Consider the following 143,431-nt stretch of genomic DNA (forward strand, 5'->3'; position numbering starts at 1 on the left):
ATCTGCCATTTTGAGTTTTTCGCGTTTTTACACAATATGGAAAAATTTCCTTTTTTTCGAGCGATTTTCACGAAATTTGACGCGCATGTCCCTAGCGTAAGTTTACAATCACATTTGGAGTTTCATCGACCTTTGACCTCGGGAAAAGGCGGCCATCTTGAATTTTCTATAAAAAACACCTTTGCCATTGGATTCAAACGTAAACTTGTCGTTGGAATTTTTATCGATCGTCTCGAAACTTTTTGGGCATCAATGGCAAGCTACTGTGGAAAAAATGTTGGAATTAGAAGTTGTAGATTTTGAACGGCGTGCGTGTGGCAAGCTAGCAAAGTGGCGCACTGTTATAACTCCCATGTCTTTCAATACAATACAGTGAAAATTGAATGCATGCATTCATGCCTGAAACTGAATACATTGAATAACACTGGATATGGACATATAAGGAATGTGGGCGTGGTTAGCATAAAACCACTGTTGCTAAGGACGACAAAAAGTTTACTTTTACCGATTTGTCCGAAACTGACGTCAATCTGTTCGTCCTCCTGAGGGGACCAAGACATAAAATGGTTGCTATGGAGATAAAATCAACAGAAAAGCCGCCATTTTGGAAAAAGTGGGTTTTTTAGCAACTTATGACATATAACTCTTACCAATGGAGGAATGTGTTTTTCTGAGTCAGTTGATGATGCGGAACGCTATGCTAGCACTTTTAGCTATGTTAGCATAACTAGCATAGTTAGCATAATTAGCATTTTAGGTAATGTGTTTTTCTAAGTCAGTTGATGATGCTGATCGCTATGCTAGCACTTTTAGCCACATTAGCATAGTTAGCATAGTTAGCATAATTAGCATTTTAGATAATGTGTTTTTCTGAGTCAGTTGATGATGCTGATCGCAATGCTAGCACTTTTAGCCATATTAGCATAGTTAGCATTGTTAGCATAATTAGCAAATCCAGCCTTGACTAGCTTTTAATTTGCGGGCTGTGAGGGCGGTAAGGTCAGCGTTTGTGCGTAGAGTTGGGCGTGGAAGGCGGGTTGCTTCTGCGGGCCATACAACGCCGCTTGCGGCTTTAATTATTATTATTATTCTCGTTTCTAACGGCGTCTTTGAGCTCAAATTTGACCCCCGCCACATACCCGAAAACTCACCAAAATTGGCACACATCTGGGATAAATTGAAAATGAATTTTCGGCAAAGAAAACGTCAACCCCCCCACGACGATGACATCACGGCGAGCGTTCCCGTAAAAAAAATGAATGGGCCGAAAATCGCTTATGGGGCCAAAAAAAAATATTTTGGAATACAGTTACGAAACCAAAACACGCGTGTTGGAGATATCCCAAAGAAGATTTGAAATCATTATGGGATGGCCACACGACCTACAGCTTGGCGGCCATTTTGTGGCGAACTCAGAGAAATGGCGATTTTGGTGTTTTTTGACAATATGGGAAAACGACACTTTTGTTTATGCGATTGTCACGACATTGCACACACATGCCAAGACCCTGATTCTACAATAACCAAAGAAGTTTCGTTGACCTTTGACCTTGGGAAGTGGCGGCCATCTTGAATTTTCAAAAAAAAGCACCTTTAGTAAGGTATTCAAACGAAAACTCGTCATAGGAATTTTCATCGATCTTTTTGAAACTTCTTGGGCATCAATGGCAATCAATTGTGGACAAAATGTTGGAATTAGAAGTTGTAGATTTTGAAACGCGTGCGCGTGGCGAATTCGCAACCGTCGCCATTTTAGCTAGCTTGCACATATTTTATCGGAATGTCGTGAAAATGAAATATACGATTCCCTGGCCCACACTGAACAAAACGATGTCACATACGACAAAATCGATAAAGGAATGTGGCCGTGGCAAACAAAAAACGATCGCAAAAAAAAGTGCTGACTCGGCTAAAAAAAAAGAATTCGGATTTTTTTTTTATGAATCGGCTAGCGAAACCCAGATAACTTTGTCGGGTATATCCAAACAAATTTTTGAAATCATTACGTGATGGCGACACGACCTACGGTTTGGCGGCCATTTTGTGCCAAAATCGGCCATTTTGAGTTTTTCGCGTTTTTACACAATATGGAAAAAGGAACTTTTTTTTGAGCGATTTTCACGAAATTTGACTCGCATGTCCGTAGCATAAGTCTACAATTACCTCTGGAGTTTCGTCGACCTTTGACCTCGGGAAAAGGTGGCCATCTTGAATTTTCTATAAAAAACACCTTTGCCACTGGATTCAAACGTAAACTTGTCTATGGAATTTTTATCGATCGTCTCGAAACTTTTTGGGCATCAATGGCAAGCTACTGTGGAAAAAATGTTGGAATTAGAAGTTGTAGATTTTGAACGGCGTGCGCGTGGCAAGCTAGCAAAGTGGCGCACTGTTATAACTCCCATGCATTTCAATACAATACAGTGAAAATTGAATGCATGCATTCATGCCTGAAACTGAATACATTGAAAAACACTGGTTCTGGACATATAAGGAATATGGGCGTGGTTAGCATAAAACCACTGTTGCTAAGGACGACAAAAAGTTTACTTTTAACGATTTGTCCGAAACTGACGTCAATCTGTTCGTCTTCTCAAGGGGAACATAACATAAAATGGTTGCTATGGAGATAAAATAAACCAAAAAGCCGCCATTTTGGAAAAAGTGGGTTTTTTATCAACTTATGGCATATAGCTCTCACCAATGGAGGAATGTGTTTTTCTGAGTCAGTTGATGATGCTGATCGCTATGCTAGCACTTTTAGCCACATTAGCATATCTAGCATAGTTAGCATAATTAGCATATGCAGTTTTGACTAGCCTTCATCAAAAGTGGGCAGTGAGGGCGGTGAGGGCGGTGAGGGCGGTGAGGGCGGTGGTGCGTAGAGTTGGGCGTGGAAGGCGTGGAAGGCGGGTAGCGCCTGCGGGCCATACAACGCCGCTTGCGGCTTTAATTATTCTTCTCGTTTCTAACGCCGTCTTTGAGCTCAAATTTGACCCCCGCCACATACCCGAAAACTCACCAAAATTGGCACACACCTGGGATAAATTGAAAATGAATTTTCGGCAAAGAGAACGTCACCCCCCCCACGACGATGACATCACGGCGAGCGTTCCCGTAAAAAAAATGAATGGGCCGAAAATCGCTTATGGGGCCAAAAAAAAATATTTTAAAATACAGTTACAAAACCAAAACAAGCGTGTTGGAGATATCCCAAAGAAGTTATGAAATCATTATGGGATGGCCACACGACCTACGGCTTGGCGGCCATTTTGTGGCGAACTCAGAGAAATGGCGATTTCCGTGTTTTTTGACAATATGGGAAAACGACACTTTTGTTCAAGCGATTTTCACGAAATTTCATACACATGCCAAAAACACGATTCTACAACTACCAAAGAAGTTTTGTTGACCTTTGACCTTGGGAAGGGGCGGCCATCTTGAATTTTCATAAAAAAGCACCTTTAGTAACGGATACAAACGAAAACTCGTCCTAGGGATTTTTATCGATCTTTTTGAAACTTCTCGGGCATCAATGGCAAGCTACTGTGGACAAAATGTTGGAATTAGAAGTTGTAGAATTTGAAACGCGTGCGCGTGGCGAATTCGCAACCGTCGCCATTTTAGCTAGCTCGCACATATTTTATCGGAATAGCCTGAAACTGAAATATGCGATACCCTGGCCCACACTGAACAAAACGATGTCACATACGACAAAATCGATAAAGGAATGTGGCCGTGGTAAACAAAAAACGATCGCAAAAAAAAGTGCTGACTCGGCAAAAAAAAATTTTTTCGAATTTTATTTTTAAGAATCGGCTAACGAAACCCAGATAACTTTGTCGGGTATATCCAAAGAAAGTTTTGAAATCATTACGTGATGGTGACACGACCTACGGTTTGGCGGCCATTTTGTGCCAAAATCTGTCGTTTTGAGTTTTTCGCGTTTTTACACAATATGGAAAAATGAACTTTTTTTCGAGCCATTTTCACGAAATTTTACTCGCATGTCCTTAGCGTAAGTTTACAATCACCTCTGGAGTTTCGTTGACCTTTGACCTCGGGAAAAGGCGGGCATCTTGAATTTTCTATAAAAACACCTTTACCACCAGATTCAAATGTAAACTTGTCGTTGGAATTTTCATCGATTGTCTCGAAAGTTTTTGGGCATCAATGGCAAGCTACTGTGGAAAAAATGTTGGAATTAGAAGTTGTAGATTTTAAACGGCGTGCGCGTGGCGAGCTAGCAAAGTGGCGCAGTGTTATAACTCCCATGCATTTCAATACAATACAGTGAAATTTGAATGCATGCATTAATGCCTGAAACTAAATACATTGAAAAACACTGGATATGGACATATAAGGAATGTGGGCGTGGTTAGCATAAAACCACTGTTGCTAAGGACAACAAAAAGTTTACTTTTACCGATTTGTCCGAAACTGATGTCAATCTGTTCGTCCTCCCGAGGGGACCAAAACATAAAATGGTTGCTATGGAGATAAAATCAACAGAAAAGCCGCCATTTTGGAAAAAGTGGTTTTTTTATCAACTTATGACGTATAGCTCTCACCAATGGAGGAATGTGTTTTTCTGAGTCAGTTGATGATGCTGATCGCTATGCTAGCACTTTTAGCTATTTTAGCATAACTAGCATAGTTAGCATAATTAGCATTTTAGGTAATGTGTTTTTCTGAGTTAGTTAAGGATGTTGATCGCTATGCTAGCAATTTTAGCCACATTAGCATAGCTAGCATAGTTAGCATAATTAGCATTTTAGGTAATGTGTTTTTCTGAGTCAGTTGATGATGCTGATCGCTATGCTAGCACTTTTAGCCAAATTAGCATAATTAGCATAGTTAGCATAATTAGCATTTTAGGTAATGTGTTTTTCTGAGTCAGTTGATGATGCTGATCGCTATGCTAGCACTTTTAGCTATGTTAGCATAGCTAGCATAATTAGCATAATTAGCATTTTAGGTAATGTGTTTTTCTGAGTCAGTTGATGATGCTGATCGCTATGCTAGCACTTTTAGCTATGTTAGCATAACTAGCATAGTTAGCATAATTAGCATTTTAGGTAATGTGTTTTTCAGAGAGAGTTGATGATGCTGATTGCTAGGCTAGCACTTTTAGCCAAATTAGCATAGTTAGCATAATTAGCAAACTCAGCCGTGACTAGGTTTTAATTTGTGGGCGGTGAGGGCGGTGAAGGCGGCGGTGGTGCGTAGAGTTGGGCGTAGAAGGCGGGTTGCGTCTGCGGGCCATACAACGCCGCTTGCGGCTTTAATTATAAATGTTATTCTTTCTGCGCCACCTAGGATTATTTCATATTAAAAGCAGTCTAAATGCATCAAATCATAGGAGTATATTTCATGTAGTGTTTTTTTATTTCATCAGATTAGTTTTAGAGATTTCAGACAGTAGGATTTTTAAATAAAAAACTTGTTTTATTTGGTTGTTAAGATACCAGGCAGTAAGGCATATCTGTGTTTCAAGGCTGCAAATGCTTGTAAACTGCTGTTAAGAAAAAAACACAACTACAAATCAAGCTGCAGAGTAATTCCTTACGATATAAAGCCATGAAGTTTATTGTGTACAAAGCCACTTCCTTCCACAAAATAAAGATCTGCCCATCACTCAGTATTCAGAGGCAGTGACTTCTACAGTTAAAGTTTAGAGAGAACCAAAGAACGGGGAAACAGTCTTTGTTCCCTGAGGCCATTCCACTGCAGGGCTGTGGGTAACCCACCTGCAGGATATAGCTGGTCTCTAGCGGCTCAGTGGCCTTGTGGAAGAGTGTCCGCCCTGTGAGTTCAAATCCAGAACTCTAAAAATGGGACCTTCCCTGCGTGACACTCAGTATAAAAGATTGGATTGGGGGTCAAACCACCAAATGGTTCCCCAACCCAGCTGTGCCCCCCCCCCTCCCCCCCATGGCAGACAAGCTCTAGGTGACAAGCCAGTCAAAGAGCTTTTCAGAATCCCTTCTAAAAGTAGTGACCATTCAGATTTTGGGAAGTATGAACTAACATCATTAAAAATAGGACAGAAAAAGCCAACATACCCAGCTGACTGTACAGATACAGAAACGTGGATCCAGAGTTGGCAGCAGGAATTCCAACCTGCAAAATCAGGAAAACAAAAATCCACCATGGAAAGGATCCCACACTCAATCCTTCTCTCTGATGGGAACAAAAATGAGCTGATCTCAATGTAAATCAATTTAAGAGGAAAAACTCTGAAGACTGTTAGGATATAGATACGACAGTGGAGAAACTAAAGAAATAAATCTAAACATATATTAGAATACAACGGTAGATATTTATTGAACTGCTCCTGAACGTGACCATATTTCACTACCGTATAGAAATTTGGAGAAATAATTCTAAGAGTTCACTGCATCCTCCCTGTTTACTTCAAAAACCAGCCGTCAGAATTGTGCATAAAGCTGGATATCTTGATCATACAAACAATTTATTTCATCAATCCAGACTTTGAAAACTGTTTGACCTTGTTGGTTTTTACACCAACAACTTCTAGGAACTTAGTATATAAGCAATAGTAGTAGGAATAGTATATAAGCAAATGATAATTACATAACTCTAACAGGAAGGACGCCTGCAAAGTTAGTTTTCTGAACACAACATACTCCTCTACTACGCATCATTCAATAAATGCTTTGGTCAGCTGTAACTATGTGAAACCTGATCAGGCAAAAACCATCAAAGAACAAGAATGAATAGTAAAGCAGATTTAGGACCATTTACTTTCTGCTCTCTTTAACTCTGTGAAAGCTTTGTCCACGACCCCGCTCCAGTTTCTGGTCATCTTCCTGAAAGCGTCGGACCAGCTGGTTCCTTCTCTGATGACACAGCATCTGACCTGTGTCCTCCCTGCAGGGGGACTATGGCGGCCCGCTGGTGTGCTGTACGCCCCGGGGCTTTGTGCAGGTGGGAATCATGAATTTCGGCAGTCCTGATGGGTGTGGCCTCCTGGGCCGCCCTGGCATCTACACCCGGGGGTCCTTCTACTTGGCCTTCATCAACAGCAACATCAGCCGTGGTAGAAAGGCCTGAACGTCTGAATGCCCTGCAAGCTTCCTGCTTCCTCACCTGAGGAAACACCTGCAGCTCCTCCTCCTCATTCATCAACTTTGATATCATTAAAGATTTTAAGCATCATTTGTTGTATTTTTTCCAGAAATGTTAAACATTTTTTAGGGACATTGCAGTAAAAAAAATTGAAGGAAAAAAACAAACAAAAAACTGGTGCGCACCAGTTAGTTTCGAATGTGGACGTGTTACTAACTGGTGTTAATATCTGGCCATTTGTGCACAGAGGCATTTTCCTAAGTTACCTGGGAATGGCATTATGTCAGCTAATTGAGTATTATTCAGCTCTCAGTCTACAAAGACATTGTAGCTTGGCTGGCTCACTGTCACAATTATATTATCTCGGAACGAGATACGTATCTCGTCATCTTAAACGTGTTTTAAATGTGGTTTGTTTCGGCACAAGTGTTACACCAGTTTAGATCAGGTTACCACTTTTATTCAGGAAAACTCCATGGATATCGGTGGATGCATGCAAAGTGCGTTCAAAATGGGCTGCACGTAAGGAAAGAACATGCTCATCTCATTCTACAAGAACTCAACCCACAGGGTATTGAACTCTGAAGAACCAGACGTCTACATCGCTGCAGTTACTTTGCAAAGGGTCCAAATTGTACTTGGAATTTGGATTCTTACGACAAACTGAAGCCGATAGGTATTTGCATTAATGGCTGCATTGATAGATATTCACAGAAAATAACAGGATGCTAGGGTTAGGGTTAATATGGATGATAAACTGCTTGTATGGGATTAATAAACATATTAACAGTTCCCATGTCAATCTGGATTTATCTGTACATTTTTTTAAGTCCAGCTGATGGGACTCAACCTCAGCACCGTCACGGAGCCTGTCAGACTTTTCCCCCTCCAGCCCTGCCTGCTCCGCTCCCTGATTGCCACCAGTTGACTTCACTCACCTCATCTACCATGCTGCTTAAAAGGAGACCTCACTAATCAGTTTAACGCCAGTTCGTTACACCTTATGGTGACTAAGCCTGGTCTTCAGTTTATGCTCTCATGCTCTTGTTTTGCTCTCAGCCTTGCATTAATACTTGCTCTCTGCTTCAGATCATCATCATCATCTCATGAGTGATGTCAGCTTCCTGCCATTCTGCTTGCTCGGTGAAGCCAGAAGGTCCCACGGCCCACACTAACCAGCCACGCCACCAGCTGTCTTCAAGCCTAGACTACCTCCAACTTATTACACTACCATACCTGGAGAAACAATATATCATTTTCTCGCCAAAATCACTTACCTGTCTTCTGGGTTCCAGCGTCTGGGTCCTCACGCCTTGAGCGTCATGACAAGCACTAAACCACCTGGATGAATGAGAACCTTCATTGACAGTTGAAGTGTGGGTTATGCTTTGTCACAAAGAACCATAAAGTACAGAATATAAAATATTGACCTTTCTTCAACACATCACAGCAACATTGTGAAAGAAGAGACAGTCTACTGTCCTTTACAGATTGTGCCTTAGTGCCTTCTAACAGTTTGAACTAAACAAATTTTAATAAACTAAAATGTTTGCACTCAGATTTGGCCCTTTACTAGTGCTTGTCAATGTCTAATATATAGTTTAATAAGGACTCTTATTATAAAGCGTTACTGAGCTTTGATTATTTCATTACTATCAAGTTCACAAATGGATTTACAATTATTGAAACACCTGCTGATCCTAATTATTATCCTTATATCCTGAAATCAGGGTTTCTTTCAGACTTTCTTGTCTGAGTTCATTACTGAACCCGTTCCAGAGTTTAGAGCCACACACCGACGCACAGAAACTTTTCTTTGTGGTTCTTATCAGTTTGATCTTGAAGTTCCTAGAAGTTGTTGGTGTAAAAACCAACAAGGTCAAACAGTTTTCAAAGTCTCGATTGATCAAATAAATTGTTTGTATGATCAAGATATCCAGCTTTATGCACAATTCTGACGGCTGGTTATTGAAGTAAACAGAGAGGATGCAGTGAACTCTTAGAATTATTTCTCCAAATTTCTATACGGTAGTGAAATTTGGTCATGTTCAGGAGCAGTTCAATAAATATCTACCGTTGTATTCTAATATATGTTTAGATTTATTTCTTTAGTTTCCCCACTGTCGTATCTATTTCCTAACAGTCTTCAGAGTTTTTCCTCTTTAATTGTTTTACATTGAGATCAGCTCATTTTTGTTCCCATCAGAGAGAAGGATTGAGTGTGGGATCCTTTCCATGGTGGATTTTTGTGATTTTGCAGGTTGGAATTCCTGCTGCCAACTCTGGATCCACGTTTCTGTATCTGTACAGTCAGCTGGGTATGTTGGCTTTTTCTGTCCTATTTTTAATGATGTTAGTTCATACTTCCCAAAATCTTGATGGTCACTACTTTTAGAAGGGATTCTGAAAAGCTCTTTGACTGGCTTGTCACCAAGAGTTTGTCTGCCATGGAGGGGAGGGGGGGCACAGCTGGGTTGGGGAACCATTTGGTGGTTTGACCCCCAATCCAATCTTTTATTCTGAGTGCCACGCAGGCCAGGGAAGGTCCCATTTTTAGAGTTCTGGATTTGAACTCACGACCTTCCAGTCACAGGGCGGACACTATTCCACAAGGCCACTGAGCTGCTAGAGACCAGCTATATCCTGCAGGTGGGTTACCCACAGCCCTGCAGTGGAATGGCCTCAGGGAACAAAGACTGTTTCCCCGTTCTTTGGTTCTCTCTAAACTTTAACTGTAGAAGTCACTGCCTCTGAATACTGAGTGATGGGCAGATCTTTATTTTGTGGAAGGAAGTGGCTTTGTACACAATAAACTTCATGGCTTTATATCGTAAGGAATTACTCTGCAGCTTGATTTGTAGTTGTGTTTTTTTCTTAACAGCAGTTTACAAGCATTTGCAGCCTTGAAACACAGATATGCCTTACTGCCTGGTATCTTAGCAACCAAATAAAACAAGTTTTTTATTTAAAAATCCTACTGTCTGAAATCTCTAGAACTAAACTGATGAAATAAAAAAACACTACATGAAATATACTCCTATGATTTGATGTATTTAGACTACTTTTAATATGGAATAGTCCTATGTGGCACAAAAGGCGTTTATCATTAACTGATTGTCCCAAAGATAATTATTGGATAAACTACAAAAAATGAAAAACTAAAATACCTACAATGAAAAGACATGCCTTACTAAAGGTTGTCTCAGCACCTAAATAAAACATGTTCTCTTTCAAAACCCTACTGTTTCTAAATCTCTAAAACTAAACTCATTAAATAAATAAATAGAAATAAATAAAATCAAAATAATTAGGGACACAGTTAAGTTTGATTAAAATCCTGTTTTTCTAAGCTTTTTTTTCATGACAGTAAAGTCAAAACGTAAGAATAAATACCCAAACCTACAGGGATAAAAAGCTAAACTCTTAAACTACAAAAAATGAAAAACTAAACTAAAAACATCCCTCTCTAAGCTGTCACTGTGAAAACATTTTGGATGTTGCATACAAAATGGAACCAACTGCACCAACTGCACAGACTGCCCCTACAGTGTACATCACTTTAGCAAATACAGATGGTTTCTGTGAACCACTGGCTGGTTGGGAAGAGTTCTCTCTGAACTGTGTTCTTAAATCATCCAGTTCTTCCCTAAGAGAGCTAATAATTTGATCCTTTTCTTTTCTTAGTGTTGTTTCCTCTTTAAGATTTTCCATAAGTAATTTTATCTGTTCTCTTTCCTGTTGAAGTTGTTCCCTAAGGGATTTATTCAGTGCTCCTTCGGTTTCTGCCAAATTGCCTCTGTTCCGTATTTGCTCTTCTGATGGCAGTATAAAATTATTCATTTTTTCTTTTAGAATGAGTATCTCTTTGTCTTTGAATTGAATGTGTTGTCTTGACTCTCGTTTGCTCTTTATCTTTTGAGTCTCTTCCGTATCTTTTAGCTTCTCTTGCAATCATAACATGTATAAACTGCCTTCGTTGACAATGTTTCTTGAATTGGGGTGTATGTCAAATGATGTCATCAAAACCAGAGTGAGTGCAGGTGATGTCATCAAAAAACTATCTGATGTAATCAAAACCAGAATGAGTGCGTGTGATGTCATCAAAAAATTATCTGATGTCATCAAAACCAGAATGAGTGCGTGTGATGTCATCAAAAACAGGAAAAGTATCATGGCCCTTTGCTGTGTGTGGGATGTCATCAAGATTTTAAAAAACACCAGAGCCTTGGTTAACTGTACTTCACACTGCAAAGATGGCTCACCATGGACAACATGGCGTAAAGACGTGTTTCCCGGGGCTCAGCAGAGCAGTTACATATATATTATTTTAAAGCACATTTATCCTTTTGTTTCCCTATCAGCCTCAAGTATGCTTTTGAGGCTTCAAATAACCGAAATGTCAACAGCCTATCCTTTTTTGCCGAGTAGAGTCCTTTTTTTAACTTTGAAGAAGGCCGCTGCAAAGGCGCCGAGTTTTCCTCCTGCTTCCCGGTCGGTTAGCAGTGCTAGCCTCAACATCATCATCTAATTTGGATTCCATAAGCACTCTTTCACTGTTTTAGTTACACATAAGACATAACATAACTGTTTGACCACCACTGTTTGATTCCAAGAGTGTGTTCATTTATTTATTCATCCCAGAAATGGGGGTTACATTTGTTTTGCGTTTGACTAAATAAAAGCAAAATATGCTTTAAGTTGTCTGCAGTTTGTACTTATTGCTTTCCTTAAGTAGGGGGTCAGAAAAATGTGAAGATCGAATAAAAAAAATTAAACCAGAGATTTTATTTTCAGGCCATATCGCCCAGCCTTACCACAAGGAAATACCAGTGCCTGAACTGGAGCTTTGTAAACCTCTGCCCAGTCTTCTGCTCATTGCCAAAAACACGAAAATCGCCATTCCTCAAAGTTCACCACAAAAAAAATTGCAGCCAAGCTGTAGGTCGTGTGGCCATCCCATAATGATGTTCAAAGGTTCTTTGGGATACCTCTAACACCTGTGTTTTGGTTTCGTTGCTCTTATTTGAAATATTTCTTTTTAGCCCCATAAGCGATTTTCGGCCCAATCATTTTTTTGACAGGAATGCTTGCCGTGATGTCATCATCTTGCGGGGGGAGGGGGTGTGTGTGACGTTCTCTTTGCCGAAAATTCATTTCACATTTATCCCAGGTGTGTGCCAATTTTGGTGAGTTTTCGGGTATGTGGCGAGGGTCCGATTTTCGCTCAAGAAAGGAGAAACATAAAAATAATGAAACAAAGCAGGTTCAATATAGAAGTGTAGCAGCCCATGCAATGTTCTGTGTTCATGCATATACCATTGCAGTTACGATAGTGGGACTGTAGGGGGCCTGTGTTCTTCTGTGCAAGACTTATAATAAAGAGACCTGTGGAGTGAATAGGCGAGTGTGTCTAAGTGCCATAATGCCATTATTTCATTCACATTTTCCGACTGGAAGGCCGGCTACATTGGTGGCAGCGGTGGTTTTATTTTTTTGTCAAGCGACTCTGGACAGTGTGTTGCTGAAGAATAACTTCACAGCTTGTAGCAGTAGCAAATTTTTTTTCTGGAGCTAGCTTGTCAACCATGTGGGTCGGAAACGAGGACCTGTTGAAACCATGCGCAGGACATGCCGGCAGGCATTTCCCCTGCGGGGACTTTCAAATTTATCTGCCTGCTCCATTCGCTGGAGATGATGGACAGACTTTCCAGAGCTGGATCAAACAGCTGGAGGTGGCTGTCGGTGCAACGGCGGCAGGACAACAGCCACTTAGAAGACTTTCAGTCGGGGTTTAGGCCTCACCACAGCATGGAAACTGCTCTCGTTAGAGTCTCTAATGACTTGTTATTGGCCTTAGAAAAGGGACTACTTTCTATTCTGGTCCTGTCAGACCTCAGTGCAGCCTTTGACACTATCGACCACAGTGTTTTACTCCAAAGGTTAGAGCTTGACATAGGGATCAGAGGATCTGCCCTCCAGTGGTTAAAATCCTATTTATCCGATAGGTATCAGTTTGTTCATGTAAATGGACATTCCTCTCAGTGCAATCGAGTTAACTATGGAGTCCCACAGGGCTCAGTTTTAGGACCCATCCTGTTTATGCTTTATATGCTACCCCTAGAAAACATAATCAGGAAACGCAGCATTAATTTTCATTGTTATGCTGACGATACGCAGTTGTATATATCCATGAAACCTGACCAGAATGACAAATTAGGGAAACTGAATGCCTGCATTAGAGACATCAAGACCTGGATGACAATTAATTACCTCCTCCTGAACCCAGAAAAAATTGAGGGTCATTATACTAGGTCCTAAAAACCTCAGAGATACTCTGTCTGATCAGATAGTCTCACTGGATAGTGTAAGTATAGCCCCCACCTTGGGTTTTTATTTGACCAGGATTTATCATTTAAGGCTCACATATTTCAGGCGTGTAGAACTGCCTTTTTTCACCTACGGAATATTGCTAAGATCAGAAATCCACTTTCTAAGAGTGATGCTGAAAAACTCATTCATGCATTTGTTACGTCGAGGCTGGATTACTGTAACTCTTTGTTAGCAGCGTGTCCTAAGAGTTCCTTAAGACGTCTCCAGCTTGTTCAGAATGCATTGTTAGCAGGAACTAGCAGAAGAGATCACATCACTCCTGTGTTAGTTTCGCTCCATTGGCTCCCAGTTGATTCTAAAATCAAGTTCAAGATCCTCCTGTTAACCTATAAGGCCTTACATGGAATGGCCCCGTTCTATATTAAGGACCTCATAGTCCATTACCATCCAAACAGAACACTTCGCTCACAAAATGCAGGACTGCTTGTGGTTTCTAGAATTAGTAAAAGTACAGTTGGAGGTAGAGCGTTTAGCCACCAAGCCCCTGTCTTATGGAATAAACTCCCAGCTCATGTTAGAGAGGCCGATTCAGTTTCTACATTCAAAGTTAGACTGAAAACATTCCTCTTTGGACAGGCTTATTGTCAGACTAGCTAGTATTCAGAGATTATTTAACTTAATGTCAATGTGTTTGAATAAAAATTAACAACAGTATCTATTTGTTTTAAAAGGCTGCTAGAAGTTGAAGCTGGGGTAACTCTGGTGTTCTCGGGTTCTGTCCTCTTTTTTCTCATCTACTTCAACCCTTCCTCTCTTCTGTATTCTTGATCATTATTCATCATTTAGGTCTCCATACCTCTGTTTGGTGCAGTGTGATTCATGTACTGTCCCTCTACACCTGGCTGTGAATCCTGTCTCCGGCTCTATTCCGGGGCCCCGGCGGCCCCTTCAACTCCGGCTGGATGAAGCTCGTCTGCTGGACTTTAAATATGTAGTTGTAGCGTTAGATAAGTTCATTCTTCTCTATGAGTTCTGGTAATCACCTGTCCATCCTGGGGGTGGATCCCTCCTTCATGTGGGCACCCCTGAGGTTTCTTCGTGTTTTCCGGAATCCGTTTTTTTAGGAGTTTTTCCTTACAGCAAAGGGGTATCTAAGTGCAGGGATGTCCAGTTTAGCTTAGTCAGTTTGTTAGTTCATTAAAGTATTTTACTATTGAATTCTATGTGTTCATGATCCTTTTGATTGTATGTTTAACAATTTCAGTTACCGTCACAAAGCCCATTGAGACGACTGTTGTTATGATTTTGGGCTATACAAATAAAATTTAATTGAATTGAACAGCTTTAAAGTGTTCTTCATTGAGGAATATCTATGGAAGAAGCGTAAACATTTTTTCTGCAGTAGTCTTTCTAAACTGAGACAGTTGGAGCCCTTTTTTTCATGATGAGTGAACCAAAAGACACGGGGACAGGTGCTCAATCCCTTCAACAGTCATAATTAATGTTCTTAATTCCCCCAAAACGTTGTGCTTTGAAATGTTATGGGGACCAATATTGTGAAATTTAGTGCATTTTTACTCTAAAAACAATTCTTATCTGTAAACTTTCATATTTGGTGATTTTGGAGATTTGTTCTCTTTGTTCAGAGAGAAAATCATCGCAGCAAACATGGCTAAAATGTCCAAGATGGTGGCCGACTGGGTGAGAGAACCGGGAGGCCAAACAGAAGCAGAAGGAGGAGAAGGCGCGCCGAGAGAAGCTGCTGGCCGAGGCCAGGGAGCGCTTCGGGTTCTCGGTGGACCGACACAGCCTCAAGTTCCTGGAGATGGTAACAGAAATTGAGAAGGAAGAGAAAAAGAAGAAGAAACTCCTGAAGCGCAGACTAAGAGAGGAGCAGGTCTAATTCCCACTGCCCCTTCATAGCCTGCGCTGACTTTATCCATTTCCTGGGGTTAAATAGGATTCACCTACTGGACTAAAATATCAACTTCTGTTCAAACGTATTTATTAAATCTGAGGTTGCAGATGAAACTGCTCCTTAGGTCTGGAAAAGCTTTTAGTCTTTATAAGAAGCCTCAGAGAAATAAATAAATGTTCTTTACCTCTGTATTTACTTTTTTGCTGATTTTTTTTGCATTCATTTTAAAATGTTTGAAATGTTTTTAAGAAGAATGAAAGTAAAACTTTTCAACACACCTTTGCTATGAATTGACTTCTTGTCATTCTTTTACCCAAACTTGACGTTTTTATGCTCTGACAAGTTTTTAGAGAGTTTTTACAAACATTTGATTTACCAGGCGATGCCTAATTTTTTTGTAATTTAAATTAAGCACGTCCTGCAATGATGAGACAATGGAAAGAAACCCATTTTTAATCTTTTCAGAGTTTTCCTGGTTTCTTTAGTGTTCATATCATTTAAGGTTGTCAATTCAAACACGGGTCCTCTCTGTTTTCTTTTTTTGTGTCTTATTTTCTGATTTTTCTATTGTTTTGAACAGCTAGGGCAAAGAGATGATGCTTGACATCGGTGACCGTATTTTAATGAAGTCCTCAAATGGGAAATGTGTTGAATTTATTTAATGTTTTTCTGCCCTTATTGAGCTCCAAAGATATGCAAAGTCCAATTCGTGGCACTGGCCAAACCACTAGGACTGATGGAAGGTTGTGTACTCCCCAAGGACGCTTTGACACGGGCAGAGCAGAAGCTGAACATCCGCCTGTCCGATACCTTCTAGTAAAATTTTTATCTTGGAGATTAAATGAAACCAGGGATGCAAACAAATTTGAAAGTTGAAATGTCTTTATTACTATTAAGAAATTTTATTGTTTTACTTTAGAGACGAATAAGCCACTCATTAGATTCTTGCTGATTTTGAGAAGCAGAAGAGGTGAAAATCATATATTTAGACTGAAATGATGGAATTTCAGGCTGAACTGTTTCGCAAAGCTGGATATCTAGTCTGAAGTAGTAGACCTGGTAATTGGTGGTAACCAGCTACTACCAGCAACCTTTGGTTTAATAAAGTATGATGTGGGCTACATTATGAAAAATGTTTTTTTTTAAACATCATAGACCATAAATGAATTGCAATTTTAGTATTTGTCAATTTCTATATCTTTTATTTTGGTCTCAATTTCTTCAGTGTACATTTTTGTTTTGCTCATCTGAGCTGACATCTGGCTCAAAACTGTACCTCTGGATAGCCCCAATCTTGCTCGGTTGGGAGTCTGAGGGACTAGCAGTAGAGCATGTAAATAGAGAACTCTCAGTAAGGGGAAAGGGGGAGGGGGGTTCTCCACTCACAACTCAGAGGTGAATTTCTAAAGAACTCCTGCCGCTCTGCAGAAAATGTGTCCTATAAAATGACAAGTTTGTATTTAATTTGAGCTAAAACGGCATAATCAGAATTAAAAGACCACTGGGAATGCTTTGAAAATAAATCAAAAGATGATCATAGTGGGAGTTTAAATCCACACACAGGTCCTCCCACCTGCCTTAAAAAAATAACATGGCTCTAACATTGGATAAAAAAAACGAATCTATAATGACATTGAGGCAACTTTTTTTTTTAAATGACCATCCGCAGTTGGTTATAACAGAAAACGAATCCAAATAAGCTCTTATTTTGGAGACGGGAGTCACTGGTAAATAGCTCCTTCCTGAAACCAGCCTCATTGTCCCTCTTGATTTGCTTGAAGTTTAGAAATGAAATGTGCAGTCTTGGTAAACACACACCTGTCACAGTGACATTTTTCTAACAGGTTCAGTCACCATCAACTTTTGTTTCTTAAAAAAATGTTTGAATGACTTAAAGATAGTTTTTGCAGGGTCACATACATTCAGTACGAGCTTTATCAGCAGGTGAAAACTCAAAAGTGAACCACATCGGTAGAGATCGTCAGGTACTTTTTCTTTTTCCACAGCAAGTATCCTGCGCCAAGTGGTTTAGATGAAACGGTGATTGAGTTCAACTGCCGTTTAACTTTGGAGGTTAAAAGGTATTTAATGCTCCACCTAGGCCGCCCTTTGACATGTGACCAACAGGCTTAAGGAGACTCCGGTCAAGGCAGGCTAAGAGTCTTTAAAGCTTCATATGCTGTTCCACACTCTGAAGTGGAACAGGAAAACAGCATCACCTATACCTCTGAGAGATGAAACATCACTGGTGGCTCTTGAAGTTGTGGAGATTTCGTGTGACAGGACTTCTGCTGGTCCTGGGGGTCACCTCACTGACCATCCTTCTGAGCACTTATTTTCTGAAACATTTAGGGTAAGTAGAAAAAAAAACACTTCCCTAAGCATTGACTTCTTTTTGTTCCTTTTGATTGTGTGGTTTGGTTTCCCCAGTGCACAGGATTTACATAAAGGCAGGAGTGGGATGCCACTGAAAGAAAGCAAGGACCTGAATGAAAAGTCAAAACAAAAAGCTCAAAACAGCCGACAAAAACAGACAAGTGCACAAGTTGCAAAATATCCCAATTTTTTTTTTGAAATCCTGAGGAGCAGAAGGCATAATCCTCCACCTGTTGTGTTTTTGAAAACACACAAGACAGGAAGCAGCACAGTGCAAAATCTGTTGTTCCGCATGGGGGAGAAGCATGGAGCAACGTTTGCCTTCCCCTCCTACAGCTACCAGTTCAGCTATCCAGACAAGTAAGGCAAAGTCTCAGAGCCTGTCTGCTTCCCAATGCTTCATGTTGGTGTTTGACCCTCTCTCCTCTCTCAGATTCGAGGCCGATTTTGTGGATGAGCTACCTGAAGGCTCCTCTCAGTTTGACATACTTTGCAGCCACATGCGTCTAAACATGGAAGAGCTAAAAAAGGTGATGCCTCCAAACACCATCTACATCACCATCCTTCGTGACCCCGTGCAGACGTTTGAGTCGGTTTTTTCCTATTACACCTTCTCCATTCCGGCCTTCTCCCTGGCTAAAAAAGCTGCAGAGACTATGGAGAACAGGTCGGCCCTTTCAGTGTTTTTGGGGACGCCTGAATCCTTCTGGGACCCTAAATCTCCTGAAAATGGGCTTGGTAGGAACCCCATGAGCTTTGATTTTGGCCTTGATCTCCAGCATGGGAACATGGCCTGGTCAGCTAACCTGACTGCGCTGGTGGAAACCTTCCACCTGATTATGATTGGAGAGCACTTTGATGAGTCCCTGGTCTTGCTGCGGGCTCTGCTGAAGCTGGAACTGGAAGAGCTCGCCTATGTTCACTTCAACACTCGTTCTGCACACAGCATTACTTCCCTAGATGAGACAACCAAAGCCAGGATAAGAACCTGGAACGACTTGGAGATGGAGCTGTATGACTTCTCCTTGAAGTTGTTTCAAAAGAAAGTGGAGGAGTACGGAGCCGAGAGGTTGAATAGAGATGTGGATCTTCTGAGGGCCTCCTCGAGCAGAATCAGACAGAAATGTGTGGCTGGCAAAAACGTTTCGCCTGAGGAACTGGAGGAATCAGTCAGACCGTGGCAGCCTGACTCTGCCACCATACTGGGTTACAGTGTTCAAGGTAATCTGACCAAGGAGGAGCAAGGCTTCTGCATGCGACTCGTTCTGCCTGAACTTCAGTATCACGCCCATCTGTACTTTAAACAATATGGCAGAGCCATGCGGCCTGTACCTACAGAGTAATGCTCTCCAGGAGCTGTCGGAATGTAGTTCAATACAGTCCGCGATCAATCAATTCAAACAAACAATTCTAAATATTCATAGCCTTAGCTCACAATGTGCAGAAAATACCGTATTAAAATCACAAAGACAATCAAAGGATCAAAAGGCACAAAGATCCCTCAAAATAAAGGAAAACAAAAAATTATTTTATAGACAAGACAGTCTTCCACCTGTAGCTTTACATTTAACTCATGTTTAAGTACACAGTGGGGCAAAAAGTATTTTGTCAGCCTCCAATTTTGTAAGTTCTCCCACTTAAGAGAACAGAGAGCTGTAATTTCCGTCATACGTGTACCTCAACTATGAGAGACAAAATGAGAAAAAAAATCCAGAAAATCACATTGTTTGATTTTTAAAGACTTTAATTGCTAATTATGGTGGAAAATAAGTGTTTAGACACCCACAAACAAGCAAGATTTCCGTCTCTCACAGACCTGCAACTTTTTCAGTAAGATATCCAAGACCAAAGAGCTTGTCTAAGGAGCTAATTGCTGACCTGTACCAGGAAGACTGAATCTGCAATAGGTAAGCAGCTTAGTGTGAAGAAGTCAACTGTGGAAGCAATTATTGGGAAATGGAAGACATACAAGACCACTGATAATCTCCCTCCATCTGTAAAGCATGGGGGTGGAAACATCATGCGTTGGGGCTGTTATTCAGTAAAGGGACCAGGATGACTGATCTGTGTAAAGGAAAGAATGAATGGGGCCATGTATGTTCAGATTTGGAAGGAAAACCTCTTTTCATCAGCAAAAGCACTGAAGATGAAACGTGGCTGCGTCTTTCAGCATGACAACAATCCAAACACACTGACCGGGTGACAAAGAAGTGGCTTTGTAAGAAGCATTTCAAGGTCCTGGAGGGTTCTAGCCAGTCTCCAGATCTCAACTTCATAGAAGATTTTTGGAGGGAGTAAAAAGTCTGTGTTGCCCAGTGACAGCTCCAAACCATCACTGCTCTAGAGGAGATCTGCATGGAAGAATGGGCCAAAATGCCAGCAACAATTTGTGAAAACCTCGTGAAGACTTACAGAAAAGGTTTGACTGCTGTCATTGCCAACAAAGGGTGCCGTATATAATAAAGTATTGAGTTGAACTTTTGCCATTGACCAAATACTTATTTTCCACCATAATTTACAAATGAGTTCTTTAATAATCATACAATGTGATTTTCTGGATTCTTTTTTCTTATTTTGTCTCTCTTAGTGGATGTATACCTATGATAAAATTACAGGCCTCTCTCATCTTTTAAAGTGGGAGAACTTGCACAATTGGTGGCTGATTAAATACTTTTTTGCCCCACTGTAAAGTAGTCAAAGTGTTTATGTGGGAGAGTTTGATTGACATGGATGTTGATCTGCATTCTCCTGCTCTGATAGGCTAACTCTGATACAGAGCCATGACTGTGTTGGAGAATTCGACTGAGTGATGTCACCCATAGACAATGATTTACTTCCAGCTCCAAAAAATGAAGTCAATTCAGTCGCCATTTTTTGTAATACATTGCCATGTTGGAATCAGAAATGGTCAGTATGCTGCGATTGGTCTGAGTCAACGTTTCTATGGCAACCACTCTCCCCAATCAGGAGTGAGCTTGTTGGAAGTCCAGACCCCTACCATTGAAAGTGGCTACATGGAATTTTTGACATGAAATTACATAATTTTATTGAGGCATCTGTCAGTGCCTAACTGGAATAACTTGCACAGCATAAATGTATTTAGAAAAAAGTTTGATCTGTGATGGTCATTCACTGACACCTACAGCCTTCCTTTTTCTTAAAGAAGTGTCTGTCTGCATCAGCAGAGTTGTTCATTCGGTAGAAAAAAACAGTCCAAAAATGTTTCTTAAATTCATAAACTCTTTATTTAAATAAAAACAATCCAGAATGTCAGCATGTTTATCAGAAATGTGGAAGTCAGGTGTTCCTAAGAATCCAATGATCGAACCCAAAGTGCAGCAAAGTGACGTGAAACACAAATCTCACAGCAACAAAAGCCTCGACTTTGTTGAACCGATCCAAAGGAATCTTTTGTTTTGCAGTTTGTTTTCTTCACACAAACAGGTTTAATAACTCCTAAAGATAAAAAATACAAATTTCTTTCAATTGAATGAATTTTTAAATTTAAAATACATTTTCAAATGTACAAAAAGCAGTCTTAAAATACAACATTCAGACGAAATGCCTGATCAGTTCAGCAGATTCCGTGGTGAAGATGGCTGTCTCAGTTCTCATTAGTGCAAACTTCACATTAAAGGGCTGATGTGCAGCTTTTCTGTCACAGCAGAACAAACTCGTCCATGCTGCTGCTGGTGCTGACTCTCTTCAAATCGCTGCTCCTCTGGATATAGGTGACCCTGTGCACGGGGGAGCTGCTGTGCTCCTCGTCCTTCCAACTTTCCCCCTCTGAAAATATAAACATGGGGTATCCCTCTGCTGATGTGGAGACCACCTGCAGAAGTGAAGAACTCATACATCATAGGATTTCAGAGATGAGAGAATCAAATCAGCAAATTTCTTGTTTGGGTGAGAGTGGGGGGTGAAATGTTGTCATATGTTAGACATAGACCCAAAACAAAAAGCCAAATTTGGAATTAGATAGATGACGAGGCAGACCTCATTAACATTTGTGCACAATAGTTCAAGTTCCTGTTGTCCGCTTGCATAAAACCCGATGGTGCAGCTGGGATCCATGCGGGAGAACGGCATTTTCCTGGGATATTTACAATGAAACGACTGTAAGAGAAAAGAAACATCAACAAATTGATTTATTAGTTGAGTTTAGTATTTGATCAAGTATATAAAAGAGAGTAAAGGACACTAAACACTAAACCCTGATTTTAAATTGAACAAAACACAGACTAAATATAGTTTTTTTTCAAGATTTCAACCGTTTTTTAAAGCCATTACCACATTTGAAACACGCATTTCTGAGACCCCTATCACAGTAGATAGAATGATAGAAACATTCCTTAAAAAATCCATTGTGTATAACCTGGCCTCTTTTCTGTCCTGTAGCTCTTCATCATTCCACTAGGGGCAGTAAAGGCCCTTTTCTGTTTAAAAACACTTTTGGGGGGGAAAGTTTTGCTAATTTTCAAAACTTTAGGGGAAAAGTAACTCATCTATTGTTAATAATTTTTAAATAGACCCTTGCTGTATTTAAATAATGTTAAATGAGTTGATAACTCTTCATAATCCAGTTACACGCGTCGACTATGGTTACAGCATGTTAAAAATGTGTGGATCAAATTTGAGACGATGCTCATTTTTTTCTGAACACTCATGTCAATATTTTTGCATCTTAAACTAACATTGTTGTGAGCAAAAACTCACCAAATCACCCAAAATATCATAATTGATACTAACTGCATCTCATTAAAAAAAAGATACTGCAAAATATTTATGTTGCAGATTTTATCAAAGGGTTATAAAATAATCCCAATTCTAAAAAAAATAATCAGAATTTTCTGTCAATTCTTTGATGTAGTGGGTTTACAGGGTTAAGGAGAGAATACTGTTTAAACCTGCATAACCTTTGAGAAAATATAATCTGATGAGAAACTCCAAGAACACCGTAAGGACTCATCCAGTATTGTTATTAAAGGCAAACACGAAAAATGACAAACTGCAGCCTCGCTTGGTCCAGTAAAAGACGGTCTTTATGAATCAATATCAAGAGCCAGGAACAAAAGTGGAGAATTCAAGGAAAAACAATGCTCATCAAAAACAACAGACTAGTCTTAGATTTGACAAAAGGACAGAATAATTTACAACTTTAGGGAGAAATTTGATGTAAAAAGAGCTTTGAGAGCAGACTCTGTGAGCATCTTTAGACAAAATATAGGAACTGTCTCTTTCTGGAAGGGATCTGTCATTTGTCAATCATCCCCCAGGTTTAAAAGTACTTCTGCATCAGCCACTGACAGTTCTATACAGCCATGATGACCTGCAGGCTAGATAAACAAATGAATGTGAAACATTCAGCAACTATTGGTGCAAGTCAGAGATCAGCAGCCAAAGAGACTAAATACGGTGACCTACCTCCAAAGGAAAGTTCTCCTTTGTCACATTCACAGTGAGCTGACAGTAATGAGGGTCCAAGTACAGCAGCTGGTCATCTGTCATTCAGTGGAAGAAAAAAAAAACAATTATCCAACTGAGGAGAAACATTTTTATAATCCACACTGTCCTTCCACTAACCCTGGAAGCCAACAAAGAACAGGGAGTGCTTTGGTCTACCGCCAATGATCCCAATACAGCACTGCAACTCCAGGAGTTTCTGTGGGAGGAAAATGACCTTGAAGGAAAAGTCTGACTGTGGATTTCAGGATTTTGATGACAATATTTTTAAGCTGAAACAAAATGTGTTTTTCCTCTGAAAGCTTATCGTCTACATTCTAGGACCTCAGGTAATATAGCACAGTTCTAACACCTTTATGCATAAAGAATGGTTTCAACATCGGTACTTGTTTACCTTTGCACAAACAGCAGATCTGTATGTGTGCAGGAATGATACACTGGAGGGAAATAAGTATTTGATCCCATTGATTCTGTGGGTTTGCCCACTTAAAAAGAAGTTGACAGTCTGTCATCCTAATGGTGGCTTCATTTGAACAGGGAGAGATAGAAAATCACAAAGACAAACAAGAAATCAACTGGAAAGAATGTATTCAAATTTATTTTTGAATTTCATTGAGAAAAAAAGTATTTGATCTCTCTTGTGAGACAGACTTAATACTTTGTGGTAAAAGTCGTTTTGGCAGCACAGAGGTCAGATGTTTCTTGTTGTTGATGAGCAGGTTTCTGCACATATCAGGAAGTATTTGGGTCCATTCTTCTTTACAAACTACTTCTACATCACTCAGATTTGGTGGCTGTTGCTTAGCAACATCCGCTCTTTCCATAGGTTTTCCATAGGATTGACTGGCTGGACGACTCCATGACCTTGATATGCTTCTTCTTCAGCCGTTCCTTGGTTGTCTTGGCTGTATGTTTTGGGTGTCATTATCTTGTTGGAAGACTCATCCACCACCCATTTTAAGCCTCTAGATGGAGGGAAGGATTTGATGGTACATGGCCCCGCCCATCCTTCCGTCCACACGGTGAAGTAGCCCTGTGCAAACCCCCCCCCCCCCCCCCCTTTCCCTAAAGCATGATGCTTCCACCTCCATGCTTGACGGTTGGGATGGTGTTTTTAGCTTCATCTGCAGCATTTTTCTTCCTCCAAACACGACGGGTTGAGTTGATGCCAAAGAGCTCCATGTTGGTCTCATCTGACCACAGCACCTTCTCCCAATCTCTCTCTAAATCATGATGACAGGTGTTCAATGGTAAACCTCAGTCTGGCCTGCACATGTGCCGTCTTTGTGAGCTCTGCAACATGTTAAACCACTGTGGTGTAAAGTATTAACAATGGTTGCCTTGGTGACTGTGGCTCAGCTGCTGTTGTTTCAGGCCAGTTCTTCTCTGTTCTCATGATGATGGAAACCCCACCAGGCATCGGACATCTGGTTTGGAGTCCCTGACCTATAGGTGGACTGATGGTCACATCGCACCAACAGTTGCCATGGTAACCCCCAGCTTCTTGCTGATGGTTTTGTAGTCCAGTCCAGTCTTGTGCAGGTCTACAATCTTCTCCCTTGAATCCACTGAAAGCTCTTCAGTCCTTCCCTGTTGGAGAGTTTGGAGTCTGACTGATGGACTGATTCTGTGGACAGGTGTCTTTTCTACAGGTGATCAGTTCAAACAGGTGTCTTCCATTTAGGTGACAGGTTGATTAAGAGAGTCTAAAGGGTCTGTGTGAACCAGAACCCTTGATGTTTATAAGATGATCAAATACGTATTTACCTCCATGAAAGACAAACAAATCTATGTATATTTTTAATGTGATCTTGATTCCTCATTGTTCAAATGAACCTACCATTAGGATGACAGCGTGTAAGTTTCCTTTGAAGTGCGCAAACACAAAATCAGCAAGAGATCAAATACTTATTTCCTCTACTGTTTATGGTGGACAGGTGATTTCTTGCATGTATATAGGTATGTGTGTGAGCTGATTTGTATCTGTACTGAGTAAGTGTCAACATGCATATGTTTGAAGGTTTTTAGAGCCAACAGGTACAGTATGTTTGTAATATCCGAATGTGTTGCTGTGTGTCTGTGGACAGACCGAACCTGTGTGGTGAAAATGCAAATGAAAAACCTGGAGGACCTTGTTGCCCCTTTAAATCCTACCCTCTCCCATCTGTTTCTTTAGTCATTCTCCAACTTCTTTACCCATTTTTGCTTTCGTGTACCTTTTCTCCCATTTCTAAAATTCCACACTCACTCTCTTTTTTGTCTTAAGTTTGTCTGGTCAAGATAATAAAATACAAATATACACCTTGTGTGAGTCAAAAGCTGCATAAGCCCCTATTGTAACAGTAAAATCTGTCCAACACAAGAGGCCTTCAGCTATTATACGTTTTCTCAACTGCTAAGTAAAAAAAATTGCTTAAATACTTTGACGCAGGAGATGTAGGAGGGATTGAGGTCCTGTCCTCCGAGCCGCACGGGAACCAGGATGATGACAGACTTCCAGGAGTGAGGGGGAGGCCGCTCACATAACCCCCGTACGTCCTGCAGGTAGACTGAAACAAACAAACAAACAAACAAACAAACAAACAAACAAACAGGGTGCTTCAGAGAACTGCTTCCACCTTCCTTTTAAGCAGTTCTGAGTGCAACAAGAGAGATGCTCACTGGTGCAGTCCTGAGCAACATAGACCACCAAATTGGGAAGGTCGACTGAAGCCGCCACAGCTTTCCTGGAAAAAGAATCAAGTTTGCTGCAGCGGTTCTGTAAAGGAATGCATGCTGGGAACACACTGGAGAGACGGCTTCGGGTCAGAGAGAAAACCTGAAGGCGGCACTCCAGTGTGTTCTGATCTTACGGTGCTGTTTCGGGTCTCACTGTAGGATGTGTGCCACGATGGACGGGCCGTACCAGTCCCCGGCCTTCTTTCCTGAACTTGCACCCAACTCCACAAGCCTGTGTATCCCAAAGGGGGCTTTAGGATGGTCTGCAAACCAGGAAACCACCTTTCTGTGCATGGCCTCTAGAGGTCTGTCATACAAGGACCCCAGGCTCTGATATCGACACCTCATGTTTGATTTGCAGTCGGTGCAGTCTGCATGGTGAGGCAGGTCCAGGTCATCCTTCACAGCCCGGTACCACACCGACCACATCCAGCCTGTAAAACACATTTTTATGTTTATTTGTAATCTGAAATGATCATTTCAGGAGTTCCTGTCATCCACATTTAGCTAAAAATCAAATCAGAACAAAAACACTTAGCTGGGTTCCTAAAGAAAAAAAGGAGTTTTTGAAGATTAAAAATGATTCCCGACAGGTTCAAGTTATAGCCGACGCAAAATAGTAAATAAAGTATACTTGTATTACACTTTTCTACCTTTCTTAACAGTCACAGTCCCATTCACCCACACAGTTACACAATAACAGCGACTCTAAAAGTCTAAGTAGTCGACTTAGATTTAAAAACATCTGTTAACAGTTAATTTGTTCTTTTTCTATTTATGATACCCTTCCTTTTCTGAATTAATTCTTAAAAGTCTCAGCTTCAACAAAAATAAAAGTTCCAGATTAAGTATATAAATCTTCTATAAATCTTGAAAGGTCTTTGATAGGATGGAGAATTACGACCTCCATAAAAATAAAAAATTGTGAAAAAGAATAAAAAAAATGTGAAAGTAAACTTGTAGGATTAGGAGTTATAAAGTCAATATTTTTTAATAATAAAGTTATTATTTCATATGGTCCGAATTAAGAGTTTAAAAGATTAAAGTCACACCTTTATTAGGCCAAAGGCCGTTTACTAAGAAAATATAAATAACAATAAAAAACAGTATTATGTTACAGTGTGGGAGACGCAGAACACATTGTTACCTCAGTATTTCCTATTATTTTCTGAAACTACTGCTAAGCCTTTTAGCCAGTCAGCATTGTTTTATTAAAACGCATTGGGACACTGAAAAGAATTTTCAGGAAACTGGGTCTCTCAGAAGAAGACTGTGGATTTACAGCTGGCGCACATTTCACACTGTAGGCAGTCCAGCTGCAGAAATCCTAATGCATTATGGGATTCCAATGATAAACTGAAACCTGTGGCATCATCATAAACTGCTGCTTTGATGGAATGAGTAGGCACAGAATGTGGATCAATGGTTACACCACCAATTTGATGTCTAAAATAGTGTTTTTTTACTTGTAAAACGAAGACTTTTCTTATTAATTTATTATTGTAAAATTATGTCTCATAATTTTACAACTTTATTTTCAGACAATTGAGACTTTTCTTCTCATAATTTTACATTTTTAGTCACCTAAAATGAGCACTTTTTTATCAGTTTTACAATGTAATCTTGCAAATCCTTTTCTAATGATTTACCACATTTTTCTCGTAAAATATTTTTTGGTTTTTATACATTTATTTTGGTAGAATTATGACTTTTTCCTCATGATTTTATAACTTTATTCTCTTAAAATTAGCACTTTTTTCTTAAGGTTTTACAAACTTAAATACATCTTTTTGTTTGACGATTTTATTCTCATAAGATTAGTACTTTTTCTCATAATTCTATGGCTTTAATCTTGATAATGCATCTATTTTTTATATTCATGGAGGTCCTGATAATTCATCATACTTTACAGTTTCAAAAACAAAAAGACAAAATCTTTGTTGTTCTGTTTTGCTTTAAAACAGAAGAGCCAGAGAACAGAGCAGACACAGACTGCACACTGCTTTGAATGTTGTCACCTGGGGGCATCAGGTGTGTGAGGAGACCTCGAGCCAGCAGCATTTGACCCGTCCGTAGAACACAGCCCCACCCGCTGTCCGTGGTCAGGGATGAGCCAGCCAGCTGAGGGAAGCCCCGCCTGTACGTCAGCCACAGGAGGGATGCAAAGGAGCGACGGAAACGCTCTTTGTTTGCTAGAACAATCGCAGATCGATTTGAGAAAACCTTTTCTCTCCCTCCTCGCATTATTAAACGAAGAGATCGCCTCACCTTCATCCTTGAGCTCATACGACTTTCCAAGTAAGATCAGGGGAGAGCTCTTGCTGAATTTTGTTTTCTGCTTTAAGGACCAGCCTGAAATATTTAAAAGTTCATGAGTTTGTAATGCAGACATGCTCGGTGAGTTTTGGAGTCATGATAATAAAACTGACCATATTTGACACTGTTCCAGACAGAAACCAGCTTGGATTTAAGTTTCCCTTTGTCCCCCGTCTCCTGCAGAGATGTTGTATCGCTCAGAAACTCCACAGACTTATGCGACAGGAAGAGCCAGTCATCCATGGGATCATCAGCAGCTGGCAGGTCATCGCAAAGCATGCTGGGATTCATATTTACGAGAGATGACTAGAATTCAGCAAGAAAGCTCCTTCCTTTTTCACAGCAGCCTAAAAAAAGAGAGCAAGGAGGTAAAACATGTGACTTGAGCAGCCAAGCACAGCAAATCTTACCCTGTGAAGCAGCTTCAAGCAGCTTTCACCTGTGGAAACGCTTGAGCTCGTGCAGAGCGAATCAAAGCCAATCCTTCTCGGCAACAGAAAGTTCACAAAACCAAACATGTGACTGTGCCCTGTGACCAGAGGAATCTCAGAGATGTCATTTTAGTGGTTTTCATCCAGCAGCAACTAAAATGACAACTCTGAGAATTCTCCGAAAATGTAAGAATACTTCAAAAGATTTAAATGCAGTTTTTAACTTGAATGAACAGCAGAAATACTCGTGTACTCCATTCAAGTCAAACAGTGCATTTAAATATAACTTGTTGTGCCAATGATACAGAAAAAGGGGAAGAGAAATTTGTTGGTTTTGGTTGATTTGATTTCTAAATTTTTACCTTGATTTCACCAGGAAGTCCCGTTAAGAGAAAAAATTATATTTTAAGGGGGGGCCTGGACCGAAAGCCACCATCCCAATAAAAAACATACGATTAAAACCATAAATTACAAATAATGTATCATTAATGAACAGTATAACAATAATAAAACGGTTAAATCAAGAGTTATACTCTCAGGTCAACACCACAGCTCCAGTAAAAAAGCACCAGCACGAAGGCCAGCCCAGTAAAGATAAAAACATTAGAATATTTAACAAAATGGATCAAACTGGAAGATTCCAACATTTCCAACACACAGCAGGAGATCTTATCTAAATGGGACTTCCTGCTGAAATAAAGGTCAAATAAAAGACAAAAACCAAGAATTAGAGCTGGGGGGTTATTCTAAAAACATTAATAGTGATGCTCTGAATTTGTTACCAGTTTGTACAGATTTGATTACATACTTTAAACAAAAACACATATTGTTTAAACCAATTTAACAATGTACAAAATCAACAAGTTATTAATACTAAAAGAATGTGGCATTCCTAGTGACGCTTTTAAAGGATTATTTTTTGGTGGTATAGTTGAGTTAATACATTCTCAGAAATATAAAACAATGTGACAAATATTTGTAGCTGTTTTTGATAAAACACAGGTATAATAATGTTTTCAGAAAACTGCCATGGCTAGTCTACCATTTTATCTTGTGTCACACTTTTTTTCTTTTTGGAGGAAACAGCAAAAACGTGCTGTGAAAATGTGAATTTGTTCCTCCCATAATAATGTTGCAACACATTTACCTGCCTCGGTTCTTTCAGTGGCATCACAAGGACGCATGGATGTATTGATCACTGAAGAATCCTGCTTTCTCATGCAGTTTTGCAGGATCGCTCAAAGGTCGAACATGTCAGACAGCTGACTCTTCTTGCATCGTATTCTTCCTCAGCTGAAATGACAAATGCAAACAGATCAAACAGGAAAAAAAATTTTGTTTTTCCTCCTGCCTACAATTGTCTCTATTTTAATTTTTTTTTTTTTTTTACCAAATTAACTGCTAAAAATTTAAACCCACACTGACACTGACATTTAGTTGCAAATGACTAAAGTTAAACTCTATTTGCAATGTTACAACCCCTAAGTTTGGGGTTTAAAGCTACAAACAGGGAAAAAAAGGAAGAAAAAACAGCAGGGAACATGATTTGGACTGAATTTAACAGCAACATAAGCATAAAACAAACTAACATTGAGCTTTTTAATATAAATCATTTATAGGTTTAACCGAATATTCCTTTTATTTATGCTGACTTCGGTTGATGACTCCGCTGACAGGACACAGTAAAGCAAAGTTGACACGGCAAGAAATTTACCGTGAGTGAAGAGAAAAAACACGTACCTCATGTCGCATCGTGATTTCTTCCTTTCCGTGCAGACAACCCAGTCGGTAATTTATTAGTGAATAATTGGTTAATTTACCAGAGCAAGCTTGTGCGTTTTTACTGGAGTCAGCTCAGTACGACACCAACACAGGAGGTTGTTTTTACAGTCAATGCCCACACATTTATCCGATAGCAGACTGAAGTAGTGACGGTGTCGTCACTTCCTGTTTATACTGGTCACTTGGTATTGCTTCCTTAACTGGACGACGTCACGAACTTCTATCCCGTGTGTTTATAGATTAAACTAATAACATCTCCAAAATTCAATTCCCCCTGAGACATTCACGTTGTTATTGTATTATGTTGTTTGTCAATAAAGTATGAAAAAAAAAAAGAAAATAACATCTCCAAAAGCCTTAACCAGAAAGCGGTGTTTGTATGAACGTTGTAGAAACCTGAATGTTTTTATGTAAAATGCATGTTATATTTATGCTCCTCTGGCATATCTGAAGTTTACTTTGCAAAATTGTATTTTGTGTTGTACTTACGTTTTGTACAATAAAGTTTAAAAAAAAGAACTTCAGCCGAAAAACGGAAGTAACGTACGTTCGCCTTCAGAATAAAAGCTGCAACTTCCTTTGAAAAACAAAACAGATCAAAGTAATGTATTATAACTAATGTTATAATACATTATAACATTAGTTACGTTATAACTATGTTATAACTATAACTATGTTATAACTAATGTATTATAACTAAAAGAACTACAAACTCTTGATAAAAATTATCATTGTTCCAAATGATGGGATATTTTAGTTTTTTATTATCTTTATCAGTACAATAATTTTAAAACATCAAAATAAAAGCTTTCAGAACTCAAATTCAAGACAAAAAAAGGCAAAAAAGAAATTTAGCACATTTTTTTTTCCTACTGCAACTGTAAACCTTATTATGATAAATAATATTAATAGGAAAACAGAGAAATTAAGTAGAACATAGTATTAGAATAAACAAAAGGCATATTTCTTTTTAGTCCACTTTAAAGACCTTATATTGAACCTGTTTTTTAATTTCTACATTGAAACTTATTGATGTTTTCAAGAACGATTATTATCTTAATTATCAAACAATGAAATATTTTTTACTGCCATTTGAGCCATTATGATTGCATTCAAGAATAAATGAAAACCGGTACAAAAAAGATTCCCCACAAGACATTATCGTTTTATTTTTAATTACATTTCATATCCTGTAGGCTTTTTCTGGTTCTGCACAATATTTTTTTGTAAATATGTACTGGCATAGAGGGAAACTACTGTCAGACAAAAGAAAAAGTCAAACTTTTTGAACACAGATGGATGGGACAGAAACATTAGTCCTGACATATGGAGAAAAAACTCAGATTTCACAGCTATTATGCAGTTGTTTTCCAATGGCAAACCAGTGTGACTAGCACAATGAAACTCAGTTAAAATTGTTCAATAAATAGAAAATAAAAAAATAAATACATCAATCACAGTAAACATTTTTTTCTACTATAAATAAAGTGCAATTGTTGTCAGATCACACACAAACATTAGTGTTTAATATCCAAATATTAGTTTGATGTTTAATTTATGAACATCAAAATAAAGCAAATCTGAACTGGAAGTAAAATAGACATTATAACAACAATTACGAGAAAGATTCACAAGCAAACTGTCTCAGACTTCTACACACATTTCTCTTTGTTCCCTATATACTCTGGTGTTGTATGAAGATGTCCACATGGTGTCAGTCTAAGACTGGTTTGTTTCTTGGTGACACACAACTTTTTTTTACACGCAACAAACAAGACTTCACCACTATGAAGCTCTCAACATCTTAAAGGTTTCACTGACAAGGATGCCTAGCTAGGGCACTGATGGATTGCATAATAATACACATTTCTACAAAACACAGACTTTAAATGAGCCCCGAACAAATGACTTGCATTTTTCCTTCACGTATAACACTAAACAACAAACTCTACCTGTGCAGAAACAGAAATGAGCAAATGAGAACGTATATTCCTCTCCATGTGCTAGCTATTTCATGCTTCATCACACACATGGCCTCTTTACCCACTAGGAGCACACTCACTAATTAGCCTAAATATATGATTGCACATTTCACTAGGATCAGCAGACAGTTTTTATGACAAAGGTACTTGCTTGGCTTATTGCAAACGTTTTTTTTCTCTCTTTTTCAAGAGCATAATGTAAACTTAACAATTGGGGACACCATTAAAAAGTGGCATCATTGCATAGTGTCCCTGTGCAAGTTCATGGACCTCTTCCAATGCCATTGAAAGTCAGCCCTTAAACAGATCAACCAGTTCTGTCAGTGGGAGCATTTGGTTCCTTGGTCCAGTTTCCAACGGGCCAACAAATGGAAAATCTCTCCATGCCTGGTCATCTTTTAGTTTTTAACAGGACGTGCGTGATAAATGACATAATAGGAGCAGAAAAATGTGAGAATAGCTCAGCGTTATCAGAGTCTCCCAGTTTGGTTCAACCGTTTCCACCACTAGTTTGAAAAAATTTCCCCCAAAAGGAATTTCTGGAAAACAAAAAGTAAAAAAAAAAAAACTACCCTCTAAAGAGAGCTTTAGCAACACTAACATTAGTTTTTTTTCTTTGTTGGGGGTTTTTAATCAAAATTTTGTAATATTTGACTTATTTTAATGTGCGCTATGGAAACCTTTTTTCTCACTGCAGCCATGCTGTTGGGGTTTTTCTGCTGTCTTGATTCACTTATGTGTTAGCTCAGTTAGCTTCTTTGTTATTCACGCCGGAAATAGTTTTAAGGTATTTGTTCTTTTTCCTGAAAACTCCCAGGTTTCCTTGTTCCTCCTTTTTCTAATGAGCTAATGTGAACATTTAAAGACCCACTCCGATGAACCTTGTGTTTTTGTTGTTCTTAACATGGCATTTTTCTGATGATGGAGGACAAGTGTTTCTGGGTTTTTATTTAAATTTTATTTATTATATTTATAATTATATTATACATTATATTTATTATATTTAAATCTCTGTGAATCAGAAGCAGATGAAAAAGATGCCATTTAAAAAAGATTGTGTTTGTAATGTAGAAAGTACGCAGGGCGGGTCACAAGCTCCCTGCTCTAAGGGTCACGCCCACAATCCAGAGGTAAATTTCGAATGAACTCCTGCCGCTTTGCAGGAACTATTTTCCTAGAAGAAGTCACATGTTTTTTGATTTTGGCTTACAAACGGCATCATCATCATAATAATAAAAAAAAACATTGGGAACACATTTACAATAGAAGATGATCGGAGCGGGTCTTTAACAATTTTTCCGGATAGATTGTAATCTGGAATCTCATTTTGAGATTAAAAAAGAAGTACAAATATATGACTGTAACAGTTTACCCTCAGTGGAAAGTTCAGCTGTTGTTCACAGTGTTTTCTATTCCAGCGTCTGCTGTACAATGTTCCTTTTTTCTGTATATTGTTCTGCTATGAATCACGCGTTAAGACATTTTTACATACAGCACGATGTGATGAACGTACGTATGCAGATCAGTGTGATGACATCACGTGCACACAGTTTTCATCAGGCTCCTTGTTAACATCTCATCTGCACGCCATGTGTCTTCTTTTTGGTGCGTTTTTGTCAGGCATTGGTGTCTCCCCTGCATTCAAAGGATATGTCATGATATGTCAGTGTGAGGCTACAGCAAAAGGCATTACGAGGGAGGATTTTTGCTTTTCTCATCATGATTGATGCTTGAAGCCACGGCCGTTTCCTCTGCCAGAGTGGGCAGTCCCGGCGGTGGTGGGGGCAGTGCTGTGAGCACCCCTTCGAATGCCCCCAGACAGAGTGTCTGCCTTTGCTAACGTGCCTCCTCTCTTCTCTTCGCTCGTCTTTGCAACATCCTTCGCCTTACCAGCTTCTTGGGGCCCCCCTTTCATAGGCCCCAGCACGGTTTTAGCCACACTCGTTAGCTGAGTAACAAAACTGGCTTTTTCTCCTGGAGATATTGGCCGTGACTTGCCTGAGCAGGGCGAGGCCGCTCTTGGAGAAGGGGACGTGGGACTCTCCTCCAGGACCTCCAGGTGTGCCCTCTCCTCCTTGACCCCTCGGCAGCTACTTGTTGACTTCTCCACCCTGTTTCTGGTTGGAGGCTGGGTTTGTACTTGAGCTGGAACTGGGGGTGCAGGTCCTTTGACCTTTGTTGTGTCAGCTGTTTTGTCGCTTACGCGGATGACTCCTTTTTCAGGAGTTTCTGGACCTATAGGTTGTTTGGTCTGCTCCATCCCTGATGATTTCCTTGTGTTACTTTTGTCTCGACCGGCGGAGCATTTTTCTTTCTCTTCAGTCTTCTCCTGAGCTTTGGTTGCAGGTCCATTCTCTGTCTGCACATTCTGCTGTTTGGTGTCTTCTTGTTGGAGGCTCCTTGACGTGTTTGAGGTTTTCTCACTGGGTTTACTCTTAGTAAATGTTGCTTCAGAACCTAAAACACGTGGATTTGGTGGTTTGTTTTCAGGATTGAGCTTTGTTTCCTCCAACGAGGTTCTGGGTTTAAGTTCGCCTGAAGTTCTACTCAAGTCTGTCTCAGCAGTTGATGCTGCTGTTCTAGTTTTGTCAAAAGTAGCAGTAGCATTTCTAGCTTGTCGTCCAGTGATGTCAGACGCAGCAGTTTGGGAATCTTTGTCTTTTGTTATGAGCGTGTCCCGGCTGAGTGGCGACTCCTGCCTCCCCAGCCTCCGAACAGGCTTCAACCCTCCGATCTCACCTCCCAGTGGAGGAGAAGGGGAGGAAGACGAGGAAGGAGAAGGGGGGGCAGGTCCGTTCTCTCCTTCAATCTCTAGCAAACTTTGCAGACTGTGCTCACAGTGGAAAGACTCTCTTCTGTAATCCCCGTGAGTCACTTCCAAGCTATGCTTGCGTAACGACACCACCCCTGTCAAAGGAGAAGGCGATGATGATGACGAAGAAGAGGAAGGCAGAATCGGTGCTCCGAGCTTCTCTGCAGACTGCACCCTCTGCAGAAGGGGGGACCTGGGAGGCTCGGCGCTCTTGGGGCGGGGGCGGGCGACAGGGGGTGAAGAGTGCAACTTAGCAGGAAAGGTTTGGGTGGTGTTGGAGCTGCCGACTGTGTGTCCACTGAGAGGTGGGGGAGAGGAGGTGGTTGGGGAGGGGGTGTGAGCCAGAGGTGACAGCGGGATGTTTCCTGCGGATTTGCAGCGTGCTGAGCGGTACTGTCGGTGGAGCTTGGGAGAGAGGCCGTGCAGAGAGCTGGGCCTCATGTGGTGGGAGGCTGCTGGGGAGTTGGGGGTGCTGGATGCTGGGGAGCTGCTCTGAGATGAAGTGCCTGAGGAGAAATCACAAAACATTTCTTATCAGTTTCTCACCCTGTGTTTTATACTTTTCCCAATATTTGGACTTAATCGACTCAACTAAACTGTGGTCTGTACTTTTTCATACTAACCCAAATAAGATGTTTCCAGAGAGGAGCGGTAAGTCTGAGTGGGCGAACGGGCGGTGAGGCTGTGGGTGGGGGATCCTGGGAGACTGTCTCCAGACGACAGAGAGCGGTTCAAAGAAGAGAGGCTGCGGCTGGTGTGGAGCAGGTTGGACTGCTTTGTAATTTTTCTGAACAGAGAGCTGCGCTTTTTACTAAAAGACAAAAGAAAGGAGAAAAGACAAAACAATACATCCAAACTACAAGCACGCTTAGATACTAATCCAGCAACCATCCATCCATCCATCCTCAGATCCTCTGAATCTGTTTCTGATCATGGGGCTGATGGACCCAAGCCAGCTACTTTAGGGTGAAGGTGGGGTACACCCTGAACAGGTTGCCGATCAGTTGCAGGGACACACATTCACATGCACACCTAGGGACGATTTAGAAACCCCAATTGACCAATAAAGCATGATTTTGGACTGTGGGAGGCAACTGGAGTTCCTGCAGAAAACCTACGCATACGAGAAGAACATTCAAATCCCAGCTGGGATTTGAACCAGGGCCTCGTCAGTGTGAGGTGAGAGTGCTTATGGCTCACAGCGCTCACATCCAATGTGCTTAACAAATAAAGTAAAGCGGTTTATCTCCATAAGTTATAATTCATTTATGTCTGTTAAGAGTACTTCCAGTGTTTTACATCCTCCCATAGAATTGTGCAATCTGACGGCAGAGGGGATCAAAAACTGCCTCAGTTTGTCTATGAAGCAGTACAGAAACAGCAATCAGTGGTTAAGAAACCATCACTAAAACACTACAAAACTTGAGAAGAACCTACTCTTGTCCCTCTTTGACTCCTGGTTTCTTGCTGCGTCGCGCCATCTTGGACTTGTAACTTGACTTGCGTGCAGGACCCACTTTGATCGAGGTGTTCTCAAAAGGAGTTGTTGTGACTGTTACTTTATTTCCACTCTGTGAAACACAAGCACGAGTATTGATATATTGTAGATTAAAAAAAATAAATGTCCACATACTTTAGGGATTAACTTAATTTAATCATTTTTATCATATTTAATACATTAATTTCTGAGACCTCTATCTCATTAGCATGCTCCAAACTTTTCTTACAAACCCATTGTATAGAACTTGGTCTGTGTTTTCTGCCCTGTACTTCATCATACCTCCACTAGGGGCAGTAAAAGGGCTTTTCCTGTTCATTTGAAAATGGCTGCTTCCATGAAATGTTTTGGTGGGAATAGCTTATCTGATTTTCAAATGTTTATGGTGTGAATAACTCATCTATTGCTATAAATTATTTTAAATGACTACTTGCTGAATGAATTCTTTATAATACAGTTCCTCCGTGCAAAAAATATATTGATCAAAGTTGAGACAGTAAGTAAAAAAGGTGTTTTTTGTTTTTTTTTACTGAACATTCATGTCAAGAATATTGCATCTTAACCTCTAAGGGCCCAGACCCACTTTTTCTTGAAAACAAAATTATGTGTACCGGTATTTCACCACAAACCAAGTGGACAGAATTTCTAAAATTTTTCTGTTGCACTAATGTCACCATGGATTCTTATGGGTTTTTAAACTAACATTGTTGTGAGCAAAATACTACCAAATCCAGTGGCGGACCGTGTATTACACCTGGGCCTTCAGTGCTAGGTCAATCCCTTAACCCATCATTAACCATTTTACGATGCAGAATCCAGTTTGCATTGCATGTGGAAAATTCTTGCAGCCACAAGAAAAGCTTCTAAACAAACTGATTAAACAAAACAGTAAACGTTGCAACTGCAGACAGCAAAAAGAAAAATCGAAAATAACCACATACATTTATAATATTATTTATAATGATATTTATCATTTGACTCATCAAAAAATCAGATTATTTGAAGATAAAATCCATTCTCCTCTCTTTTCTCAAAAACAGTTTGATCACCCTGTCATGTTGATTATTGCGCTTCATTTCCGTCAAGAAGTCCTTTTCTATTCCATCAAGGCCAGTGCTGAGAGCCCAGTCTGTCTAGTTGTGTTTCTGCGTAGGTTTTAATTTGCTTTAGAGCCAAAAATGTCCACTCAACAGACGCAGTGGACAAGGGGAAGGTCAGCACCAAACACATAAATTTGTACGGCTACTCATGATCTCATGTCTCAAGTCAAGGAGATCAGTGGGAGATTTTCCTTTCCAAATCCTCCATGGCGTTCATTACAGTCAGCTCTGTTTTTAATTGAGATGGATCAAAAAGCACTCCGTGGCTCTGTGTCAAACTGGGCAAGGCTGCATGTGGGACATTGTTCCGGCATTCCTGAAACTTCTGTCCAATCAGAAGCTCTGGATACTGTGACGTGCCTAAGCCTGCTAGAAGGCCCTGCTGACACCGAATATGATTGGTTGAAGAAACTAATATCCGACATTAGATTTCGCATCAGGGAGCCCTCTGAACCGATTGTAAAAACCTCTTTAACTCTGTTCCTACCTGGCATCAAAGGACAGCTGAATTGCGATTGGTTAAACGCTCCAATGTAAAAATACCTCTGTGTCATAAACACAATAAAAGGGAATGGACAGACTATTTGGAATTATTTAATGAATATGCATGGACAAAACATAATTAAGACATGGTTCAGATATTTTTTAGGTCATCAGAGAAAGGCTTGAAGGTCCAGAGGGCCCACCACTGATCACATCATCCAATAGATGGGTTTTCATTAAAGGGTATAAAAACATCTTAATTCCAAAATAACTGAATTTTCTGTGTTGTAGGCTTTACAGGGTTAAACTACTGTGTGTCTCACCTTCAGGATTAGTTCCACCACCTCCGTATGAACCAGACCGTGAACTGACTCTCCGTTTACATGAGTGATGAGGTCACCGGCTCTTAGTCCCGCCTCCTGGGCTGGACCCCCATCCTCCACATGCTCAATCATAAAAAATACGTTTTAATTAGGCTACTCAAGATTTTGGATGCGCAACATATGGGGTTCTGCGGAGTTCTATTCACGGCTCCAACAGGGTTATATTTAATATACGAGGAAAGCATAAATGTGTTTTAATTTCTATTTTTGCTGAGACAGACTTCGTGTCTCACCCAAACCATGTGATGGACGCTGTAGACGTCACTGTCCCCCATGTAGACTCTGATTGCTCGCAGAGTGAAGCCATATTTCTTCCCGGAGCGGTGGATGGTGATTGGAGAGTGCAGGACATTAACCACTGGGCAGCAGTCTCGGCTGGGGGAGGAGTCTCGAGAGGAAGGGTTGGACGAGAGGGAGCGAGGAGACATGGGGCTAGGCAGTGGGGAGGCACCATGCTGCTCCACTGAAGAGCAGTAGATGAAATTAAATGAATATCACATGGTTTTTCAGTAAATAACCTTGTTTAGTTGTGTGGCTTCACCTGCTGGAATCATGACAGACAGCGCAGTAGCGGAGGCAGATTTGATAACTTTGGTCCCTGGACGGGAGTTAGGTTTGTCTCCTTCAGCCGAAAGCTGCTGATGTCGGGCTCTACGCAGAACCAGGTCAGTGGTGGCCCCACGGGACCCCTGTGGATCAGGAAGCCCCAAACTAGGGACAGCTCCTGTAGAATCAGCCGGTCTCAAAAGTTTGTCTGTGACATAAAATCAGAACACAAGCCAGCCATTACTGCATGGATGCATCTTCAACAAGAAATAGATAACAAGTCGGCGTCATTCCCACCTCCAGCAGCGACACTGTTCACATCTTTGAGGAAAGTTCTCAGATCTCCATGAGGGGAGACAAATCCCATAGCTCCTTCCAGGGAAGCTCCCCTGGTCTTTATAGGAGTATGCTTCCCTGGAACAGGTGGCTCAAAGTCCAGCTCCAGAGGGGAGGCAAAGCGCTGCGTGTCCATCAGGGCTGAGAAGCGTCTTCGAGCGCCTGATGCCAGGCTGGAGTCACACTCGGTGAAGAAGGTCTCCGAGCAGGACAAGCGCTTCCTGAAAGGAAAGAGAAAGCATCATAGTCCAGGATCACAGAGGAAAAACTGTCTTGTGTTTTCCTGTTTCCTCAGCTCACATCTCAGGAGAACCCGTTCTCCAGCTCTTTTCTCTGAGGGTAACGCTCCCCAGGCTTTCTCTTTTTCCCACCCGATCCTCCCTCGGGGCCTTGTGCTCCCGCAGAGTCACGGGGGGAGGTTTGTGCTCCAGCTGGGACAGGTGTTCCATGCTGCTGTAAACCTTCAGGTGAGCACAACAGAACAGAGTGAAGCCAGCATTCCTGGAGAAAACAGCATGAGGGTTGGGCTGCAGGGGCCAGACCTTGCTAAAGCGAGGGGAGCAGGATGAGAATCGATGGATTTCCACCGGTTCGTCGTCATTGGTGTCATCTTCTTCGTATGCCTGCACGTGATGGTAGCGCTCAGAACGGGCTGGAGACAAGGTGACAGTTTAGGAGCACTAGTTTTCTTCTTCCACCGACTCTTTCTAAATCTGAGCATAACCTCAGCTTGAGGGTTACTTACTGTCAAAGTAACTGGTGTCTTCCTCTGACTCTAAGTGAGGAACAAACTCTGCTTTCTGCCTCAGCAGGCTGTTCCAGTCCACCTCCGTGAAGAAAGAGTGCTGCTTCACCTCAAAAGTGCCGCCTGCAGGGAAGAAAAGGAGACAGTTGCAGGCAGGTGAAAAAGCTTCAGAAGTGGTGCAGCAGAAAAGATACCAGCTGAAGTCACGTTCAGTTGAAGCTCAGGTTTGCTCGAAGGAAGTGCTTCATGATGAAAGAGTCACCTTTACCCAAGAAAACCACCCCATAAGAATGTCTAACCACAAAAGGGCATTTCTACTTAATGAACAGAATTTGAGATGCTGAAAAAAACAGGATTTTAATAGTTTTTTAAAGATTAAAAGTCTTTTAAAGCCATAAAAATAAACAAGGACCATTTTAAAAAGGAATCCATCTTCTTTAAAAGCACAATATAAAGGATAAAAAAGCCTAATAAATATTTAATTGTGCTCTTTGCAATAACCTTTTGACAACTAGATGGACCCCAGAATAAAGGTTTTCTAAATAAACAATTTACTTTTCATTCATTCATCTTCTAAGCCGTTTTGTTTCTTTCGGCGTCACTGGGCTGCCAGGGCTTATCCTAGCCACTTGTGGGCGAAGGCAATAGACATCCTGGACAGGTCGCCAGTCTGTTGCAGGGCTACTAAGTTGTTCACGTTATGATTTAAATCTAGAAGTAATATAAATCCACTTTTTGGCTAATTTCAACTGCTGATGATAAACCTAGTTTAGTCATTGTGGTGCCACAATCCAGGAGGAATCAGAACAACAGTTTGAGATCATTGAAACCTGAAAGAAAATAATTGAATTTACTTTAGTTTAAGTGCTCAAAAGTTTTAATTTACATTGACACATTTAGATTCTTTTCTGATGCGTTTGCTGCATTAGATTCTGGTTTCCCCTTCACCCTTCACCAATCACCGATATTGTTTCTGTAAGCAAGTTATTAAAAAACATGTATTTTATTCTTTGGTGGGGTGTCTGGTTATTAAAAACCGTACAATGATTTTAGTCACCGACAACACACACAAAAAAAAAACCCAAGCCTTAAGAAAAACAGAGACAAAACAAATAAATTTATGGAAATACTCATGACAATTTGAGAAAATATGTTTATCTATACATAAAAACATTGACAGCAACTTTTCTGTGACGTGTGTTTTCAAACTGACACAACAGTAATGGCAATAAACCCGTTCAAACATTTGGGACATTATTTTTTAAAGGGATTTTTCAAATTTGAAATGACCTGAGGTATATTTGACAGAGGAGAAGAACCCAAACTGACCTGTTCCTAGTCGTGCCAGTGGATTTCTCTGCAGGAGCGATGATATCAGGTGCTGAACATCAACAGGAAGAGCGTCATCCTCATCAGGCCACTCAATGTCATCTACAGCAGAGAAAAGAGGAGGAGGAGGAGGAGGAGGAATAATGGAGAGCAAAGGATGTTATTTCTCAGAAATGATGAACTCATTAACTCATCACAGCCTGACGAGTTGCAGCTTCTTTTAAATCCGATGATTTTAACTCAACATAAACCTTGGTGCTCTCACCAGTGATAACTTGTCCAAAGAGCTCCTCTGGAGTATCTCCAAAGAACGGGACACAGCCCACCAGGAATTCATACAGGATGATGCCCATAGCCCACCAGTCCACCGGCTTCCCGTAACCCTGACGGAGAATCACCTCTGGGGCGATGTACTCCGGGGTTCCGCACACCTTGAAGAACCATTAAAGTCAAACTTTCTTGATTGTTTTTTTTGTCTTCTGTCCTTCCCTGTTTTACAGGTTTCTTCACTGCTAAAGTGAAAGTACAGGTTGGTTTGAGTGTATTTATGGCTTAGACAGTAAAAGAGATACCAAGACAAGATGAAAGAACCGCTGAGGGGTTTCATCTGCAGATGGGCTTGCACTGAATGCTAACAGATGCTGTGATGTGGACATGAGAGATAATAAGGCTTCAATTCAAAGCCCCTGAAACCGAATGAAAGGTGCCTCATCTAAAAGAGGAGGTTGCAATAACAGGAGCAACAGTACTCCATTGTGCCGTCTGTTAAGGCCTCCTTTATGCAGGATTTACAAAGGCTGCCACACAAAAGAGGGAAATGTCTTTGCATAGAAATGCGGTGATCAAAAGACATTTTAGACTAACCACGTTTAAATGGGATCAGCCTAAATTGTGACAGAAACAAATATGAGTATCAATTATGCTTATGTGACTGAAAACAGTCAGAGTGAAAAAAGAATAAAAAGAGACGTGTCATATTTTTCCAGATTTAGTATTAAAATCTAAGAATTATGACTTCAAAGAAAAAAGCTGCTTTTAGCAAACAAATGTTTTTTTTCCAACTGAATTTGTTATTTCAGGATATTTATTGTACTTTTGCCAGCAATTACTTTCACAAAAAAGTATAATAAAAAACAAAACAAAATTGGTGACTTTATTGTTTTGAATCCAATATTGTGTCTAAAGTATGGGATTGAATGTAAACTGCAATTAATTGTAATTTCTGACAAGTTTTTTTCTGTAGTTTGACAGTTTCTCAACCTTTTTTGGTAAATTGGTAAATTTCCATCTGGGGTCTTATTTAGTCAAAAAAGAAAAAATATTTTTCTTTATTCTTAATCAAGTGCAAAGTTGGAATTTTTAATTAGAATTCATATATTTTTTCTTTAATATTGATGTTCTGCAAAGAGCATCATACATGAAAATAAATTAAAACAGCTCAGTAATATGAAAGTGAAACTATAAGAAACCACAGAATATTATTAGAGAAAATGTTTATATAAGTATTTTTTATTCTTTATTAAGCTTTCATTATCATTATTTACTAAACAAAATGATAAACACTTAAAAAAATATTTAACAGGAAAAATGAGATTTTTCTTAAATTTTTGGGTTATCACAAGTTTTAAAAAGTCAAATTCATTCTCATGAGAAAAGAAAACAAAAGGAAAATTATCCACAAAGTACTGTGTAAAGTAAAACATGTCAAATGAATTCATGGGAAAAGTCACAATTCAGATCCGTTTGTATTTTGATTTAATCGTACTGGATTTATGGCAAATAATCTATTTTGAACAGCTTTTATAAATGGTTCTTATAAGACCATTTTATTTAACAAGTAATTCTATATGTACACATTTGTACCTGTTTGTCCAAGAACTCCCGCGTGTCTTTTTCTATGTGTCCTTCATAGAGGTTGGTGGTCAGGCTCATCAGGCCCATTTTAGACAAGCCAAAGTCAGTCAGCTTGATGTGTCCTATTGAGGTGATCAGGAGGCTGAGAACAGAATCAAAGCAGAACCATTAGAGCTTTGCTTCAAAACTGGGATGTAGAGTGAGTTCCCATTCACCCTGAAACCAAACGGTCTCACTTGTCAGGCTTCAGGTCTCGGTGTACGATGCCGTAGTTGTGCAGGTACTCCAGTGCGAGGACGGTCTCTGCGAAATACATGCGTGCCATTTCCACAGGCAGAGCTCCGATGTTTTTCAGCAGAGTGGCACAGTCCCCCCCTGTCAACAAAACACATATCCATTGCTCGTTTGGACCATTTTTGCATTACATGGATGTCTGCTTGCAGCTTTCAACCAACAAAGTGGTGCCACTGTGTGCGTGCGTGTTCGGGTGCAATTCTCTGGAATTGTGATGACTGGGCTCTGAGTCATCCTGTATTCAAGGTTATTCAGAGTTTTTCCTGACATTTAGACTGTATTCAGCAGTCAGCTTTGCCTCAAATAAAAAAAAAACAGAATGACAAAACAGTTTAAAGTCTTATGACTTTAGACATCACAAAATAAATTAAAGGCCTTTATTTACTCATACTTCAGTAGTGATAATTTGAAGTAGTGCTACTCTTACTTGAGTACAGTAAACCCTTGTTTTTCGCCGGGGTTACGTTCCAAACAGAGCCCGTGATAGGCAAAATCCGTGAAGTATAAACCTTTATTTCTTTTAACAATTATTATACAATTAAATACTCTATTGTAAATAGAAAAGAAAGAACAAACCATTTTACAAGCTCAAGCGTTTGTTTCACCAATCAAAGTACTTTAGAAATGTTTTTTCAACAAATAATTTCTGTACTGTACTGTCAAATAATTATTTTAATCATCAATGTGAACAGAAAGCTTCAAATCGCGGAGATTAGCCCCGCCCACCGCGACCCGAAGAATTGGATTAAACGGGAGAAAATATAAAATGATTATGAAAAAATACAAAGTACAGTCAGACAAATAGTGACTCAGGTGTGTTTCACTGCTCTTCAGACTGAGCCGCTGCATCCTGACTCCGCTTTGCAGTGTTTTCTTCTTTTGAAGCCCGCGGTGCAGCTGTGTTTGTTCAGAAGAACAACATAGTGAGAGGCAGTTGTTGTCGCACTTTTTTCTATGGGTTTTAGAGAAACTCAAAATTGCAATAGAATTTGCACGTACGTAATGTAAATTTGGCGAGCTGTTTTACGTACGTGTACATATTAAACTGCAACGTCATTGACTCACAGGTAGAGAAGAAGTGGATTGACTTCACTGTACAGACTTTTGTCCTTGTTTCTGAGGTTTAGCATTTATGTCACATCTTTCCTATTCATTGGATCCCTATGAAAGGTTTGAATTCAATGTGATCAGAGGGGGATATTATTAGTTGGTTTATATTGGAGTAATTTGAGCCAGTATTCAGCTTTGAGCTCAATATCTTTCCAAAATGAGCAAATAAAGTCCTGACTCAAAATTATATTATAAAGATGAGGATTTGATGGTTAACTGTCAGTCCAATGACCATATCTTCCCACTAGGCACATGATGTCTATAAGATATCTAATAGACATCTATAGTAGATTTATTAGGACTAGGACATCTCTCTCAACTCTGTTTTATGACTCTATTAGATGTCTACAATACAAAGACGGTAAAGAAACTTGGTGGTGGAATGAGGAAGTACAGGACTGCGTCCAAAGGAAGAGGTTGGCTAAAAGGAAGTGGGATGTAGAAAGGACTGAGGAAGGTAGACAGGAGTACAAGGAAGCGCAGCATAGAGTGAAAAGAGAGGTGGCAAAGGCCAAACAGAAAGCTTACGATGAGCTATATGACAGGTTAGACACAAAGGAAGGAGAAAAGGACTTGTACAGACTAGCCAGACAGAGAGACAGAGATGGGAAGGACGTGCAACAGGTAAGGGTGATTAAGGACAGAGATGGAAAGGTGCTAACAACTCAGGAGAGTGTACAGAAAAGATGGAAGGAGTATTTTGAGGAGCTGATGAACGTGGAAAATGACAGGGAAAGAAGGGAGGAAGATGTGGTTGTTGTGGAGCAGGAAGTAGCAGAGATTGGAAAGGATGAGGTTAGGAAGGCTCTGAAAAGGATGAAGAGCGGAAAGGCCGTTGGTCCTGATGACCTACCTGTGGAGGTATGGAAGTGCTTAGGAGAGACAGCAGTGGAATTTCTAACGAGGTTGTTCAATAGGATTCTAGAGAGTGAGAAGATGCCTGAGGAATGGAGGAGAAGCGTTCTGGTTCCGATCTTTAAGAACAAGGGTGACACGCAGAACTGCAGCAACTATAGAGGAATAAAGTTGATGAGCCACACAATGAAGCTGTGGGAAAGAGTAATGGAAGCCAGGCTTAGGAAGAAGGTGGAGATTTGTGAGCAGCAGTATGGTTTCATGCCCCGTAAGAGCACCACTGATGCCATTTTTGCTTTGAGAATGTTGATGGAAAAGTACAGAGAAGGTCAGAAGGAGCTGCATTGTGTGTTCGTAGATTTAGAGAAGGCGTATGACAGGGTGCCGAGGGAGGAGCTGTGGTACTGTATGAGGTCGTCTGGAGTGGCAGAGAAGTATGTCAGAGTAGTTCAGGACATGTATGAGAGAAGTATGACGGTGGTGAGATGTGCTGTAGGTCAGACAGAGGAGTTCAAGGTGGAGGTGGGACTACACCAAGGATCAGCTTTGAGTCCTTTTTTGTTTGCTATGCTGATGGACAGGCTGACAGACGAGGTAAGACAGGAATCTCCCTGGACAATGATGTTTGCGGATGACATTGTAATTTGCAGTGAGAGTAGAGAGCAGGTGGAGGAACAGCTAGAGAGGTGGAGGTTTGCTCTGGAAAGAAGAGGCATGAAGGTCAGTCGTAGTAAGACAGAATACATGTGTCTGAACGAGAGGGATCAAGGTAGAAGCCTTAGGTTACAGGGGGCTGAGGTGAAGAAGGTGCAGGAGTTTAAGTACTTGGGGACAACAGTTCAGTGTGATGGGGAGTGTGGAAAAGAGGTGAAGAGGCGAGTGCAGGCAGGTTGGAGCGGGTGGAGGAAAGTGTCAGGAGTGTTGTGTGACAGAAGAGTGCCAGCAAGACTCAAAGGAAAGGTGTACAAGACAGTGGTGAGACCAGCTCTGCTCTATGGGTTAGAGACGGTAGCAGTGAGACAGAGACAAGAGGCTGAGATGGAGGTAGCCGAGATGAAGATGTTGAGGTTCTCCTTAGGAGTGACCAGGTTAGACAGGATAAGGAACGAGTACATCAGAGGGACGGCTCATGTTGCCTGTGTTGGCGACAAAGTCAGAGAAGCCAGACTGAGATGGTTTGGACATGTTCAGAGGAGGGATAGTGGATATATTGGTAAAAGGATGTTGGAGATGGAGCTGCCTGGCAGGAGGGCAAGAGGACGGCCAAAGAGGAGATATATGGATGTCTTAACAGAGGACATGAAGTTGGCTAATGTTAGGGTAGAAGATGTCCATGATAGAGTGAGGTGGAAAAGGATGATTCGCTGTGGCGACCCCTGATGGGAAAAGCCGAAAGAGAAAGAAGAAGATGTCTACAATAGTGTTCTGAAAGATAACTGGATGTAGAGGTCTAATACACAACTGTAGACATCTAATATTGGCATATATTTAGATGTATATTAGAGAACATGTGCTAGTTAGAAAATAATTACTGCAATTTTATGTCCATCCATTCACCTTCAGAACCCACTAAATCCCATTTAGGGTTACAGGTTTGCTGGTTCCAACCCAGCAACTGTCAAAGGTGGAGTACACCCAAATCAGATTACCACTTTGTCACAGGGCCAAACAAACACATATGAGTAATTTGCAGACATCAGTTTAAATCAAATCAAATTGAATCGAATCAAATCTACTGTGGATGTCTATCTTTGTCTCTATATTTTGTGCCTGGTGGGGAGACACTACCCAAACGGCTTGTTTGCAATCTGCAAGGCATGATGGGACCACAATGAGCTGTGGGAAAGTCTTCTACTAGAGATCCAAACCTTGATGTGCAATATACCTCTATGAATGAGCATCAGATGCATAATGCATATCTATAGCTGTAAGCTTTGAAATAGCCATGATTTAGATATCTAATAGATGTGTCTGTGCCTGTTAGGTCAGTTTGAGTGCAATATTTATGCATCACTGTGAGGGAAAGGCAGAAGCTGGACAATATCAACAAGAAGTTCGGCTCTGCAGCCTGGAATCAGTCAGGGAGATGGGAGACAGAAGGGTCCTGGCTAAACTGACATCCACACTGGATCTTGATATCTTGATATTGTGGCAGATCATCAAATGCTTACCTTCCACATACTCCATGACCATGCAGAGGTGCCGTCGCGTTTCAAAAGAGCAGAACATGGAGACAACAAAGGGATTCTCTGCAAAGGTCAGGATGTCTCTTTCCACAAAGGCCTGCTGGATCTGGTTCCTCAGGATCAGGTTCTGTTTGTTGATCTTCTTCATGGCGAAACGCTGCTGTGACTCCAAATGGCGCACCAAGTAGACAGCACTAGACAAAAACATAGAAGAACATGCAAATGTTTGGGTTTTCATTGCAGATATGGGGCTTTGAAGGAGACTTGCTGTGTATTGGGCTTCCCTTACATTAAAGCCCAGAAACTAAGCCTGCAGTTACAGTAAGGTCACTTGTATTTACTAGAATGTATTGTATTACAGCAGCATATGGTTAGATAATATCAAACCAATGAAGGCCTAAAATAATTGGTTTAACACAACTAAAAAATACCTTATAAAATAATTAAGATGGTCATAGTCAAATTCAGACTAGATGTTTCCAATAAAATGTTTTTAAACTGTTTTATTAATAATCAATTTATTTCTGAACAGATTACCTGGTTTAAATACATTTCTGTGTTATCCCAAGCAAGCAAAAGGAAAACCCCCTCTACATACAAGAACAGGCAGAAACTTTCCTCAGAACCAGTAAGTTGAACTGGTCATTGCTTATTTATGCTACAGTGAAACACACCATGGTTCACTTGCAACTGTACTCAGAACCTCATTTTCAGGTGGACCGAGCTAAACCTATACAACTTTTATTTACCCGGTGTTTCAATCAAAAACTAGTTCTCATTTACACTGATGACTTAGCCAAGAAGCAGCACTTGTTTGCTCTGCACTCAAGTCCAGAGCCTCAGACCTGTTCAGTTAGGTGAACCATCCAAGGATTTAACTGCTGCAACTGAAACAGGCCATTGTGAAGTTACAAATAAATGAATCGGTTGTTTCAAAAGGGGTCCAAGTCCAAGAGGTTTGTTCTTCCAGGAAATGATTTTAATGGCATAGCTTAAAGGGAGGCTACATCAAATGATTAATACTTTACCCAGATTTAGCACCAGTTCATAGCTTACAAATGCTATAATATGAAGCACCTCACTTTTATCATTTCAGAGGACTAGCAAACTAAAGTCTCTGGACTTGGGCCCTTCTTGAATTAAACATTGGATTAAATATTGGATAACTAGTGCTGCCATCTATGGGTTAAAGCAAAACCCATGCAAGAGAGGCCCAAGTCCAGGAATTTTGCACTTAATGCATTTTAAATGTCAAGCATGGTCATAAAAGGCATGCAGCAGAGTTCTGGACTAGCCTCACGTGAACAAAGGTAAAGAACAAATGTTTTATGAAATATGAGTTATTTTCACAGCTCATTTTCCTACCCGGAAGTAAGACAACTCGATCTCTGAGGCACCGGCTTTTGCTCTTTGTGGGTGCCCCTCCCATTTCATGCCGTTAACCTAGAGCTGCATGGCTGCATGGCAGCATGTCTTCGTTTCACCCACAAAAACAAACATCCAAACTTCTGCAAAGATGGATGTGCATATTTTGGAGCACTTACAAAGGTATTTTTGCCAATCACCGCCAGTTCAGGGGAGAAATTGGGTGTGTGTGTTAACCTGGGGGGGGTGCAGACTCTTCCTGGAAGGGGCTGTTCCTGACTAATCTACGTCACAATGTGAGCACCCGCTCATTTTTGAGGATTGGGAGAGGATGGTGCTCAGAGTGGAGTTTTTTAGAAGAATGTTTAAAAATGCGTGAATGGATCAAAATCCCGCTTTAGCGTTGTTTTTTGTGAGGAATGAACATTGTAACACAAATGTAAAAGCTCAAAAAAGTTGGTTTTGCATGATATAGACCCTTAAATTTGGTTGGCATTCGGTTAAGCACCAAATGCTGCAATTCCTTAAATGACCACTGGAGGCTGATTTCAGATGCTAACAATTTCCCATTGACTTTCATGCTGAAAAGTCCACAAAAAATTAACTAATGTTTAGCCTGTTTTCAAAAACTTTTTGCCATTTTTCTTATTCTTGACAACTGTGAGCCTTGCCACTACAGACTCGATTTTCACAAACTAGAATCCAAAAAGTCATGTCAGAGTTTATTGGTACATTTAACATACTGTATGCTCATACTTAATACAGCAATCTACAGATAAATATAAACATACACAAGAGAAATCTTTTTTTCATTTAAAGCTTCGGTCCAAATACAGATCTCTGCCACAGAGAGGAAGGTCACACAAGATGTTGCTCACCCGTACGCCCCGTTACTGATCAATTTGATGGTCTGGAAATCTGCTTCTCCTGGTGGTTTCATTGCTTTGCTCTTCCCCTGTAGATCATACATGCTTTGATTAATATGATTCTAAAGAGGTATCAGAGTGTGATGGCTAAAAAGTTCACCCTGCAAGCTTTTGCAAACTGAGTTATTTCTTGTCAAGTTCAGTATAGCCTGAAGTCCTGAAATGAAAAAAATCTCAAAACATTGAGACCCATTGGTTCTCTGCATAATGAACAGAAATGGTGGGTTAAACCCCAAAAAGGTGGTGCCATTACTGCAACTCTCTGCTCTGTCAGGTGATGATGAAATGCTGAGAGAACTCCAAATATCAGTGAGCGACCTCCTTTCAATTTCACATGTTTTTATTTCCTTTTTAAGTTGCCCCTGCTCGAGGTCTGTCTAATGTTAATGGGAAAGCTCTGAGTTTTGATGAGAGGGGTTTCCTTTTCCCGGAACGTCAGCATAAATTACAAAGTTGAATGGATAAATACAAGCAGCCAAGTCATTAATAATTGAAGGAGACAGCATTTTAAAGGGGTAGAAATTAAGTTAAATTTTAAAATAAATTCACTGCTGATCCTCTACACACAAGCTTTTGTCGTGATTGGAAAGATTTTGATAAAAAAGATGGTGAAACTGAATGATACAGAGTTTTAAGAAGACAATTCTAATCAGAAAATATTATATCAAACAGATCAATAAAGGCTGGGAGAATATTAAACAAAATGAATTGTTACTCTTATTGCCACTCAAATGGGTTTAAACAACTAGATTTGACCCAAAAAAGGTGAAATCTTCTCACAAACTCTCTCCAGACTAATGAAGCCAGCGTTTTATTTTGTACTTAGCACCCAACTTCCTATCCATGGCCTGCACGATCTGCTCTGTGCTTAATTGATGCGCCATGCTCAGATGTCTAGCAACAGTAGAAACTGACTCCTGGACAAATATAGAGTTTTCTTAAAAAAATAACCATTTTTTAGCTAGTTGAATCAGTGGAAGACAGCTAGTTAGACCAGAACTCCCAGGTTTAAGTAGTTTCACTATCACGTCTCTTCAGTTCTTTGTGGGGCAGCAGGTTTTCTCGCGGACGCTCACTCTCTCGCTCTCTCTCTTAGAGTCCAAGTGGAGCCACAAAGACAGAAGCGGCAGCTCTGGACCCCCGAATCGCAAGAAAATGGGTTTGATAGAATACTGTGGGGTTTTTGTAGCATGTTTTCTTCTTGTATCTTGTTAACATTAATTTAAAAAAAGAGGGCACTAGGGCACGTTTTAATAGGAGGCAAAAAAGGGCAGATGCTCAAGCACCCCTGGGGCCCTATGTGTACACGTCCCAGTTCCAGCAGGTCGAAAGTTATACAAAATAGGAAAAGTGGGAGAAACTAACTGGAGTGAGAATCACTTTGGATCTCACCTCTGTGGAATCATCCGTTTCTGGAGTAACCGGTCCCTCGCTGTCGTAGCTGTCCAAGTTCACCATTTCTGATGAAACAGCTTGGTTAAATCAGATGATGCAAATGTATCTTTTTCATTTATCTTAAGTGCTGTACAAAGTTTGCCCCTGAGGTTCTCACCTTCAATCGGGTCTCTGGTGAGTCCCAGCTGGCTGATGATGTAACGAGGAATATCGGTTTTCACCAGATGGCCCTCTTTGGCATGGTCCTCCGCTGCTTCCAGCAGATGATAAAATTCCTCAGGATTAAACTCCTGAAAACCAGGATATGGCCATCAGAACACATATCGTCATCAGATTTATACTTTGACAGTTTATACATTGATTTGTTTTCAGAGGAAATATTGTTTTTACATCAATAGTTAAAGTGAGAGCAATAACTCAAGGAAAACCTTGTGCATTAAATCACTGACCGAAGAATAGACAAGTCTAAAAATAGATAATTTCTTTAGTTGTTGCAACCCCTGAAGAGATATGCGGAAAGATGAACAACGTTTAGAAAGTTAGTCAACTGTTTTAGGTCAACATGGCAAGAATGTAAGGGAAGAAGTCCTGTCTCTAATTAATCCTTAGAGGAGCTCCAACTTCATGCATCTGATCATTGGTTTAGGGTCGAGGCATTCGGAATTCCTTTTTCTTCTTTTACTTTCAAATATATAAACATTGGTGTAGAATACCTTTTCTTTCAATTAATACATGTCAATGTTCTTATTTGCCTCTTAACAGAAACTAGACTGTTGTGCAGCAGAAAATAAGAACCTGTGCTTTAAATTTAGTCTAACAATAAACCACTTCAACAATAATCATCATTTTGCTCTGTTATGTTAAACACTAAACAAAGCCAAAGCGCCACATTGTAGGGATAAAGGAATAGCACCACATGTGGCTCCGGAGCCTCAGGTTTAAAATGTGTTTAATATATTATACCCTAAAATACTAAGCTATTACTTAAAGTTTCATTAAACTGATGAATACAGATGTAAAAGTATAGTTAATTTTTTTCTACCTTTTAAGACAAGTTAATACTCCTAACTAATAGTATCTTTGTAGAAGTCTGATAAAAATATCCTTTTTACGTATTTTTTTCATTTTACTATTGTAGTTGGTCATTCTAGTTAAAGGTGAAAAATAACACGAAAAACCTGATAAATGATAAATGAAATTTAAATGCTTTTGTGTAGCTTTTGTTTACTTTAAGTTTACATTTTGATTTAAATGATTAGAGAAAAACAAAACAAGAATTGCATTTGAAAAGATAAAAAAAAACAGAATTCTTCACCTGAATCACCACTGTAAACCCGGAAAGACTGATTGATTTCTTGTTTGAGTCCTGTGACTAACAACATTGTTACTAATCGGACACGGGCTGCATGAGGGACCTCAAACACATTGAAAGGCTAATTTAAATTGGATCAATAAATCCATTCTCCTTGAGGCCGTTTTTGCTGTCATTCATGACACTAAAGCAAGGATCGATTCTCACGCGGGTTCGCCCGTGATTTCTGATTATGAAAAACACTTGAGTGGGGCTTCAAAGACAAACACACACTCAGACATCCTCATGGTTCAGGAGTCACCGTGTCCAAGGCCTGACTGAGTCTGGCTTGAAAGAAACCAATCATCTGCTGGAGTTTTCTACTGCGGCATGAAAAATGTTCATCTAAATGCAAATGTATGTTCAGATTCTGCCTCTTCTTAAATTATTTCCCATCCCTTGCTGTGTCATGCATCAGCCTGCTTAAATTCTAATAACCTGACAAATGGATATGTGTGTCACGTCAGTTTAACGTAAACCCATTTGCTGGCATTCACAGGAGGGATGTGATTACAGAGGAACGAGCAGTGAGGCTGCAGGAGGCCTGTGATCATGGCAGCAGGCTGCGTGTGGCTTCTTCTTACCAGACACTCCAGCAGCCTCGCTGGGCGGGCGATGATGATGAGAAGCTTTTTCACCAACTCTGTGACGAAGGCGACCTCAGAGCTCTCTGAGCGCTCAAAAGCCTGGCAAGCAGACAAAGACAGACAGGAAGACACATTCAGATTTAGATCTTCAGCCTCTTTAATCCAGACTAATGCATACAGGGCTCAATGGAACCGTCTTTGCGCTATATAACACGTTTTTTTTTTTACCCAAAAAATAGAGCACAAACACATAAATCAGTCAGGAAAAGCCATTTATCATTTTTAAATGAGATAGAAACCTACGGAGCAAATATTTGCATCTTTTTTTTTTAATAAAAAGTTTGATTTTCATCAATTTCCTTTGGAATAATTAAAGTATCTCTACCTATCTGAAAACATTCCCTACGGTGATTAGTATCGTTGTTTTAATTTAGTAGTAAACAGGGTGAAATGGTTCAATAGAATGGAACAATATCCAGAAGAAAAATAATAGTCCACTTTTCAAAGAATGTATTTTATTGTAAATCCAAGATATTTTATGATTTATCTGGTCAACTTTGCAGAAAGACATCCGTTCTGTGTTTTACTCTGTTTTGTATTTCTGAGGAGTGTAGTGTGGTGTGTGGGGATGGCGGGGTGGAGCAGTGGTTGCGTCATGATTTTTGGGGCGCCTGGGCCTGCTCTGGCCTGCGGTGACGAGACTCCGGCGGGGTGGTGGGTGCATCCAGGGTCCTCTGGGTCCTGGCTCCATCTTTGGCCTGCGTCTTGGTGTCCAGCGCCCGACGGCCCCACTGGCTGCCGTCTGGTACGGCTGTATTGGATTCTATTCTGCCTCTGATGTGATACTCCTAAAGCGTTCCACGTCTTCGTGTTCTGGCGTGAATGCATTGAACTCACATCCTGAAGAAGCTTCTCCAGATTCTCCTGCAGCTCAAAGAAGTAGACTGAGGTTATGAGGCCTTCGCGGGATTTGGTCAGGCAATCCCTGGCGAGCTCGGCTATCTGGTGATGGATGAAGCTGAGGACTCCATCGGCCAGCGGGAGGACATTCTCTGGAGAGAAGGCCTGAATGAACTCGGCCAGCCTCTCCTCCATCTGTGCTGTGGCCTGGTGCCGGATGAGGGGCGGAGGCAGAGAAGGACAAACGTCATAACAGTGGAGATAAAGGAAAAAGTGTAACGATGGAGACAGAATAAAAGGGTATAACACCTAAAAAAAAGATTCTTTCTTTAGACAAGCTTGAGGCTTTGGAAGACTGTAATTGAATCCATTCCAAAATAATCTCTTTTGCTTTGTTAATGTGCTCTAAAAGCTTTTACACTCCTGGAAAACTGCAGGGCACCATTTTCAACAGCCTGATTCTTATCACTGCCCGCCATCAGCTCATTTCCTCTCTGTTCCCACCTCAGTTCAGAGTAAGAACTGATCGTTTATTGAAGAGTCCAAAGCTGAGGCAGTTTTTTCATGCCGTGCAACCCAACATTTTCTTCAGCTTCATGTATTGTAGTGATTTAAAGAGTGCTTTTCCTCCCTTCCTTTTGGTTAAATTAGATTTTTCAAATAAAGCAGATATTCTGTCTGAACACGTAGTCATGAAATAGATTCAGTTTTTGACGTCATAAAGCAAAAGGCCATTCTTTGCTTTGTGTACTTTTTCACATAACATGCTGCTCACAACTCCCTTATTTTAGTGTGTCTCACCTTTGGGAAGCGTTCTTTGTACACGTGGTTCATCATGACGATCTCATTATCATAGCAGGAAGACGAGCGTCCAGGGCTGCTGGGAGAAACACCACATTGACAGAAAAGTTGAACTCACTGGTTTTGATCAGTGGCAAATTAAACTTCCATCCAATAAACAAGATTTTATGAATAGAAATGAGTCTGCTAGAAAAAAACGTTTTTTTTTTTTTTTGGTTTAATCCCACAGTCTCCTGCTGCTGACCTGAGACTGCGGGAGCGTGGGCGCATGTGGGGCGAGCAGCGGCCCCCGTCGTCATCAGTGATGCTCTCTGTGCTGCCGAAGTGCTTAGATAAGAAGTGGAGCTCATCCATGGTGGGCTGGAAGGGCAGCTGGTGCAGCCGCTCCTGAGAGGAGCTGGAGGACTGCAGATGAGAAGGGCATGGGGGGGAGTGGCAGGTGAGAAAAGGGATAAAAATGATTGGAGGAGACTTACCAGTCAGGAAAACCAGGAATACTTTAATGACTTTATATTCCTGATTTTTATTGCATTTGTTCTGTTTTCACACAGAGAACTATTTCAGGATAAACATTTCATTTTAGGTTTTCCTGTTTTGTGAAGGATGTTTACACCAATAAAAAAAACGTGGTACTTCAGAGATTACATGAAGGCTTTTGAGCGGCGCTTCAAGGCGCATTCATGTAATTGTGTCACTGCGATTTCAATTACAATGACTCATGAAATCAATTTTGGGCTTTGCCACAGATTGAGGGAGTGCACAGAGCCTCAATCAGCACAAAAACAACCCAATTTTTCACATGTGAGTGAAATTATGGACTAATATTTATCAATCTGTGCCAGTTTAGTAGACGTGACGCTCTACAGAAATACTAACTGTCATGGCTGGAAAAAAAAGGTGCTTGCATAAAATAACCTAGGTTTACACTTTCCTATTTTTTCCCCTTTAATAGTATTTTTATTTCTTTCTTGTTCAATCAGGAAATTGAATAGTTTTGAGTGGGTCATGTATTTCTCAGCAATGTCCTGAAAGTCAACAAACCCTCTCAGTGTTCTTTACACAAAGATCAACAATTTTTGTTTATTTTATTTCATTTAATTTCATCTTTTTAATTATTATATTTCTGTAGATCAAATGCAGTCTGCCCCCACATTAATATGGCCTGACATTTATCAATATTCCTTTTTACGTCCATTTAACAAAGCTAAGCCATGCAAGACATTTTCCCAAAGAGAGCCATGCTAATTTCCTTTGAAAAATGTGATTGCTGATGAGAGACCTTTGCAAATTAAGTTAAAACTTTTGCAGCTGCTTTTAAAAAAAATGTTTTTGAAATAAATCCAGCAGACGATGTTTAGATTTTCTTAAACGGATTCTTGACTAAGCCAGCATTTTAAAGCTCAGTTTTTATGTGTGTGCCTCATTTTACTTCAGTGTAAAATTCCTTCATGATAATCAGTAAACATATTTTTGACGCGTTGCACGGTGGACAGGTCGTTTACCGTTGAGCTGGGTGTGTTGGTGCCATAGCCAGAAGAAGGTAAAGACGCTAAAGACCATCTCCTCCCATCGGCTCTGCAGGGAACACAATCACAGTTTGTTTTTTTTTAAATCCAAGCATTTGCTGTGCTTACCAATCCATGTCAAATCATTTAACACATTCCAGAGACAAAAAAAACCACAAGGGATTTCCTTTTGCTGCTTCTGAAGTGATAAATGTGGCTTCATTAGACTCTATAGACCGTAAAGTTCTGTTAGTGAATCCTCCACTGTCAGGACGAGAGAAAGCCTCATTCACTGGGTTTGTGTTTGCCTAGGATGGCTTAACTTTAAAATTTACAGACCTGAATTCTGACGGTTTTGTGTGATGCTGTCATTTAAGAAGAAGTTTAGACCTGCAAGTGTTTTATTGAATTGCAAAAAATTAATTTCTACAATTGATATATGAAAGTTTAAAGTTAAACATCAGTTTAAATCCAATTCCACTTCAAAACCAGGCCCCCTAGAGATAAGTCAAACATTCTTAAATCTCAGAATCTCTTTGGATGGAAGGTAAAAAAAAATCAATGTTGCCTGATGCTTGCACCTTTTACGCTCCAAGAACAAAGTAAAAAGTCACCGCGATCCATAAATCTGTGCTGAACACAAAACAAGATTTGTGCTTAGAAAGAAAAACATCAATACTGAGCAAATCAAAAAGAGCCTCATCCAGGGTATTGATTCTAAAATTTAGTCTTACTACATATTTTGGATTAACTCTTAAATGGATCCCATTCAGCATTGAAATGTCTTTACTGGAAAAAATGTTTACTTTAAATATTTTGAATCTCTTTGGCAACTAAATTTATGTCCAGCTATTAAAAAAAACTTTTGTTTTTGCTTTCAAGTAAATACTAAGAGTGGTTTGATGCAGATAACGGGGCGTCAAGGAGCTACAGTTGTTGTGTTTTTTCTACTTTACTAACTTGTTTGAAAGGGATTTTGTGTAAAAACATCATGTAAGAAAGCGGATAGCAGCCATGTTCTTGTGCACCGTGTGAGTGAGATGTGACTGTGATGGGACGCCCCGGTCACACATGAGTCAGCCTTTTACACTGAAAGCCTCTCACAGCCTCTCACGATGTGTGAAATTTCTCCTAACATCCCACTATCTCTTTCCTTTGTCTCAGTCCGACTTTCTTTTCCCGCCAAGTTTTGCATCTCTCACTTACAAAAGGAAATGTGGAACTGTACCAAGATAATGCATTTCAGTAAAAATGAAGCAGAGACCTTCTGGAGGAGGCAAACGAGAAGTGCGCTGGGTTGCTGGGAGAGAAGTTCCGTGGGCTGTCCAGGGGACTGCTTCCTGGTGGGACAAACGTGGAGAATGACGCATGAAAGAGCAGATCACAATGAAGAAAAAGCATCGTACAGTGACTTTGGCATTCAGCATGACAGATGCAATGGTTACTGCATTAGGCTCTGGAGGGATGTAAAGTTGATTGCAATATTTTTCAAGGCCTCGAGGCCTTTTATTGATTTTTAGAGTCTAAGGAGCAGATTAACTCTGCAGCAAAGCATAAATTGGTTCAAAACATAACTGCCAATATCTGCTGAGGAAATGCAGAGCCTGCAGGGATAGGCAGTGACCTTTTGCTGCAGGTGCTTTTTTAGTGAAGTTGTGTTCTACCAGGGAACATAAAATTCTGAAAATGCATGAAATAAATCACTGCACACTGTCAAAGTAGTGTGCCTGTTGTTCGGTGTTGCAATTATCAGATGAGATCAAAACACATTGATTCTAGAATTAAAACTGATTAAAATAAACGTCCTTGAGTCTTTATTTAAAACTTATTTTCCCTGTAATTCGTGGTTTTCTTTATGTTTGTGTTTTAATGCGTGCATTTTAAATGCTGCTGCTAATGGCAATGGAAGCCTGTAGGATGTATTACAAAATGTTTGCTCATCGACCAGTCTACGATCTTAAAAAATTGTGTTAGCCACCTCTGTGCCCCCTACAGGTTTGTCCAATTTCCACCCACAGACAATTTGTATCCACCCGTAAGGGAAAATGTGTCTAAGGCATTGCCTGGTGAAATGTGTAAGTGTGTCTGCTGTGCTATAGAGAAAGTGTTCTCTAGTTTTATATCAGTTCTACTCAAACACAATCTTCACAATCTGACTGTAAAGTCAGGGGGAACTTTGATCACATATTGGCAATTAAAGCTTAGTGAAGAAACTAATTTAAGGAAAGAGTAAAAAAGTGAATTTTTAATAACATTTTTATGGCTCAGCTCCTGTAAAAACAGGAGGAATGTTGCTTTGTTGCTGCTGCCTGGCAACAACAAAGACCACTTGCATGGTAATCTCCATGAAACATCAGCATTTCATTTAATACTTTGGTTTTCACACAGATTAAACAGGCTTGATTTGTTGTCAAGTGTCAGTTCAGGCGTTTGAGCTCCAGCTTGTCACAGACCTTACTGTTTCCTCTACTCTCACTTTACACACCAGACACAAAAGACCAATGTGATCGGTTCCTACTCAGTGAAAAAAAAACATGACAGGGAGCTGTACTGGAGCTAATCTAAGTGTGTTAAAAATCCTTGAGATCTTTGAAGGCAAACCAAAAAACACATGCAAAACCTCTGAGCTGTTTTACCGAGATGCCCAGGCAGGGGCAGGGGGGAGTGTGGGCGTGGCAGCGTGGGGGACGTGGTCGTCAAAATCAGACTTTTCCTGTTGCTCGTGCGGCAACTGCAGAGACAAAAGAGGGAGAAAAAGCGGAGTATGAGGATGCATCAGTCTGGCTTACAGAAGAAGGGTCGCCTCAGCTGGCGCCCTTTTGGAGAATACTCTGATAAAGACAATTAAATTTTCCTCGCTCATCCATCTCTGCTTAACCGCCCCACTCAAGAAAGGAAGAGAGGATGGTGACGCTTGGAGGAGAGATGATGGAACAGGATAATCATTGTGGAAAAATTGGACGCCTAGTTTTCCATGACCTCAGTTAATTATGCTGGGACGACCACACTGACTCATTTTCAATTTGCCTGTCGACTCAAGACACTTAAATTCTGCACCAGCAACTCACAACCCATTAGGCAGGGTTTTGTCAGAATCTGAGTCCGTAATTGGGAAGTTTTTTCAGCATGTTCATGAAGCAAATGCAAGGACACAGATCTGCTAGCATAATTTCACCTTGGTTTCTATGTCGCAGAAACATTCCCAGGTCATGGATTTGCTTGGTTCTTCCTCTGCTCTGACCTTTTGATCAAAGTTTGGATTTTTGGACCAAAGTGTTCTAGAGATCTGTTTTATGTATTTGATATGTATTTGAATTTTGTGTTTTATATTGTGTTTTATATTTTAACTTAAAATGTTCCAACTTAGTCTGAGGAAGGATTTAGTTAGTATATTGCTACACATTCAATGGTTTATTTACTTATACTACAGTATAATTCATAAAATAAACTAAAAAGGTAAGAGCTCTCTTGAAGAACCTTTTACATTTTTTTGTAAACTACAAGCAAACAGGAAGCCAGTTCCTCAATGTCAGTCCTCAAACGCAAAAATAACCCAGCTGAACTGAAGATAAAATAAATATTTAATCAAAATAATTTGAATTAAAAAATGTATTAAAGCGTTGTTTGTAGTTCTTACAAATTTTAGAACACAAGTCCCAGAATTTTTTTTTTACAAAAACTTCCTGTTTTTTTTTCTCTTATTGAATTCAATAGGATATCATAAATATGAAAGTTTTTTTTATTTAAAAAGACAGTTAAATCTAAAAGTGAACACTGTCTTTTGTGCACCTTCTATTGGGCTCATGGACTTCCAGCTGTTTCATTCTTTAGTGACTTGCTTCATCTGTTTTAAGCTATGCTCCTCTTGTTGGTATTTTTACTAGTTGTGTGCACCTGCGTGTCTTGCATGGGCAGAGTTTTGTTGCTACACAAGTTACTTTTGAAGAGCAAACATGAAAAATAGAGCAAGACTAATCCAGACGCTCTGCAGGACTATTCTTGTTTAATGGATTGTTGGTGCTGCAGGAAATCGATAGAAGCCTCCTGTAAACACACAAACTCCAGCAATGCTCGGCCTTGAAATTTTTGCCTGAGAAGAAAAACACTCAGCTATATGTGCAGACACTCTGCAGTGCTGCTGAGGCAGAATCTAAATGTCGGAGTGGAGCCCAGGGCAGGTTTTGGTTGGTCAATGCAGATTGAGAGATAGATGGGAGGAGAGGGGGAGCTTCACCTCAAAGTCCAGGTGGTCTTGGTAGAAACAGCTGAAAAGATGAACTCAGGTAGACATAAAGAGAAGTGTGACTAAAAAGAATGATGTCAAATAATTATTAAGAAGCAGATGGAGCAAAAGGTTAAGCGTGCTTTGTGCTCATCCCCCACATGTGAGGCAAACGTGGCCCAGTTTTCGCCGACGAACATGCACGCTGCATGGCAGGATGCACAAACAGAGCACACGAGGGACTGTTGTTCTCGGTGCGCATGAGCAGGATGACACAGACTGGACTGGCTGAGCCCGAACAAAGCGGGACAAACAGGAACCTTCATCAACAGTGAGCTCATTACAGCTGGAGGACCAACAGCAGAGCATTCTGAACTGCATAAGAAGCTGAAAACAGAAAAAGAGAAAGGAAAGCGGTAATGTGAAAGCTGGGAGAGCTTAACAAACTGACATAAAAATTCTTGATTTCTTCCTGAAACAAGAACAAAAGAGATTGTGAGTCTGAGGGGAACGCGGTGGAGACAAGGAGTCATGGTCACATGACAGCTTGTTGCTATGCAGCATGCAGCAGAGAGACCTCTGATAATGCCCACCAGGGAGAGCAAGGGAGGACTGGAAAGATGTACACATCATTACAGAAGTCAGTCCGGTTCCTTATGTCAGCTCGGAGAATGGCGGAGAGGATGACAGAGAACACGCATTAGATCATCTAATGGGGACATTATGTGAAATGGCAACTCAACTGTAGCCAGAGGAGAAAAGCACATTTGCATCAGACGAGAAAACGTCAAAGCCTTCAAAATGACCAAGATGATTGGGGGGGGGGGGGGGGGGGGGGAAAGTACAATTAATTTAAAAGATTTATCCAAAAAAAATTTGGAGTGGCTTTGAGCTTCTTCTTTTTGCTGTGGTTATGGAGAGACTAATAAAAGAGGCTAGACAGGAAACTGTGGATCATGATGTTTGCAGATGACATTGTGATCTATAGAGAGATCAGGAATCAGGTGGAGGAACATCTAGAGAGGTCTGCTCTGGAGTTGCAGCAGGACAAAAGTATCTGTGCGTAAATGAGAGGAACTCAAACGGAATAGTGAAGTTACAGGGAGCAGAGATGAAGAAGGTGGAGGACTTTAGGTCAACAGTCCAGAACAACAGAGTGAATAGGGGTCTGCATGGTTCAAGCAAGGTTTCCGGTGTGATGTGTGATAAAGGAGTGTCATCAAGAATGAAAGGAAATGTGTAGCAGCCATGTTGTTTAGAGACTCTGAAGTTAAGTTCACACTGCCCTCTGCAATGCACATTCAAGCAGCATTTACACTAAAAAAAAGTCCATGTAAATGCACATATATGCACGTTTCGAGCTTCTACGTTCAAAACTCATGTTCACGCGTCGCTACACAAGTTTCTTCGACCGTTTTCAGCCTCTACAAATAAAAAAAAACTGCCGTTGAAAACGCATTGAAACCAAAACCAGGTCGTCATGTAATGATGACACCAACTACGTACTCAAATTTGGTATCTATGGAATCTGTCCCTTTTAATTCACGGAAGTGCGCACCATTTAAAAATTGATCATGAAGAAGAAATTAACAATTGCAGTTTGTGCCCAACTGTAATTATATGACAAGATTCCAAAACTTTGCACCGCTTCAACCTTTCACACGAAAGCTCTTTCAACTGTATGTGGCGGACATGTGCTAGGAAACAGTAGAAAAAGAAGAAGCCGAAGCCCCTCCCTGCTTGTCCAGTGTGAACACCATAGGCTAAAAGTCACATGCCTGGTGTGTGCATAGCTTGAGAAAGAGACAAGAGACGGAGCTGGATCTTCTTTGGGGTGTGATGAAAATGGTTAGGATCAGCAATGGATCCATCAGAGGAACAGATCACGGCAGATGTTTAGGAGATAAATGCAGCAGATGGTTTGGGAATGTTGAGAGGAGGAACAGTGATGATGTTGGGGTTGGAGCTACAAGGAAACAGGTCTAGAGGAAGACCGAAGAGGTGGTTAGTGGGAACAAGGAGGATCCAGAGAAGATAAGATGGAGGCGGATTCTTTGCTGAGGCGACTCCCTAAAGGAAGCAGCCAAAAGACAAAGAAGATGCTGGAAATAAACTTCAAAAGGATAAAACTACTCTTTTACCTTCTACCTTTGACTCTCTGGCATATCATAAATTCCTTTGTATACCTTTTGTTTTTTCTTAGAATACCCCTCTCAGGTTTTCTTTAGTCTTCTGACAAGCTCTGGGGCATCTAAGGCTGTGCAGAAACCTGCATCATCTGCAACCTTTTATTACAAGACGAGAAAAATGATGGGGGGGAGAAAGGGGAGAAAGAGGATCAAAGTTGGTCCATTACAGTTACAAGAGATGAAAAGCATTGCTCCTTGCTGGGTGCAGCAGATAATGGAAAATGCTTTTGTTTAAACCTTACTCCTTAGGGGAAGCTGCAGCACTTAGCAGGACTCAGGCTTCAGTGGGATCCAGGGGCCTTTGCCTCCATCTGACTTCCCTTCCAATGCATTTAATTGATTAGGTGAAGTGCAATGGTTTTCTTAGATCCAGAGGAAGAGTGTTTACAAGGAGAATGTGTGTCAAAGAGCAGCATGCACCTGAGCCACAGCCCCTGAGGGGCCAACATGTTTTATCTTGTCCTCTATACATCCTCTAATCTGTGCATACATGCTTTTTATCCTTTCTTTAAACCACTTCTCAAAACTATTTTTAAAGCAAGAGAATTAGCATTACATTTTACTCTGATATTGGTTTTGATTTTGTTTCGCTGCTCATGTGTTTTAACTGCTTTATTTATGTTTATGTTCGCTGATCAGCTATGCATGTGTTTATAGTGCTTCATGACTAAAGTTTTTACATTTTTCGCAAACAAATAGCAGACTTTCGAACGTTTCCGAATTAAACCACACATGAGAGCTACAACTCAAAGGACATTTAGGGTAAATTTAGAAGTCGGTGATAAAAACGTATCACAGTTTGTAGTAGGGATGACACTTCAGATGCCTTAAATTTAGATGGTTCTGATCGTTTTTCCTTTTAATGATAATGTTTTGGAAGTAACACTGAGACCCCTCAGCAGAACTGGTCTTGAAATCAAGCATCCATAATCCTGTTGTTGATAATAAACTAACCTAAAAGATTAAAGCAGTTGTGAAGATTCCAGCTGTTTGGGGGTTTTTTTCTCCATTTTTCATCAAAATGTACTTACCGGTCACTTAATTAGGTCCACCTTGCTAGAACTGGGTTGGACCTCCTTTTCCTTTCAGAAGGAAAAGGTTAAATGCTTTCAGAACAGTAGCTGCAGATTTGCCGTCTCTACATCCATGACTCTAATCTCCCGTTCCACCACATCCAAAAGGTGATCTAGTGGGTTGAGATCTGATGACAGTGGAGACTGTTTGAGTCCAGAGAACTCATTGTTATGTTCAAGAAACGAGTCTGAAATGATTTCAGCTTTAAGGCGTGGCGCTTTATCCTGCTGGAAGTATCCATCAGAAGATGGTACACTGTGTTCACAAAGGGATGGAAATGGTAAGTAATAATACTCAGATAGGCTGTGGTGTTGGAACCATGCTCATTCGGGGCCCAAAGTGTGCCAAGAAAAATATCCTCCACACATAATACCACCACCACCAGCCTGAACTGTTAATACAGAGTAGGATGGATCCATGCTTTCATGTTGTTGACACCAAATTCTGACTCTACCATCTAAATGTAGCAGCAGCAATGGAGACTCATCAGACCAGACAATGTTTTTCTTATCTCCTATTGTCCATTGAGTGTACTGGCCATTCTCCTCTGACCTCTGGCATCAACAAGGCATTTCCAACCACAGAACTGACGCTCACTGGATATTTGCTATTTTTCAGACCATTTTTGTAAACCCAAGAGATGGTTGTGGGTGAAAATCCCAGTAGATCAGCAATTTCTAAAATACTCAGAGCTGCCCGTCTGGCACCAACAACCACAATTCACTTCAACCGCCTTTCTTCCCCATTCTGATTCTCGGTATGAACTGCAGCAGATCGTCTGGACCATGTCTACATGCCTAATAAAGTGGCCAATGAGTGTAGCTAAAAATGTTCCCAAAAGATTTGTTGAGAATGATTGCAATTTGGGCCTTTACACAAGTGGCTACAAAGCTGAATAAATGGGGCTTCTAGGCCTCCTGGTGGTATCAAAGTCGGCTACGTGTCGTATAAGTGGAACATCAAGATTGAGCATTGAGCTCTGATCACACTGCTACTCATCGTCTCACTTCTGAACTCAATTTCTTTTTTTTGCTTTAAAGGTCTATCAGCTTTACAGAACACAGACAACATGGATTTAAAGCTAAGGCTATGTCAAAGGAAAATTCTTTATTTCTTTAATAATAATAATAATAATAATAGTAATAGGTTCCTAATCCACCCTTTCCAAAGTTTCCAGTTCTACACTTTCCATTGATTCCTCTCCAATTTTTCCCTCCCCTCAGGTAAAGAGTCTGGGTGTCATCGTTGACAGCACATTACCCATTCAATCTCAATCTCACTTTAATAGCATTACTCGGTCTGCCTTTCATCTTCGCAATATTAATCGTCTCCGCCCCTCCCTCACCGTCCACTCCGCTTCCGTTTTAGTTCATAGTCTGGTCATTTCTCGCCTCCACTACTGCATTTCTCTCTGGTCTTCCCAATAAAACTCTGAATAAACTTCAATTGGTCCAAAATTCAGATGCCCGCATCACCACCAGAACTCCTTCCTTCCATCACATCACTCCTGTTCTCCAGCAGCTGCACTGGCTTCCAGTAGCTTTCAGGATTCAATTCAAACTTCTTCTTTACAAAGTGTTTACAAAGTCAAAGCCCCCCATAACCTGGCTCCATCTTATCTTTCCAATCTCTTCCATATCAACACTCCCTCTCGCTCTCTCCGGTCTTCTTCCTCCCTTCAGCTTTCCGTCCCTCCGGCCCATATGGTCACCATGGCGAGCTGTGCCTTCAGTCGCTCGACTCCCAACTCTGGAACTCCAGACCTCCGTAACATTGACTCCTGTTTAATTTTTAAATCCAGACTCAAAACTTATCTGTTTAAATAAGCTTTTCCAGATCACAACTCTTCATCTTCTGCTATTGGATTTTCTTAATGATTTCAACTTATTTATTGCTTTTAACATGTTATGATTTTATTGAGTTTTACTTTTTAACCTCTAAAGTGTCCTTGAATCTGTGTTTTGAAAGGCGCTTTTAAATAAAATGTATTATTATTTTTTATTTCTTTAAACAATATAAATTAATTCTTTTTAGGATTGTGCATTTTGCTTTAGAAACATTTCCTTAGTTCTGGTAATGTTCTTTTTTTTAAGTTTTCCCTGTAGGTCACTAGGACACTATAGGTTTAGGTAGTCGATCATTTTCTTGTTTTGTGTTAATGATTATCAGTGTATTTAAGGTTTTCCATTCTTCATTTTCAGGTCATCATGTTTTGTCCCTCTTTTGTTGCTAACTAGTGTCTGTCATGTTTTTGTTCATTTATTTAAGGTTTAAGTTTCTGCCACAAAGCCTGGACTCAGGCATTTTGGGTCCTTCAGTCTGTCAGTTCCATTCTATTTGGAAAAATAAATTATTTTGGCATCTTTTAAATGAATCATTGCACGTTAAGAAGACTTTACAGGGTAGGCCAAAGCCGGCATCAACCTAGTGTGGGGTGACCCTAGTTTAGAGCAAACCTTGATGGATGACAGAATATCAAAATAAGTAAAACAAGCTTAAAAAGGGGGGGGGGGGGGGTTACCTTTTGGTGGATATTAGAAATTCTGCACATAATAAAGTTTAAGTCAGATTCTGATGTGCAATAAGCTTAGAAGAGGGTCAGTGTCATGGTTTCAGTTTGTTGTGTCTTGTTTTGGTCCTTGTTCTGTCTAGTTTCTGTTTCCTGTTTTATTTTGAAAGTCTCCTGTCTTGTCTGGTTTCTTCAGTTTTACTTCCTTTGGTCCCCATCTGCCCTGATCGTGTTCACCTGTGTCTTGTCTGCCCTGTCTGTATTTAAGTCTTGTCTCTGCCTTCCTCCTGTGTTGGTCCATTAGTATTCCTGTTCTGGTGTTCATGTCTTGTCATGCCTTGTCCCATGTTTCTTGCCACGCCACGCCACACCTCTGCATCTGGGTCCAACCGGCTCTCGAGCCACCACCGTGACAGTCAGTCCACCGAAAAAGGATAGCCATACTTTTTGGAACATTTGTATGTGGATTATTCAGTAGGAAAAATCCAAACTTCACTTCACAGACAGCTTTATTCTTTTCCTTAACAGTTCTCGTGTTTAAATTATTCTGAGTAGGTATCAATTTTTCAAAGACAGTGTGGTTGACTGACTTGATTCACTACAAATTAAAACAGGCTCTTTTCTACTAAGTCCTGCCCCCTCACCACTCTGGAATTAATAAATGAAAATTTAAATTGCAAATACACGGATGCAAATATCAGTCAAAATAAAACCTATTTAAAAAAGTTTATTTCTGTTCTGAATTTTGAAAATATGATGCTGCGAAGCAAATATGTCTATTCACGTAGGAATTTTGTGTAAATGTCCAGAAATTTATCAACTATAAATTCTTTGGTGTTATCGAACGTTAGTTCTTATGTTTCACTAATTTTAAATCCTTATTTAAGATGCAAACTTAGTATCTTAATGACCATCCATCTGGACGAGCACAAAAACAACTTTATGAACAAAAAGAATGAAAACGATTCCAGAACAGATTGTTTTATAAAAGTAGTTTTAAACCCTGCATTGTGTGCAAACACACATTAAAGCCTACAAAAAGTTCCTGAAACACAAACATCTCAACCTTGAATCTGATCCAAAACTGAAAAAAAAGAAAAGAAAGAAAAGAATGTTTTCTCAATAAATAAATTAGCTCCTGCCCACAAGGATGTCCACTCACATTCAAAAGTAAAACCGAAGGCAAAAGAAGAAAAAAATCACAGAAGAAAGTGAATGACACAAAAGACTGAGTGCAGGAGACGGAAGAGCTGCTTGCTGCTCACGTAACCTTAGTGAACCGGTCACTAATGGAGGGGCAGACACAGATATCACCCCAGGGTCCTGTGCTCCCTGTATCCTCATTTCACCTCCTGAGCTGCCTCCTTCCTTCCCCGCCTCCTTTGATTTCATCACTCATGTGGTCCTCCTTCTGAGGCAGACCCTCTCCTTATTCCGTGGGTTTAGCTGCAAATAAACGTACATTTTAAGATGCCAAAAGAGAGATCTGATGTGTACAAATCAGATCACGTATTTTAAATTTGAATCGATTTAAAACTGAGTAATTTTCTATATAAATTACTGTCATTTAAGATAACTGTCCATCGGTGTGTCTAAGCTTGGTCAAAGTGCTCTCTCCATTAGAATACAATTTAATCCTTTGTATGCAGGGAAGCAAAAATCACTTGAAGACACTATGCATGCCTTCCCCTCCTTTTAAAAAAATCGGCTAAAATGCATCATGGTTTAAATGTTTAAATGGGACTACGGATAAAAAATAGCCTTTGGGCTAATTCTGGCACATTGCAGCAATGCTTTGGATGTGCACTGTATCTGTGAAAAAACCCAAAACAAACAAACAAACAAATAAATAAATAATTTAAATCCATTAGCTACATACAAGATAATCATGAATAAATAACTAAAACAAAAATGTCTGCCAGCAATATCATTGGTGCATTGTTAATGATTCGACATTAGAGGCAAAGTTTGAGTTTTGGAAGAAAACGAATAAATAAAATCCAATTTATGTATTTTCTCAATTAAATGAATAGGTAGATTGGATGGAGACTGGTAGTTGTCTTCTAGAGGGCCTTGACAACTAGCTAAATACAGAAAATGGCAAAAAGAAAAGAAAACAGTTAAGCTTTTTATTTTGGTATTGCTTCTTTATAAAAACAGTTTTAATTATTTTTATTTCTATATAACTTCAGGGGCTTTGTAGTCTTCAGTTGCAAAATAGATAAATAAACAAAAAGAAATAAAGAAAACGAATGTGATTGAAATTGTGCTTGATAGACATTGCCCACATGTACAATGTACTCTTTTGCTTCGGCTGCTGTTTGAAAAGTTCATGTTTGGCACTTCTATCTTGTTCAAGTCTGTGCTGGTTTTGCAAAATATTTATCATCCACGAATTCACTTCTATCTTTGCTCGATCAAAATTCTCTTTCATTCGTCAAATCACCGCAAAGTTGCCTTGCGTTAAGTTTTGATAGAAACTCAATTCAGAAGATTTGAAGATCCCTCTGCTAAGTATGTTACTATTTAAGCGACTATTATGGTATGTGAAGAAAAGTGAAGACCTTTGCAAAGGTTTCAATGCACTTTTAAACTCTTTAACCAAAACCTGTTGGGAATTTGTTGTAATTGTCTTTTTTTATTACTGTATTGATCACACTGATCCGTAAAACATAATTCTTAGAGTGGTCAGCTACCAATAAAATACCAACGTTTTTGAAAAGCACAACAAAAGTAATGTGTTTTTCAGTAAAACACTAATTTCAAAGCGTCGAAATCATCAGAGATGACTGTATGCAGTAATGATACCAAACAATGAAGAGTTGAGCATTTTTGGAAACAAGTTCATACGCTTTTTAGTATAGTTTAGTTTTCTAAGCACTTTCTTTTCTGAATTACAAAGATCTGAATCAAAAGCTCAAGTACGAACGCAGGGTGAAAGTGACTTTTTTTCAAAGCCAGGACATGAAACAAAGTCGCTTACAACCAATTTAAACCCACATTAATAAATTGACACTTCTTCTCCAACAGAAACCTAATCCTCTCATTTGGAGTAAAAAGTGAAGGTTTAATGTTGGATTTTTACCGAGAATTTAGTGACCCTGATTCAAGATTTTTAGTTTAAGCTGCACCGCAAACAGCTGTTAGATTACACATTGGGTTAGTTGGATTTCTTGGTAATGTATATTGCTAATGGTCACAAACAAAAGCACAGGGCATACTCCAAATGCCACCAAACCACGGCCTAAAATTACACAAACATGTCATAATGTCTGTCTGAAGCTTCTCCATACCTTCTAGCTCGGCGGAGCATGATGAGCAGTCGTATCTTTGATCGGCAAGAACAGGATGAAATTCAGAAGCTCACATGGCAAAGATGATTCAATGGCAAAAAAAAACAAATGCTAAAAGTTCACAATATATTCTATGCTCCTCTGAGCGAGTAAAACAGCGAGACGTGGAGAAACAGAAGAGGAAAATGTGCCACGAGTCGAGGGGATGGAGGAAGGGTGGGTCCGTCTTTTGGAAAGGAAAACAAAAGATCTCAGGGGACTGTGGCTCATCCTTAAGGGCCGAGGAGTATTATTGTGAACTGCATCTGAGTTTTGCATTTTCTCAGTTAAAAGGATCTCCTGCAGGCTATTTGCATCATAAAAAAGAGGATGGCGGCGAGTCAAAAGGGAGGTTAACTTCTGCCAGCAGAGAGAGGAGAAAGGCTGAAGGACAACCTCGGGAGGACTGTTGCATAACTGCGGGGAAAAGGTTTTGAACGAATACAAAGAGTGAAAAAGCCGAGCTAATTATGATGTGCAGCACTCTTGGTCACAAACTCTGAATGAGTGTTTACCCACGAATGGATGCAGCCGGCAGATTGAACGTGATGCCGACCCTACTGAACTCAGCCATAGAAGCTCACAAAGCAGTGATGGTTGGTGGGACGATAACATCCCGGGAGACGGGATGTCAGGGAGGCCGCAACACAAAGGGACCAAGGTGTGCTGGTACCATTTACAGGCTGAGAAATGTGATTTTCTTCTTTTGTGTGATAAATGTAGGGTAAGCCAATAATTACATTAACATTCCCATTCACAAATGTACCTGTAGAGTCAGATTTTACTGAAACGCCTTTGAAAAGCCCAGATCTCACCAGACACTAACCTCAGAACAATAAATAAATAAAGATAACCCTTTTATTCGTCCCACAATAGGCACATTTCAACATTGCTGCATTATAGTAATAAGTATGTACAGTTCACAAAAAGAAGATGTATCGCATATTTACAAAATCTTAGAGAAACTGGCACCGGGGGACACAATTAAGTAGTTAAGATTGCACAATATAATTTAAAAATGACTAGAACATAGATAGAGTGACTAAAACAACAAATGAACACATTTACAGTGGATCTGGGAAGAGCTGTGATGATAGCAGGTTAGAAACGACCAACGGTGTCGCTTCTTCAGACTCTTTGGGGGTAACAATCTGTCGCTGAAAGAGCTGCTTAGAAACAGAGCCGTGTCATCCAGATGAAGGAACATTGTCAAACATCCTTTTTTTTAATTCTGCTTCAATCTTAGTATTAATCCAGGGATCCAGATTAGCTGTGGAAAACTACTTTTGTGAACAGACTGAGTTACGTTTCAGCTGATGTGAAAATGTCTGTGCATCCAAATAAAACGGTTTCAGCTTCAAACATAGATGTTTAACAAAGTAAAAAATACAAATAAATTAGAACATTTTTGTTTAGACTGCAACTGTTTTGGTGCTATATAGGGCAAAATATAACGCAGGGATCTGATACCTGTTGCTCAAGAGCTCCATTATTGCTCCATTGTGGCTCTTTCAATGCTGATAATTTACATTGGTAGTTTGTAGGTTAGGCTAACTTGTTTTAGTTCAGTTGTAATTGATGTTTTTGTATTTGTATTCTGTTGTATTCTGATCTTCTGTCACACAACAAGTGTCTAGTTGTTGCTCAGAGGCACTGTCCTTTAAGCAGGAGCATCTTATTTGACACAGGCTGTATTTTATTTTAAAGGGAATTTGATGTGCTTCAAAATAAAAAGAGGGTAAAATTATTATACTGTTTATATCACTATGTTTACCGGTATTTATCACTGTAATTCAGTCATTGTTACGAAAAAAAAAATATGTATATACTACGAGATTTAAATTTGCAATTTTACGACTAATTCTCGTAAATTTACGACTTTTTCTCATAAATGTATCAGATTTAAAGTAGTAAATTTACAAGATCAAAGTTGAAGTGAGCATACAGAGCAGCAAGTGAACGCCATGCAGCAGCAGAACAGACCGACTAAACCCAATTAAACGGGAAAGTTGAATGTTGGAAATGTTTGGAAGCTCCTCTGTTTGATTTACTGCACTGCTTTATTCATTGTTTGGTGGCTGTACATTGTAAAATCTTTAAAAGGCTATATTTTATAAATGAATGGTTTCAATGCCACAAAAACAAGTTTTTTTTAACAGTGAGGTGGGAATTTGCCAGCTCTTGCTGGGTTTCAGTCAGTAAGAAATGGAACCAAATTACTCTTTTAGTGTTATGGGTTGTTGACCCCTGGTCTACAGGATGAATCCACTTTTCATAGTACGGTGCTTACATCAAATTATAACAGCAAGTATTTTAATTGTCTCCAAAAAGGCTCAGTTTTCTCTCATCAGTTGCAGAGTCCTGCTCACATTTATAAAGTTAGAACTTGTTTTTAAAGTTTCTATCTCTGAAAGCTCAGATAGTTGAGTTGTGAAGTTAACAACTTGGGTATTTTAATCCAGTTTAGTTTCTCCAAACAGTCATCATCATTAACTACAACCAAGATGCATAAAAGCCTGAGTAACATTGATACCGAGTCACATCAGACTGGTGTGCTTGTCTCCAGGAGTGGGATAATATTTACCCCAAATGTTTCTTTCAATATTACAACAGCTTTGCCTGTCTTCATACAGAAAATGAAACGTAATTTATGTATCATTGAAGCAAAACTCGTTTTTGTTCTTATGTGGTTGAAATGCAGTTCTTTACTGATAAATGCACGTTGCAATTATAGCAAAACATGCCTTTATTCTTTAACAACATTAAATAATAAATGACTGTGTTTCATATAAGTTGTTATTTTCTAAGACATAAAAAAGTGGATGTCAACGGTGCAATATTTCCATACAGAGCTATAAAGTTCTCATTTAGAGTTCTTGTGTTAATAGATTTAATATCAGTGAGCCATAGGCACAATGCTGGTTTTGTAATTAGAAACAGATATTGCACAGAGACTCTAAGCTGGAGATAAAGCCGGAAGGGATAAAAGGAAAAGGGAAATGAAGCTGAGCAGAGGCAAAATGATGAGAATTGGAATTGAGAGTGGAATAATAATGGATAATAAAAATTCAACAAAGGCAAGAGAGGGTGTGGAAGAAAGACTGAGTAACTGGAACAAGACAGACAGGCTTTCGGCACCACGGAGAGCTTCCTTCTGGCTCGACACTATCTGACACACTTCAGCTGCACGCCACAGGGCTTCCTCCTCATCTTTTCCATTTTCCACCAATTCCTCGTTCACACATGGAGAACAAACTTCTCTCTACAAGCCACACTGCTGTAAAACAAAAAGTGTGCTGAGCCAAAGAAAGCTGCAAGGTTGCTGTAACCTCAGAGGACAGACTTCGCTGATGAGGAAGCCACTTCTTCATAATCATGTAGAGGCTAACGTTCCCCTGAGACAGAAGGAAAAGGTTGGAAGGGTGTGGAGAAGGACGAGGAGAGAAGCGAAAGTCCAACTCACCTGCTGTTTTTGCGCGGCAAAGGCAAATCCTGGAGAGAAAGAGAAACAAAACATAAGACTTACATCCGTAAACATGGATAAAAATATACAAATGGTTTAATAGAAACATCAGTCATTGTAAGAATGCATTTGGTCAACAAGTTTTGTCTTGATAAAAAGACAGTTTATTTTGTTCATTTTGACATGATGGCGCATTTTGTTAGTAGAAGACGTACAAGCAGACTGTTATATGTCAGTATTTTCCTTTAAAAATTTGCACTTTTGAAAAAAATGTATTTGTAGTAGGAGCAAAATGCTTTAAAACTGTTTTACAGTTGTAAATAACACCAAATATGTGAGGAAGGTACATGTTTGAGATGGCTGAAATGCCTGTTCCTTCACTTTAAACAAGAACGCGTTTGAAAAGAAAATGAGTTTATGTCATGGAGCAGGTCTGCATATTTAAGTCTCTCTCCGATCATCTTTTGATCCATTTTAAAAGCTTTAAACTAGGATTACAAAATTTTTAGCCAAAATCTGAAAAACTGTGTTGTTTTCTAGAAAATATGTTTTTTTTTCATTAGAAATTCACTTTCTCCTGCTAACTTACAGCCCCTCACACCCCCATCCTGACAACACTGGTGCAACAAAAATGATGAGCAATATTGGAGCTTTCCAGCTGTGCAGCTTTGAGCCAGATCCCAGCTCAAACGTGGAAAGACGAACATGGATCTGTTTGTCCGCAGGTTGATGCATCAGAATGGAGCGGAGCAGGGAGCCTGTGGCCAAACAATTGGAGCTTCTACGCCACAGCTCCAAGCCTTTTCCCCTCGACATTTTTTCCTCTGCTCCCGATTCACATTAATTGAATAAAGAAACACTTAGAAGTACAATGTTTAGCTTAATTTATTGAAGTTGTTTTGGACCGAACCAGTCCTGACTTGGTGGTTTGGCTGCTTAAACAGGTTCCCTTTAAATAAAAATGGGTCCCAAAAAACCCAAACAACCGAAGAAGGTTGTGACCAAAAGAAAGCACTTGATTTCCTTGCAGAGGAAATTTCTCTTGTTAGGATGCAACAAAAGGGTATTCTGGACTTCGTCGAGGAGGTGAAGGTTTGGCGGGTCCAGAAGCAAGTGCAAGACCAGAGGATTGCCTTTCTGGAAAGAAGGGTGATGGAGCTGGAACAGTACACGCAAATGAATGACGTGGTAATCACTGGCCTGAGCGTCAAACCGAGATTCTTCTTTTCAGCCTGTTTTATTTCTGTTCAGGGTCATAAGGCTGTCAGAGCCCAGCTAACTAAGGGCAAAGTCGGAGTACAACCTGCGCAGGGGCCACACAGCAGACCTGTGACAGATTAAACACTCACTAACAAACATTCGGGACAGTTTAGAGTCACTAATGAACTACGAAGAATGTGTTTGAACTACGGGGGGAATCAGAGAAAACCCACGCATGAACGAGGAAAACAGGAAAACAGACGGGATCCAAACCATGGCCTTCACACTGAGATTCCTAACCACTGCACCACCCTGCTCTTATGATGGCATAACATTAATCGATTACATCAACATGAATACAAAGACAGCAGACAAATGGAGTATTTTTTTCTTTCATTATTTAAAAGTGGCATACAGTACTTTTAAATACCATGTATTTATGTTTTGAGCAGACTGTAGGAATGCATCTTTATCTGATTTTGAGGTGTTGCCATATTTGTAAGGATCTGTGGGATGAGCAGGTGACACATGACTTATTTACCTACTTTTAGGCCAAATAGTAACCTTTTATTATAACATGTATTAATAAAAGCTTTGATTTTGAATGAACTGACTTTTAAGACATCCCTACTCAAAGATGAAAGAAAACTGTTGAGGTTAACACCAAACCTGAGAAGCAGTGAGATGTTTTTGCCGCACCTTTTACTTTGTTTCACTATCACAAAAACCAACCAACACAGCACAAAACAGCACAAAAAGACAAACACACTCTCTGCCAAGCCTCGTGCCAGCACAGCCTGGATCCCTGCTAACCCCTGAAGTAGAGAAGGACACGGAGGGGATGCAGATAGTAAACGAGGATGGAGAAAAAAATGAGAAATGGCCAGCATGAGACATTCTGTCATGGCTCGGAATATTTTGCCCTTCAGTTTTATCCAGCTGTTTACTGTGGGGCATTACTCATAGTGGCAGATGCAATTATAGCATTAGTAGCTTCACACCCTCTTCTGTCACACAGGTTAATGTTGTTAGGGGCTGTTAGCAACCCACTGACCGGCTGCTGAGCCCGGTTAAGGCAGTTGTTATGTAGAGTATCACAGAATCAGACACTGATTCCTGTGATTACATGACTTGGTTGACTCCGAATTTTTAAAGATTTATTGGCAATCCCCTTCAGCAGGTACAGGAATATGAAAAGAATTCCAAAAAACCTGCAGACTACAGAAATCATCGAATTTCACCTGCAGATACAGGCAAGAAAGGACCAGCTGCCATTGTCTGAAAGCCACAGTAATGCCACACAAAGCTCAGACTTGATTCATCTGAATGAATAAGACAGATTACTAATTTACTAATTTATTTACTAATGACAATCTTCAATTAGGTACTGACAAAATCCGCAAAGTGCTTACATCTGCCAGATACCCTAAAGAACAGAATCCTGTGATAACGTCACCCTGATGACTGAGAATCATCACAGACATTATTTTAAAGACCCACTTCCATGAAAATTGTGTTTTTAACATATTTGTGTGGTGTTTTTCTGATAATGGAGGACATACAGTATATAAGGAGGATATATATCAACCGTAAAATTGCATTTCTGAGTATTTCTGTATTCAAATTGTTGTGAATCAGGAGAAAATGAAAAGATGTAGTTTAAAAAAAGGTGATATTTGCTACATAAAAAAATATGCTGGATGGGCAACACTGCTTCGAGCTATCAGCAATTGGAAGGGAAAGGGGGCGGAGTTGCCCACCATTGAGAGATGAATTTCTAATGCAGTCCTGGCGTTCTGCAGAAACTATGTCCTCGAAAATGACACCGGTTTTTTGACGGCATAATCATAATTAAAAGACCACTGGGAACGCTTTAAAAATAGGTCAAAAGATTATTGGAGTGGGACTTTAAGTGTCAGTGCCTCTGATCTACCAAATTAACAAGATACAGCTACAAAGTACACAAAATTGTTAAACTTTGTTACATTTTTCATTGTTAACTGACACAAACTTGTTTTGTGAGCACAGCTACGGTAAATGGGAACTGCATTAATCCATTTCCACTCGTCCTTCACTGATTTGGCTAATTGGCCCCCAGCTTTCAGAGTCAAGGAGAACATGACTTACAAAAAAAATCTCTTCGTGAGGAAGGTTGTTACAAGCCCTGACCAGATGTTGGAGCAGCTGTTTCAATCAATGAGAACAAAAGGAAACAACCCTGAATCCATTAAAAGACCTTCTATAAAGCTGTGATAGTTGTAAGCCTCAGGCGATGACAGTGTCGGTGCTGGGAGGCATCTGTTCCATGTTTCAGGTTTCAACCAATCAGCTATATTAGGCCGGAAAAATAAAATTACTGTAAAAGCAGGATCGTGAGACAAATTCAAAATTATTAACAGGGCTTTCCACCTAAAAATTCTGTACAAAAAAGGTTCAATTCAACTCAATTTGATTTGTATAGCCCAAATTCACAACAACAGTCGTCTCGATGGGCTTCGTGTCGGTAATTGAAAAGTAAAACATAACATCAAAAGGATCATAAATACATAGAATTCAAAAGGAAAATACTAAATTGAACTAACAAACTGACTAAACTGAACTGGCATCCCTGCCCTTAGACCCTCCTTCACGTTCCATTTTAGCTGGAAAATCTGAACTTAAGGTCACAATCCATTGAGAGCAAAAAAACTCATCTTTGCATCACTCCATGTGATGCAAATTTGAGTCTTCAGCTCATTAAATCTAAGACAGTGATGACCTGCATTAAAGATAAACTGAAAATGCTGACTCCTTCAGGTCACAGGATTTTTGTTCTTCTGTTCAGTTCTTCTAAAACAACCGCTGGACACAACTTTTGGGTTTAAAAACAAGCGGAATAATGTTTGCACATGACTACTGTCAGGTGGCTGCTCCATAATCTTTTATGACTAAAAGTAAAAGCTCATGATTGAATATAACTTCATCATTCCAGACAGTAAAAGACCCAAATGGAACATGAAATGAAGTGCAGCACTTGTGAAATCATCTTCTGCTTCTGTTTTTAATCAATTTCCCTTCCATGAATTCCCTTTATTGCTCAGTCAGTATATTCCTAATTGAAAAAGTATCTATTAACTTGGCAAAACTTGACTAAATTTAAAGTCCCACACTGATTATCTTTTGATCCATTATAAAAGTGTTTCCAGTGGTCTTTTAATTATAATTATGACATTTTAGCCAAAATCAGAAACTTGTACTGTTTTCTAGGACATAGTTTCTGCAGAGCAGCAGTAGTTCATTTGAAATTCACCTCTGAGTTGTCAGCCGGGCTGGAAGCAACCCTCCACTTATTTCCTATGACGCCTTTGTTTACACTGTCCCACTAACTTACAGTCTCTCACACTGACATTACCGGTGCAACAAAAGTGGCGAGCAACATTGGAGCTGTCCAGCTGTACAGTTTTGAGTCAGATGCCAGCTCAGATGAGGAAAAACAAAGACGTCCGTGGGTCTATTTGTCTGCCAGGGATGCAAGAAGGGAATGAAGCAAGGAGTTTGTGGTCCGCCTAGCGTATTTTCTACGAAACAAATAGAATCTTTTTCAAACATCCTTTTTCATTTGCTCCTGCATGATTCACAATGATTTGAATATAGAAACACTCAGAAATGCAATTTTATGATAAATGTTCTTAATATTTGTCCTTCACTATGAGAAAATGGCACAAGAACAAGTTAGCAACACCAAAAACATTTGGAGTGGGTCTTTAAGGAGATCTGGAGTCAAAATGTGAGCCTGTAATAGCTGGAATCAGATGGGAAGGAAGGCAGAGGAAATAAAAAGAGTTTTAAGTAAAAATTGATGTTAGTGTAAAAGTATATGTGATTAAGATGCATTTGCCTTCAATCGGTGTGATATGGTTGACTTCAAAATAGATAGACAGCTCTGTTCCTTATCAAGAAACAGCAGATGGATGCTTCTAAAGCTGCTCTAAATCAAGTCTCCACATTTTCTCAAAGAAAAAGATAAGCAGATACTGTGAAGAAGAGTTCTGTTTGCATGTGTGGATTCTACTGTTTGATTCCAAAGACTTTGGCTTCCCAGTGACTCCGCCATGGTCCCTGAATGCCTCACCTCGCTCTTTACAAAGCGGCGCTCCCCACATTACAGCAAATGTGAATCAGTCAGAAGCGGGTCTTCCGGCGTGAATTCATTTTTGCCGTTCAACTCGTGAATTGTGAAGATAAAAAGGTGACGAACTTCAGAAGATGTGTCGATCAAAGCCTGACAAGCACCATGTTACAGGCTGTTTCAGGTTTCCCTGCGGCTAATAAATGACTGTCTGATGTATTATAGCTCCAGGCTGTAGACTGACAGGAGAGCACACAAGCTCCATTGATGACAATTAAAATGCTGTCACTTGACAGCTACAGACAGATGTTTTCCAAATCTAACCATATACGTTTTTTTTTTCTTAAAACCTTTTAACTGCTGATAGATTCGATCCCCAAAAGTGCTTTTGCAGGAACGCAGAGTTTGTTCAATCTTTTCCTGATTAGACTGGAGTGTTTCTGCAGGGAAAAGTCATTCAGGGACACACATTTTGATGCACTATGCCAGCCGACAGAGACGTTAAAGGCCTGTAAATAATCCTGTCCTCTGGTATGGTCATAAGTTACACCCATAAAGGCTCCTTTGCGGTCGTGTCCTTCACGACACATCGGTTCCACTAAAGAAGCAACAGGGGGAGAAAAAAAAGACCTCATAGTAAAGAAATAGCATTTGCTAAGCTGCAGGAATATAAATTCTGCTGGTGCTTACACATGATGTATTGGAAGGTCCATTTCCACTGCAGAGAAGGGAGAAAGGGTTTGGCCAGCAGACAAGGCAGGGGGATCAATGGATGAGGGATGTGGTGCCAGGAGAAAGTGGTCAGACCGGCCATCACTTACATTAGTGACTGACTAGCTAGTTCAGGAACTTTCTCCGGGGTGATGCTGCGTCTGTGGGCCTTATCTTGAATTTTAAGTAAGTGACTGATTCAGACAATCTATTATGGCAAAGCTTCAAGCACATTGAAGAGTAAACTGTTCTCATTTAAACAGTATTAAAGATTTTCTGTCTTGATTTGTGTTTTCAGGGCAGGATATCTAACTACATTGTTGTGCAGTTTCAAGAAACATGGAATAAAAGTCAAAATGTTAACATATATAAAGTCAAAATTGCAAGATTTGTAAAGATACATCATGCAACGTTCCCGCTCACAACTCAGAGGCAATTTTCAAACAAACTACTGCCAATCGGCACAAACTACGGTATGTCCTAGAAAATGACACAGATTATTTGATTTTGGCTAAAAGCGGCATAATTGTAATTAAAGATCACGGGAAACACTTGGAAAAAAGATCAAAACCTAATCAGAGTGGGACTTAAAAGCTGAGCACAAATAACCTTGTGAGAATACAGAAGTACTGCATTATTGCAGGGTCTCTCAATTCAAAAGAATTCCTTAAAAATTAACAAACTGTAAAAAAATGAGAGAAAATAATTCAAATAAAGTAAAATGTTGATGTATGAAATTAAATTCTGACTTTAAAATCTTTCATTGGCTTCATTGATAAAGAACCCAGAAAGCTGAGCTGATAAACAACGAAGCATATCAAGGTCCAAAATGTTTTTTTAATTTTTTCATTGATCGGTTCTATGAAAGTATATAATGCTAAACTTTACGATCTTGAAGACTAAGTGCATGATTTGACTCAGGAAAATGCACATAACCCTCCAGGCTTCAAGCATTGTCTGAGAGGAAGACAATCAGCATGTAGCCTGCAGGCTTTCACTTTCAGGAACGCTAACAGGCTCTGCGCTTTAATTAATACATTAAACTCCTGCAAGGCAAAAAAGACGTCAAAGAAAAAATTTGTTTTAGTCCATAAAGTGAATGGGTGAAAATTCTCAAATTTTTTATCCATTTAATCTCAATTGAAAAAAGATTTGTTTGATAATAAACGTGATTCCATTGTCAAGTATATTGACAGAAAAGGCTAAATGATTGTGTTTGCTGCAGCAGTGCACTATATGGGATTGACCTCTGACCCCCAGCTGCAGAGGGCAGAGGCGTGCCGCCATATGGTGCAGACAGGGTGACAGAGTGCTCGCATTACGCCCGAGGGAGTGACAGTTGGATGATGAGGCCCGCGGGGATTGAGCATAGCAGTTAACGCAACTTACACACTTTCACTAGACAAAGCCGTAAAGACGACGGGCAGATGAGGGAAATGCACAGATCCTTCAATGTGAGGCATTTTTTACAGCCATTAACACCATAATGTCTATAAAATGCTTCAGACTCTGGTCTCTTCATCACAAATATTGATGTCAGGATGATGAGACTTGGAATCATCGCCTCATTTCCTCCACGCAGTTCTCCAGTCTCTCACAGTTCTTGGTTTGAGTAAATGGAGCCACTCCAGTGCAGAATGAATGAAATCAAACGCACAGGTGCGTGCGCGCTCGTTTGTGTGGCTGCAGCCTGCTCCTCACTTCACATGAGCGAAGCGTGCGCTGATGGGGAGGGGATGACCCGCGCTCACACAGCCTGCTTCATAATGGATGAACATTTAAACACGTCAGATCAACATGCCTGAGTGGCCATTCATTACCAGTGTTTCCTTCAAGGGGCTAAGTGTGCACAATTCCATCTAGAAATGATCTTTATGGGAATTTAACGAGGGCAAAGGCTTCAGTGGAATCAGCTCAGATACAACAGCTGCAGGTATGAAAGGTTTTTACTGGATTTAGGCTCATAATATTGCTAATTGAGCAGCTGTTTTGATGGAAGTCATACTCTTTTGATTGACCTTTAATGATAAGAAAGTTAGGGGGGGAATCAATAAGACATTAAGAAATTAAACGTCACAATGAGGGATTAAACAAGAGTGAACTATGACTAGTAAAGGATGGGAAACTGACTCCCTTTCAGCTCACCTGCAGCCTCCGCCGCCTTATAATCCCCGAGTCATCCATTGCTTTGGCAGATGAGGAGCTGCGGGGCTCCTGGATGGGGTTCCCCTCACTGAAGCACCCCTTTATGCCGTCCCTTATGTGAGTTTTCTCAGCGCGGCTCTGACATCCGAACGCAGACTGTCCGCAGTGGGGGCGTCCTGGCGCACGGTGAGGCCGGAGGGACTGCGCACACTCATGCAGTCCGGGGTCAAGTCAAAGCGATCCACGAGCACACACCCGTGTCAAGCGGTCCCATACTGTCTCACTTATATAAAAAAAGACTCCAAGAAAAGCAAAGACTCTAGTTCTCACAGTTTCACTCGTGACAAGCGTCCCACGCCGCCTCCTTGTCCGCGCATCCTTGACATTTCGCCAGAGGTCTGCGCGCTTTGTTAGCGCTCAGCCAAACGAGGGGAGGGCCTGAAAACACGACGACGAAAACACGTCCCCCACTGACAAACGAGAATCTAAGAAAGTCAGCTTCACTCCACACAAAGGACAGCGGCGGAGCAGCGCAGAGAGAGACGCGCCGCTCATCCACGAGCTCCGCGGTCAGCCTGACACCGCCGCTGATTCGTCGGGGAGGAGCTTGTCCTTCCCTGTAAACATCACCGAGGAGCGCTTCTTCCTCCACACCATCCCAATCTGAGTTCAAATTCACTTCAGTCCAAAAGCATCACCGCTCGGGTCAGTCATGCGCGCGCGGCTCTCCTGCGTCTGGAATGTGGAGGTCGAGGCTGCAGAACAGGATGTTTCTGTGGCCGGGATTCCCCTTCGCCCCTCCTCCCACGTGAGGAGCTGCAGATGAATGGGAAAACATCATCCAACCCCCTCCACCCAAAACAAGAGAGGAAATCGATGTTTTATTCGAACTTCCTCTAAAGATTATAGTAATGAACTCCATAGTTTTGAGGAAAGTTTAGTCCTTCTTCAAATTCAGCACCACAGACAGAGACAGAACCCAATCATGAAAACGCACAGGATCAATAATAGTAATAAAAAAAAGAAATAGAACAACGCTCCACCAAATGTGTGGATTTTTTTCAGTGAAGTTGAATGAGAAACTAAGCATTTAAAGGTCGTGTCACACAGCCACTATTCACATTCTGCACATTTTCCACATATGACATTTCGGATGCGTGGTATACATAATTCATAAGTGTTTCCTGCATTCGCCGATGTGCGCAGATGTCGGTGGAGGGTTTCGGCCAACGGGTCTTTATGTGAATTCGGTTTTGAACTGTTCAGAAATTTTGGTCAATTGAGAATTTGCAGCTTACGTGTGTTTACTTGGTTTATACGCAAATATTATGTATCTTATGCAAATGTGAATATTTTTTTTCAATATACACATTCAAATATATGGTTTTCCATGACGGTTCAACATACACTGTATTACTACAGAATGCTTACATTCTGTAGTAATATAGTATAACAGTATTGGCTCACCAGTTATTATATATTTTGGCTCACCTGCCTTGACTCACACATGAACTGAAGTGCCATCCCATTCTAACCCATAGATTTCAATATTATGTTGGTCCACCTTTTGCAGCTGTTCTATCAGGTTCAGGTCAGGACTCTGCGCAGGTCAGTCAGGTTCATCCACACCAGAGTCTGTCATCCTTGTCTTTGTGGACCTTGCTTTGTGCTCTGTTGTGCAGTCATGTTGGAAGAGGTAGGGGTGTTCCAAACTGTCCCCACAAGGTTGGGAACATGGAATTGTCCAAAATGTTTTGGTATCCTGGTGCATTCAGAGTTCCTTTCACTGGAACTAAGGGGCCAAGTCCAAGTCCTGAAAAGAAACCCCATACCATAATTCCTCCACCACTAAATTTCATAATCGGCACAATGCAGTCTGAAACGTACTGTTCTCCTGGCAACCTCCAAACCCAGACTCATCCATCTGATTGCCAGATGGAAAAGCGGGATTCATGACTCCAAAGAAGGCTTCTCCACTGCTCTAGTGTCCAGTGGCGGCGTGCTTTACACCACTGCATCAGACGCTTTGCATTGAACTTGGTGATGTGTGACTTGGATGCAGCTACTCGGCCATGGAAACCCATTCCAGTCTGTACTTGATCTAATCTGCAGGTCACACGAAGTTTGGAGCTTTGTAGCCATTGACTGTGCAGAAAGTCAGCGACCTCTTTGCGCTTTGGCATCCACTGACCCCTCTCCATCAGTTTATTTATGCGGTCTACCACTTGGTGACTGAGTTGCTGTTGTTCCCAAACTATTCCATTTTGTTCTGATAGAGCTGACAGTTGACTGTGGAATATTTAGGAGAGAGGAAATTTCACAACTGGATTTGTTGCACAGTTGGCATCCAATGACATTTCCACACTGGAATTCACTGAGCTCCTCAGAGCGGCCCATTCTTCCACAAATGTTTGTGAAAACAGTCCGCATGCCGGAGTGATTGATTTGATACACCTGTGGCCAGGCCAAGTGGTTAGGACACCTGATTCTGATCATTTGGATGGGTGAGCGAACACTTTTGGCCACTCATGTCAAACAGACTTTTCATGCATGGAACACTGATGAATAACTTTTATATCACATAAGCACATATAATGGTAAAATTACGCAAATTTCAAAAAAACAAATACAGCTGAGCTTTAAACTGGATTTAAATAAACTGAGAATTCCAGCTGATCTGAGGATTTCTGGATGTCTTTTCCAGATCTGTGGAGCATAGAAGCTGCATGCAGCTTCTCTATGTTGGCTTTTGACTCTGTGAGCTGACAAATGGCCAGATCTAGATGACTAAAGGAAGTCAATCATGTATTTTGGTGCCAAACCAACAGAATTTTAGGATCTATTCTTTGGTAGACAGGCAGCCAGTGTAAAGACCTCAGAACTGGACTGATGTGATCTGCTTTTTCTGTTCTTGTGAGAACCTGAGCTCTGAGTCCATTAAAACACTGTTAAAATAAATTGTAAATTGATTCAAAAATCTTTCCTAATGTAACATAATTTTGCACATGTTTTTAACTTTTGATACTTGATGAAATTTTGCTATTAAAATTCCTGAAACAGTGTTGTGTCTTCTTTACTGATATAGTATTATGTTTTAATCATATGAATGGCTTTTATAAGTAACTTAATCTGCATATATTTTAGATGACTGATCTGCATTTGCCATGTTGATTTCTAAAATTGTTATTTTTGACGTAATACTTAAGTAATTCGTCTTTGTCATGTGCTTTATCGATATCTTATGATTCTTAATACTGTCTGATAAAAGCTAGGAACCGGATATTGATAAATCATGTAATAAAATGGTTATAGTATAACGTAGTGGGATAACATAAATTCGCTTCCTTACACTCCCTTTCAAGCAATATTTATTAATATGTCTAATTATCCTAAGTTTGATTAGTTACTGTATGAATGTATAACTGATGATTATATTGCTGTTGTGTATTATTTCTACTTAATTGCTTGAAATAAACCATTTCAAATCAAATCAAAAACAATGGTGAATACATGACCTAGTTTCTCCAAGTCCTGCTAAGACATCAGATTTTTTAAACTTTAAAATATTTCTAAGATGATGGTAGGCTGATTTTAAGTAAATCTTTCAATATTAAAATGTCACGGTTTCAGTTTCTTTGCTTTTTTGTTTTGGTTCTTTGTTGTTCTGTCATGGTTTGAGTTACCTGACCTCCCACTTGATGAAGACCATGGAGACACTCTTCCTCAGCCACCTCCACTCAGTGGTCAGCACCGAAACGGACCCTCTGCAGTTTGCCTACAGGCCGAACATCGGGGTGGATGACGCTATCATCTACCTGCTGCACCGGGCGCTGACTCACCTGGAGGACGCCGGAACCGCTGTGAGGGTCATGTTCTTTGACTTCTCCAACGCCTTCAACACCATACGGCCAGCTCTGCTGAGAGAGAAGCTGGAAGGGGCTGGAGTGGACGGAAGACTGGCTGCATGGACGACCGACTACCTCACCAACAGACCACAGTATGTGAGGCTACACAACTGTGTGTCGGAGGTGGTGGTTTCCAGCACTGGTGCTCCTCAGGGGACGGTGCTCTCACCGTTCCTCTTCACCCTTCATACATCAGACTTTACCTACAACACCGGCAGTTGCCACCTCCAGAAGTTCTCTGACCACTCGGCCATTGTTGGCTGTGTGTCGGGGGGGAACGAGCTGGAATACAGGTCAGTCATCAAGGACTTTGTGGACTGGTGTGAGCAAAATCACTTGTGCTTGAACACCAAGACAAAGGAGATGGTGATTGACTCCCATAGGAGACCATCACAATACACACCGGTGAGCATCCAGGGCTTGGACATTGAGGTAGTGGACAGTTTTAAATACCTCGGTGTTCACCTCAACAAGAAACTGGACTGGACTCACAACACCGATGCCCTGTATAAGAAGGGCCAAAGTCGCCTCCACCTTCTGAGGAGACTGAGGTCCTTTGGAGTGTGCAGGCCTGTCTTAAGGACTTTCTATGATTCTGTGGTAGCCTCTGTTATCCACTACGCCGTGGCCTGTTGGGGAGCAGGCAGCACAGACCGGGACAGGAAGAGACTTAACAAGCTGGTCAGGAGGGCCAGTTCTGTCCTGGGGTGTCCACTGGACTCTGTGGAGGAAGTGGGTGAAAGGAGGATGTTGGCCAAGCTAACATCCATCGGGGACAACACCTCTCACCCACTACATCAGACAGTGGAGGCACTGAACAGCTCCTTCAGTTGCAGAATTCTACACCCCCCATGCAGGAAGGAACGGTTCCGCAAGTCATTCATCCCAACAGCTGTAAGATTGTACAATGCCACAGTTTAAATATGCATGTACAAACCGGTCATCATACATCCATAGCTCATCTGTATATTCTGTGTTTTTTACTTTATTTATTTAATTTTATTATTACGCATAACATACGTTATGTCGTAATAGTGTACATAAGTTATTACTTACTTTTTCTATTTTTGCACTTTTTTATTTGTATTTTTGCACATTTTGAACACTCTTCACTTTTGCACATTGCTGTCATTCTTCTCTGCTTTTTGAACTGCCGTAACAATTGAATTTCCCCAATGTGGGATCAATAAAGAATATCTACTTCCTGTTTTATTTTGTAAGGTTTCCTGTTTTGTTGTTGTGTCGAGTTTAGCTTTTAGTCCCAACCTGCCCTGAGTGTTTCCACCTGTGTCTCGTTTGTATGTATTTATGTTTATGTATTTCTCGTCCTCCTGTGCTGCTCCATAGTTTGAAGGTTAATGTTTCCCCGTTTCTAGTGGTTCCAGTTTTTCTAGTGTTTCAGATGCATTTCGAGTTTTGAGTTCTTCCAGCCTGCTCTGCAGTGGTTTTTGGTTTCATTAGCCTGTTTTACTTTATTGAAGTTCCTATTTCCCTGGAACCTTCTGCCTCCTCACCCTCTCTGCGCCTGGGTGCTTCCTTCATTCCCCCCACGTAACATTAAATTGTTTTTTTACTCATGAATCTTGCTGTTCTTCAGACCAAGAGTGAACTCAGTGTCCTTTAAATACTTTGCACTTAGTTTTGATTTGATTCACTCTTTTCAATTTGCTCCTCGTACAACAATGAACCTCAAAATGCAATGCTGACATTATCTTGAGATGACTTACTTGAAAATGTCGGAGAAGGTGCTCAATTCACAGTTATTCTTACATTATTGTAGCCAAATCGGACTATTTTTTAAACCCAAATTTGATTTTAAACACAGAAATGCATCAGAGGCCAATAAGATATGAGGAAAAACTGCAAATGCGTCTCCTGAAAATATCAAAATCTTTGTTTTCCGAAAAAAATTATCTGTCTCTCTCAGGACTCACTCATTGTTTTTCATTTGGCAGAGACATTACATAACACCATTCTGTGGATTAGGACTTTCACACAGTTTCCATGTAACATATGCCGCCCGAACAGGCCTGACATTATCGGTGCGGGACATCTGCCACGAAGCAGCCAGAAACACAACCCACACAGTCCGTGCTGGGCCAAGCTGCTCCAAAGGTGGAAGGGAAGCTGTGGAAATGTTTTATATGATAATTTGCAATCAGCATCAGATCAGAGTGGTTCAGTCTAATAAGTTACCGATTCAACTCATAAATATTTGTGTGTTAGAGATATCCATCAAACAAAGGAATCCTTCAAAAATGAAACAAACAAAAGACATTTCTCCTTGGATCAGGTTGTGAGATCAGACGTAGTTCTTCATGAAGGACACTAAGGAGTTTTCGGACCAGATGAAGGGAATCTTTTCCCCAAAGTGTTCTTGCCACAAAGACTCCTTCAAGTTGGACCTAAGTAGGTGCCTGGAAAAACTTCTGTTCCAGCAAGTTTTACAAGGTCGTGGGTCAATGGGGTGGGTGGAGGGAGGTCCTGGCAGGGAGACCTAGAAGGATGGTACAGGGAAATAACCTCACAAATATGGATTCAACAAATGATAAAAAATATATAGTCAAAATTATCTTACTTACTTTCCCTTATTTTTGAATTTGCATAATTGGCCTAAATATTTATTTTTGTGCAAAGTCCGCCTTTCTCCTTCAACTTCCCTGCGATCTTCTTTGTTACTAAATTTCATATGTTGTGCTCTGAGGTAGTTCATCCTCCTCCTCACCATAATTTATCAAGCGCCTTAACACAGATCTTAGAAATTGAACAAAGCACTGTATATTACATTAAGAACGCCGACATCCATCTGTACCTAAACTGTGATCCCTCTTGCATTACTGGCCAACATCCTAAGGTAAAGCTTCACTGGTTGCTTGAACACTTCTAAAAAAAAGTCTCAGTAAACACACATTAATGCACATTTCGGGCTCAAAACTCTCGCTTTCGTGTGTTTTTAAGAACATTTTCAGGCTCTACTTACAAAACGTCCATCGAACGCGCGTTGAAACTCAAATTTTGGCTAATTGGGGATTTAATTCTGTAGTATGAAATGGTTGGGAGATTTTCAGATTTAGAAGTGTACTCTTCAAAGAAAAAAATTGCATTGCTGGCATATCACTAGATAGGAGTCATCAGCTTTTGGAGCACCCAGCTCCCCCAAGCATGGGGCACCAGGTCCCCTCAACTTGGCAGCAGTAGTTAAGACGTTGCAGGGTACTGTTACCAACTGTTTTCTGTTTTCCCCCATTGGCCCAGCCACACCATGCAGATATGCAGGGAGGAGCCAGACAGATGTCAGTTTAATTTGGGAGTATTGGGTTTTTGTGACATTTAACTAAGTTGTTGGGGAAAGAATGGATACCTGGTTGTTGGGATTTCAGAAAAATGTTTGTTTGGAGAGACCAGCTATTTTTTATTCACCTTGTTCTTTCTTTTTCCTATTATTTCATCTTCCTTACCTTTTCTACATCTTAAGCATTGAGTCTGGGATTACCAACAAGCCAACAACTTCTCTGCTTGGGCATATTTTTCTCCTACGTTTCACCCACCCATTATTCATCAAAATAATGGTTGGGTGAACAGTGTGGCGATTGCCTGTTGCTGACTGATTAGGCAGCTTGTGTTTATAAAGCAGTAGGTATGGGAGCAGACAAAGAGAGGGGTGGTTCCAGGACACAGGGGCACCGTGTTGAGCTGTCTCAAAATACAGATTGTTGGTGGGATGTTCTCCCCATCCATCTGTGGGTTTTCTCACTCCGGTTTACTCCCACAGTCCAAAAACATGCTGCATGGGGTAATTGGTGTCTCTCAGTTGCCCCTAGGTGTGATTGTGTGGCTCTACAACAGACTGGTGACCTGTTGAGGGTGAACTCCACCTTTGCCTAAGTTGTGTTGGTTCTAGCAACCCTGCGACCCTGCACAGCCTGACATTTTTTTAAGGTCAACTAATGAGTCATGATGTCTTTTAAAGTAGTTGTCTTGCTCTTAATAAGAAGATTGTCATATATTTATTTATTTATTTGTATTTTAGCTTTTTTACTGTTAGTACGTTCCCTTGTGTAGATTGCAATCCTACAAGCTCACTGTTTTCAAGGGGGATTTTGTTTTTTCTCTCCCAGCTGAGTCAGAGTTTGTTCTGAGATGCACAAATAAAGTCCATAAAGAAGAAGAAGAAGAAGAAGAAGAAGCAAAAAGCTCAGTAAGCAGGCTGTTATTTGTAGGATTAAATGGAGCTGCCAGTACTGTCTGGCTGGCAGTCACAGTCAGATGGTCTCTGTGCTGATGGCTGTGTTTTTTTCTGCAGCTTGTATGCTGTGTAAACCCTGACTAACAGACCAAACTCTCCCATCGCTGTCAGCTCGCCTCTCATGCACACAAATGCACACAAAGCCTTGTTGTCTTTCCACTCCTCTGTCACAGCTGCAACACGGGGATCACAGAGACAGGCAAAAGAGCCGAAAGACTCCTGCTGTGGAAACTCTGAGCTTGTCTGTTGCAGCAAAACTCCTTCTTAATGTTCCAAAATGCTGTTATTGATGTTTTGACCGAACTGCTGGAGCTGAGCCTCCGCAGATAACAGAAAGCTGCTTTCACATCCTCTTGCATAATGAAATTGTAATCCTTTTGAGTTTGAAGTGTAACAGCTGCTGGGTTTCGTTCTGAGCTTGACCTGATGTGGCTGAACTGTTCATCCCTGCAACAATGGGAGTTCAAAGAATCCCATCAAACCCAGGCATCAACCTGCAAGAACAGTCATGTGCTAGTTCATAAAATTACAGTTTGCCTGCAGGTCTCTTTCTGATCATCTGCATCTATTAAACATCAGATGCAGAATCTTTACTCAGGCAGCAGCCCATTGACTCAGTCACTCAGTTGTGTATTGTGTCAATTCGGTACCTAATGTATTGCAAATTAAAACCCTAAATTCGCAAATCACAATGCATAAATTGAGAACCATAACCCATAATTTGCAATTGAAAGAAATAACCCAAGTCATATATCTCAGGTGCCCGTTTATTTTTATTTTTTGTGGTTCTAAAACCTGTCAAATCATGGACACGTCAAATTGGGGACATGCCAGTCAATGGGAGGGGAGGCAGGACATCCCAGACATTTAGTAACTCATTGGCTACCGGATGATTGAGTCTTACGTCAACGTATCAGCAACCGGATGTACATTTTTTTATATGTTATTTTATTAAAAAAAGATCAAACTCTATGTAAGTGGGGGGCGACAGCTTAGTCAGATGAGCTCCCTCAGTAACTGCTAGTGAAAAAATATGTTAGAAAGTAAGATGTTGCATGACAAACCATCACCATTCATTGTAAACAGTGTTCTCCTGTGCTGGTGGCGCTAGCTCAATGCCGGCGGTGTTTCTGGCTAATTTCAAGTCGTTTTTTTCCTCAGCCTCCTGGTGGGGGACAGGTCTCTGGCTGTAGATTCGGCTTACGGCTTTGGCTTGGTGCAGCCAGGGGCCGGAGGGGGTCTGGTTTTGGGATGCCATGATTTCGTCTCTGCTCTTTGCAGATGATGCTTTCATATTTGCATCATCAAGATGGGACTTCCAGCATGCACTGGGACGGTTTGCGGCCATGTGTGAAGTGGTAGGAATGATGGTCAGCACCACTTAGTTTTAGGTCACGGTTCTTAACTGTATTAAAGTAGTGTTCCTGCCCCAGGTGAAGGAGCTTAAATATCTTGGGGTCTTGTTCACAAGTGAGGGAAAACCAAAGCTCTCAATTTACCAATCGATCTTCATCCCAATACCTACCAATGGTCATGATCTCTGGGTATTGACTGAAAAACGATGCACCAGATACAAGCGGCTGAGCCAGTTGAGGTGGCTTGGGCATCTAGTCCGGATGCCTCCTGGATGCCTCCCTGGGGAGGTGTTCCAGGCATGGGCAGATGCCCTGGGGAAGACCCAAGAAGCTGGAGAGACAACGTCTCTCCCCTGGCCTCCTGGACGCCTCGGGGTCCTCACAGAGGAGCTGGTGGAAGTGGCCACGGTGAGGTAAGTCTGGGCATCATTGCTTAGACTGCTGCCCCCAGATGAGCAGAAGAAGATGGATGGATGGATGGATGGATGGATGGATGGATGGATGGATGGATGGATGGATGGATGGATGGATGGATGGATGGATGGATGGATTTTTGTTTGATTTTTTGTGCTGTAGGCAGTGGACAATAATCTAACTTTAACCAGGCAGAGCAGGAAACTGTTGGAGTTGTTGTTTCCTCTGTGGCTTGTCGTCTCTCTGACTCAGACCTGTCCCAACTGTTGAACCCTTGTGGGACATCGGAAAACCATGGCCAAGACATTGACATTTCTGTACTGAACTCTGCATGTCATCACAGCAGGATGGAGCAAAAACTAACAATGTGAAAAGAACTTACAAAGTCCTGTCCCCCCTTAAGCAAATAAATGGTTAATAATCACCATTTGTGTTTTGTAAAACTTTACTTTTTATGTTTGACCCATTAAATACGTTTGTACAAAAGTCTGGTTGAGGGCTTTGTAAAAATCTTTGAAACACTGAGTCAAGCATCTTTGAAAACCTGCACCACACTTCAGAGAAGTTAACATACTGTTTCTGAATTCCTCAAAAGAGTTGAGGAGAGCTGATGGAAAAGTGACTGTTTTTGTGCAGCTCTGACAGGTGGGAAGCAGATACTGTGACTTGGCATGTTGTCAATGCAGTCATAGTCAAAACATACAACTATTTTAAATGCTTCTCTTTCAATGAACAAGTTAACAGCCTGCCCAAAAAGCCAATTGCATCACACTGGGGACAGAGGGATCATCATGGTCGTTGGGGCCTGCATCTTGAAAGTAACAAAAACAGCAGTCAATTAACCAAAAAAATGGAGAGAAAAATTAAGATCTAACCTACCCTGAGGTTTGAGCAGAAAACTTGAAAGATTTTTTTTTCAGTTAGTTGCTTGCTAGTGGAGTTACCAAACTCTGGAGCAAGTCTAGACCCAATGTAGTGTGCATCCACCAAAAGGTTACTAAGGATGTGTATCAATTTAATATGAGCCCACAGTTTTCCAATCCAGTAACCTGGGGGGCAGGAAAGCGCACATGGATGTCAAACATACTCCAGGAACACTGAAGCGCAGAGCGTGACAGCAGATCACCGGGGAATTCTGGATGACGGCCTCCCGGCGCGTCCAGCTGCTGCAGGACTGCAAAACCAGCCGTGCAGCAGCTGCTGCTCCTCACTGCGCCCCGCTTCAGTGCAAAACATGAAGGTTCATACCTTCTGCCGGCAAAGAGCTCTCGAGCAAAACTGTCTCTTTAACGGATAAAACAAATCTATATAAGCAGAAATGTTCTTGAAATTTGTATTCAGTTTACTTTCCTTGGTAAAAAAAGAGAAAATAAACAAAAAAAGATTTAATTAATTATTTTTCAAAGGAGTTGTTCATGAGTAAAGCTTGAATGACTAATAATAAGCAGATGTTATAAGGTAAATAACATTTTAGAGTTTTAACATCAAAATATCAAATGCCTAAAATCAAGAACCAACCAATGAGTTCCAAAGTCTTCAACTATAATTAGATGTTTGCAACATTTCTACTTTCTGGGAAATAACCCCAAAATCAAAGCTTTCATGTGTTCCTTCTTTGTGATCGTGGTCTTTGATGCTGGGTTGCCTGTAGTTACACTAATGTGTTAACAGTTCAAACCTGGTTTCTGTTCAGATTGTTGGTTCTTACCAACAGACTTTGTTCGGAGTCAGATCCATGGCTTCTACTGAAAAGTCATGTTTTCCTTCAGGTGAGATTATTTCTTTTCATGGTGTTCAGTTTTGAAGCTCACTGGTTCTCAAACAACCACAGAGCTTCTGCTTCCTTTGTGAAAACCATTTCATCCAAGATAAAGATTTTCACATGCCGCAAACCTTAAGTAAACTAATTTATCTAAAACTACTTAAAAAAAGATGTTACATCTAATAAATGGAACATTTTTAAGATCTTTTTTTGTGCAGGATTTTTAGGCAATTACCTTCGTTCATTTTTTTAAATGCAATTGAGTGAACGAACAGCAGGAATGACATCTGTCAAGCACTTAATGTTATGGTTTTATATGAAAAGTGTTTTATAAATTAAGTTTGATTTGATTTGACGAAATAATCTCAGATTTTAATTTCTCTTAATAAAATCTGCAGTGAGGTGCAAACTGAAGATACACACAGCAACACAAAGCAGTCCATTAAAACCGAAATCTGAGGTCAAAAAGACAAAGGATATGTATCCAGTCAGACAGTTGTTTATACATAAACGGAGTTTTGAAAGAACAATTTTGATTCAGAATCAAGTGTTGATACCTGAGAGAACCATTTAGTCCACATGCAGTGATGTGTTGTGTTGTCATTTTGGGTCCTTTTATACTTATTATTTGGAAATTGGTTTAAAACAATAGAGTGAACAGTAAAAAAAAACAAAAACACCACAGTTTTCAAAATAATGTGTCATATTGTCTTGATTAAAAGATGTTCATTAATGTTCATTTGAAAAATGGCTCCTTGAAGAACAACGAATTTTGAATTTTGGGAAACACTATTCTTTTTTAAATGGCGGGAATCCCGTTTCTAATAGAGGCAGAACAGAAACTCAAAAAATGAACAGAACCCAAATAAAACAACTGGTAATTTGGAAAAAGAGTACCTAAACCCAAGAAAAAAGCAATACAAAATTGTAGGTTTTGGCCTATTTGTAACTTTTAATATTTTGTTATCTGTGCAAAAACTGCAGCCACACACAGGACTAAGCTCAGTGGACAAGAACTAACAAATGAAAGATTATGGATTGAGAAACATCAGATTCACAAGCTGGGTCCATTTATTCATTTTTAATAATGCAGCCTTTCAGTGCTGTCTGTTTTTTATGTATTTATTTGTTTTTTTATTAGTTCCGCTGCTTCTATTTCGTTTACATTTTCTCTGTGTCTCTGTGTCAATGCATTTACTGTTTACCATGTTTTCCTGGTGGAGTCACTTCACAATAAATCACAACCATGACCTCTTGTGGTGAGTCAAAGTACTACAGATGGACTCAACCACCAATCTTTCTCTAATTCTCCAAAACCTTCACCACATTTTGAATTCCAGAATGAATTTAGGTGGGTTAATTTAGTATCTTAAGTAAATTATTCTGATCTTTTTGTTTTTTTAGGACATCCATGAAGTGCTTACTTAGATCTATCTGTGCTCCTCATGTGCATCAAATGAGCTAGAACGGCTAGAACGGAGGAACAGCTTAATCTAAGGCGATCACAGGGTCACGCTGGGGTCAGCGTTGAACACACTCACAGACTGTGACTCAAATTAGATTAATTTGGATGTTAGCCAGAGCTTGTTTGCTGGCTGGAACTTGGTCTTCGGTTTTTAGATGGTAAAGCTCACTCCAAACATTGTTGCAGCTTGGGATTTGGGAGCATCAGTTCTCCATTATAGATCAGGTAACGTCTTGATTCCTGCATCCAACGCCTGACCACTAAGCCATGCACAGGTGCTGCCGGTCAGGAGCTCATAACTGGATTTAAACATGTCAAAATGTAAAGTAGGTATGGGAGTCAACCTTTAGATTGGATTGACTGTTGGAGCAACTTTGTTTTGATTTAGGCATCGACAAAACATTGCTTTGCTCACTATCTTGAACTCTCCACCATGAAACTCTCTGTCAGAACTCAACGGCATACTTGAACACTGCAAAAACTGAATCTTGAGAAAGCAAAAATACCCTTTTTAAAAAAAAGAAAAGTCTCATTTTTTGTCTTGCAAGAAAAACAAACTTTTCAAGAAAGTTTTTCAACAGCAAAAATAATCTTAGTTTGAGAGTCTAGAGACTGGAGATCTTCTTAAGACCATTTTTCTTATCCCATTGACAGCTTTATTTTGCTAATTTGAAGACAAAAAAATAATTCACAGAATGCTTGACCTATATTTGGAGGGGCTGTTTTGCATTAAGAGATGGGGGTCAGGTCCAACATCTTTCTTCTGAGAAAAGATTTATTTCAAAGAAGCATGAAACATTGTAAATTAAATTTAAAAGTCAAAAAAAATGTTAAATGAAAAAAAACTATAATAAAAGTCACAGATCTTCTGTGATCTGATTATACTTTTTTAATGGGATACAAACATAGTTTATAATTTACCTGTAAACATGAAAGGATGCCACAATTTTTTTGATTTGATTTGAAATGGTTTATTTCAAGCAATTAAGTAGAAATAATACACACAAGCAATATAAACATCAGTTATACATTCATACAGTAACTAATCAAAATTAGGATAATTAGACATATTAATAAATGAAACAGACAATTTCATGCCTTTGCTGCTAAACAGAAGGAAAGGTATTCATATGGTTTATGTACTTCATCTGTGGAGGAACAATAAGTTTGTCCCAGGAGGTGTAAAAGGAACTTCTAGGGCTAGAAACTTCTTGGTATTTTTTAACAGTGTCACAGGAGATGTTCCCATCTGCAGGAGGGCTTGTTCTAATAGTTTCCATGCACGCAAGTATTGGATACGGCGTAGATGTGGAATGGGGTGCAGTCTTAAAGCAGGACTGGCAGAGACCCAGCCTGTGCTTTCAGTCCTCAGACACTTGATGAAAAGACCTAACTGAAGCACACAGCTAAGCCCATTAAAATGACGTAAACAGGCCTGAAAGAGTGCACACACAGCAGCATCCAAAAAGAGGCACAAGCTGGAGCTTTAGGCCCACACTGACTCCACTGAGATGAGAGAAAAGGTTTGTTGAAAGGTACATGTGGAAGATAAATGCAAAGACGAGCTGGGATGTGTTCTGCAGCAAGCCGGAGTGCAGGACTGGAAGGAACAGGAAAGAAACATCCTGATTTGTCTTGTCAATTAATGTTCTCCTGAGGTGTCGTTCTGGAAGTGGAGTTATGGAACAAACAGTGCCGCTTGTCAGGATTGTCTTGGGCCATCTGTCTGCTGCTGCAGAGACCGTGTTTGTAATGCAGACATGAATCTGTCTGGCGTTCTGTCGTGTAATGCATTGCCCTCATGGCAACATTGCACAGCTTCAGAATTCCCATTTGTTGGCACCAATTTAATGTCTGATACGGAATCTGATCAAATCCTGCAGACCCTTTGGTGTAGTATTTCATTTTCTTCTTCTTGTGTGAGCAGAGGATATTAGATATGATAAATCCTCCAAGTGTTGGATATTGGAGCATTAAAACAGACTTGGGGTAAGGCTTTCAGGAGAATGAAGATAAAAATAGGAGTTTTAGAGCCTTGCACAATAAAGTGAGTTATTTTTTCCATCTTGAAAACATCTTCTCCCCTTTAGGTTTCCTATATTTGTGTATAAATAGTTTCCACTGAGATTTTATCCTTGAAAATAGACACACTTAATGCAGATTTTCCCACTCAGGTCCAGATGTCGGGGCATGACTTTGTTTTGGGACTTATTTATTTTCCTCTTAATTAAATCTATGGCAAAGTGAACTTTCCAACAATAACAACTGTTGCACCAAATCAACACAAAATCAAGTATGCCATTAAAGGTCTTTGTTGCTGGAGTTTTCTGCATCTCCACTGCTAGAAGTTTGACTGTCACTAAAAACTTAGCAAATCTTTTTTGACAGTTTCTATGATATTATGTATGTAACATGATAATTTGCAATCACCATTCTTTAAATTACCACGGAGTTTCATGATATGCTATTTCAAATTATCAATAGTTATTTTTCAACAAGCATTTTAGTTTGAAACGGATGGGTGGAAGGTTTTCCACTCAGCTATGATGAATTACACGTTCAGTCTGAGACAGGAGGCGCCGTGCTGACAGACCTGCTGTACCAGGAACCATGAAAAACTTTAATTAAAGCCCCACCTGAAAAAAAATCCAACAATCTGTTCTGAACACGTTTTGCACAATAATTGAAATACTCTGCATCCACTGGGAACAGATTTTTTTAAACAATTTTTAAATCTATTTTACAATTTATTTTCAGTGTTTAATTCTAGATCTGTTTGGGAAATATTGCAATTTTCACTGTCATTCCTCCTGAAATGTAACACAAATAAATGCAGCAAAACTGTCATCATCTGCCCGGATGGTGTAAAAATCCTAAGACTCTTTGCATGACATCATAATGCATTCATTTGGCAATTTATGACTGTAAAAAGTAATTCCTTTTTCTATTTGCTGCAAGATTACTGCATGTTTTACTAACTTTAATTCTTATGGATTCAGTATCTTCTCTCCATCTTCGTCAAAGTTGACAAAAGTTTTAGCGTTTACATTTTTTCTGAAAACATAGACAGACAGTGTATTTTTTGTGCATCTTTTATCTGTTATGTGTCATCATATGGATCAGTCAGTCAGTCAGTCAGTAAAGGCTTAGTTTAAATGAAATCATAATTTTAAACCCCTATTGGTGACTGTCAGGAAAAACAAATAAAGTAACAAGTTTAAAAACAAAAAGGTGTACTTGGTTATCAGCAAAAGTTCTGAAAATAATTTTAATATTTATTAACAAATAAGAAACAGAATCAGATATTTTGGGTGCACAATTAGCTTTCTGTTCAACTGATTTTCTTACGTTTATTTTAAATTATAAATATTATTTTAAGTGACATTAATGTTTACCAGAAGTTATTTAATTTATAATTAAAACTATGAAATTGCTTGATAAAAACAGTATTGTTTTCACTAGAGAAATGATGCAATAAGACTATGAATAAGTTATCAAATAAAATTGTAATACAAAATAATTTACTGTTTTTGGTTTGTTTGTTGAACCTTGGTATTGAATTATCACTCTACTTTAGAAAATTAAACAAACAAGCAGGTTCTCACAGGTTATGCCCTGGCTGGCTCTGACATTTGTCCTCAGGCTGAGGCGGGAAATTTATAACCTCAGTCTGTTCCATTGATAAATTCGGCCCGCTCAGTTTGGACAGCAGGCAGAAGACCTAATTCATCCTTGACGTAGTCTGGCACCGAACCGAGTCTGAGGATTTGACGTGAGCACGCATGGCTGAGTAGATATAGGGGCCTGTGAGGAAGCAGGTGTGCAGGTGTACTGAGCTGCAGCAGGAAAGAAGCCGCATCCCATAAAGCAGACAGAAGAATCAACACCTGATGGAGCTGTCCATCCGAACAAAACCCATGGAGCCCGTCGCTCAGATGGTGGGGAATGCAGAGGCTCACTCACACAGGCAAGGACTGAGGTTTGTGACGAAGAGAGGGGCCTCGTCTCAGTTTGTAGGGAGCACCATTGTGATCCTATCCACCTACGCTGTGGCCACCATGACCATGAACATGGGGAAGAAGATCCAGGAGAGAAAACTCAGACGGAATGAGAACTAGAAACGACAGCTTCATTTAAGATCTGCTGTGATGGCAGAGAAACGGGTTCGTTTCCTGCCTGCCTGTTTCCCTCTAGAAACTGCAGAGAAACTGCGGAGCTGCTCTTTTCTTTTGTGCAGAAAAGATTCCACTCAGCTTAACTGGGAAGGGAAAAATGGACAAAAACCCACCCTGGTTTCAAAGGAAGGGTCACACGAAAACTCAAGGAGGTCCTGATCATTTCTAAAGACATTCATTAACTTTGCATGGCATGCACCACTGCAAAGTGACCACAAGGTGGAGAACTCAGACTGCATGCTTCCAGGACCCTCAACAGGGAGCAGCCCAAAAGAGAAACAAGAAACATCACTGAACAGAACCAATGAAAATACAGAAAATAAGAAAATCACATAGGACTGTGCTTGTTGCTATTCCAGTGTCCTAAAGTTGCCTTGATGTTGTTGTTCTTGTCAGATGTAACGTCACACTGCCTGAGTCACTGTAAGTATGTCTGTGGATAAAATCATTTGCAGATTAAAGCACTGACTGAATGAAAGCTGTTTTACCTGCAGATTCTTCAGTTCTGGTTTGTATTGATTGAAGGTCACCCAACACCTGCACTCAACAAAAAAAGATATTTAATAGGAGATGACAGCTTAGCGTCTAGACTGACTGCAGCAGCTGCTGTTACGTGTTTAAGGAGCATTCAACAGCCGTTCAGATTAAAACAAAGGAAGTGCAGTTTAATGCGCTTAAAGAGCTTCCCGTGTTAGGATGTGAAGGATTAGCTCAGATGTACCCTGCATTGGATTTTCCTGAGATAACGAATCAGTCTGCCTAATCTTCCCAATGCTGAATTCAGAGCTTAACACCTTTGTGATTCACAATGTGACAAAACTCAAAATAAATCGCATCAGATCCCCACAAAGAACTAAACCACACCTAACCCAGGACGTAGTATGTTTTTCTTATAAGGTCCCCGTCTCAACATTAGAATAAAGAATTCTGTTAAAAAACATTCTCAAGTATCAGTAGTAAAGAGTGTGTTTTTTCTGAGACACATCACTGTGCAAACCTTCAAGGATCTTCAGATGTGTGGGCTTTAATCCATCACGTATCTACTTGGGAACCATCTGACTGGACACATATTTACTCTACAGCAACGTCATGACAACCGGATTAGAGAAGGAGAGGCTGCAGCTTAATTCTGCAGAAAATCATGGGAGAACAATGAAGAGCTGCTGCTCTTTTTCTTACAATCAGTGTTTATCATTTATTTTAGGCCAGGAATGTGCAAAAGCATCAGCATTTTTCTTGAATAAAATTTTTTTTGAGAATTTGTTCGGCCAAACTCTTCTCTTTTGCCTTTTGATGCATTGACATGGACCTATAACCTCATGGGCTCATTGTGAAATGATTAAAACCCAGTTGATCAGCAGTTTTATCTGCGAAAGTAGCCTAAATAAAATTAATATTTTATGTAGTGTTCCAAACTAGGCTCTTGAAAAAGAAAAATGGATGTATGGGATGTTTTCTGAAGACAAAGACACAGTAAAGCAAGAAATACATCAGAGAAAAACATCTGGATCATCCATCCATCCTCTAAACCTGCTCAATCTCTTTCAGGGTCACGTGGTTGCCCTGAAAGGTCACGGAGCCACCCTAGCTACTGCTGTGTAAAGGCAGGGTCCACTCTGCATAGGTCACCCGCGTCTGGATCATCGGTTAGACAAATATTTTGTGTTGTGTTCGGACAGACAGGGACCTATGTGGGAGGTTTTGATCCTGTTACAAAACAAACAACAAAGCCTTTAATTAAGAGAACATCATAGAAACAGTCAAACACGGTGGTGGTAGTGTGATGATTTGAGGCTGTCCTACGCCCCCCAAACTTGCATCAAATGCAATGATTGATAAGAAGAGGAAATCTGCTTCCAGCTCCTGCAGGGAGAGATAACTTAACCAATGCTAAAAACTGGTTTAAAGGTAGTGACAGAATAGAATTAATTGAACCTTTTTGGGCTCACAAAGGGTAAATTGCGTTGTTACCATAGCTCTATTAAAAACAGCAGCTAGATAATGATTATGACTGAAAAATATAAGAACAACAATAATCATTGATGTGTGATGTAACCTTTTGGTAATTCATGCTTTAAAACATTCCAATGTGGCTGAAAGTGTGAGGACTGGTTATTTTAGGATTGGTTATTTCTCAGATATTTTTTCTTGATAATTGTTGTTTTTTGTGTCCTCCCCTTCACACCAGGGTCGAGTTGATGATCAACCGCATTTGTCTTCATTTCAGTTTATTATCCTCAGTGTATTCACATGTCTTGTTTTCAGTTCATCCTGACCAGGTCATCTGATTTGTCATACGTTTTATTTATCCCTTCTTTGTACCCAGTTGGTTTGTGTTTACAATTTTTTTTCTTAAAAAAAGCTTTGAGTTCCTAAAACAAGTCAAGGTTCCTGCATTTTGGGTCCTGGCAGAAAGAGCTGAATGAAACTTTCTTCTCTGGCCATGTCAAAGACTCCCTTGGCACCATTTCACCATCGTTTGCTAGGTGCCAGTTCAAGTGTTACAAAGGGCCAGACAGCTTTGGACAACTTCTTTCCTATAAGTCATCACAGATTCTTTTTATTTTTCATATACTTTGGTTATCCAAAAAAAATACATTTAGAAATCAAACTAACTAGTTAGCTTGAAAATAGTATAGCAGCATAAATGTTATGTGTAATCCTGTCATATTGCTGTTGACAAACTAAAACCAGAGGTGCCACAGATATGTATAGTCTGTGATTCTCAGAGCTGCATTTTTTTATTAACCTTATGAGTTTTGCTGAATCGCTTTAATTGTGGATTTTTTAGACCTTTTCAAAAGTTCATGTGAAAAGCAGGAGAAGTAGGTCAGTGGAACAAATATGAGATCCTGTAAACTGAATTTCTGCAAGTTGGTGTCACAGCAGGGATGGATGAGTCTGCATACATGCTCAGAGGCCAGCAGTGACCCATCCCTGTTCAATGAGAATGCACAGAGAGTTCTGGTGGCCTTCTTTGTCCTTCTTCTCTGCGTTCCCTGAATAGCTCTCACACAAAGGATATCGTTATTCCTCCTTTAATTACCAGATGAAGCACTGTTTGTCCCGATGCCTCTCTCCCCTGCGCTCTCACCCCTACTGATAAAGTTCTCGGTGGGGACGACTGTTATGAAACAGTCTGGTGGACAATAGGCCCCGAAGCTAGCCCTGCTTTCCCCCTTCAGGTCACTTAGAGTATATCTGAGCCACTCCTTCGCTGAGGGAGTTTGATCTGCTTTCAGCCTGTGTGTTTATTTGATGTCCAATCTGTCCACTGCCTGCCTGTCCCTGCTCGACTCTGGTGCCAAAACCAATCATGTCTAAGACATGTTGCCGATTTCAAAGACTTGTTTTGAGGCGGATGTATCTAGGCCACAAGACACTCTCCATCTGGTCTTAACTATAGAGCCAGAGGGAGAGGCGCACCTATAGTCTGGGATTAGGTTGGCACAACACACCCACAGGGAGGATAGATTAAAGCGCCAGTAGCAATAACAATGCAGAGAGGGCGACTTCTGTCACATACGACTTCAGGGGACACTGGACTAAGTCGGTGATGATGGTTTACACGTAGACTATTGTTCCTGCATGAGCCTCTTTCATCAGAAATGCATTCAGAAAAATAAACCAAATTCTTTACAAGTGGAAGGATTTGTGCAGCAACATCTTGTGAGTCCCTGCTGTAAGCATCCCACCGAGATTTGTGTTCTAAGCATATCATGCATGTATTACATCTCCTCTTTGCCCTGCTCTGACCTCTTCATCTGGAATTAAATAAACAGTCCTGACCCCAGAGTGTTTCCATGCGTGGACAAAAAGAGCTCAGAGGACAACTGTGACTCAGCACCATCTGCTTTTAGAAAGTAAACCAGTCATTTTTTTAACGTATAAAATACCAAATGTTCGCTTCCATGTTTGTATTCCTTGTGCGGATGGAAAGCTATCAACAGGAAGGATTTGGTAAACATCCTATTGGCAGATTAACGTGGAGAGAGCGCAGTCTTTTGCGAGTGTTTGTGTGCGCGCAAGAGGAAGGGAGGGGGCAGAGAAAAGAGAGAAGGCTTTCCAGCGTGCGGCAGATGGAGGGGGTGAGCTGCCTGGTGGAAGACACTGAAATGTCCTTCATATAGACCGGTGACAAAGTGGCGAGCAGCGCGCCCCGGGCAGCAGAGATCACACTCAGAGGAGGAGAGAGGAGGACATCCGCGGCAGCCACAGCAACAAGCAGGGAGGCGCGGACAGCCAAGCACCAAGCAAGGCGAGGAAACTAACCAGGTAACAACGTCCGGGATTCAGGATTACGCACAACTTTGTTTGTTTCCCCTCCTGTCATTTACGTATTTGACAGATCGCTGAAAAGATTCCACATTTGCTGGACTTGATTTTACCATTTTACAGCAAAGGTGCCACAGAACATCTATGGTGGAGGTTCTGGGGACAGAAAAACCCCATAAAGACAGGTTTTTGGTTATATGAAATAGTTAAAAGTAAAAGAAAATATCCTATTTTTGCCTAAATTGCATTGCTCCAATATTTCATACTCCGACTGCTACAAAGAGCACAGACTGTGTTTTGTACCGAAGTTTAGTTTTTTAAATCTGTTAATCTCGTTATAAAAAGAAGAATCAACAATCGAAACCAAAGGTATCACGCGTGTCTTTCTTTATGTTTCTTTACGCTTCTGCAGTGGAGAGTTGCGGGTTTGCTGTGCGTGTAATATCAAAGGATTTTAAAGTCATCCTATGTAGGTTATCCGACGCACCGACAAGCCGCTCCTCAGATTAAAATACAATCATCCACCTCGGCACAGTGCAAGTCCCAGTTAATTGGCTCACTGTGTCCCGGTCAGCGCAGGCGGCTCGCAGGAAGCCAAACGTCCTGCTGGTTCGCTTCTTAGATCTTTCCTTTACCATAAATAGAAGCATTTTTGTCTCATTTTTTCCATCCAACCTAACCAAGATTAAAAATATGAATGACTTTTGCTTAATAGTTTATTTAGACAACCAACCTACTCTGTTCAGATTAAGCAGGTATTACGACCTGCTCCTGACAACAAGAGTCCAGCAGGCGGGGGTTAATCCGCCGCTGCCCAGAGTGCTGAACTTCCATTACCTGTTTGTGTACGCAGAGATGGACGTCACCTCCCATCTTATCCTGTCATTCTGCATCTACCTGGCGGCTGCGCTGATTGGAGGAGCCAGCGCGGAGGGAGCGTGTCTGCAGGACGGAAAACACAAGGCCAAGCCCAGTCCAGAGCCCTACCTGACGGAGTGCGGACTGTACGCTGACAGTGAGTGATGACGCACAGGTTGTGGTGACTGGTGTCTGAAAGCCATCTTATACAATAACAATCTATGTGTCCTTGCTGCTGCAGACAGCTGCTGCACTTCAGATGACATCCAGGACATCTCACATGTTCCCTCTGTGAGCAATAAGAACGAGCCCTGGGACAAATGTGGGCCCCTGAGTTCTGAGTATGTGCCACCATCTTTCTTTCCTCCTGTCATTCTCCCATGTGTCAATTTATTGTTATTCTTGTTTGATATTTTTATATAACGGAGTAAATGAATAAAATTCTTAAAAGTAGCCATTAGATTTTCCCTATGTGACCAGCTGACTCCCGCACTTACATCATTACATCATAATGTAACATCCTCACCATGTCTCTTCAGGTGTGAAGGCTTCCTAAAGCGCGTGTCATGCTTCTACCGCTGCTCCCCAGACGCCTCCCGCTGGCCTCACCCTCATCGGCGCTCATACATCCAGGCCGTGCCGCTCTGCCACAGCTTCTGCCGTGATTGGTGAGGCTGCAAAACACACAGGCGGGCCGACCTAAATCAAAATCAGTGTCTGTCCTCTCCTCACACATAAGGGAGGGATTACTTTTCTGTACAACAGCAGCTCTCTGTTCCAAGACAAAGACTCAATAAACAGCACAAGAATGTGGGACACAGGCAGGACCCTGGTGGCACATATTTGGGTCTTTTCTTGTGAAAAAAAAACAAAAGAAAAACGCTATAACAGGCTCCCACCCTGACAGCAAAGGACTGTCAACAAAATGCAACATCTTTGTTGCTGTGCTGTTTAAAAGATAAAATTAAAATAGCAAAAGCAGTGCAGGCAGAAGTTTTCAACTCAACGTTGCTTGTAGTTTGACATGTTTCCCAGTGTCACACAGACATTTATTTATTTGGAACCCCATTAGCTTCCACAGTGGTCGCTAGTCTTCCTGGGGTCCATAAGCATAAAATACATAGATTTTACAAGTTTCACAAAAACCTAAAACGATTTCACAAAATTTACGAATGAATTTGTCATATTTACCTTAAAAGTTTCACATGTTATAATAAGTTCAAAACGAATTTATTTTTGTACCATCATACCAACAACGCATACATTTCATAACAACAAATCGTACAAATCGTTAGTTATTGTAAGCAGTCCATATATATTAGTTTTAAAATCTTTTTGAAATTATATTTGTCATTAATAAGCCTTGTCCTCCCAGAAAGTTGATTCCATGCAAAAGAAGATCTAAATGGTTCTGTTCTTCTCACACAATTGAATCTTGAAAAAGGAATAATCAAAGTTTGATGTTGATGACAAAACCCAATGTATAATACTTAATTTACCAAAAAATTGTGGGCATTTGTTAAAGATGATGTTATGTCATATTACAACTCAGCATATAAGACTGAGTTGTAATCTGACCTTTACCCTCAACCAACCTAAAGTGGTGTGGATTTCATTCACATTGGTCCAACAAGAGCAGCCAGGAGCCACTCTGGGAGCTCGATATTTGGCAAGTTGTTATTTTTTTAGATGCCCCTGTGCAGCACTGGACCAAATGACCAGGTAATACTCCAGAGGTGAAAAGGCCAAAGACTGTACAACTGTTCTCATGACTGAAGGTGGAAAATATTGCGCACAATTTCGAGCCAAGGCAATTCCTCTGTCTATCTTGGATACCATACGATTCATCTGATCTGTCCATGAGAGCTGATCATTTAATTTGATGCCCAGAAGCTTAGTTTTAGTCACTCGTTCAACCAAACTATTGTCAAAGCTCATATTCAAGTAACATGGTGCTTTCAACATCAAATATTTTGTAACAAAAACAATCCATTTTGTTTTTGATGTATTAAAAAACTATTTCTTTGACTTAACTCAATCGGTAATTGACTTAATTTTATTCTGTAGGGATGTATTGGGATCTGGGACAGTAGCAGATGCACAGAATAAAGTTGCGTCATCTGCATATAACATCACTTCTGCATTTCTCACCTCCTGGGACAGATCATTTACATGAACACTGAAACTAAAAGTGGACCCAAACAACTACCTTGTGGTGTACCACAAGATATAAACTTTGTTTCAGACAAGCTACCATTAAAAACGACTTCCTGTTTTCCGCCATTAAGAGCATTTCTTATCAATGAAAGAGACATCTGTGATAATCCATAACATTTGAGCTTTGCCAACAGAATATCATGGTCGATTACATTTAATGCAGCTGTGAAATCTAAAAGAACATCCTCCATATGTGTTAACCGCTGGTCTACTAATGCAGTCTTGGATTGATACGTATGGTGAGGGAGAATGGGATAATGGGAGAAATAAGTTTGAACTGTGAGTTTAACCCATTAAACGTTAGCATGTGCAATAAAACATTACGATAAATACTGTTTTACTCTAAACAGGGAGAACATGAACTGGTCTGCAATTTGAAGTAGTAAGTCTTGACTTTTCATCCTTAATTAGAGGTACAATCTTTGATTGTTTCCATTTTCTAGGAAAGACTCCTCTGATCAGTGCTCCAATAAAAATATAACGGCAGGGGTCTTGGTGTGGGGGTGGCTGGGCGCTCCTCCTCGTTCTTTTCACATTCCACCATCCATTTTAGAAGAACTTAAACACTCACTTGAGCACAGGTGTTAGCTCACCTTTGCACTAATAGTTTGCATGATTGAATGAATGAAATATTTCACACTAGTTGGTTTGAAGGCATAGGTATGCGTGTGTGAACACTATCTGTATTGTGTACATGTTGAGATGTGGACATTTTTGCAGATAGCAGGTGTGTTTATAACATTTGAGTGTGCGTGTGGATAGGCCCCGCCCTTTTTGTACAACATTTGAACCTTACGGTCTTGAAAAACAACCAGTAACTTGTTGCTTTATGCTGCTTCATGGTTTTATCCCCCCCCCCCCCCCCCCCTATTATCACCCTCCTATCCCCCCCTCTCTCTAACATCACTCTCTCTTCTTCCCCTCTTTCCTTTTCCGTCCAGTTCAACACCAAAGATTTTCAAATATGATTAAAATGAATAAAGTTTGGCCTCAATTACAAAAGGGTTTTTTTCAGACATACCTCTGGTTTGTCTGAAGATTGATAACTCTTGTTACTAAAGTAAAATATGTCCAACACAAGAGGCCCTCAGTTCTCATCTGTCTGCCCAGCTGTTGGACAGGACAAGTTTAAAAAAAAAAAATATATATATATAACATTGGTTTGTCCAAAACATTTATAATTATTTTACAGATTCTACCATCAATGGAATCAGTACCTGGTGTTTTATCATCAGGTAGTGAGAGAAGCAACTTTTGAACAATATTCTCTCTAACAGTGTCAAACACCAAAGAACGAGTTTTATTTTCCATAATCACTAAAATATTTTGAAAAGGAGAATATATATCCTTTGTTGTCATCCAGCATCCCAGCTTTTTAACTTTGTTAATGAAAGAGTCATTCAAATGATTGGCAATATCAAATGGTTTACTGACAAAAACAGCATCAGCTTTGTGTGGTTCAATCAGCGTCAGTATAATGTGTTTTTAATCCCGATGCAACTTAAAAATTTAAACCTCAAACACAAAATGTACAAGAACAGAAGGCTTTTTGTCATTTTTGCATCACATTTTATGTTTGTGTTTGTATCCTCAGGTTCGATGCCTGCAGGATGGACATGACGTGTGCTCGCAACTGGGCCAGAGATCCGAGAGGACACAACTGCACCGGAAACTGCGTTCAGTACCAGCAGGTATGTGTTGTAGCTCAGCTCACACATCTGCCATGTCATTTAGAAAAAAACACTATGAATCCTCTGTTTGAAGTTAGAAATTGATACCTGAGACTTCAAATGTCTTCTTTGACTCTTTTTCGGATTTCTTATTGATACATGCTTAAAACATACCTGAAAACCAGTTAAATAAATGTAACAGTCTGACAGAAAATAGTTCTGACAAAAAAATATGCATCAATATAGTGAAATATGATCATATTTGGCAAAATTATGCTTGATCTGGACAAAATATGATTGAAAAGTTTTCTAAATATGGCTTAAATATGGCTAAAAATCTTTTTTTAATATGTGTTTAACCCCTTGACAATTTAATTCATTTCCAGCTATGAAAAATTTCTTCTTCTTTTTTTTTTCAAGCAGGTGCTAAATTAGGGTTATTCTGGAGACATCACGTTATTTGATGCATATTTGCATCAATAGGCGTCAAGGGGTTAAATATTTCATCCAGACAAAATGTGGATGAAATATGATTAAAATCTGACTAAAAATTGGCTGAGATTAGATTAAAAGCAAGAAAACTGTAAAATTAACTTTAATTAAAATTTGGAATGATTTTGTCCAAACCTGTTTGATATTTGGTTGAGCTTGTCCGTCCTGATCTGCCCTTTTTGGCTGCAGTGTGGTGGTAGATGTTGGACACAGACTGTGGTTAGGTGAAGGGTTAACAGTACGGTGGGTTGGAGCGTGAAAGAGCTTGGCCGTGCTTCATCAGGCGGAGGCCAGCTGGGTGATTTAAAAGAAGCGGACTGACAGCAGAGCCTGGTGTGCATCTGAGGCCGGCAGCAAAGTAGCGTTCACACATCACTCTCCATGACCTGATGTGTTTACCCCCACTTTTTTCACTTCCCATCATCCCCTCTTTCTGCCCCTCACACTCTGCCAAAAGAGTGCAGGAATCAGATGTAAAAAAAACTGTTTGCTGGAAACGAGAGGATCAGCAGAAACGTCCGAATGCAGCAGGACATTTTTGTGTTTGAGTTTGTGTACACGAGTCTGGGCCTTTTTTTTTTGTTGTTGCTTAGTGGGCTTGACTTGGCTTGTTTCCATCTAGGGCACAGCTAATGCCACAAATAGGCTCCAAGAGACTCAAGCAGCTCTCAATTGAATGTATTAGGAAGGAATGCAAAACAAATCTTTTGCACTTTTGGGGTCAAAGTAACAATGCCGCCTGCTTTGTGCCATGCCAGCAGAGGCGGGTCACTGTGATCTAAAGCTCTGGATCTCACCCCAAGTTATGCTGCTGCAGAAACCTCCAGTTCTGTTTCAGGCATCAGTTACAATATTTCATTTGATATCACGTTAGTGGAGTAAATGTTGAAGCTGCTGTTAGCAGTAGATGATAATTTGCTGCTAAGGCAAAGGCCTCACATCCTCTGCATGCAAAAACCTCTCTGACATTTGGTCTCAGACTCCTCAAGTAGCTTTTGGTTACATCATCTGCCAGCTAAGGTCTGTTTTCATTCTGCACGCTTTGCAGGTTTTCTTCCAGCACACAGGTTGCTTTTAAAATAATTGTCCATCCTAGTACCATCCTGCTTTATTAGGGTTTAGTTTTTTTTATGCCATTAAGCCCAGACCTGCATGTCCTCCAAGCACAAAAAAATTTTTCACACCTGCCACTTCCTCTTTGGTCCTCCACATGTCCCAACTAATCATATTTTTAGGGATAAGAGACACACAGGGGCACTGTCAGAATATTTATGAGGGACCCCTTCAACTCAACTGTTGGTCAATCTTGTAAAAGGAATAATCAGATAATCACAAAGGATGTTAAAAAGCAACTGTTATTTTTCTAATTGGGCTCTTTAGTATCATTGTAATAGAAAAATAGGTAACCACTAAACTATAAAAAAAAAACAGTAAAGATGTGTGCTTTACAAAACCTAGATTTATTTAAATTCTAGATTAAAAAGGGTTAGAAAAACCTATTTTTCAAGAATACTTTCAGCAATTTTTTGACCTGAAATGTCCTGATGATATCTGGCGCCACCGTGTTCCTTAAAAAAAGCTTGATTGGATCTGCAGAGAGAGCAGAACTTCTGTGATACTTTCTGAAAGAGTCCAAGGCTTCAGGGAGCTCAGCTCCCTGCTGTCATCAAAAACTCCTCTTTTCTTTACTGATTTAAAGTTTGTCAACCCCCAGCAGCCCCATCACGATCCAGGGATCCAAACGTTTGGAAAGCAATGCCCCAGCGACAACCAAAGCACATGCACACCAGTTTTTCAATGCAAATAGGAAAGGAAAGCCAGACTGTGATGCCTCAGGTTTCAGCCTGAGAAGGACAGCAGAGACCCTCCGGAAATATCCCACTTATTCAATCCCAACATGTTGTCTAAAGCTTTCTTGTGCTCAACATGAATTCACTTTGGCTGCAAACCAAATCTGCCCGCGGGAGGGAGAAGGATATTCGTGCAGCTCTGCTTACCCTTTTGAGTACTATGTGATGAGACCAAAGTGTAGGACAGACAGCATATGTCGTTGGAAGAGGCAGCCCTCATCTTCTTCGTCCTTCAAAGCAGTACAAATAGGACATCTCTGTCTTCATAGATGCATCCTGAGCGACTCTGTCTCAACGTGCTAAACAGATAAGAAGAAGAAAGGAGGCAGACACAAAGAGAAACAGGCGATATAAACTGAGGAAAACACGATAAAGCCTCAAGAGAAAACACAATTTTGCAGGCATTAAAGATTTTAATGTCACTAAAATCAAGTTGAAAGACCCACTCTGATGAGGAATGATGTGTTTGTGGTGTTTTGAACATGTTCTTGTAGCATTTTTCTGATGATGGAGGACATGTATAAAGAAAAATAACCCATAACAACCCAAACCCATTTTCTCTTACAAAAAGAATTATGTGTATTTTACCACAAACCAAGCGGACCACAGAATTTATTTCTGCCATTTTTCTGCTACACTGATGTCACCATGGGTGCTTATGGGTTAATCTTAAAATTGCATTTCTGGGTATTTTATTTATACAAATCGTTGTGAATCAGGAGCAGACGGAAAAAAATACTGTTGGATGAAGGCTTATTTGTGGTGTAGAAAGTACTTTGGGCACAATCTCCCCGCCCTGCTCCATTCAGTAGACAACTGGATCCATGTACCTCTTGGTTTTCCTCGTCTGAACTGACAACTGGCTCAAAACCATACGGCTGTTGCACCGCTAATGGCAGTTTGGACACGTGATGGGCTGTAAGCTAGCGGGAGAGTGTGAAAACAGAGAGCTCTCAGCAAAAAAGGGAAAGGGGGGCAGGTTGCTCCAAGCCAGGAGTCCCACCCAAAACTTAGGGTTAAATTTCTAATGAATTACTGCCTCTCTGCAGAAACAATGTCCTTGAAAACTACACAGGTTATTTGATTTTGGTTACAAATGACATAAAAGTCAACTACTAACACTTTTGCAAAAGATCAAAAGATGATTGGAGTGAAACTTTAAGTAAAAATGAAGATATTACTTTTGCTCAAAGTTACTCCTAACCCTACTTGTCTGTAATTGACACACAGTGGTCATCATGTTTTTATAAAGCATTTGGAAACTTTTACTTTTTATGTCAAATGTTTTCCAGTATAATCTACCTTTAATCAAAGCTGAATACAGATTTCCATAAACCATTTTTGTCTGAGTTTTTCTCAGACAAAAATGTCTCAACTCTGAGACAGAAACAGTGCAGTTGGTCTTGAAGTGGATTAGTTTCACGCTCCTTGTCCCTCTACTTGTTGGGGCATTTTAGGGACATCTGGAGAAAAGCTGCAGATGCTAAAGTGAGCTTTTCATGGTCGTGCTATTTTATTTGCACTGAAGGTTGATAAACAAGCAAAGGAAAGCAGGAGAGGCAGACAAAAGCCAGAGCAGCTGCCAGGTTACTGCAGACTCCTGTAAGAGATGTTGGAGAATAAAGTGCCTTTTAAAACCTCTGAAGGTTCTTAATCATTTACTTCACTCGATGTTTGTGTCAGAGAGGACAATATTACAGATGCGTTTACCTTGAAAACATGCATTTGTGATCTCAGAACACAAAATACAAATAAAATGAGTTCAAATCTGTCAGAGAAAAAAATCTAACTGAAAAACTAGAATTGAGGAGATGCAGGATTTTAATAGTTTCCTTTTTAACCAGTTAGTGGTATTATTGTTTTAATTAATAAATAAATTGATTTGTAACGTTACATTATTTCAACTTATAGCAATAAAAACAGAGAATTTTTCAATATATCGAAATGTTACTTTTGTTTTAAAAGTGAAATTCATTTTTCATTTAATCTGAAGAGGTATGATTTGAGGAGTTTGAGCTAGGACATGAATCAATTTGACACACACTCTGGCATCATGTATAAAAATATATACAGTGCGTTGCGAAAGTATTTGGCCCCCTTGAACTTTTCAACATTTACCACATTTCAGGGTTCAAACACAAAGATATAAAGCTGTCATTTCATGTGAAGAATCAACAACAAATGGGACACAATCATGAAGTGGAACAAAATCAGAGGTGTAAAGTACTTGAGTAATTTTACTTGATTACTGTACTTAAGTATTATTTTTGGGGATTTTTACTTTACTTGAGTACAATTAAAAATCAATACTTTTACTTTTACTTAATTACATTTTTTTAGAAAAAAAAGTACTTTTTACTCCTTACAATTTTATTTACAGTCAAAAAGTACTTATTTTTTGGAGATCACTTCATTCTATTTTCCCTTGCTATTACCAAACCAATTGAATTGCGCTGATGCCCAGTTTAATTTAAATGTTATTTATTCTGCCTATGAAAATCGTTTTCACATTATATGAAATTGGTCAGACATGTTCATTGGTCCTTTGGAAGTGACGTCATGTCACATCTATTACCACAATGCACAGCACCTTGACCTGGAAATTAGGGAAATTATAACAGTCAATCAGTGGAAGAAAATGGAGGAAGTATGTGATTCATCAGCAGCTGCGAGCAGCACAGTCCAAAATCAGCCACAGGATCAAGAGCACCCGTGGCCGTATCTTCGCGAATTCTTTTCTTTAAGTGGTGTAAATAAAGATTCATTCAAGATGAAATGTGTCCTCTGTCTCCCGCTTAATAAAGAAATATCGGCCTTCAAAAGTTCGCCATCAAACCTAAGGAAGCATATTGAGGTAAGTACATTAAGTATTTTGTTTTACTGATAGTTTTTTTTTTTTTTTTTTTTTTTTTTTTTTTTTTTGGGTGTGCATGTTTTGACGTTGATGGCGCGCCTTTTATATGTGTAGTAGGCCTATTTTCACTAATGCATGCGATTGACAATATAAGGCTCACGTAATAAAATGCTAAAATGCATTTGTAATTGGTAACGTTAGGTCCACGGGAAATTTGGCGCCTATTGCAGCTTTGAATAATCATTATCATTCCGTGCTCTCATTGTGTTTGAATTCATGCAAAACACAAGAAAACCAAGCGAGAAATTTTTTTCCAAACATGTTGTATTGTCAAAACGGTAACACTTTACAATGAGGTTGATTAGTTCATGTATTAACTAACATTAAATAACCATGAGCAATACATTTGTTACTGTATCTGTTAATCTTTGTTAACGTTAGTTAATAGAAATACAGATGTTCATTGTTTGTTCATGTTAGTTCACAGTGCATTAACTAATGTTAACAAGATATAAAGTATTAGTAAATGTTGAAATTAACATGTATACGTGCAGTTCATTATTAGTTCATGTTAACTAATGTAGTTAACTAACGAACCTTATTGTAAAAGTGTTACCATCAAAACTAATGTAATGAAATCAATTCACCCTGTCATGTCAGCCTTACAGTCCTGTGTTTTTGTCAATATAATCAGAAATAAAATTAATGTTTGATTGTCACTAAATGCTACTGTATTTCTAAAATCAACAAGTATTTAACATTATAAAGTGTGCAATTGGCTGCAAATGTCAGTTTTATTAAAGGGTTAGTTCACCCAAAAATGAAAATAATGTCATTAATGACTCGCCCTCATGTCGTTCCAAGCCCGTAAGACCTCCGTTCATCTTCAGAACACAGTTTAAGATATTTTAGATTTAGTCCGAGAGCTTTCTGTGCCTCCATTGAGAATGTATGTACGGTATACTGTCCATGTCCAGAAAGGTAATAAAAACATCAAAGTAGTCCATGTGACATCAGTGGGTTAGTTAGAATTTTTTGAAGCATCGAATACATTTTGGTCCAAAAATAACAAAACCTACGACTTTATTCGGCATTGTATTCTCTTCCGGGTCTGTTGTCAATCCGCGTTCACGACTTCGCAGTGACGCTACAATGCTGAATAAAGTCGTAGGTTTTGTTATTTTTGGACCAAAATGTATTTTCGATGCTTCAAATAATTCTACCTAACCCACTGATGTCACATGGACTACTTTGATGTTTTTATTACCTTTCTGGACATGGACAGTATACCGTACATACATTTTCAGTGGAGGGACAGAAAGCTCTCGGACTAAATCTAAAATATCTTAAACTGTGTTCCGAAGATGAACGGAGGTGTTACGGGCTTGGAACGACATGAGGGTGAGTCATTAATGACATCTTTTCATTTTTGGGTGAACTAACCCTTTAATGCTGTAATCAGAGAGTGTATGTGTAATTGTTACATTTATTGCATACAATATAAATATTTATTTGTTGTTTTTACAGAGAATGCACCCAAATTACCTCAAAAACTACTCTAAATTGACAGCACAGAAGAGAAAGATCGGGACCTCCACCCATGCTTCCAGCAGTAAGCAACTGAAAGTTGACTCAGTTTTCCCAGTCAAACATGTGTCTCCAGTCACTGTGAACAAAGCTATATTAAGGTACATCATTCAAGGACTTCATCCTTTCAGCACTGTTGATCTGCCATCATTTAAAGAGCTGATTAGTACACTGCAGCCTGGCATTTCTGTCATTACAAGGCCTACTTTACGCTCCAAGATAGCTGAAGCTGCTCTGATCATGAAACAGAAAGTGACTGCTGCCATGAGTGAAGTTGAATGGATTGCAACCACAACGGATTGTTGGACTGCACGTAGAAAGTCATTCATTGGTGTAACTGCTCACTGGATCAACCCTGGAAGTCTTGAAAGACATTCCGCTGCACTTGCCTGCAAAAGATTAATGGGCTCTCATACTTTTGAGGTACTGGCCAGTGCCATGAATGATATCCACTCAGAGTATGAAATACGTGACAAGGTTGTTTGCACAACCACAGACAGTGGTTCCAACTTTATGAAGGCTTTCAGAGTTTTTGGTGTGGAAAACAATGATATCGAGACTGAGGCAAGAAGGTGTGAAAGTGATGACACTGATTCTGAAGGCTGTGGTGAGGGAAGTGATGGTGTGGAATTCCAAGATGCCTCACGAGTCCTGGACCAAGACGATGGCTTCGAATTCCAGCTACCAAAACATCAAAAGTGTGCCTGTCACTTACTTAACCTAGTCTCAAGCGTTGATGCCCAAAAAGCTCTCTCAAATGAACACTACAAGAAACTCTACAGATCTGTCTTTGGCAAATGCCAAGCTTTATGGAATAAAAGCAGCCGATCGGCTCTAGCAGCTGAAGCTGTTGAATCAGAAAGCCGGCTTCAGCTTTTAAGGCCAAACCAAACGCGGTGGAATTCAACTTTTATGGCTGTTGACAGAATTCTTCAAATTTGCAAAGAAGCAGGAGAAGGCGCACTTCGGAATATATGCACCTCTCTTGAGGTTCCAATGTAAGTGTTTTTCCCCTCTATCGATGTAAACAAATGTGGGTTGTTTTTGTTTAATACTCTTTGATTATGCTGATTTCTCCTGTAGGTTTAATCCAGCAGAAATGCTGTTCTTGACAGAGTGGGCCAACACAATGCGTCCAGTTGCAAAAGTACTCGACATCTTGCAAGCGGAAACGAATACACAGCTGGGGTGGCTGCTGCCTAGTGTCCATCAGTTAAGCTTGAAACTTCAGCGACTCCACCATTCTCTCAGGTACTGTGACCCACTTGTGGATGCCCTACAACAAGGAATCCAAACACGATTCAAGCATATGTTTGAAGATCCTGAGATCATAGCAGCTGCCATCCTTCTCCCTAAATTTCGGACCTCTTGGACAAATGATGAAACCATCATAAAACGAGGTAAATGAATGCAAGCAACATACACTTGACGAATTCTAATCTGGGCAACCTTTGAGCCATACCAAAATTATTCTTTTATTTATTTATTTTTGCACTTTTTAGGAATGTTATATCCCATCTTTGGCTGTGATCTCAATATGAATATTGATGTAAAGTATTCTTGCAGCAGGTTGTAGTTATCCCTCAGTGTTTCTTGAAACCAAACTCATATGTATCATATGTGGTTTGGAAATGCAGTTAGATTTTATGCTAAAATAAGGGATTTGCATGATTTTAGATGTAGATGACTGCACGTAAATGTAGTTAATGACAAAATCCATAAAATTTGTTCCCAGTCAGAAGCCCCTCAACCAAACTTTTCTTTGTGTCTGCTCACTGTGCTTGTAGGCATGGACTACATCAGAGTGCATCTGGAGCCTTTGGACCACAAGAAGGAATTGGCCAACAGTTCATCTGATGATGAAGATTTTTTCGCTTCTTTGAAACCGACAACACATGAAGCCAGCAAAGAGTTGGATGGATATCTGGCCTGTGTTTCAGACACCAGGGAGTCTCTGCTCACGTTTCCTGCTATTTGCAGCCTCTCTATCAAGACTAATACACCTCTTCCCGCATCGGCTGCCTGTGAGAGGCTTTTCAGCACTGCAGGATTGCTTTTCAGCCCCAAAAGAGCTAGGCTTGACACTAACAATTTTGAGAATCAGCTTCTACTGAAGTTAAATCTGAGGTTTTACAACTTTGAGTAGCGTGTACTGGCATTAGATTGTCTGTCTTATAGTTTGATAATTAAATACAAACAGTTCTAAAGCAGGATAAAACCTTGTATGCATTTCATTTAATGTTTTTTGAGATTAAAAGCTTAAACAAGAATCTCTAGTTTTCTTTCTTGCTTTTACTTTTACTTCCTTAATACTCAAGTACAATTTTAATGGAGTACTTTTTTACTTTTACTCAAGTAAGATTCTAGCCAGATACTTTTACTTTTAATTGAGTAAAATTTTCCCTAAGTACTTGTACTTTCACTTGAGTAAAATTTTTGAGTACTTTTTACACCTCTGAACAAAATTTATTTGGATATTTCAAACTTGTTTAACAAATAAAAACCTGAAATATTGGGCTTGCAAATTTATGCAGCCCCTTGGCCACTTGGCCATTCTAACACCTGGATATGTTTATTTGTGAACCATTCCATTGTGGATTATGCTTTATGTTTTGGATCATTGTCTTATCAGGAGACAAATCTCCGTCCCAGTCTCAGGTCTTTTGCAGACTCCATTAGGTTTTCTTCCAGAATGCTCCTGTATTTGGCTCCATCCATCATCCCTGTCCCTGCTGAAGAAAAGCAGCCGCAAACCATGATGCTGCCACCACCATGTGTGACAGTGGGGACGGTGTGTTCATGGTGATGAGCTGGGTTTTTTTTACGCCAAACATAACATTTTTTATTGTTGCCAGAAATTTGGATTTTGGTTTCATCTGACCAGAGCACCGTCTTCCACATGTTTGCTGTGTCTCCCAGGTGGATTGTGGCAAACTTTAAAAAAAAAAACGTTTTTATGGATATTTAAAGAAATGGCTATCTTCTTGCCACTTTCAGTAAAGGCCAGATTTATGCAGTACACGACTGATTGCTGTCTTATGGACAGACTCTCCCACCTCAGCTGTAGATCTCTGCAGTTCATCCAGACTGATCATCAGTCTCTTGGGTGCATCTCTGATCAGTCTTCTCCTTGTTTGAGCTGAAAGTTTAGGTCTTTGTAGATTTGCAGTGGTCTGATACTCCTTCCATTTCCATATTATCGCTTGCATGGTGCTCCTTGGGATATTTAAAGCTTGGGGAATCTTATTGTATCCAAATTCGGCTTTAAACTTCTCCACAACAGTATCTTGGACCTGCCTGGTGTGTTCCTAGTTCTTTATGATGCTCTCTGTGCTTTAAATGGACCTCTGAGACTATCACATAGCAGGTGCATAGATACAGAGACTTGATTAGGTGGATTCTATTTATCATCAGTAGTCATTTAGGTCAAACATTGGATCATTCAGAGATCCTCACTGGTGATCTGGAGAGAGTTTGCTGCACCAATAGTAAAGGGGCTGAATAATTTTGTACTCCCAATATTTCATGAAAAAATTAATAGTCTTTCATATTTCGGAATAGAGCTGTGAAAGAAAAGGCCTGGAGCGAAATTTTAGCGGGGTCTTGAAGCAGTCAGATCCTGATCAATGTAAGATGCAAAGATGGTAAAAAGACAGTTTCTCCAGTTTCTCAAAAAAACAGAATCTTGTTCTCAAAAAGGTTTGTGCAAGCTTCCATCTTGTTCATGTCGTGTTCATATAAAGGGGTATCGGTGTGTTTTGTCTGCAGATGTACCAGCATGGCAGGGATCTCTGCGAGAGTCTGTGGGGTGACGCCTTCATGACAGTGGAAGACGACCCACAGGAACAGGGAGAGGCTGGAGAGAGTGAGGTGGAGGGTCGCCCCTGCGGCTGCCTGACCCTCAGTCCATCGGACAAGGATGTGATCGCCGCCCTCAGGGCCCAACAGGACGACCCGGAGGAGCTGGATACCACCAAGACCGGCCTGCCTCAGTACCGGGCTCCATGCAAGACCAAGCTGCCCGTGCAGAACAAGAGGAAGGGAAACTCTGTGCTGCGCAAGCGCTCACTGGAGGTGGTGGATGTGGAGGGGAGTGGGAGCGGGTTGTAGATGATGTAGCTGGTGATGTCAGTAGATATAACAGTCCTGTTCCAGTTTTTAACTTCCATCCTCCGATTAGTTTTAAACACATCTAAGAAATCAACTTTTCCTTTAGGAGCAGATCAATCAATGAGTAAACAACCGAAAGAGCATCGTGTCTGCAAGAGCTCTGAAGTTATTGATTATTTTCCCACAAAAGGTTTTTGTTTCAACTGAAAGAGTCTTTTTTTTTGCACTTTTTGCAGCATCACACCTGCATGAATCCAGAGTCTCAACCTTTCTTGACTATCATGAACACACGCTGTAAATGCATTTACCCATCTAGGCGACTTAAATCTGTGCGTTAGCGTCTTTTCACGAACCCATTGGAACGTAGCGGAGCAGGTCATGCGGTGTAACCTCATAATGAATGTAACTTAGACTTTCTAACAGAGGGTGAGAGGTCTGCTGGGAAGATGACAGTGGAGAGGCATCCTCAGCATTTGGGGAGGGATGGAGGGGGGGGGGGGGGGCAGGAACCACAGAAGCTGTGTTAATACCAGAAAAGGTCGCTCTGGTAGTTTGATCACCGGTGTTCTGTGAGTGTTTCTTTTCTAATCGTGTTTGCAGAATAAGGATACTGTTAGCCATAAATGTTTTGTTGATTTTTCTGATGTGTGTGACTCTTGTTGAAAACAGTGTCTTTGTGCTTTTCTTTACATTCTCAATAAAGAGGAATTTCTGAATGTCATTCTGGCTACTTCTCATTGAACTCCACGGTCATTGAATCAATCAAACCTTAATGATAAAGAACTTTCCTTGTAAACACATCCAACACAATTTGCTTGACATGACGAAGTGCAACAAAATACAAGCACACAATTTAAAACTAGAAAATAAAAAACACAAAAAAAAGATTAGAGGAAACTGAGCAAATGGAATTCAGTTAAATGAATTATAATTCTGTTATGTATTTTTAATCTAAAAAGCAAGAACACATTGCAGAAAAGTAAAAGTAATTTTAAAAGAATGGTCAAAGAAATGAATACTGACAAAAAATAAAAACATAATGCACAGATATCAAATGATAATTATTAAAAATTAATGATATAAAACATGTTTAAAAGAAGAATGGGCCAGTTAAAACGTTGTTGTATAAAACATGATCTAATGTGGGGCTATGTAGTGAGTGCTGTATTTGGATCTGATCTTCTAATTTCCTGACCCTGTATTGTTTCTGACCCTGTTTGCCTGCCCCAAATCTCATCCAAATCCTGGATCCTGACTCCTCTAGATTCCTCTCTGATGCTTCCATGCTCCTTATTGACCCCTGCCTGCCTGACCCTGATTTAGCTTTGTGGACTTTTAGCTGAGCTAATAAACCTGCTGCGTTTGAAACCAGCCCAACATTTCGGGCCTTGTTAGAGGATGAACTTCATATTTACATGAAAGGTTCAACCACATCTCTTCACCGCCAGACAAGATGGATTTTGCAAACTTGTCTCCTTGTTCCAAAGTCCCGCTGAGCGCTCCTTTCATTAAACATAATAACCCCCTGCTGAGCAGGGCTGCGCATAATGTCTCTGCTCCATGATTCAGAAGGCTCAAAGCTCCAGAAATAAGCACAAGCACCACTGTTTCCCCTGAGTTCTCAGGACTTGTTCGAAAATAAAACGTTTGCACCGTTTACATGCTAAAGCCATCCTAAAACAAAGCAAAATGCATCCTGAATTATGTGTCTCCCTAAAATCTCTTCTGTCACATCAAGGCTTCTTAGAGGCACTGAAAGACAAGATTTACAAAATAGATGTCAAAATGCATCTTTCTGTTGCTGATTTAAATATTAATGGTTTAACTCGCAAGCACTACCCCCCTTTGACCCGCCCTCCCTGGCTGAGTGGCTGCTGCAAGCCCTTCACTCTCCCCTTCTACCTCTGCTACCCCGTCACAGCTGCATGTGACAAATTCATTAAGAAAACGAAAACCGTCTTCAAAATGGCAGCTTTTCTGTTGGTTTTATCTCCATTGAAACCATGTTCTTTTTTGGTCTTTTGAACATTGTGTTAAACTATGAAAATGGGTAGATTTCATGTTTTGCCACAAAATGCTCAAATCCATTTAAATATTCCAGCCACGTGTGTTTTGCTTCTGTCAATGGATTTTGACATTTTTTTGGGAGCCCCCATAAGTATAAGCAAAATGATCAGCCAGCCAGCATCACATTTGCACTGGTCCTATGCCCCGGGTAAATGCAAAGGGTGTCAACAATGATTTCACAACCCAACCTCTCAGTATACACAAATTTACACCCCAAACCAGGGTTGTCTAGATCCGGCCCTGCCCATAGGAGATTTTGGCCCCATTCATTTTTTTGACATTTTCTACTGCTGTGATGCCATCATTTTCCTGGGGGGTTGTTCCATGTGTCAAAAATTCATTTTCCCCGGGTACTACATTCGTTTGGTGAGTTTTTGAGCATATGGCAGGGTTAAAATTTTTGCTTAAAGACGCAGTAAGAAAGAAGAATTGTGAAAACAATCTGGTCCTTACAGCACAACAACTGCAAGGACCAGATTGCAGAATAACAATCCAGCAGCTGCAGCTCAGTCCGTCCATCACTCGGAGGGAGGGATCCAGATAATTATACATTCAAAGCAGCATCTGGAAAATGTATTTTAAGCTTTTTCCATGACTGCTTCGGGCCTGAAACTGACAGAAACAGAGAATCATGTAGGCAAATGGATGCAATCCACCCGCACTGTGATCTGGTCACTGTTGTGCTTTCCTGTGTCTCTACAAAAACATCTTCTGCAGGTGCACAAAAAACGTTGTAAATTTATTTTTGAGAGGACAATCAGACACAGTTTTCACTCGATATTTGTGTGTTTATGTGTGCAGCTGATCTCCGCTTTGACCATTTTGTTGTTCACTGCTGTGTCTTAATGATGTTAGCTAGAAACATGTTCCCTGTTAGAGCTGTGGCCATCAGAGTAAATGAGAGCAGGACAGAAAGTCACAGACGGGAATTATTCTGCACACACTTACCAGGCTAATGACTGCGACTGAACCCCAGCTTGAGCGATAAGACAAACTGCAGCCTTCAGTAGATGAGACAAGGTTATCTTTGTCCTTTTCAGCAGATTTCCAAGTGCTCCTCAAGGCCAACGTTAGCAACAAATTGTAACGCGGACCAGCTTATCCCTATCGTTTGTCTCTGCAATGTGACCTTCAAAGGGCTTGAAGCTGCTTTGCTCTCTTTCTTTCCGTCACTTGCATGTTCTCACACAGACACTTCCAGAGTGACTAACCACTGCTCTGCCGCCTTTCATTCACATTCTGTAATTATGGATTAGCATCATATTGAAAGAGGGACCTTCATCTGGCTAATGAGACTGAAATAAGTTTTTCATACGTACTCGAAAGACAAATTTGAGTTTGGAGGAATGTTGAAGATCTGGTTAATCCTGAAAGCTTTGGAGAAACCGGCCAGAGAAGAATCCTGCATCTGTGTGTTTATGAACCGATTTGACTGAGAAAATGTATGCTGCATATTTAAATTATTTTTTATCAGACACTGGTTTGTTTTATAAAACGTACCGACATGTTTCGGTGGAATACCTTGCGTCTTTGTCAGGGTCGTCCCTGACTGATAAAAAATAATTTAAATACGCAGTATAATTTTATAGACACAATGAACCTCATTGAATCATTGAGAAAATGTATGTTCTTCTTAAGGATTTGAGTAAAAAATGTTCCTGAGATCCCACTTTCTCTTCATTCTTCTGCACTTTTGGAACCTGGTGGGCTCTGCACTAGGCAAGAAGGTAAAAAGAAAATGTCAAAGATATTATTATTAGTTTTTACTTTTACTTTTTGATCAGGTCTTTGCATTTGGACAATATAGGCCTCACCACCTGCTGAATGTACCACCATGCATTTCTGCAATACAGACTGAACATCAGACACAGTTGAAGTTTAAATTATCTAACAGTGTAAATTTCCACGATCCTCTGACAGTGTACAGTTGATTGGAATATACCATTGCTGCAGAAGGGCGGGGGAGGACCAAACACACTACATGATCAAACTCATGCCAGTTCAGTGATTTGGGGCGTTTTTTTCATGACAGAGTTAAATGATGAGCAGCAACAGTCGTCGTTTGTGCTTTCCCCTCACAGTAAGAAGGCCCTGGTTCAAATCCCGGATGGGCTCCTTCTGTTTGGAGTTTGCATGTTCTCCTTCATGCATGTGTGGGTTTTCTGGGTTTCTGATGCTTTCCTGGGTTTGGTAGCTCTCAGGGTTCCTTTCACCTCATATTCCTGGAGGATGAGTGGCGCATCGGTCTTAGTGCTGTGGGGGGTGACTCTAGGTGAAGGGAAGCTTCAAAAAAGAGGAAGAAGCTGTTCAATTCTTCTGCCAGTGCTCTGCTGCTGTGGGAGGGGTTGTGCTCTAACCCCTGAAGTTGGTTAGGGCTTGTAAAGAAAGATTCATCTGAGTTTTTTAATCTGATGAAAGAATCTGCTGATTATCACTGTCAAATTGTAAAAACACAAAAAAGCAACAAAAATAGTTTTGGCAAAAATTAGTATAAGCGATTAGTTTATTTTTAGTTTTAGTTTGCATGTCTTAATCTAGTGCATTGTCAAGAACTACACTAATATGTCCTTTAAAAGTTAGAACTATAAACAAAGAAAAAAGAAAACCAAGCTCTGCGTCATCTTCCGATCTCTGCCTGAGACGAGTTTCTTGGCTTCTCACACCATGTACGATTATGTCCGAGCAGGCAGAGCGTGACCAAGAATTCAGGAGCCCATTGTAGCTGTTCTACTGAAGCTTTATTGATACTCCATCTTAGCTCATTGCATGCAGCTACCTCCCAGTCCGTCCTTCTATATTGTCCCCCCTGGATGTCCACCACCAACACATCAGTTCCTGCACAAATTCCCTCAGTACAGTGAGTGGCTCTGAAAAGAGCCACTGTGGATCAGTCCTTGGAGGACAGAATCGTGATTCTGCCATGAATCTGCTCCTTCTGCAGGAAAGTGGATCAGGAAGGAGTCTCTCATCCGGAGAGTCTCTCTGGAAGAGTTGTTGGCAGCAACCGCTTTGAGGCCGTGCAGCAGCTCCTTTTGAGTCACCACAGCCTCAGTCACGGCAGGTTTCCTGTGGTGCTGAGGACCTGGTGACGCTGTGAGGAGCACATGTTGCCTTCACTCTCTGCTCCACAACTTCTGGGTCTTCCAGGCCTTGATACTGACGCCACTGCACAAAAGCATCCAGGTATTTTCTTGCACTGGTTTGTTGTTTAAAACAATTTCTGGTTGCTGTTGAATTTCAAGCCAGAGTTCAAAATACCTTCCTCAAGTATGTGTAAACAGCTCATCCACCCAATTTTTAAATTATAAATTGTTGAACGGGGAGAAGTAAAACAAAAAAAAAAAAGAAAAAGGAAAAGAAAAAACAAGGCAAAAAAGTCAGCCTCCAACCTCACCAAGCAGCTGGAAAAAGACATGTCAGCAAGAAAATCCAGGACCAAAAACCCCTGTAGGACTGTTGCTAGTAACAGCAGCAAAAAATCCATCTTCTGACTCAATGCATAACTCAAGGCAACTCTTCAGAAACTCCAGATAAGAGAGTTATCCAGTGAGTTAAAGATAACCAAGCTCACAGCCTAAGCTCTCTGTCAGGAGAACCAAGATCTGCAGAAGGAGGTTCAAAGGGTCCAAACCACCATCATGACTCTATAACCTCAAGAAAAGCAGCTAAAAGATAAGAAAGATCACCTCCAAACACTGCAGGAGAAAAACATTTTTCTCCAGAAGCTGCTGAAAGACCTCCAGAGACATCATGAGGAGGAGGCAGCAATGAAATGACATTATACCTCCATCCTGGACCTAACCAAGGTTCTGGATGAGCAGAACACCATCCTGGGCTCTGAAATCCTTCAGCTTACTCTGCAGTGTGAGGAGGCTAAACCATGGGTTCGGCAGCTCCACAAGGTCACCACCAACCCTCCAGGGACTGAAACAAGCCAATTCTGAATTCATGGACAAACTGGACCAAATGAGCAGGAACAAGTCTCAAAAATAAAGCATGAATATCATCAAGCAAAGGCAGATACTCTTGATTTGGAAAAACAGAACAAAAACACTGCCAAAGAAACCAAAGATCTCCAGGAAAATCTTTAAAAAAAAGCAGGAACAACTCTTCCAATTAGAAACAAAATATCCTCAATCAAAATCTGGATTTGGAACAGCAAAATCAAATATTATCAAAGAAGTAGAAGAAATTCAGGAGAAACGGAAAAACCTGGCTGAACTAAAGGACAGATGTGCAGCAATAAGAGCCAATCAGAAGTCTGCTTCTGACCAAACAAAGCCCTCACCTCCAAGCTAACGGCCCAACGAGTGGCCCTCTACAAAGAAAGGGCAGGCGTCTGTGGAGACTGTGGATTTTCTGCTGATGTTCTAGAACAAAAGTGCAAAGAGGAAACTGCCTCCAGGCTCAGCAAGAACAAAATACTGTTCTGGAAGAATTGCTTTTGCAGATACAAGAAAAGGTTGAGAAATATGCTGAAACAACTCCAGTTTTCCTCTCTGCAAGAGGATAAAAGGCTTTGGAGAGAGAAGTTAACAGCCTCAGAGAAGAGATCCGGGTGATTTCTCAACAATCTCAGGACTCCAGGTCGATGGCTGTGCTCTTAGCTGGGGTAGACAAAGCCCCAAAGCATACAGAACAACCACAGAATGCTGCTTTGAGGCCCCCCTCTAAGGGCTCCAGCCAGAGCTGCTGTTCCTGCTCCAAATGCCAGTCAGCTTGTGTTGGAGGAACCCTCTGCAACGAGAGAAAATACCGGCAGGTTCCACCAACACAGAGCTGCACTTGCAAACCATCAGGGTGCCACACCAAGGAGGGCTCCTGCAACCTGTCAGGTCTATGGACCTTCAAACTGCAAAAAATAAATAAAAAATACTGAAAAAGCCACACAAAAAAACAGCTAAAAATAAAAAATAGCTAAACAAAAATAACAAAAGAAAAATAAACATCTGTAAAAAAAAAACGGAAAAAACATTTCGCTAGAAAATGCACAAAGTCAGAAAACATAAACTTCAATTGTGCCACAAAAATGTGACATGTGAAAAAATGTGTTTTTGCTTAAGGGAAAAATCAATTTGGGATAAAAGGAAAGTTGCAGTTATTCAAGCTCCTAAATCTCTAACTAAAAAAACAGACAATGTCATTTTTGTGTTTAAGTAATTATTGTAGGACTGTAAAGATATGCTGCTAGTTCGTACCCAGTTTTTCCAGACATATAACAAGTTTCAATAAGACTCAAGAGTTTTTTTTTCCCCCATAGGTTGGATATTAAAAATTCAATAAACCATATGGATCTTGTCTTGGAGGGGCAGTCATCAGTTATCAAATCTATACATTTATTCCATCTATCCATTCATCCATTCTCTTAGCCGGCTGTATCCCTTTCAAGGTCACAGGGTTACCGCTGCGTCTCCCGGCTACTGTTGGGCGAGGCGGGGTACACTCTGGACAGATGGCCAGTCTGTTGCAAGGCTCGATGAATTTAATTTCAAAGTGATTTTCTGTCATTTTCCAAAAAACAAAAGAAATTTCATTTTTTTTTTATTGTAATTATTCACTGTTTTATTATTAAACCACTAATAAAGTGAAACAGCTTTCATTGTTAAACAAAATGAATATTAGAATTGAAATGTGTCAATATATTGTGATTTTGAGCTCTAGTCTTTCTCATCTAATCGGTGTAGTCCACATCACACCACGCCATGGTCACTTTGCCCCTTTCTGACATCCTTGCTGGCTTTCAGTTTAGGTCGTGTCATTTTCAGTTATATACCTTTTTTAGTCCATAAATATAAATCAAGCAATCAACAAAGCAGCTCCAAACCAACAACCCCAAATTACTTTCCCCTTGTTTTAGATGTTTCCTAAAACTTTCCTTTCATACAAAAACTAAAACTTCACAAAGAGAATACTATTTTAAAAGAGAAGAAAACATATGCATCCTAATAAAAACTGAAGTTTATTTATCAAATTTTAGTTTATGTGAAAAATAGCTTATATTGATGCAGAGGTACAGCCTGCACAGTGTTATAGTGCACCACAGTGATTGGCACTCTCGCCTCACAGAGAGAAGGCTTTGGGTTGAATTCCAGCTGGGTTCTTTCTTTGTGGACTATGCATGTTCTCCTCATGCATGTGTGCGTTTTCTCCAGGCACTCCGGTTTCCAGAAACAGTCCAAAAACATGTTTCAGGGGTTGATGGGTGACTCTAAATTGCCCCTAGGTGTGAATGTGATTGTGTGGCCCTACAACAGGCTGGTGACCTGTTCAGGGTGTACCCCACCTTCACCCAACAGTAGCTGGCTTGGCTCCAGCAACCTCATGACCACAACAAGGGAATCAGCTGGTTCGAAGATGGATGGATGAATGGATGCTGCAGGTCTCTCACTCTACACTGCCTGCTTTTCTCCAGTAGGTGGCGATACAGGTCCACAAACAAAATCTCTTCACTGTTTCTCAGTGAAAGGGTGAACTCAAAGGGCCTCTTCTCTGCAGCATATATTAGACTAGAAATACATTTGAAAATGTCACTTAAATGCCAGAATCACGCGGCCTGTGTTTTACAGAAGGACTAACTCTATTGCCTGATGGAGGAGCTGCTTCTGTTACATGACCATAATCTTTTAAGCTTTCTGAGTTTTCCTGTGAAATAACCTTCCATACATGTCAAATACGTGGGTCATATTTCGGTCTTTTCCAGAGAGAAGCCCCCACTTTCCCCAGCACAACACATTGAATAAACATGATTCCAGCTATTCTGTATGACTGCTGAGAACTTTCCCCAATCTAGGCCACATAAAAAGCACCGCCATCCCAAATCACGTCTAATTACCCGCCTAAGCAGTGATTCAAAGAGGCTCAGATGGTTGCTGCAGGGTGGGAGGAATATTCATGGTGCTCGAGGAGAGAACAGAAGATGAGGGGGGAGAGGAGCAGATAGAATGAGCGCCTGTAGGAGGGGAGGGGGCTCGACTAGAGGAAAATTCAAACCCACCAGAGCTCTTCATACGTCAATGTTCAGATCACAGATGTTCCCACAGACACTTGGTGTGGGTTGTGGACTAAAGCGCGCCGAGAGCCTTTTGTTTGGCTTTAACTGGCGCTCGTGCGCCCTGTTTTACGCACTCTGGAGCACACGGGCCCGCCGTTTGCGTAAATCGAGACATTTAAGCACTGTTGTGAGGTTGAGATGATGCGAGAGAATAATCGTTTCTTGTATGATCTGTTAAGTAAAGAAAACATACACTCAAGAAATGTACATCCCCTTGATAACAGTCTGAGTGCTGAAAAGGCAGGAAAGGAGAAACTGCGTGGGTGTACCTGATTCTATTTTCATGATCACGGCGAAAATAGGAGTTGTTATTGATGGAAATTACACTAATAGGGTCAAAAAAACATCTTAAAAAGTTTTTATCTCCAAAACATGTCTCAGTGAGAGCGCATTGACTGCAGGTTTCCCCCTGGAGTCGTTTGAAGTGGTTTCCGTGTGGGTGCCTTTACTGTCACGTCGCTCTTTACGGCCCCGGCAGGTCGACGTGTTTGTTGGAGTGCGTCAGTTGGTCAGAAATCCCCCTCCACACTCTGGAGACCACTTTCCATAGTTTCTCTAGGACAAAGGTCTTCGTTTTATATCATTTTAAAAAGAAAACAACTCTTCTTCCATCGTGTTTTGATCACTAATGCTCACACTTTCACTTTAATTATCTTTATCTACTAGCTCTTTTGTTAAAAGTGTGGATTTTTCTAACATATGACCGGACTTTTTTAATTTGTGCCACTCACATTTCACCTCGGGGGTACGCCTACAAAAAAATGTTATTGCTCCTACGCTCCACGCCCACGCGCGCCTCCTTTTTTGCCAAACGGCGTGCCATTACACCCTCAGCATTCCTAAAATCACGGTCACATCCTGTCGTTCGGTTAATTTTCTACAGGAACGCTTCCGTGAGGGACAAAGGTCCGCAAATTGTTTTGCTCAAAAATGTATCTAATTGGTTTTTCGGGTCTTTTTTTAATAATTTCCTGTTACTCCACAAAGGAGGAAAACTTCAGCCCATCCACCTGACAACACGTTTGCTCTTTGCTCCGTTGGGTGAGCGGTAGCTCGGTGTAAAGTTGTGCAACAGCTGAGAGGAAATTCCACCGCCCCTCCGGAGCTCTCAGCCGGTATCTGTTCAATACGAGGAGGGATTGCGATTAAACCAGTTTGCACTACCTGGGCGGGGGTTCCCAGAAATCCTCACTTGTGACGAAGTAGGCACCAACTTGCCCATATATGGATAACCCCTTGCGTAATTTGGAAAGGCCTACCTACGTAGCCACGTTTTGTGCGTAAAAACAATGACAGCGGAATGTAGGAGTGTCTCTAGAATCGCAGGAAATAAAATCTTTCCAGCGAATTCTACTGTTCCCTCTGGTGTACTTTATGAAACCGAATTATAAAATATGTGTACTTTGGAAATATAAATAAAAGGGTCCCAAAAGGCAACTTTTCATTTTTAAAAACACTTTACTTAAATACACATCACAAATAAAAAATAAAGACACTGTAAACATTGGACATCGGTTTTCCTGGATCAACCAGGAAAACAAAAATAATTTACATATTGAATAAATGCAGCATTGAATGACAATAGGGTCAAAAAGGTACATAGTAGTACAATAATTATTCCCATTTCTACCATTAGTAAACCCGAGGTGCGGGGCCAGGAGCCCGCTTTGTTGCTCAGTCTCTGTTCGCTCTGGATGCTGCCCTGGTTTCTAAGCTTGAATGGTCCTAAGAGCGGTGTCCAGCATCCGGAAGTACCAATTCAATCAGTCTAAACGGCATGAGCTGCTTCACTCGGCCCTGTGATGCCGGCAGCATCGGCCGGGGTTCCAGTGCTGCGCATGCAGAGCATGACTCCAGTGTTATCACTTTTCAGTCACTTAGTAGTCTCTGTCTTCTCAAAATGCTTCAATTTTGCTGGTGAGCATCAGCTGACAGCCGCTGCTCACGTGCGTCAGGACCTTCTGCTTGAGCTGGGCGACTTGATCCCGCAGCACCGACGCGGTGTTGGAGAGCCCCGCGTTGTCGTTCTTCAGGACCTTCACTTTCTCCTCCAGCCGCGCGATGCGCTCCAGCTTGCGCCGCCGACACTTGGTCGCCGCGAGCCGGTTTCTCAGCCGCTTGCGCTCAGCCTTGATGCGCTCCTGCGTCTCCAAGTCAATCGGGGACATTGGAGGAGAGCCGTCGCTGCTGATGAGGTCGGGGACGGTCTGGGGCTCCTCCTTCAAGGTAACGAGCCGCTGCGGATGGAGCCCGGAGCCGGGGAGAGCGTGCTGGAAGTGGTGGTTGCCGTGCGTCGTGGTCTGAGAGTGGTTCTGCTGGTGAGGCGGCAGGTAGCTGATGGTGGCTGTTGGGTAGCTGGACGCAGAGGAGAGGTTCGTGTTCGGGCAATAGGCGTTCAGTGTTGTGTAAATGGGAGTCTCTGGCTGCAGATGGGAGCCGAAGACACTAGAGGCCGCCCCCGAGCACGTCGTAACTCCACCGGCTCCGATGGACACGTTAGGAGGAGGCATCTGGTTCATTTTGTGGAGCTCGTCCAGCGCCTTCACGAAGCCCTCTGCGAACCCCTCCTGCTCATCGGTGATGCCCCGGTTGTAGAAGTACTGACCCGGGGTGGGGGTGGTGATCACACCGTTACTGTTTTGGATGATGAGCCGCTCGAGCTCTGGGGATGCCAGCTTCAGAGACCCCACGTCCTGTTGCGCGCCCTGGTACAGGTCGTCGGCTCTCAGCTGGGATTTCACGTTGCGATAAGGCTCTGTCAAGTTCAAATTCATATTCTGCTTTAGCAGTTTGTAGTCGTGCATTGCCGCGTCTGAGTGGCCGTAAGCCGCCAGAAAAGAGTCGTCATGATAAAAAGGCTGTTCCATCTTTGTAGACATAAAGTCGTAGGAAAAAGTTGAGCTTACCAGGTGCTCACAGAAATACAGTCTCTGGATAATCAACAAAAGCTGTGTCAGCAGAGAGCATGCATCAAACGGGGCTCTCAGCGCCTGTCAACAGTGTCCACAAATTCAAAATAAATAAAAACCACTTGAAGAAAAGGAGCGAAACAAGTCCCACGAATCTGTGTTCGAATCAGCGTCCTTCCGGCTGCTCCACACTCCTCTCAAGTTCAAGTCAAAACTGTGCGAAACCCTGACCGGAGGACTTTCAGCCCTTGATGCCTGCTGAGGTGTGCTCAGCCAGGACCAGTGGCTGTCTTTTATACACCCATGACACAGAGATGCCTGCCAAACACATGCGGCGTCCTGATTGGCCAAGCGGCGCGGTAACTCCGCCCCGCAGACGTCACTTTGAGTGACGCTGATGCCGGGAAGGGGCGACTGTAAACAAGCCTGTGGGCACGAGATCGCACCGAAGGAAGACAGCGACGGAGTAATAGTGACAAAACACGCGGAATAAACACGATTTGGGCACAGTTACCAATGAAAATGAGTTTATAAAATCACATTTTAGCTGTTAACTCCTTTATGTGTTCATTTATGTCTTCTTAGCGTGAAAAAGCGCCGAATTTTTGTGTTTATTAACAAATTTTTTGATAAATCAATAAATTGACTTCGAAAACATCAATTTACATCTAATTAATTAAAAATGTATATTGTGATAGGTAGATTCTGAGCTGTCCTGTAGAGGAAGTCGACATACCTTATTTGGGCATGATGACGCGAAAGTTCCTCCAGAGAGCTAGAGACGGCCACGCCCTCTCCGGCCTCCTTCCAGCAGCATTCCAGTTTGTGCCTTAACCCTGTCCGTGTGGCGGAGACGTTGGGGACTTTCTGGCTCAGGAGAAGGGAAGTGACCCAGAAAATATCCTCCAGTGGGAATTTTTATGTCTTACATGACCCCTCAGGCTGTACAATCTATTACTTAAATTAAATTTCTCTAAAAAAAAAAAAACAATTTAAAAAGGAATATCAATCTAGTTTTATTTTGTTCATGGATATTTTTTTGTATTTTTTAAGCAAAAAACAGCTTTTCTGTCAGTTATTAATATATGATTTTATAAGAGGATTAAACTCCCAGTCCAATAATCTATGGATCTATTGTACAAGTGTTCCCAGCCTGTCATTTTATAGGGCATCGTTTCTGCATAGGTAGGAGTTCATTAGAAATGTACCTCACATGCTCTCCCGCTAGCTTACAGCCCCTCACACCTTCAACCTGACATTTCCAGTAAAACAAAAATGGCGAGCAACTTTGGAGCTTTTCAACCGTACAGTTTAGATCCAGATTCCAGCTCAGACGAGGAAAACAAATACTGCAGCTGCAAGCTTTTTCAAAATGCATTTTTTTTCCTCTGCTCCTGATTCACAACAATCTGAAACAAAGAAATACTCAGAAATGCGATTTTAATCTTAACTCTATATTTGTCCTCAATCCTCAGAAAAATACTAAAAGACGTTTTCATCTGAGTGGGTCTTTAAATTAATACATCTATTTTATTTATTGATAGCTTTTTTTATATATTTTTCTGATGATTTTATTCTCTGTCAGTCATCAATGTAAGAGTTCATTAAAAGGACATTTTTATGTTTGTTCAGTGTAAACCTCTGGTTATCCAATAACTCTTTTTTATAACCAAATAAAACTAAAAATTGGACAAATAATTCTACATTTAACTAAATTGTGCTTGATCAGAGATCCTATCAGCTTGGCAGCGATAACTATTCTTATAGATGTGTTTCCGTCTTTTTATTGTAACTGACACCAAGTTTCATGATGCACAGAGCAGCGGCTTTTTTGTGATCAGCCGCAGATTCAAACCTACTGACAGGTTTGAGATGCTGCGTATGCTGGGCATCTTGCCTCCTCTCTAAACTGCTGTCAAGAATAACAGGAAGAAGACATGTTCAAGCTAAATGTTCAGTCTTTCTTTTTGATCTCTCTTCACAACAGACTCCTTGTGTCTTTTTTTCTTTCTTTTTCTGCCTGACAGGTAAAGTAGGACGGTGTACCGAAGAAGGAAACTTGATTCCCCAGCAGTGCACCTGACTGGGCTGTGTGCCTGCTGCTTGTGCGCTTTTGAACGCCCACACAACCATGCATGAATGGCCTCCTCCTCTGTATCCCTTATCCCTGCGCAGACAGAACAGGTCAGGTAGGATGCTTTGCTCATTCCACCCCAGGCTTGAATCGGCGATCCTGCTGGGCAGCTGCTTTGACAACAGATCTCTTATTTACTGATGTGCACAGAGATGGATTCTTAGTTGCCAATAAAACAGTTTGCACAGATGAGATGGGTCAAAATGAGCTCTTAGGGGGGCGGCATTTGGGCCTTGCTTACTGTCACCTGCCCTGATCGTATTTTCTATATCTCAGGTGATTCTCTGGCATTCAGAGTTACCTTTCCTGTCTTTCTGTCAGTATCCATGGGAGTGTGGATAAACAGAGGAAAATCAGCCCTTCTTGGCGGTGTTTGGCCCGGTTTTGCCACCCCCCCTTATACATTTAATTCCTTGCACAGTTGCTTGTTTCTGATGCTCTGCTCGGGTTGAGGGATTGTTCAGCTCTGTGGTTGGAGGCCGACCGCAGGCCCTGACATTTTGGCACCGAGCAGCAGCGATGAGTGTTTACGGGAATGCTCGTGAGGTGGCACCGCGCCACGCAGCCAAATGTTTGTCAAAAACAGGCTCCCAGCGAGGGAGACAAATGGGTTAGGGGTGGGACAGATGTACGGCCTGTTCTGCTTTAGCCCACAATGTTAATCAGTCCTCAAGTTTTAACTTTTGTTGAGAAAAAAAAGTCGAACGTCTTGGTCACAACTTGATTAGTCATTTCTGTGTTTAGTCTGTTTAGATTTAGAGTTCTCTGCGCTCCGCTGCTCAAATTCCTTCCAGTTCTGCTTTTTCTTTCTTGTTTTTTTTTTTTTTCCTTTTTTATTGCCACAACAGAGGTACCAATAGTTCTCTTTCAGAAGAATACAGTACGTTTTGGGCAGTGTTTCAAGAATTTTTAAGGGCAGGGCAAGAAGCTTGGCAGCAAATTTGGTTTAAACAGTCAGGATCACATGGACGGGAGCCAAAAACAACTGAGTGTTACCTGCTCTGCTTCCCTGGGTGAGTTTGGGAAAGGCAAGGCTCCAGGGTGGAAGAAAGCTGTTTACCGTAAGATTAAGAAAAATGTGTGTGAGAACGAGCACGTATAGGACAGGGTGGAGTGGGAGTCGATTATTACCAGGGGAGATAATAAAAGCACATTTTTGCTGGAAAGGTTGAATCAGTTGTCTCATATGACAACAATGCATGTTTTATTTGAAGAAAATTGTGTTTTAACTTGTTCTTGCAGCAATTTTCTGACAATGGAGGACATGTATAAAGAAAATTAAGCATAAAATTTCATTTCTTAGTATTTTTCTTTGTTTCAAATCATTGTTAATCAGGAGCAGATGAAAAATTGCATTTTTTAAAAACCTCCTAGTTGTTTGGTACAGGCTACAATCTCCCTGCTCTGCTCCATTCTGATGCATCCACTTGAAGACAAGTAGATCCATGAACGTCTTTGTTTTCCTTGTCTGAGCTGGAATCTGGATCCAAACTGGATGGCTGGATAGCTCCAACATTGCTCACCATTTTTGATGTACAAGGTTGGGGGTGTGATGGGCTGTAAGCTAGAGTGTGTAAACACATGGGTGATGGGAGGTGGAGGCGAGCTTATTCCACCTCAACAGTTTTGCCCATGACTCAGAGGTCCTAGAAACAATATAAATATAATTAAAACATGATGGGGAACACTCAAAATATAGATCAAAAGATAATCATAGTGGTAGATTAATCAATTTAATAAATTAATATATATGATACTTTAGTTTAAAAGAGCAATCAGTTGAATTTTTTTACATCCTCGACCACAGAGGGGTTGAAAACAGCCGTCTCTTCTTATTTGAAGAAAACAAGCTTTTAACAATTAGGTGCGTATGCTGAACCCTGAGATCTTCTTCACCTCCTCCTCTGAAACCATCCCATTGTGGCTCCCCACAGCCCTCCTTTTGTCAGAGCTGCTGCTGCGGCCCACTTGCCGTCTGCTCTTCCACAACACATTGCCCTTTTAGCATGGCAGGATGGCTTCATCTCTGTGACTCAGTAGCGAGGCGGATCGGAGGGGTCAAAGACTCCCAGCTCATGGAGTCTTTCCTCTGACCTTCAGAACTCCTCCAAACAGCCACTCAGCAGAAACAAGTCAGGGTCAGCGCAGCAGGAGAGGGGCGGTTGGGAGCGCAGAGGAGGGGCGGCTCGGTCACATGCGCTTTGTTAGTGAAGCGCCCTCTTGACTGAGGCGCTGACTCCTTCATTCAGACATAATGGGGCTTCTCATCCTTTCGCCTCTCTGGCTGAGGCCACTTTTCTGCCAGATCTATTAATAGAGACATCCATCATTGTTTACATCATCATCTTCTTTGTCAACATCCCACAATGGCCTGACGATGTTCTCCTCCTCTGCTGCTTGTTGAGTTTAATTTTCAGTTTCAGTCTTACTTAGCGACTTGAACCGGACAGGCTTGACAGACGTCTAGTTTGGCATCAGGAAAAGAATTTCGCCGTTGTGTAAATGGCCCTCGCCTTTTAAAGGAAGGTCAGCCTGTAGCATTGAAAATAAATATTATTCTGCATGGGAGTGCACCTGTTGGCCTACAATTTTAGACATTCTGTACAAAACAAGCACACAAAATTCACAGAAGATTTGTTTGTATGTAACTTTTTTTTTTTAATAATATTTTACATTAACATTATTATAAAAAAAAAAAAATGCTAGGAATCTAAATCGTCTGTTCCTTTTAATTTTGTCAAGTATATCAGCGCTTAAAAAAAGGTTTTTCGTTCCTAATTCTAATTCTAATTCTGTGATGTTTACAAGCCACTCTTTTTGCAGGTTTCAGGAAAAAAAATCTATTTAAAAAAAATTACTTTGATCCTCTTTTAAGCAGTTTTTTCTTCCTGCTTCACCTTCATCAGCTGCTTATTTTAAAAATATGATATCTTTTAACTGGACCCGTTCTTTATGCGTCTGGCTCAAATGAGCCTCGAAAAGATGTTAGATCCACCATCACGAATCGCAAATAGTTTCTTTTGTGATTTTATCTGTATTCAAACTTTAGTTGTCACGTAATAAGCTGTCTGATCTTAAGACTGGTCTGGTTTCTTATTTGGAATCTAAAAAAAGAACATGTCTTATGGTGAAGATAAAGGAAAGGTTTTCATCAATTGAAATACTGCTTTATTTTCTTTAATAATGTTTGACAGGCTCATAGGAGTCCGTAAGCCAGTTCAATTATTTTGGGGCCAAAGGTAAAAACAACTCTGGACTGTGATAACTTGTGACTAAAACATTTCTGAAGGTGGAGCTGCAGATGACTTTTCCCCTGCAGAAACAGGAAGATCAGAGCCCACACCGATAGACTGAGACACAGCTTCTTCCTCAGAGCTGTGACCTGTCACACTTTAGTTTCATAGGTCTCCAACTCCTTTTAAAATTGCCTCGAATTTGTAACAGTATCTGTCAAAAATTCTGTTTAATCAGAGCAGTGTAAGACAGACAGCCCGCCTTTTGAAAATGTTCAAATATCTGTCTATCCATCCATCTTCAGAACCCGCTGAATCCATTTCAGGGTCATGTAGATGCTGGAGCCATGAGACAGCTACTGTTGGATGAAGGTGGGGAACACCCTGAACAGGTCACCCATCTGTTGCAGGGGCACAGCACACACATGCTTGAAAAAAACATGCAAACCTCCCACAGAAAAGGTCTCAGTGGGATTTGAACCATGGCCTTCTCACTGTGAGAGCACTAACCCCTACACCACCAAGCAGCCTCCTTTGCAGCTCGACTGGAGAAATGTAAGTGTCCACAAATGTTACTAGACATTGACATTATTCAAACAGCCATAAAATGCTATGATTTCAAGCCATGCAAGACTGATGACATGCAGAATGCAGCTGTAGATCAAATAGATTGGACTAAACTTCATTATTATTTGTGTCATTTTTTCAGATAAATACAAACCTTCATCTTCCTTTTGCGAACTGACCCAGACCAGAAAATATGTTGCAGTTCCACCAAAGACCACTAGAGGCTGGTTACAGAATGGAGTTAATGGATTCTACTGATTTAGAAAGTCAGAATTTTCCCCAAAACAAATCCTTTTTTGTGGGTTCAATGGTTTTTTTTGTTGTATATTACCTTTTTTAATCTCTTCCTGGCAACTTTTGGGGGGTGAATTTCTTTATAAATTTGATTGGCAGGTGCGTGAACTCATGGGTGAACCCAAAAGACCTTTGTACTACTTTGTCACACCCAATCACTGTTTTGCAACGCTATTAAGGTGGGTGGAGCAAAGTCAACATGCCTTTCCCACTTTCGCCGTGCCCAATCTGATATCAGAGGGCAATCCTGGCCAAACATTAAACCCTTACAATGGCTAAATAGAACAGCGCATTCCTGTAAGGCCAATCTAAAGCTGAATATTCCACAGTTGTCTATCTGCGAAGAGGCCACACCTCTATTTGAACAGTTCTTTTTTTTTTTCAAAGACAAATGTTTTTTTAAAGTTCATAAAAATTCCCCTTTCAGTATAGTCGCCTTGGAGAATAAAATAGTTTACAGAGGTCCAAAAAGGTGCTGTAGCGACAGTTTTTGGAATTTGAACCATTTCACATTGAAGTGACGGGGTCATTAGTTTTATACAAGCCACCTCATGGTAACATGGTAAACCCATGTGGCTTCAGTGACTATAGAGCTTTAGAGCAGTTGTAAAACAGTTACTTTTTGTTTAATCAGCTTAAAGTTCATTATTATCTTGTTTGAATAAGATTTCATCAAACCCTAAGTTTTCCTGAAAATAGGCAAACAGGCCAGACAAACATGTCTGACAGTTGCTGAAACAAGCCTAATAAACTATCCATCCATTTGTCCGTCCGTCCGTCCATCCATCCACTAAACACGGTAAGGACATCAGCAGTAGACCCTTTTGGGGTCCCAGGCTCAATGTAGCCTATATCAGCTACTGTTGTGCAAAGGCAGAGTACACCCTGAACAGGTCGCCAATCCATTGCAGGGCATGTCTGTACTACCTCCAACAACTTACCATCAAATGGTCAAGCTCCAATTTCAGCACAGTCTTAAGTATAGTGTAACTGCCCAAAGCAAAAATGTTTAAGAATCAGACTGTTTATAATTATGTTGTTTCTGTTAAGTTGAGCAGTTTTATTTTGAAATGAAGAAGCGCTGACTTAGATTTCTTTTAACCTCTTAACACCGGAGCTTTAGCTCCAATGTTTCCATTCTTTCGACTACCGTAACTCTTCAACCATTTACGAAATCAACAGAACTCCACTGGGTTCTGAAGCAAAGAATAGCATCTTTGCAAAAAGTGTTGCACAGCGGTGCAAAGCTGATATGAAAAGTCGCTTTTCTCAGCATCGGAATCAACTAATTCACATTTAGGTCAAAGAGCGTAGGTGTTATTTAGGTGTCGCTGGCGACATGTCCGGTGTTAAACACTTAAGTTGCAATTACCAACTAAACTGGTTGGATTCCAGTTGATTTAATATTAAAATCAAAGAAGAAGTGAAAGTGTTGGCCTGTGGGTGTTCCTCCCCTATCCTCTCCTCCCAATAAACTGCAGGTGTAGCTGCTCCGTCCACTACCACAAACAGGAGGAAGACTGTTTGGAAACAGATTCACAGCAGTGCAAAACTCACCCATGAACCTTAAAGGACACAGGGAACAGTTTCATCTCAAATAAGTTGTTATCTGCCTTTTTAAGGAGAACTTATCAACACAAATCTGACAAATTACGCAACCTTAATTCCGATCACGGCAAACAACAGATACAGTAAACGAGTGAATCAGTGATGGGCACATCGTCAGACTCTGCACCCATGCCTGAAGCAATGTTCTGAGGAAGAGCACAACAAGTTCAAATGAAGACCCAGTCTGCATAAACGTCGGGCAGCTTTACTTTCTTTATTTCTCAGAGGCATGCTTACTTTGGCTTCACAGATCATTTTCTTGCCTTAAAGGTAAACTCAAGGATGAATGTTTTACCTCTGAAGGACCTATTATTTCTGCAACAACCAAGTCAGGTTCAGAGAAGAAAGGCTCAGGAATATTTTGCACCTTTGTAGGTCTGCTCAAAGATTCTAAAACTGTCCAAACAAGGAGTGAGTCATGCTGGCTATGAGACAGTGGGCTGCTACAGGGTGGCGTTTGTAAGGGACACAGTCAAATGTCAACACCAAAACCTTTTGTAATTAGTATGTTTTAGAAGAACAAAAACAGGTTTCATTTTTCAAATGCACCTTCTAATTTATGTATTTATATTACATTTACTTATGAAATACTTAGTTGGTAAGCTAAATATTTAATTTAAAGTTAAATATATTGTTTAAAATAATTATATATTATACACATACATATTACATTATTGTGTTATTATTACAAATTAAATGTTTAGATATTGGACTGGCAGTCTGTTTCCTTTTGTAGGGTTCACAACTGTGGCCTTTTGTCCACAGTCCTCTGTGGGTTGGGTGGGGGGCTGCCTGGAGCATGTGGCAGGTCTCCCTTGGGGGACCCTGGCTCGTGCCTGGGGTCGGGGTGGGGGGATGCTCAGAACTCCTTAGTGGTGGTGGGCTGCTCATCCGGGGCTGTGGGTGCTCTCCTGGGGTGGGGCCGCACTTTGGGCCCCCCAGGCGCAGCAGGGGGTCTATTATTCTGGTCGGGCTGGAGCTTGCACTTTGTGTTCCCTTGTGTCTCCCTGCTCTCTGGCATTGAGGGCCTCTGTGGCGGTTCTGCTGGCCCTGGCCTGGTGGCGGACGAGATTACCTGGCAGGCGGTTTTCCTCCATCTGCTATACCGTGCAGGTGTTAGGGGGTCCTGGCTGCCGCCGCTGCTGCTGCAGCTGCGGCTGCAGCAGGGGCCTTGGTGTGGGGATGGCTGGGCATTCTCCCTCTTTCTTTTTATTTTCCGCCATCCGCCCCAGAAGAACACAAACACTCACCCGAGCACAGGTGCTAGCTCACATTTGCACAAATAGTTTGCGTGACGGAATGAAATGTTTCACGTGTTAGTCTGAATAAACATAAGTATGCGTAGGTAGACGGTAGTTGTACTGTGTACATGTTGACCTCGTTATATGTAAAGATTTTTGAAGCCAACACGTACATTTGTTACATTTCAGTGTGCGTGTGCACAGGCCCCGCCCCTTTCAGACATCTACCTACACCTGACAGTTACGATTGTAAACTTACAGCAACTTGTTGGTTCATGATGCTTCATGCCCCCTCCCCCCTTTATGATCATCCTCCTACCAATCCAGGCAAGGGTCGGGGCAGGCGGCAGGCAAACAGAGTCAGGGTCTGGTGACCAGAGGGGGTGACAGAGCTCTGACCTCTGACGGCTTGTTTTTGCTGAGCAAAAAAATGGGGAAAACAGAAAAAGGACACCGTTAGTCAGTCAAAAGGAAAGATCATTCATGTGAGCACCACAGGTCAGCATGTTCTGTTTGTGTCCCGTGGCTCAGTTTCACTGATTCTGCTGATGTCCTTTCCTTCTCTGTTCATTAGTGAACAACAAGGATGAATTTGCTCTTAATGATCTAGTCCAGGCTATACGTTAAAAGGCTTGGAGTCTGCAGCACAACAGGGCATTTTAAGAAAAAAAAGGGGGATGAGAATTTGGTGGCACAGAATGAACTTTGGCTCCAGGTGTTGTAAGAGCATCAGAGCAAAGCAGCTGACATTTCACCCTCACGAGCTCCAGGTGGAAAATAAGACGGATGAATTCCTTCTCCGCAGAAGTCTCTGATCCTTAAGTGTTTGCTGCTGACAGGCAGAGCTGGAGGATCCTTTGAGTGGGTCTCCTCTGTGATGGTTTGGCTCAAGCAGACAGCCGCCCCCCCCCCCTTTGAGTGTTCTCTTTTGGTTCTTCCCCCGCCACATGTTCCAAACATGGCTCTGGCTTTTATCAAAACATCAGTTATTCTGCCATGTCAGCCTCCCTGGTGTTCCTAATCTGTTTTTGTTTTTCACGCCATAAACTCAACACAAGCGGTTTTTCTTTTTTGTTTCTGCCAACACTGCCAGAAGACAGCTGCTCCACAGGCTTTTCTGCACTATATCTGACACCTAGATTGGAATCTAATTTAAAGGAAATATGTGTTTGTGAAAAGCTGGCTGTGCTTTGAAGAAAAAAAATCCCCTTTCCATTGTCAGCGGTGGGTTCTTGTCTGTGTTGAGTCTCATCTTCAGCGTCTGTAACACTTCCTGGTTTCCCTCCTTGTCTGGGTCCAAATAAAAACAGATGAAACATCTCAAAGCCAGACATCAGGACGTCACGGATCAGGGAATCCTTTTGGAAGAGCGGGGTAGATGTCTGAATAGCGAGAAGGTCACCACCTTTACAGAACTAATGTCAAGGACTGGCAAAGGAGCTAGATCAGGATGATGATGGCAAGTCAAATCATCAAGTAGCAGAGCAACCTGGTTGTGTAAGCGGGACAGAATTTTGCAGGTTTAGGGGATAGTTTGGGGAGAAAGCTGCAGTAGCAGCAGTTTCTGCAAGCAAACAATCACACGTAGCTTTTACTGTCGACACAAAACACCACAAATTTTCCGACTTTGCCTGCGTCTGCAACTTCTGTTAAGCCTCAGGGAGCCTTTGCGTGCTCCTGTAACTGAGCGCCGATGCCAACGCCCGGGACGTCTTAAAACAAGCCCGGACACGGATGCCCTGCAGTGAATCAGTGCCTGTAAAAATCAAGCAACACCCACACGTTTCAGCCCCCTCACACGCTGGACGCTCACACTCCAGTCTTACTCACAGCAGCACTGTTACTCACATTTGAAAAAAAAAGCACTACTGCTTGTGAACAGCTTGAACAGACACACAAACTATCAGACTGCCACCAGACGTGTTTTGGTATCTCACCTCAGCTGACAATTATTGTTTGCGTGTCTGAGCACGGACAAAGACTTGCTGCACGTGGAGGAGGACATCGGCAGCAGACTGTGAAAGGTACACATGCAAGCAGCAGCAGCAGCAGCCACAAGCAGCTCAATTAGCAGGTTGTGGTTTTTTGTAGCAGACTAATTACCTCAGATTTAATGCAGTTTACCCTAAGCGGTTCATTTAGGAAGCCCCATCCCAAATATAGACTCTCCCTGGGCAATTGAGGAGTCTTGTTTGGTCACAAATTACAGTGTAATTGTTTGCACAGCTCAGCGAGTTACTTGTGTTTAACAGCAGAGAAATCTGATTACATTTTATTGTAAATCGTTTTGAGGATGTCAACAATTTGACTTTTGGGGGAAATGTTCCATTGTCTTCCTTTTTCTAAATTTAAATTAAAAGGTGCTTAATAATATCTGCAAAAGTTATACCTTTTCTGGTTAAAGCTTTGATGAAAAAATGTTTTTCCTGTAGAATTTTTCTGACGATGAAGGACATATAAAAAAGAAAATTAAGCTTACTTCGTTTCTGGGTATTTCTTTATTCAAATCGTTAAATTTATTCAAATCGTTAAATGCGGTTTGAAAAAGAGCTTATTTGGGACGTTAAAGTACACTGGGCAGGCCACATCCCCCTCCTGACGCATCCACTTTTAGACCAGTAATGTTAGCCTGGAGTTGTAAGGGGCTGTAAGCCACTCACAACTCAGAGGTGAAATTCTAATGAACCCCTGCTGCTCTGCAGAAACTATGTCCTAGAAAATGACACAGGTTTTTTGTTTCTTTTTGACTAAAAACTGCGTAATCGGAATGAAAAAGCTACTGCGAACACCTTTACAAAAGATCTAAAGATGAGAGATGATCATAAAGCATCAAATGAATAATTTGATGTTCAACACATGAGTTTCTCTCTAACATAAACTATTTGTGTAAATTTAAAAGTCTCATTGGCTGCGTTGGACAGTCTTAAACCCCCCCACCACCACCACCTCAGTGTATTACTACCAAACCTTCAACGTCTGCTTCCAAATCTGAAGGAATGCTAAAAGTATTTTTGTTCCAGTTTCTAAAGTGACCACGTGGTCATAAAAGAAGTAATTTCCATTTGACTGCCTTGATAAAAAAAACAGATTTAAAAAGAATGAAACAATTAAAATCTTTGCATGTCAGAAACTTTTACAAATCTTCTTAAGTTAAATTTTGATAGAGAAGTAGTAAAAAAGAAACTTGCTTTGACTTTTTTGAGCCCAGATTTCCGCACCATCAACAGTGTTCTTTTAAAGTGCAGGTGGATGGACCCATTGGTTTTGTTTTTTCACAATTTTCTCTCATTCTACTATGTCTATTTTCTAATAATCACTTCAACAGTTGATCCCTTTTCCCCAAGCTGCTTGCTTACCGTAGATTGGATCA

At 40.7% G+C, this 143,431-nt stretch overlaps 6 protein-coding genes across 13 annotated transcripts; 3 read left to right on the forward strand and 3 right to left on the reverse strand.

Annotated features, from left to right (window-relative positions):
- The first annotated feature begins 18,008 nt into the window (after positions 1 to 18,008).
- LOC101157945 (galactosylceramide sulfotransferase-like) lies at positions 18,009 to 19,059 on the forward strand. The gene is made up of 2 exons (XM_020705000.1): positions 18,009 to 18,076; positions 18,150 to 19,059. The coding sequence occupies exons 1-2, from the start codon at positions 18,009 to 18,011 to the stop codon at positions 19,057 to 19,059; spliced, it is 978 nt and encodes a 325-aa protein (XP_020560659.1).
- Positions 19,060 to 20,938: 1,879 nt separating this feature from the next.
- LOC101163578 (cysteine protease ATG4D) lies at positions 20,939 to 30,601 on the reverse strand. 3 transcript variants are annotated; one of them, XM_011478573.3, is made up of 13 exons: positions 30,385 to 30,600; positions 29,792 to 29,937; positions 28,327 to 28,560; positions 28,166 to 28,249; positions 27,916 to 28,089; positions 26,241 to 26,331; positions 26,052 to 26,129; positions 25,841 to 25,905; positions 25,601 to 25,728; positions 23,300 to 23,378; positions 23,141 to 23,217; positions 21,713 to 21,832; positions 20,939 to 21,548 (listed from the first exon to the last, which is right to left on the reverse strand). In XM_011478573.3, the coding sequence occupies exons 3-13, from the start codon at positions 28,502 to 28,504 to the stop codon at positions 21,375 to 21,377; spliced, it is 1,248 nt and encodes a 415-aa protein (XP_011476875.1). In that variant the 5' UTR covers positions 28,505 to 28,560; positions 29,792 to 29,937; positions 30,385 to 30,600; the 3' UTR covers positions 20,939 to 21,374. The 3 variants fall into 3 exon arrangements, with proteins under 3 accessions (XP_011476875.1, XP_011476874.1, XP_004071879.1); XM_011478572.3 differs by having other exon boundaries at positions 26,052 to 26,331; positions 29,796 to 29,937; positions 30,385 to 30,601; XM_004071831.4 differs by having other exon boundaries at positions 26,052 to 26,331.
- A 3,417-nt stretch (positions 30,602 to 34,018) lies between these two features.
- LOC101158200 (microtubule-associated serine/threonine-protein kinase 1) lies at positions 34,019 to 82,524 on the reverse strand. Of its 4 annotated transcripts, none has more exons than XM_020705488.1 (27): positions 81,723 to 82,524; positions 73,559 to 73,587; positions 59,406 to 59,500; positions 58,034 to 58,109; positions 56,767 to 56,839; positions 55,509 to 55,669; positions 55,265 to 55,340; positions 54,461 to 54,670; positions 53,561 to 53,662; positions 51,783 to 51,915; positions 51,623 to 51,702; positions 50,183 to 50,259; positions 47,925 to 48,133; positions 43,731 to 43,869; positions 43,504 to 43,636; positions 41,906 to 42,071; positions 41,641 to 41,742; positions 40,312 to 40,434; positions 40,109 to 40,218; positions 39,867 to 40,027; positions 39,528 to 39,787; positions 39,226 to 39,438; positions 38,918 to 39,147; positions 38,625 to 38,747; positions 36,658 to 36,791; positions 35,844 to 36,031; positions 34,019 to 35,726 (listed from the first exon to the last, which is right to left on the reverse strand). In XM_020705488.1, the coding sequence occupies exons 1-27, from the start codon at positions 81,759 to 81,761 to the stop codon at positions 34,126 to 34,128; spliced, it is 5,043 nt and encodes a 1,680-aa protein (XP_020561147.1). In that variant the 5' UTR covers positions 81,762 to 82,524; the 3' UTR covers positions 34,019 to 34,125. The 4 variants fall into 4 exon arrangements, with proteins under 4 accessions (XP_020561147.1, XP_020561146.1, XP_011476877.1 ...); XM_020705487.1 differs by having other exon boundaries at positions 55,265 to 55,343; XM_011478575.3 differs by having other exon boundaries at positions 51,623 to 51,690; positions 81,723 to 82,523.
- A 20,644-nt stretch (positions 82,525 to 103,168) lies between these two features.
- LOC101163821 (riboflavin-binding protein) lies at positions 103,169 to 119,678 on the forward strand. Its single transcript, XM_004071832.4, has 6 exons — positions 103,169 to 103,319; positions 104,173 to 104,334; positions 104,419 to 104,518; positions 104,717 to 104,845; positions 107,989 to 108,085; positions 118,616 to 119,678. The coding sequence occupies exons 2-6, from the start codon at positions 104,175 to 104,177 to the stop codon at positions 118,955 to 118,957; spliced, it is 828 nt and encodes a 275-aa protein (XP_004071880.1). The 5' UTR covers positions 103,169 to 103,319; positions 104,173 to 104,174; the 3' UTR covers positions 118,958 to 119,678.
- LOC111947815 lies at positions 112,604 to 117,117 on the forward strand. 3 transcript variants are annotated; one of them, XM_023958010.1, is made up of 4 exons: positions 112,604 to 113,260; positions 114,788 to 115,845; positions 115,931 to 116,098; positions 116,635 to 117,117. In XM_023958010.1, the coding sequence occupies exons 1-4, from the start codon at positions 112,937 to 112,939 to the stop codon at positions 116,702 to 116,704; spliced, it is 1,620 nt and encodes a 539-aa protein (XP_023813778.1). In that variant the 5' UTR covers positions 112,604 to 112,936; the 3' UTR covers positions 116,705 to 117,117. The 3 variants fall into 3 exon arrangements, with proteins under 3 accessions (XP_023813778.1, XP_023813776.1, XP_023813777.1); XM_023958008.1 differs by having other exon boundaries at positions 112,610 to 113,260; positions 115,931 to 116,247; XM_023958009.1 differs by lacking the exon at positions 112,604 to 113,260 and having other exon boundaries at positions 114,602 to 115,845; positions 115,931 to 116,247.
- Positions 119,679 to 129,513: 9,835 nt separating the features above from the next.
- On the reverse strand, positions 129,514 to 131,264 carry LOC101164062 (transcription factor jun-B). Its single transcript, XM_004071833.4, has one exon. The coding sequence runs from the start codon at positions 130,952 to 130,954 to the stop codon at positions 129,971 to 129,973; it is 984 nt and encodes a 327-aa protein (XP_004071881.1). The 5' UTR covers positions 130,955 to 131,264; the 3' UTR covers positions 129,514 to 129,970.
- Positions 131,265 to 143,431: the final 12,167 nt, after the last annotated feature.

The sequence above is a fragment of the Oryzias latipes genome, chromosome 8, assembly GCF_002234675.1.
Source record: "Oryzias latipes chromosome 8, ASM223467v1".
In the NCBI taxonomy this organism is placed as follows: Eukaryota; Metazoa; Chordata; class Actinopteri; order Beloniformes; family Adrianichthyidae; genus Oryzias; species Oryzias latipes.

Bases quoted from the DNA above. Each gene is read 5' to 3' on its own strand.
- LOC101157945 (XM_020705000.1), top strand. From the start codon at position 18,009: ATGGGGGAGAAGCATGGAGCAACGTTTGCCTTCCCCTCCTACAGCTAC. The intron at 18,077-18,149 runs GTAAGGCAAAGT...CTCCTCTCTCAG, and splicing joins CAGTTCAGCTATCCAGACAA to ATTCGAGGCCGATTTTGTGG.
- LOC101163578 (XM_011478572.3), bottom strand. From the start codon at position 28,504: ATGAATCCCAGCATGCTTTGCGATGACCTGCCAGCTGCTGATGATCCC. The intron at 28,250-28,326 runs GTCAGTTTTATT...TAAATATTTCAG, and splicing joins CTGGAACAGTGTCAAATATG to GCTGGTCCTTAAAGCAGAAA. The intron at 25,729-25,840 runs GTGAGCATCTCT...TGTTTGTTTCAG, and splicing joins TGTTGCTCAGGACTGCACCA to TCTACCTGCAGGACGTACGG.
- LOC101158200 (XM_020705487.1), bottom strand. From the start codon at position 81,761: ATGGATGACTCGGGGATTATAAGGCGGCGGAGGCTGCAG. The intron at 40,028-40,108 runs GTCTGGCCCCTG...GCTCACCTGAAG, and splicing joins GCTCCCCTCGCTTTAGCAAG to GTTTACAGCAGCATGGAACA. The intron at 38,748-38,917 runs GTGAGACACGAA...TTTATGATTGAG, and splicing joins GCGTCCATCACATGGTTTGG to CATGTGGAGGATGGGGGTCC.
- LOC101163821 (XM_004071832.4), top strand. From the start codon at position 104,175: ATGGACGTCACCTCCCATCTTATCCTGTCATTCTGCATCTACCTGGCG. The intron at 104,335-104,418 runs GTGAGTGATGAC...TTGCTGCTGCAG, and splicing joins GTGCGGACTGTACGCTGACA to ACAGCTGCTGCACTTCAGAT. The intron at 104,846-107,988 runs GTGAGGCTGCAA...TTGTATCCTCAG, and splicing joins CACAGCTTCTGCCGTGATTG to GTTCGATGCCTGCAGGATGG.
- LOC111947815 (XM_023958008.1), top strand. From the start codon at position 112,937: ATGTTCATTGGTCCTTTGGAAGTGACGTCATGTCACATCTATTACCAC. The intron at 113,261-114,787 runs GTAAGTACATTA...TTGTTTTTACAG, and splicing joins ACCTAAGGAAGCATATTGAG to AGAATGCACCCAAATTACCT. The intron at 115,846-115,930 runs GTAAGTGTTTTT...TTTCTCCTGTAG, and splicing joins ACCTCTCTTGAGGTTCCAAT to GTTTAATCCAGCAGAAATGC.
- LOC101164062 (XM_004071833.4), bottom strand. From the start codon at position 130,954: ATGTCTACAAAGATGGAACAGCCTTTTTATCATGACGACTCTTTTCTG.